A 144,179-nucleotide genomic window follows, 5' to 3' on the forward strand; every position below is an offset into this window, starting at 1 on the left:
CCACTAGTGCTAATGTGCCTTAACTGCTTTTTTTTTCTTTTTTGCCTGGTTTTTCGTTTTCGTCCGTCATCCGCATAGTTTTCCGCAACGAATGTTAAAACCGCCTTTTACTAACCTCAGTCGCCTTGACTAAATTGCAGCACCCGTCGGTGAGCCGAGAATTCAAGCGAGTGCACCGTGTGTAATTGGATTGCGATAAAGGGAGATAAAGTGGGTGTAGGGTTCGTGCGGGGGGGGGGGGGACCCGCCAATGGGCCTGCGAGCGCGTTTTCGCAACATGATGCGAAGATGATGAGTACTCGGTTCTTCGCGCACGGAGCGATGCCGCGTCACTCCGAGTCCGGCAACCATTTCCAGTTTATCCCGGGGCGTCGTTTTTCGTCGATGCCAACGATGGCCTTTGTGCCTGTGTCAAGGAGCGAGAAAGGGAAAGCAAAACGAACTCGATGGGGTGGCTCGGTCGACCTGTTTCTTTCGCACTTTCCCTTTCTTTTTCTGCCTCCATCCCGCGTGGACCACGTTAGATTATCGTCAAGGCTCTGTCGCGTTGTGCAATTAACAAGATACAGCACGCATAAACAGCTCATGCGTATTTGTTAGACTGGCTGGGTTAATGAAGTTGCCTGCTTTATGTTAAAAACATAACTGTCTTGCACCACATAGACCAGGAGGCGGATATGGGGGGGGGGAGGGGTGCGTATTATAGAGCACTGCTGACAGACAGACAGACAGACGGACGGACGGACAGACAGACAGACGGACGGACGGACGGACAGACGGACAGACAGACAGACAGACAGGCAAACGGATGGACGGACGGACGGACGGACGGACAGACGGACGGACAGACGGACGGACGGACGGACAGACAGACAGACGGACGGACAGACAGACAGACAGACGGACGGACGGACGGACAGACGGACGGACAGACAGACAGACAGACAGACAGACGGACGGACGGACGGACGGACGGACAGACAGACAGACAGACAGACAGACAGACAGACAGACAGACAGGACACGGATAGATGGCCTGATGGACGAGCAGGTAGCCAGGCAGGTGGGCCCATAGATAGACAGATCTATCGTCTGTGCACGGACGGAATGATGGAGGCATGAACGGATGGAAGCAAGAACAAACGAATTGACGTAAGCATGAACGGACAGACAGAGGGACGGATGGATGGACGGACAGACAGACGGACAGGCGGACGCATGAAGGCATGCACGGACAGACATATGGACGGACACATGGACAAACGGGCGGAAGTTAGAGGAATACGTCTTCTTGGGACAAGTAGTAACTATGGAGCCAATCATGAGAGTAAAATAACGAGGAGAAAACTGAAAAAATAAGGATAGGATGGAGCACAATCAGCAGGCGTTCTCAAATCTTGAATGATAGTCTGTCACTATATCCAAGAGGCAGGTATATCGCAGCTGCATCTTGCCGGTACTTACCTACGGAGCAGAAAGCTGGAGGCTTAAATGGGTGTTAAATTTAAATTGAGGACGACATAGCGAGCAAGATAAAGGAAAATGATAGGTGTAACCCTAGGAGACAGGAAGAGAGCAAAGTTGGTCAGGCAACAAACGGGGGCTATAAGGATACAGTTGAAATCGAGAAGAAATGGACCTTGGCCGTGCACGTAGCGCGGCTGGTCATTTGGGGCAGCTGACTGGATTCCAACAGAAAGCAAGCGCATGAGGGGGGAAAACGTTGGTTAGGCAGATGAAATTAAGAACTTTGCGGCTACAACGTGGCAGCAAAAAGCACAGGACCGGGTTGGATGGCGGAACATGGGAGGGCGCATTGCCCTGCAGTGGACGTAGTCACGCTGATGGTGATGATGGCGAAGGGGAAATAAATAATTTTGGTCACAGTAAGCTTTTAGCGTGAGAGAAAGAGAGAATAGTGGAAATACGCAAAAATCCAACTTAATTGCTGTTATGATGAAGTCCCTTATAAAATTAGTTAAGCTTTATGCATATTAACGAATACTGCCTAATACTTAAACGTTTTCTTATTCCCTCTGCTCCATCGTGTAATGCTCGCTTCTTAAGCTCCGCGAACTGGAATGAATAAAATAGCTATATTTTTTGAAGTTTTGAAACGAAAATTTTATATTGTTATGTTAGGTATGCAGGTAATAAAGCCTATTTGACTTTTTCTTAAACTGCTATAGCCCTCATCGCAGGAACAAGCTCGTGATGCCCCGGAGACCATTAAACTTTCACGAGTCAGCGCCCGTTGCGCAGTACCTTATCTCCAACCGCATTTCGAAATTTGGCAATTACGAAGTCCGTTTCCCTTATCGCACGTTATACACGCCCATGGCTTCTAACGAGAACGTCTAAACGCCACCGATTAAGTGAAAAAGATCAATGAAAGGTCCAGCAAGATAAGAGCTACGTACTTGCTGGACGCAAGCGGTAACCAGGAAGCCTGTATGACGGTGAGCCTGCGTTGTTTTAACTAATCTTTTTTTTGTAAATTTCAAAGCCATCAAATAGGTAACCTGGGTGCGTTCAAAGGCATCCGTAATCGAGCAGCGCACAAAATTTTTCGTTCTGTCGTATTCACGTAATATCGTGAATCTTGTCGTATCAACGCAGCACACTTGAAAGGCGAATGCCTACAAATACGGCGCAAAGTCTCCAAGCTGTGCCTTTTATCTCATTAATCATATCGTTCATTACAGAATTGCATGCGCGTGTTATCGAAAATTCCCACGAGACCCGTATCAACCATCGCCCCTCAAACGACGCGGGTTCGATGCCCACTCAGTGTATACCACTCGAAGGCAGGAATATACTGCTTTTGTGCAACCATTGTACATGGTCTAGCTGCCATTGCTGCACGATGAATCTTATCATTGAAGTCATCATCATGCTATGACAGCGGTCGGTCTGGACCACAGGTCGGCGAACTCATTCATGAGTCGTGTGCTCAGATTTGGGTGCACGTTAAAGAACCCCAGGTGGTCGAAATTCCCGGAGCCCTCCAGTACGGCGTCTCTCATAATCAATATGGTGGTTTCTGGACATTAAACCCCACGTATCAATCAATCAATCAATCAATCAATCAATTATACATGAGCCGATTCAGTCGTTCTCAGATCGAGCCCTGAGTCTGAGTGAGTCCGGGTGAGTGACATTTTGGTGAGTCTGAGTTCGAGTGAGTCTAGTTTTAGAAAGTCTTCGTGAGTGTGAGTCTGATCGAATGAGTGCGGCTCAGTAAAGTTTTGGTGAGCATGAGTGCGAGTCAGTCCAAAGCACGAAATCCAAAGTCAGTCCAAAGCGCACGCACACGCACACACACACACACACACACACACACACACACACACACACACACACACACACACACACACACACACACACACACACACACACACACACACACACACGCACACACACACACACACACACACACACACACACACACAAACACACACACACACACACACACACAACATGATGAATATATGCGCCAGGCAACAGGTCTCGGTGTTCGTGGGGACATCGTCCCTGGTGAGCTTCTTGTTCGCGCACATATAGTTGAATTATTTTGTTGCTGTCTCAATACTATTTTCAGTTGAGTGATCAGTTTATCATTCCAAATTTCGAAATAACAGCGGCTGTGACGTAAGCCATATCCCGCCCCGTTTTTCATCTGAAAAGCAACACCAATGTTATATCTGAGCTTGGAAATGTCGGTGATTTACAAGGTCATTTCGCCTGCTACGTCGCGTTACCCGGAATAACGAGGATTTTTGAACGTCCTTACGCGCAGAAACTTTTTGGTGATATTTTGTCGCCAAGGACGGTGATATAGCGTTGCGTCATCGCTGTGCGTCATTTGCGTTCCCGTTTCAGTATTTTTTGTTTGTCTATTATGGTTATTGTTTCTCGTGTTTTCCTCTGACCAGTAGGCAGCTGGAATTTACGGCCGCTTTTTGGGAACATATATGGTCTGTTCCACGGCGCAGCTGAGTTTTGTATCCCATTGCCGTTCATCACTGACAGCGTAACTATAATTCTTTTTACTTATCTTTTTTTTTTCGATATGTCGGGATGCAGGGCCACACCGCGGGTGGCCTTTTCGGTTAGACCTCTTCTTACGTTTTCATAGGGCAGCTGCTATGTATTTCGCGAGATTTCGCAACCGGCAGCGGCTGGGAATATCCGTTTTATTGTTGTTTTTTTAAATTTCAGTGTTGGGCTTCGATCGAAGGAGATGCTGGAAGTGACCCAGAGCATTTCACTCGCAGGTGCTGCTGTAGATAGCATTCAGTAACTGTGATGTTTTTCTTCAACTCTATTTTTTTTTTGTGAACGCATGAAAGCTTTGAAGGCGATTTTTACAATTTATTCTTACAATCTACTGATTTAAGATCTTGCAATAATTTTCTCTGTCATTAAACAGCCTATATTTTTATGAGGCAAGGCAGGAATCAGTTGCCAGTAGCAGTTTCATGTTAATTATGGAACTAAGTGATTGAATTCATCTGAATGTTTATTAATATAAGCTTTTTAGCTAGCACGTGCTGCGGAAACATCTTACGCAAGATTAGGGTTGCCGATTTCTTCAATAAAGCTTGATTGAACGTATGTCTCCGGCTGCGGCGGCTGCATTTTCGATGGAGGCGGAAATGTTGTAGGCCCGTGTGCTCAGATATGCGTGCACGTTAAAGAACCGCAGGTGGTCGAAATTTCCGGAGCCCTCTAATACGGCGTCTCTCACATACATATAGTGGTTTCGGGACGTTAAACCCCACATATCAATCAACGTATGTCTGCTGTTTGGTGCACGAATAATAAACCTGAAAAAGGCTTGACTGGACCCGCCCACCAAACTGTAGCATACAGTGATGTGAATTCCACGCATGTACTACAAGAAAGAAAAAAAATAAATGTGCAAGGACAAGTGAGAAAACATTGCGTCAGAACTACAACTCAGCTTAAACAAGGAAACAAATATGTGCATAAATAAACACTCATAAATATTCACCATTGTGAGAAATTCAGTAAATCTCAAACCAAGGAAATATGTAAAATAAGTGCATTCAACTAAAAGAATAAACATTTATGAGTGGCATATATACCAGATGCTCAAAATTAAGCTTTATGATTTTCTTGAAATTCAGCACATGGAGGATCATGAAAACCACTTTTGCAGATAACCTATGAATCCAGGAGTTCACAAAGTGAAACAATATTTATGGCAGCAGTGGTCTGCCCCACCGCGGTGGTCTAGTGGCCAAGGTACTCGGCTGCTGACCCGCAGGTCGCGGGATCAAATCCCGGCTGCGGCGGCTGCATTTCCGGTGGAGGCGGAAATGCTGCCCGTGTGCCCAGATTTGGGTGCACTTTAAAGAACCCCAGGTGGTCCAAATTTCCGGAGACCTCCACTACGGCGTCTCTCATAATCATATGGTGGTTTTGGGACGTTAAACCCCACACATCAATCATCATATCAGTGGCCTAAATAATTAAAATTTAATAATTATATTTTCAGTGAATATATCAAGCGGCCATATTCGTATTGAAAAGTGTGAGGCAGTGGCCTTTGCATCCAGTTACACTTGAAATAATTATTGTAGCATGTCTTTGCTCCGAGATATCCCGCGGCCAAATTTAGTTGTGCGGTTTGCCTAATTATACATGCAAGACAATCAGCGCTGGCGCGAAACTCCTCCCCGATGTTGCGTCCGTCGTTTATACTGACAACGGGTTGAAAGCATAGCCAAAGATGATAACGATTACCCTTTTACTACCAGCTTGCGATAGCAAGCTATGGCTCTCCATCGCATCGGGGAGGAACATTGCGCCGATCTTCACCGCCTTGCGTGCGTAATCATGCAAACCACAATTAAACTTGGCCGTGGGAAAACTCGGAGCATAGACATGCTAGAACAATTCTTTTTAGGGCAACTGCGTAGAAACGCGACTGCCTCCAACTTTTCAGCACTAATATGCCCGCCTGCTATGGTCACTGAAAAGTTAATTATTAAATCATTGTAATTGCAACACTTACAGCCGTAAATACTCTCTGATTTCCTGCCCCTCTGGATACATAAGTTATCGGCAAAGGTGGTTTTGATGTTCTTCCCCGTGATGAATTTGAAGAAAACAAAGTTTCACTTTGAACACCCGGTATCTGGTTCGTAGCTCGTTCAAGAACACTGCATGTATGCGTCCACTTACGTCCGTACAATTTTTAAAGCTCGTCTAATAACGTTGGTAATGTGTACATTAGCATTTGATTTCCATAGGCCTTGTGCTATTTGTGGACTTGCTGTAACTCGCACATAAATAGTTACTGTGGGATGAGATTTATCGTGACGTCTAAGCATATTTATTCTTGTTTTTGTTGCATTTGTTGTCGTTATGTTTGTTGTTGTTTGACGGTTCCCGCTTGTCCCTAATCACTACTGTCGCTACCCCCGCAAGCACTTTTTCTATGCTATCTGCAAGATAGCACCACGACGCGCGAAGAAATGCTTGAAGTCCTTTACAAAAGGCGAAATGTCGTCGTTCTGAGCATCTTTTCTACGCGAGCTCGGACAATAGATGCCCCGCCGTCGGCAAAAGGCCTGGGCAAGCGTCCAAAAATCGGCGCGGGTGGTCCGTTTCGCCTCGCACAATAAGAACAACACGCCGAGAGGTAAAGCAAAAATGGCGGCCGACAAGAGAAATCGTCTGCTAGCACGGGCCACTGAACACTTCTGCTCGTTCTTAAATTCAGCTCCCTTCAGTCGCACCCGAGCGGTATTCGGTGGAACCTTAGGCCACCGCCGCTTTCGGGCTTTCCTCTTATCGTTCGCGCTGATCAATTCCCGTTTGTTTGGTGGTAGATAGCGGCCCGTTTCTCTAGCTATCAGGAGGAAAACGGGAGAGAGTTTTGTTTTTCTTTTTTTTTAGGTTTTGACATTGTGGTTGTACCAGCATGCCGCCACTCACAAAGTAAACGTGAGGGTTCGTAAAATGTATGGAAAGAAAACAAAAGAAAGAGGGATGAAAGGTGACGACATTCGGGTGCAGACGAATTCTAAAACGCCGACATTTTCACTTAAGGGATCGTTGATATGTTTGTAAACTTCTGCCATTTGTGAGATGGTGAGAAAGGTGAGCGACTGGAGAGGACTGGTTTTGACCTAAAACTCAAAGTAGCTGTCGAGCATAAGGCAGCGGCATGTTTTCGGCCTTTTTCCTTTTCCCAAGTACAGGGTAGCCAACCGGAGCAGTGATGTTCCGTGCAGGGAATTTTCTCCTTTTCGGTGAATTTTCGCCTGTAATTTTGAGCCAAAGGGAAAAAGGAAGTCTTTATGATAGTGCAGGGAATTTCCGGAATAGTTAAATTCTCTTACGACGACCAATAATTAGCGGTCACAGCGCACCTTCATCGGCTGTAATCGGTTCTGCCGCATGCACCAAGCAAGCATAGTCCTTCAGGTTTGTTTCTGATGTTCACATGGAGCGATTTATAGTTCACTATTGGTGTTAGACTTCAAGCCCGCAGTGTGAAGTGTACTGACAGTATATGAATTATAAAGTCATGCTTTTGTTGGGCGGCAGTGGAGGGGCTAGTCATGATTTCAAAAGTCGCCAGTACGTGAGACACGTGGAATTATAGTATGTGCGTGCGCAGATGGGGGTGGAAAATATTACTGTTGCGCAGAGAAATATGCTGGCAATTTCGTCAACGTTTGCAGGGAAAAATCCCCCAAATAAGGAACTCTCATGTCTCTTTCGGCGTAATACGGAACACCACTGAACAGGAGCCTTCCTTTGATGAAGCTCCCTGTCTTTCTTTTATCTTTCTCTCCTTCTTCGCCCGCCCCATTTTCCCGATGGCGCAAGGGTTGCTGCTTTTTTTTTTCTTTTTGACGTATTTACACGTCACCTTCCCGCACGATTCAGAGCGAGTGCTTCAGCTTCGCCGTACAACGGAAGAGAAACAAATTGAAATTTACTATTCTATACAGCTTTTGCACTCTAGATAGGCGAGCAAGAACCGGCGATGCTGCCAGCATAGAAAGCACAGGGCACACACACAGCCGTTATTTGGTTCCGGAACTGCATTTTCGGGGGCGCGCACAAATCCCATTTTCCCAAAATACAATGTGTCCACGGGTTTTAGTCTTGACTTAGTCTCCAACATTTTATTTCGTGCAAAAAGGAAAAAAAAAAGGTAAAGAAATCGCCATGGCGTGCATGTCCGTTTTTGTTGCTGGTTGCTCGGAAGACCAAATAACGTCCCACACGGAGAGCATCTCCAAATCCTTTTACCGATTTCCCATTTTCCCGACTTTCTCCTGTTTCATTGCTGTCCCTGTCTGCCCTATGCTTTCCGTAGCGTTACGCTTTCCATTATTTAAGAAAAAAAAAACAGAAATAGAGGGGTTACTTAGTCTTTTCCCAGAACATTCGTGAAGCTTTGCTTTAGGTTTGGCTTTATTTTAATGGTTGTCGTTTGCTTAAGCAGTGGTTGCAAAATGTTGTGTTACGAAAATCATCATGTGTTCACTGAAAACAGCAAGCTGTGTATACTGCGACCTATCGTGTTATGCGCTTTTTTTTTTTTCGTTCGACCTGTTACGCGCCTTCGGGCATTAGTGATCTTATTTGCCGACATTCGGTTAAGAAATGGTGGTAAAATATATCGCGTTATGCTAACAACGTTGCATTCTTCGCTGACAAATCGCATTTCAGTGCGTATGAAAAGTGCCCTACAATGTTGTCGCGCAATATTCCTTCCTTTGTTGGAGCTTTTAATACCGATGGGCGGTGTTTCATCATCCTATGTTGCTAAATTAAGGAGATGAATGTATTTGCAAGCAACGTCAGGCCTGCGCGGCAGAGGCAGCACAGTCACAGCGAAAGCTATATAAAAGAGCGGCCGTTCGGAGCCTTTTCAAAACACGCATTGGGTGACTACTGTAAGCACGTTTGCTTGATACACACTAGGTCATTATTAGTGAATTTATTTGTGTATAGTAGGCCGGCATTGGCATTGCTATTTTTCGTCATTCTTTTGAGAAGCGTGGCATCCGCTAAAAACTTGCAAGGAATTTCGTGCCAATGGTCCATGCAGTGGCTGACGACGATGAGGAATTATCGCTGAAGTGGGTATGCGCCGCAGTTAATGGGGGATATATATGTGGTTATAACAGAAGAAAAGAAAAGTGCCGACCCATAACTGTCTCTCCTTACAAGGACACCTCAACAGGTCAGCACAGGAATGGAGTATGGGGAATAAAAGATATAGGGATGGAAAGATTGGAAAAGAGAAAAAAAGAGAGGCGAGGGTCATTCGATCTGCGTCCCGCAACGGACTCACAAGCCCCCACGCGCCATGCGCAGCTGACTAGGAAAGCTCCCAAGGGCCGGAGAGGTATCGTCATCGAGAGGAGGACAACGGGTTCGATTGGCGCGTCGTAGAAAGCGCGTGAAGCACTCGCCGAAGCGGGTAATATCTGTACGAAAAAAAAAAATCGTGGTCCGTAGCACTCACTAATACGAGTCCAGTGGACCTAGATGGGGAGGCACTAATGTTCCTTTAGGTCACAAGCGCTCGAATAGCGCAGAAGTCTTGTAGAACAAGCTTTTGTAATGGGTTGGAGCATTGGACGGCCCACTTTTTACTCTATTCGCATTGTGCGACGACTGGTTGTTTTTTCGCTGTTTTAAAATGCTTTGTAGGTCGTACAAACGCGGTTGCTTTCCCGGCATCAAGCCTGCCTATGGCAAGTTTGACAACAAGTTACAAGCACCAGCGTAACTCAGTTGTAGAATTCTGGGCTGGCACCCGGGTACGAGCTCCACTGTGTCATCGGTGCTAGGTTTTTTTTAAATAATTTTGCGTGATGTGGTTACGGACACCAGCGGCGGACAAGTGCGCGTGACCTGAGTTGTGATCTCATAACAGCTTTCGCTGTAAAAATAAACGTAATAAAGTCGAAATAATGCGCTTGCTAGACGATTACGCGTTGCTGTTTGACAACTAATTTAGCCGCTTAGCCGTTTTCTGTATTGTTTGTTAGCGCTGCCTGAGATTTGAGGTAATATTTCTTCTGGATACAGTGCCGCAAGTGAAGGTCGTATTATTGTTTCAAAATTGTGCACAATGTTCAATTAGACTCTGCTGATTCACTCGGCGTGAATGTTTCGTAATTTCTTTCGCAACTGCTACAAAAGTTCTGAAACGTTCGGGTAATCTTTTGCCGGAGTTTGAGCACTGTAGTAAAGCTGCCCATATCAGCATTTCAAGACTGTAAGTGACTATGTTAGATTTGTAGTGTTAAATAATTCGATGAAGTTCTATTCGTATTCAGATGAGCGTTAAAAACCAACTTTTCAGCTTACTTCTCGCACCACACTTCACAAGGTGGTGGATCATTCGCGTGCCGCTGCTTTAATCTAATTTTCGCCAGTATTTTTGTATTTGCACGTCTGTAGGATCTCTCATGGCTTATATAGGGGCAATAAATAAGTAAGAATAAGTGAACCGTAGTTGTCTTCGTGGCTCATGTCCCTGTGGCGATCGTCACAATTGTCGTCATCTCTATCATTGTTATCGTAGTGATAATTATTGTGAACATCATAACCATTAACTCGTACTCTCTCTCTCAAATCCACTGCAGAACGAAGACCGTTTTCAGACGGTCTCCTGCTGTCAATGTGCATCGCCAGGTTATCAAGGGCCCGAAGGTTTCAATATCGGCACCCTGGATATCGTGAGTACATTGGGATTTTTCTCGTCGTTTCTGCTACCGCTTTAACGATAGCGTTTTGAGAGCAAAGCTGTATATTGTTTCGTTCTGGCGGATCGCGTCTTTAGACAATAGACGCATCTATACAGCAACTTTCGAGGCTCCTCGCCTGATGTTCCGCTCGCTTCTCTTAAACAAGCACGTGAAAAGAGTAAGCCAGCAGTGGTTATTGGTGTTAAAAATAAGGGGGATGTGGGTAGGGGGGAATCGAATTGATATAACAGCCGTGCTTACAGTGACGGCTGGATGACAGTACAAGGTAAAAATGGACTTCTGGGGAGTAACGAAGAGAGAGAAAGAATTATTTTAATGCGAAGCTGGAGAGGTTTGCCTGGTTTTTCACCTGACAGGCTACTCCAGTTGCCGGTTGATGACAATGATATATGCAATGATAAGCACACAACACATACAGTTACATACACGCATAAAAGTTACATAACAGATAAAGTCACTCACACGCACTGCACTATTTACAACGTTTCGTTCAAGCCTGTGGCCTGTAAGAATGCCAGTAGCGCTTTTGTAGAGTCTAATGCACTGGAGGTGTTCTGCCATGGGCCTAGAATATTTTTCAACTCCAAGTTTGTGTCCTGTTGTATTTTTAAGGCCATCTTCAGAGACTGTCTTTCTGATGCGTATTTCGTACACTCACAGAGGACATGACTGATGTCTTTAACGACGTAACATTAGGCACAAAATGCTGAGTCGGACAGTCCAATTATGTTCGTAAAGTAGTTCGTATATGCAACGTTTAATCGGATGCGGTGTAAACACGTTTCATCTTGCCTGTTGAGATTTTGCGGCATTCTGAAGGATGCCGCGATGTATCAATCTTGTACAGAGGTCCGTACTGTTGGCTATGGTCTGTCCAGAGGAATTGCTGGAGGCGCCAGGCGTGTGCAGACACTAGCGTTGCTGCGTCTTGCCTCGAAAAAGGTATCTCGACGATTTATGCTGAAGTGTCATGTCCAGCTTTGGCAGCGTCATCAGACCGGACGTTGCCTTGTATTCCGCAGTGGGCAGGTATCCACTGCAGAACAATGCAATAATGGAAGTCACAGGCTTTCTTGCATAGGCGTTTGATGTCCCCGACGAGTTAGTCCTGTGTGCATGGAGATCTCAGCGACTGCAGCGCTGCTCTTGAGTCAGTGAAGATGACCCAGGACTCGGCTGTCGGGTACGCGATGTAATTATTGGCAGCCCGCAGTGCAGCCTGTTCAGTGGCTGTACATGAGGTGCAGTGACTGAGAGTGGCAGAGATGGTGACATTGGCAGATGGAATCCAGACGCCAACGGCGGATGATGTAGACGTAACACAGCCGTCAGTGTAAATATGACGGTGAGCTCTGTAGCAGTTTTCCAAATGCTCTAGAGTGCAATGTCTGAGTTCTGGTTCGGGTGTGCGTTTTTTGCTCTTCAACCCAGGCACAAAGATGACTATGGTCCACGAAGGAGATTTCCACGATGGTTCTGCATGCATTGATGCTCTCTGATAGGGTAGCGAAAGGAGGCTCCGCACAGGGCTATACTGTCTGAAGCAAGAGGATGATCCGGCGCTCTGGTGGCACAACGCAAGTGGACTCGAAGAAACTCCTGCTGCAGAAAAACAGGAGCTGAAAGGCGCCCACTTTCTGCAAGGGTTCCGATGCTTGATGTGTTCTTTGGTAGGCCAAGGCACACTCTCAGGGCTTGTGCCTGGACTCCAGTCAGTGCTTGGGTGTTCGTTCGAGAAATTCCATGCATCGCAGGAATGCTGTAACGTAGAAGACCTTCGCATAGAGCAGTATACATTCGTAACATAGCAATAACGGTACAGTGGCCGGCATTGCCTGTTAGTAAGCGAAAGATGCTCGTGTATGACGCAACTTTTTCCTTTAATATCCGAACGTGGGGAGTACACGTAATTCGCCGGTCGATTGTCACTCCCGAAAACAGAGTAACGAATAATTGTGAACAGTTAGTGAGGACTACACTGAAAGAGACGCAGCAACATTTGATAGAAAAAACAATTCAAGCGGCTACTTCTCGCCGCTTTCTGTCGATGGGGTAGCCACTAAATGGTATCATAACTATCTTTCCACACGGCAAGTTGAAGAGTGTAAATAAGCTTGAAGGCTCCTGTTTTGTGAGCATGAAACGATGCTACCGAACCTTCCGAGGCTTTGTTGGTTTTAACACTGAAGCATTAGCGCGGCGAGTCACAAAATGACTGCTAAGCGGATAAATTTCGCAACGTGAACTTTACAAACATTAAAACTTTGTATACATATACAGTGAGTTCAACCGACGTACGGTGCATTGAACTAATCGATACGATTTCACGTCACCGCTTGTGATGGCTGCGCCTTCTCGAAGTCGATAATTTAGAAGCGCGCCGCCTTGAAACGCAATTTTTATTGCTCGCCATTTCGGAGCTGGGCAGCTCGCCTCTTCAGCCGTGCACTGCGCAAGCGTTTTTAATACCCGTACACGCTCTTGAACTTCGCTAACACCGGCACATTGACCTTAATGCCGGGAATGAACGAGAATGTGGGGTATACGGCGTCGCTTCGCAGGACGTCCTCGAGCCTGTGGCTTCGCGCCAGGATCGCGTCACTGCCGGAAAACTTCAGACACAAGGCCCATTTTTAGGGGCGAAGCTCCTTATGCCGTAGGTCGTGCGTCCGCGATGTATGTAGCAGTAGTAGTAGGCATTAGTCTGATGATTGATAAATACTACTGACTACAGTAAGCACGATAGCCTAATCATTAGGCGTGGTAGTAAGTGGCAGTAGTAGCATTTGCAGCAGTGACAGTACAAGTAGTAGTAGCAACGCCAGTACCTGGAAGAATAGTAACATTGCGAGTAGCAGCAGCAGCAGTAGTAATGGTAGTAATAAGAGTAGTAGTAGTAGTAGTAGTAGTAGTAGTAGTAGTAGTAGTAGTAGTAGTAGTAGTAGTAGTAGTAGTAGTAGTAGTAGCAGCAGCAGCAGCAGCAGCAGCAGCAGCATCACCAGCATCACCCTCGCGTTTAGTCCTTGAAGTGTGCGCTGTATGGCGGTACTTGTATATGATGAATGTATGATAAAAAGATGCGGGGTGGGGGTACTTTGAGTGTTCACTAGATTGACAGACGCACGGATGGACAGACACAGAGATGCATGGACGGACGGACGCATAAACGCACTGAAGGACGCAGGGACGCACGCGCGGATGGATGCACGGGCGGACTGATGGACTCACGGACGGATGCACAGACGGACGGACGGACAAATGGATGGGCGCATGGACGGCCACACGGACGGACTGATGGACGCTTCGCCCAACTCATCATCATTCAGTCCTTGGATATGCTGTGATTTTTTTAATAATTGTTACTTGTTATTGAAGAAACCCTAAATCGATTTTTCGTTCTTGTTCACTTACTCATCTGCTTTAGTTAATGTAAAGCATTGCCGTCAGGCAAATAAAAAAAGAACTGTCCAAGTACTTCTGGCTGTATATATAATAAAAATGTTGAAAGTATTTAAAATATTCCCAAATCGTCAAAACAGTTCTTAGTTTAGACCACAAAAAGTGCAAAGGTATAGAATGTTATATCGACCTATGTTATTTATATTGCTTAGCGTATGGGGACATAACTTAATTATACATAAATAAGGAAAGAAGGAGAAATATAGTATACATGTGGGGATTGGCAATCGATATATTTCGAAATTAAACTTATATCATGTCCCCACATTTGAAAAGTGACCGAACTTCAATTTAAAATTCGTTAGTTTCAGAATCGATCGTGAATAAAAACATCATGGCAATATCATTTGATTTACATATTAAATCATGCTGCTAAAAATACACTTACATTTATGGCTGACCAGGAAGAACAAAAAGAGAGAAGGCAGGGAAGATATATGGTTGACTAAGGCTGGATTGGGCCACCCTGCCATGATGAGGAAATTGGAGCTAAGATGCATGTAGGCGTTACATAGAAATGGGCTTGGTATTTCTTCGTCTGGGTCGGTAATTTCGTGCCTTGCAATGTTTTCCTGCGGCGTAAACTTTTAAATTTTAGGCCTGTATCATTCTGACCACAGTTTTTAACCTCGTATACGGCTTGGGTTTGTTCTTTGTGCTTTCCTTTTTTCCCCTTGTAAGCGAAGTTTTTATGGTGCTAAAGAATCCTGCTTTCTTGGCAGCACGATTTTCTTTTCTTTGAACAAGAGAAGACTGTTGTAACTGTATACGATTTGCAATTACATATCGGAAGGGGCGAAAAAGAAAAAAAATGAATGAAAATGAAACTCCGACACAATCCCGGAAACTAGGAAGCCAAGGGAGACGAACGGGACAGGGATGAAAAACAGAACAGCGATGGGATGGCTAGCAGGCGACGCGGTGCATCGTCTGCACCCCTCTCTAGAGAAGAGAGATGGGGATGATGGGAGAGCTGGATGGATATTCCGAGGGGACTGAGAGAGTACAGAGAGTCTATCTTTCTTGCTGCTCCGGGACGGGCGAGGGAGAGCGTCAGAGAGTCGAAGAAGAAGGGGAAGCTACAGTACCGGCTGCTTCCCGCGCGAATAGGGAGGATGGGCAAATGAGGAGAGAACACGAATTCTCTTTCCCGTTTTCACGTTCTCTCTTTTGGCAGCGCATACGGAGTGCGGTGTAGCGCTCTCACTAGAGAAAGGGTGGAGCTGAGTGGATGCGGGGAGGGAAACACAAATGGGGATGAGGGGGAATGGAGCCGCGGTTCCCTTCTTCCCTGGCGCGTCGTCTGCTCCCGCGAGGAAGCAGACGACGATCCCTGCAGAAGCGGCGGGCGCGGCAAGGCTGCTGTATCGATGTAGGAGCCGCCGACGTTGTGACGTTCGCTTTGCTCTGCGTGCTCTTCTTCTACCGTCGTGCACCGACTCCTGCGGATATCGCTGCATCCGACGAGGACGACCACGACTTCGCCGTCGACGCTGTCCTCGTGGCCGCGTAGCCGCTATGGTGAGCGGCTCCTGCGTTTGCTTCGTGCGCGTACTCGCTTGTAACCCTGAAACACCCCCGGACAGCTTTCTTTCTATCACGCGGTCGCCGACTGTGACCGACATCTGCCGCGCCGGAGCCTCTCTCTTTGTCTTCCGTTAGTTCCGTGCACTATTGATGGCGATTCGACCGATGGTTCAATGGCGTGAAAAACTGGACTTAGCGGATAGCGAACACTGAAATTCCCGTCACTGAAATGAGTACAGTCATAAGAACGAGCAACAATAATGCATATTGCAGATGTCATTATCAGGAGCAATGCGAATCGTCAGCTGACACGCGTTGTATAGTACGTTTCCAGATGGGAACGTTCCATTTTGCGTGAAAAATTGTGAAAGAGTAACATATTGAAGCTGGTAGAAACACAGTAACCACATATATGTTTGTCGTGTCGCGTGAAACAACGTATGTTGCTTTTGTTTCCTTTGAGGTAGCCGGCCTCTTGTGGTTGCATGTAACACCGTTGGTTTTGTGTTGCGACAACTGGCGCGCGCGTTTGTAGAGCTACATAAGGCACTTTGTTTCGGTTGAGTAAAGTTCTTGGAGCACGCGAATACGTATGAACACCGAAGACGCTGACGTACTGTCGATTCGTATAGAGCTTGCCGATGCGTTGACAAAAGTTGGTCAACGTGAACGCCATACCGTAAAACAGTCCATGTCACAAAATGGAGATGAATGGATATCGGTGGATATCAAATCCAGCTCTGTGCGGCAGCGCGATGCATTACCACAGCGCTTCGCAATGTGTTCGAAACTCCTTAAAAAAAGCCAAACAAAAAATGTATACATGTGTTACGTCGGGTGAAGAGTTCCGTTAACACACGTAAGTAACACTGCGTGGCAGAATATTGATGGAGTTGCATCTAGCGTCACACCATCTGAATTGCGCAGCGAGGGAGTCGTTTAAAGGTTGGCCTATTGCGAAGCGGTCAAACATAGTTTATGAATATGATCAGCGACATCACCAACAAAGTGTGCTGCTGCACAAATTGCTACACGGACGCGCTGTGTGATGGGTCTTGGCGTAGTGGGCACTTTGAGACTGCACTTTCACTTGAATTGTAGGAAAGTTTCAAATTGCCAATTTTACGTGCACTCGTAACACGCGGCATGTTTGATGTGTTCACTGCGAAGAGAATACGGTGCGAACGGGGCCCGATCACTCTGTCGGGCTCTTCTGCTGAAGGTGAAGCTCAATCGTCTTTAAGTTTCATTGTGTCTATGGTTCTTGCTGTCTTCCCGCTGCGTTGGGAAGAAGCGTGTTGGGGAGCGATAAAAGGCCACGCTATAGTTTCTAAAGATTCTGGACTGATGAGAAAAACAAAAACGGGAAAGTTGCAATACGTGGGACATCCGGGGCATGCATAGAGATGGCCGCGCTTCCGTGGCACTTTGACCACCTATCAATCATTTATGAAAGAGCCTAATAGAGACAGGCCTGGTTTTTTTGTTGTTGTTGTGAAGATGCTTGTTCCTTTTTCGCCTGTTTAAGTCGGTATTATTCGATGGGACGGGTACTCCATCATGCGACGTCTATTCGGGGGCTAGATTCGGAACAATTGCGTTTTCCCGATCAGAAGGGGGCGCTGTATACAAGGGGCAGTTTTGCGGAGCGCCTTGCTGCAAGCCCCAGGCATTAAACCTATGTGTACATTGGCTTGTGCAAAGACACGGGCAAGGCGATCGAGGAAATGATACGCGAGAGAAGCTGCTCAGCTAATGCGGTAAAGCTTGCGAGACTGAAAGCGAGATGCTATACCGGTACATTTATAGAGTACGTTGTTTGACACGGGCGACTAGACTGGAGCCGCGCACGCGATCATGGGCGCTGATATTGATGGAAGGAAACGGATGCGGTTGAAGTACCGCAGATATCCGGTTTGCTACCCTCGTATATAGTGTGTAGGAGAAGGGTCTAGCAAAAAGAAAACGGAAACAGGGCACACGTTCGGCCAATTTCGTGGTGTTGTGATTCAGCGGTGCATGGGTGAGCAACTTTGGCCTCGGTGGGACAGTGGCCAGGGTGTTCGACCCGAACGTCGAGGGTTCGATCCCCGCTTGTGGCGGTCCCATTTCGATGGAGGTGAAATGGTGGAGACCCGGGTAGTGCGTGATGCAAGTTCACGCTAAGAACATCATGATGGTCGAATTTTCCAGAGCCCCGCCACTGCGGCGTTTCTCACTAATCATTCGTGGCTTCGGACGTTCAACCCCATAAGTTATTACTATCATGGGTGAACAACTTATGTAGCCTTTTAGTATAGCGTCATCACGTCTTTTAACAGGGACGCTGTTTAAGCTATAGCCGCGATTTGCGCGGCCTTTCGTGTGTGTGTGTGTCGTGTGGCGTACCAGCAAATTGATTGACATGTGGGGTTTAACGTCCCGAAACCACCATGTGATTATCAGGGACGTCGTAGTGGAGGGCTCCGGAAATTTCGACCACCTGGGGTTCTTTAACGTGCACCCAAATCTGAGCACACGGGCCCACAGCATTTCCGCCTCCATCGGAAATGTAGTCGCTGCAGCCGGGATTCGAACCCGCGACTTGCGGGTCAGCAGCCGAGTACCTTAGCCACTAGACCACCGGGGTGGGGTGGCGTACCAGCAAAGCATCGTCATCATAAACGGGTACTTGCCACAGAAGTGGCATGGGTGAATCCCACAACTCGTCACTGATCCACTAAAAGTGACGAAGGTAACTGTCAGCCCAACAAATGACTGCGATGCGAAGGAGGCGAGCTGAAGTCCCCCTGTACGTACAACGAGAGAATACCACAGACAACGGGAAAGGCAGCGACGCTAAGACCCCGAAGCGATGGAAGACCCATGCCAACGACGAAGTTCTCGTAGATCTCCGAGAGGGAGGCGAAGGCTCGGTTTCAGCGCGAGGTCCGGTCCCCGCCCTTTCGACAACCGTGTCTGTGTCCGACCATGGTGTGACTGGAAACCTCCTTGTACTGAGAATCGACGCAGAGGCAACCTAGCATCGCCTATAGCTAAAGCCTGACAACGACCTTCAAGGAACCTAAGAACGTTCAGCGTCACCTAAGCCAACGCCTTGAAGCAACCACCTTAGTCTTCGTATAAGTGTCCACTTTCGCTGTTTCAAGCATTGCACGACTCAGTGCATGCTTTTGTTTCCTCTGTTTCTTCGCACTTCCCGAAAGAGTGAGCAGGCGTTGTGCCCATCCAGTTGGCAGTTGCCAACTTCTCTCTCCCTGTTTCCTCTGATTGATTGATTTGTGGGGTTTAACGTCCCAAAACCACCATATGATTATGAGAGACGCCGTAGTGGAGAGCTCCGGAAATTTCGACCACCTGGGGTTCTTTAACGTGCACCCAAATCTGAGTACACGGGCCTACAACCCTGTTTCCTCTGTGTCCGTGTGCATTCGTGTATGCAAATCAAATAAATAAATAAATACGTGACCATACGAGCTTAAGAAGCGGTGAAAGATTGTACGCCTTGAAGGACTATCGATATTTCAGACGCGTTCTATAACAAATGAAGCGATGCGGAGACAGTGATGAAGAACGAAGAGAAGCAGAGCTTTATTTAGCGATGGCCACGCCCGTTGTGGTGGCTCTTCAGTTTCCGATACCGTCAAAGACTTGGACCGTGTGCTACGAGGGATGACCATGCGCCACACGTCGACACGCGGTTTGCTGCAGCCTATAAGGGAATCACCGGCAAAGCGTACGAACAACAATAACTAACATTCTCGCTTTCGCGGTTTTCTGTGTTCACGCATATGTTTCCTAACATTGCGGAGCAATATTTCGGCGTGCAGACCAATCATTAACGAAATGTCGCTTTGGACAGGATAGCGTGTGTTGCCGACCGTTCTGCTTCTGGGAATCTCCGAGCGACGCAAGTGCTTTGTACTTTTTGTTTTCATCTGTTTATTGGATGTGGCGAAGATTGTCGGCGCGGTGTATACGTATACGGCTTGATCAGAGTCACGTAGCTGTCAAATTTTTCCGGGAGGTTGTGATGGCGGCGGTGACGCGTCAGGAGCGCAATGGGGCGGATGTTAATTGGGTTTAGGTTGGCAGTTGAAGCATTGAGCACGGAGAAGTACCAAAATTTTACTGAGGAATACAGAAAATAAATTAGTGTTGTGCCCACAGTTTAAAGAGATTCCAGCAGCATACGATCTTAGTGGCGTTCTTCGTTAAGTCCTAAATATTGCCTGGAAAATCCACTGTTTTCGTCTGGCTTCCTTGCTGTAGGTGACACTTTAGGTGGGAGATCATTAGGAGTGTGTAACAATAGCCTAAATAAATTGTGCTGCTATTTGAGATGCTAATGGTTTCAACGCGGCAACCGTCACATGGTTTACAAGGCATTGCTGAGGATATATATTATAATTACAGTAAAAAAACCTCACAATATTGTCACGACGTCAAAACAGAGGTCATGCCGTAGAGATTGAGACACCAGAAGCAGGTCGATCTTTTTAATTAGAACGCGCAAGCGAGTTCTTCTTCTTCGTCCATTTCGTAGTCCTTCGTGTCACATGCACAACTGCCATCGTCTTTCTTGAGCAAGCACTTGACAATATTGTCCACATCTCAGGAACCCTCCACTACATCATTACATTGTGGTTATGGGACTTAAAACCGCGTAAGATATTATTATTATGATTCGCATCGCAGTGCGTTTGTGACGTAAGTTCTTCAAAACAAAACAAGACAAAAACAATCTTGATTCGAGCTACGGTTAGGCACACGTCTTTTTAAATGCGTGTCACTGCTTTGAGTGGATTGTGCAAGCAGGTACCATACACCGCCTGTTTTGTCGTGAAGGCAGTTACGTATACGACAGCGGCAGGTGTCGTGCCTGTCGAGGTAACAACGACGTGTTTTGCGGACAGGTGCTTCATAAATAAAGAAAATATAAAAAAACGCAACATAAAGTTCTATAGGACGTAAGGTATGGCAATTACAACGGATCCACGTGAACCTGGCTTCCCCCGAAAGTTGTGTAACCGATAAAAATCACTTTCCTTGTTACACGCGCGCTTGCCTTTGCTGAAATAATAACGTGATTGTTATTTGTATACGACGTCCTAAAGAAACATGTAGTCGTCCATTAATTCTATACAGTCTGTAACAGGGGTCTCCAACGCGCGGCCCGCAAGGGTTTTGGTTGTGGCCCGCAGCCAGCACACGACTGTCTTCAACCACATTTTTTTTTCTTTTTGAAATTTTATTAGGTATGTTCGTGGGCTGCAAAGGCCTGATTGATTGCCTTAAGGCATCGTCTTCGCGAGGCTTCCGATGTGGTCACCTTGCGTTCCAACATAGCCGTGAAAGCGAAATTTCATTTCTCGATCGGCGTGCAAGTTTGAGTCATTTCGGAAATTGGTATCGACCTGTCGTTGCAATAGTGGCACCAAATATCCTTCAGAAATGACCCGCATACGAGATACGCGAACGTTTCTTCGTTCGAATGGCCTCGTTTGCTGGGAAATTGTACACCCTCCCCCTCCCATCCCTCTTCGCTCCGGCCTCGCTCACTATCACGGGCCGCGAGAGTAAATTTCGTTACCGCGGCCTGCTCCAGCTGAGGTCAGCTTAAGACCCCAGGTCTGCAACCATAGGACAGATTATGATGCTCCATATGGGGGACGGGGGGGGGGGGGTTGTAAATGGACTAACGTGTCCAACTCCTGCGTTGGGGCTCGAGCCCGATCAAAAACATGCTTCACAATTGATATCTGAAATAATAAAGGAGCGATAACGCGCTTCTATCAATGGCTTCCTTGACATTGGTTTTCAGATTTTCGGGGGTGTAAATGATTCTGGATATTAACAGTAAACAATCATTGTCAAGAACATTTTAACAGCGCGAAAAAGAAAACGTGAATTGTTTTGCCACGACATGTTCCTCGTTCGGGAGCACGTCTCACGAGATCGAGCCCTGTTCCGACGAACTGTCTACCCCCCCTCCCAGCGCCGCCTTTCGTGCAGAAGAACCGTGCAGTTCCGGGGATAACGTCGCTTCCCCGCCGAACCACCTTGCAGTTCCGGGTATGGCTGGTCTCCTCAGCCGAGCCACTGTGCCGTTCCGGGGAACTGGTCTCGCAGAAGAGTCCCAAAACGCTATTTAAGGCCGTGCCGGCCCCATGTTAGAGGGATTTTGCCCCAGCCGACGTTGTCGTGCTGGCCGGCTCTGTACAAACGACAACCTGCTACAGTAAACGCTCCTTTTGTTGCTGTTTTCCAAACGGATTGCCTCCCTGCTTCGCCTTCGGGCAAAGGCTTCAGCGAAGTCCACTCGACTGCTCGCCGCTCTTCGCCACCGCTACCATCGCGACAGAGCAAATTCATAACAGAATGGGTGAAAACAGAGCCGACTTTGAAAAGCGCTTCTCCACGTCAGCTCTCTTTTCGTCCGTTCGTGTTTTTTCTTCCCGTGCTGTTGAAGTTTTCCTGACGAACACACCAACTCTCCCAAAACACTCACGTTAATTGGATAGGCTTCCGCGCGATTTAGACGAAGACCAAGGAGATACACGGAACACAGACCAGCGCTGACTTACGAACTCGCCCAAGTGAATGTGCTATTTGCAGTCTAAACAATTTGTGAATGCGTTGTAGTGTCCAACACACACACACACACACACACACACACACACACACACACACACACACACACACACACACACACACACACACACACACACACACACACACACACACACACACACACACACACACACACACACACACACACACACACACACACACACACACACACACACACACACACACACACACACACACACAAACACACACACACACACACACACACACACACACACACACACACATATATATATATATATATATATATATATATATATATATATATATATATATATATATATATATATGAGATATAACAGGCAGTAATGCCAAGGACTGTACAGGGGAAGTTATTAGAACCAATGGAATGTAAATAAGAAGAAAGAAAAGTGGATGAAAAAATTACCAGCTGTGAGCAGGAATCGAACCCATGACCTTCGAATAACGCGTTCGTTTTCTGCTCACAGCTGGTAATTTTTTCATCCACTTTTCTTTCTTCTTTCTTCTTATTTACATTCCATTGGTTCTAATAACTTCCCCTGTACATTCCTTGGCATTACTGTTTTTTATATCTCATTAATATTGTGTTAAAACACGGAAATACGAGCCCTTAGGTATACACTTCTCTCCCTTATATATATATATATATATATATATATATATATATATATATATATATATATATATATATATATATATATATATATATATATATATATATATATATATATATATATATATATAAGGGAGAGAGAGACAATAGATCCTTGGAATGATGAGTACACAATCCTCGGAATAAAAAGTGAATATTTTTTATTTGGAATGCCCCATCCGAGTCCTCGGCCACCCACCATGGTTGTCTTGTCGTTATGGTGCTAGACCGCAGATGACTGGAGCTTTCGCTGCTGCTCTTATTAGGCTACGGAAAAAGGAAATAAACTGGCAGTCGATGCACGAGGTGAATGCTAATGTCGAGCGATGCTAGGTCGTAAAGTGCATAATGTCTACGTTGAAGTCAATCTATCAGTCCATACGTGCGTACGTCCATCGTTGGTGTATCTATCTGCCCGTCCATCCTTTACGGAAGTCGGAAGTCAGCGAATTCCGTAAAAGATGGACGGGCGGACAGATACACCACCGATGTACGTATGCACGGATGAACTCATGGATGGACACGTGGACAAATGGGCCGACGCACGGATGAACGGATGGGTGAAAGGACGGAAGAACGAATGGACGGATGGATGGACCGATGCACGGACAGTTGCACGGACGGTTGTATGGACAAAGTACGGCCAATCCGCGCTATTTACGGTACAGACGGACGGACGACCGGGATCTACGACAGCGGCAACAACGGACATAGTGTGAACCTAAGGAGTGTCGCTTCTAAACAGAAACGAGGTCGCATTACGTCACGCAGGGAGCCTTGGCAAGCCAAACCCGCTTTGAAGCCAGCATTGGCCACCCAACACGTGAACTTTTGCGTCAAGATGGTGAGGTTTGGTGCCCAGTGCTTTTAAACGATGCACGCATCTTATGCGTATAGATAGTTCGGCCGGCTCACTGACGAGGTTCAAACACAGAACGACATCAGTGTATACTAAAACGTACCGCGTGCTCTGACATTTTGATCTCGCGTTGGGCTGAAACAGCGGGCTTCAGTCGCCTTCATCATCATCATTGTCGTCATCACTATCATCATCCTGACTAGGCCGACTGCAGGGCGAAGGTTTTACTATACCAGCTTATTCTGCCATTCCTCCATGCATCTACAGAGTAAGGAAACACCCATAATAGAGGTGTGCATTCCGCAATGCGTGGTTTACTCATTTTTGCGAGATCCCTCGGCGGAGGAACTTGCCCCCATCATGGGCTCGAACATATGTGCGAAGCTCAGGCCACCAACCCGTGTTTGCTTATCAGCGTGCACGCGTGGAAACTCGCGTGTCATCTGTGGCCGGGCTGTCCGGCCTTTCCACATGCAGCGCAGTTTGCTAATGGGCGCTGCCGGTTTACCCAGATGTTACTTTTCGTTTCTTTCGTTACTTGCCGTGTCGTTTTTTTTTTTTTCGCGACCGACGGCATTCGTCATTGTGCTCACGGGCGAGGGAATAGGAATAATTCAGTTGGCAGGCGGGGTGCTAACTACATGCATGCGTTCACGGGCGCGTGGAACTGCATGAAACATCCACGTACAGCGTCTGTGTTGCTTCGCAACACGGCGCGACACTGCATACGCGTTTTCGTATGCACTGCATGGGAAACAGCTCGGTCTGCTATATACTGCTCGTGATATGCGACTCGCGCTAGCCAGTTGTCTGCATGTTTGCGTCTCATTCTCGTAACAATATAGCTATCAAATAGCTACATTGTCCAACCTTCACACATTTCAACACCAACCAATTGCACATTTTTATAGAGGTCGTCCACTAAAAAGGCTGAATTTGTATATGTAGCGTCAGTATTATGTGTGTATTGTGTATTTCTTCGGTTTGTATTATGCATCACGTGTATGTATGTATGTATGTATGTATGTATGTATGTATGTATGTATGTATGTATGTATGTATGTATGTATGTATGTATGTATGTATGTATGTATGTATGTATGTATGTATGTATGTATGTATGTATGTATGTATGTATGTATGTATGTATGTATGTATGTATGCATGTATGTATGTATGTATGTATGTATGTATGCATGCATGCATGTATGTATGTATGTATGTATGTATGTATGTACGTAAGTGTGTATGAAGTGTCTGAATTTTTTCGTGTGATGTATATCGTTTCTCTCTGGTGTTTGATACCTTTTTTTTCGTGCTGACTGATGTTTCTTCAGAGCCTTCTTACACAGTGTGTGAAAGAACTGTAAAGAAATTTCAATAAATAAATAAATAACTAAATAAATAAATAAATAAATAAATAAATAAATAAATAAATAAATAAATAAATAAATAAATAAATAAAAAGACGCTGGCGCCGTCCCTCGCATGACTCGAGGTATTCTGGATATCGGCCTACTTATAAATTTTATCCACCGAGGATTCAGAGTGAGTACTGACCCCTTTGGGAATGCCGTCCTCTGTGGATTGGCATTGAATAGTGACCCATTTGAGAATTCACTCTAGTGCGCATTGGCCCTTCATATTTGCCCGCTTGGAAATGGCAGCAGCTGTGGATCGATAGTATATATCGGCTCTAATTTTTAATGTCATCCTTTGCGATTGGGCCGGGAATGTTGAACAATTTGTGAATGCTTTCTGTAGTGTCCATCAGATGCCGAATATCGGACGATATGCGAACGGAATTTTCGGCGTTAAATATTGCCTCGTTTTTTCAATGTTGTGTACTTTGGATTGATAGGAAGCGTAAAGACGCTCATGCGCTGATTATTGATAGCTGTAGAATAATCCGTATGTAGTCTAAATTTATTTCACAGATTTAGGTCTCGTGGGGCATCTTTTTGTTGTTAAAGATCGTCAGATAGGTTGTAGCACAGATAAACGCGATATTTAAGGATGTCATGTCCCCAGATACTCTCTTAAATACTCTCTCGCTACAACGAGATTACCGCTCGAAAGTGGCTTATATGTTCTGACGCAGTTCGGCGCTCACTTGCAGCTGCCGCTGAGCCTAACGCAAGCATTCATTCTAACGATTTCGCTAACAATTTCGCACGATTCAGACAGTGCGCTTTATGTAGCCCGTGTGAGAAACACAATCGGGGAACGTCTTGCTGTTATGGTGTATTAAAGTGCTGCCGTACCAAATTGAAACAGTCTGCCTGCCTATTCAAGAAAGCTTCTGTTCTCGTCGTTGTTTCGGGAATGTTGACTTTTGAGAAGAAGAAGTAGAAGAAGAAATGTAAACACAAATAGCTTCTGAATCCTTCTGCTGAGTGTACTGTAGCAATATGCAATCGCGCTGTGGCGGTCGCGGAATTGGTTCCTGTGTGCCTTATTTTCGTTTTTTTTTTCTATTGCTCGTTCGCTTCGGTTCAAATCAAAACTTTTGCATCTAATGCACGGGGTGTGTCTTCGCTTCTAGAACAGCTCTCGCGCTATGCAAATTACAGTCGATGGCGGGTCGAATTGTGTAATACTCCCCCCCCCCTCCCCCTAAAAAAAGTGCAATTGCGAATTCGTTGCATACGCGCGCACTATTACATTTTTTTTTTCGGTGGTGCTCGCAAGAGCACAGAACGGAACATTTCTAATTCCACGTTCCACCCGGAGAACGTTCTTTTTCAGGGGTTATTTCATAAGCCAACATGCAGCGAGTGCTTTTTCTTCGTTTCTTTATTTTTAGGCGCGAAACTGTAATGACATGCATTGCTTCTGTACTGCTTCTACACTGCTTGCACTGCTTTGGTACTGACTTGCTACATACATGACATTCTCTAAGGAAAAACACGAACTCCCTCTGAAAGTCATTATGCTGCCAAGACCAAAGAGAGATTTAACGTGTCTCTTTGAGTAGAGTCACATACGTGGCAAAGTCTGAGCAAAAAGTGTAAGGCAAACTCTTCTTTTTATTTTAAAGACGATAGTCTTTCTTGGGGACCTTCGAACCAAAAAGTTTGGTCTGTGTGTCTGTACATTTGTCTGTTAGTCCACTCTTAACGGTATTTTAAATGGCACCAAAGTGACCAAACGACACTCCAAACGGTCGACCCCATCCGCAGCGCCCACCAATATTGGCAGAGATTCAGCGTTCTTTCTTCTGTGATTGTCAATTAAAAAGCAATTATTGCGCATATCTGAGCCCCCATAACAACACGTCAATATTATGTATGGGTATATTTTACTAGAAAAGCATACATAAGTAATTTTAGGATCGTAGCACTTATCACGCTGTGCTGGCCATGCAACGTTTGCACTAAAAGGCAAGTGTTTCCAATGCTTTAGCTAAGACTACACGGTGGTGGCTCCTACCCGTCGCCTTGCGTTCTAAACATTATCACCTCAGAGACGGGCTCGTACGCCACGCGCTTTATTTTCCATAATAACTGCCAGATAGCGCTCATGTCTCACGTGTGACGTGACTTGATGCGCTCGTTCGCCTCCGCTGCATGCTCGAGGCACTCTAACGCAGCGCCGCCAGAATATCATTCACCGATTTACTCGCGGAGAACATCAAATAAACGTTTTGTTCACACTCTCGAGACGCAAGAGTCTTTCGACGACATTTCCAGTGTAACATGCAGATACTCGGTCAATTTTTTTTTGTCTAAAGGCATCTCAGTCACCATTAAGGGCGTCGTGAGAGAAGTTACGCTACACTAAGTTGACAGACATTTGGTAGAAAACTAATGGATGTAAAATAGAAAAGAAAGGTGGAGAGGGGTGAGGGAAAGATCGATTCTGATAATGTCTGGGGTTTTGCGTCCCAGAATCACGATACGATAATGAGAAACGCCGTAGTGTAGAGCTCCGGGAATTTCGACCATCTTGTGTTCTTTAAACTTGCGCTGACATCGCTCAGCACGTCTACCATTTCGCCTCCATCCAAAAACGACCGCCGTGGCCGCTGGGATAGAACTAGCGGCCTTCGGTTCAGCAACCGAGCACCTTAATAATCACTGCTTTACAGCGGCGGACAAAGATGAAGTTTAAACAGCTATCTCCCATTGGCTATTCTGTTCTTGCGAAGAGGAAATGGGCAGTGAGCGGACCAGAGACAAGAGACGGCACTACGTAGAGTAATTTTGATTGTGCAAACGTCCAAGTGTTTCGCAACAACTTTGTCAAAAGACGGGAACGTGGGGAGCTGTTGCCGGCGTGGATTACCAGGCTAACTGCGCCCTGCAAAGAGCGCTTAAACCAGGCAAACTTACATGAAAATTAAGAGGTGCGCATGTTTACGCAGTTATCGTAGACGTACGCATCGCTGCTTCCTGTTTTCGTCATATTCTTCATTATGAGCATCATTAATCACCCTAATTAAGTTCGCTTTCATTTCATCACAGTAACGGGTTGGAGCATGACAGATGAGGCCGATCTCTCTGTTTTACTCAGAGGTACTCTCTCGCTCTCTCTCTCTGTTTTACTTATGTTAACCTGCTTGAAATATAGAAGTGATAAAGAAGGTAAGAATTGGAAGCGGGCGAAAAACTATGTAAAGGAATACAAACCCATGTCCTCACATTATACATGTCTGCGGTGCTATCGTTTTTAGTTACTCTTATTTAGATTGTGACCAACGGGCAGCTGTGGGGGTCGGGTTATTACAGTGATTGGCTACCAACCAGAAAGCCGTGGGTTGAATAGCGACTCTGATGGTCTCATTTGAATGAAGGTAAACTGCTAGACCTTCTTGCACCGGCCTCACTACGAAAACTCGGCCTAATTTCTTTCTTTCCTTTTTTTGCTAACGATTCTTGAATTTAGTGAAGGATGTTCCGACATCTGTATATAATCCGCCACTACCGCGGCTTCCGAACTACCTCAGCGCCACAGTTCTCCCTCTAGCGGTTTTGGCACGTAACTCTGAAGTGACTTAAATCGCCTCTGTCGCTCTCGCACCAATGAGTGCTTTATTCGGAGGATGCGTATGCGGCAAGCTCGATATAGCGTCGAGTGGCTGCCGATAAGGAGGGACTCAGACTAAAGTAAACGTCGACCCAGCCGGGCACTTCATAATCGAAGCTGGACAGACTCTCCGGCAACGGACACAGCTTGCGAACACTTCAACGCTCATTGTCAAAATATTGTCAACGAGTACAATTTACATGGTTACAAAATAATTTGCATGTTAGTCGGCGTAGCTCGTTATAGATCCAAATTGAATAGATCATTACTATGAAAACAGTTTTAGGATGCCGTTAATGGGTCTACAAAAAGCTGTACATGTGAAAATCACTCATGGGCGGTCGCGCAGTGGACGTATGGTAGGGGAGTCACATAGGAGCTGTTGAGAAAAGTCTGCCCCATACATTGACCTATACAAAAAAAAAAAAAAACGCCTTCGCCCCCCCCCCCCCCCCGTAAAGGGGAACCTTTCTCATGCCTGTGAGAACATTTATATTTCCTTATTGATATAACAACTCTTACACAGTGCCACGAAAAAAAATCTAAATATATAATACGAGAGCCATCGATATGGCGGAATACGACAAGAACGATACAAGCACGATATGATTATGTAGCTATAGATATAAAGATACCAAATCAGTATGTAAGAACAGATTAGTGGAAAATACAAAGTGCCTGATTAAATGTAAACCGCAATCTTCAAAGGGAACCTAAATGAGCTCTAGGAATATGAGCAACGGGTACATTATCATCTCCTGACATTTCCGGTGTTCGTGGCCCCATTAGTGACGCCAGAAATCGCCTCGCAGTGACATTTAAGGCGAAAACTTCAGCGCAGACCAGGACAAGCACAAAGATTTGGTGAGACCAACACAAGCGCCGACGATCATCTCATCTGTTCTTCGAGGTCGGCCCTGGTTTGGGCTGAAGTTATCAGTTTGAATGCTACGTACCCTCCGTCTCGACGGATCAGTGGCTAGAGTGCTCGGCTGCCGGCCCGAAGGTCGTGGTTCAATCCCGGAAGCTGTGGCAGCATTTTGATGGAGGCGAAATGGTGATCTGTGCGACGTCGGTGCACGTTATAGAGTATACCACCAGATGGCCGAAATTTCCTGAGCCCTCCGCTGCGACGTCCCGTAATCATATCAGGGTTTTGGAACATAAAACCCCACATATGATCAAATGCTATATGCCAACGAGACCCAGCGCAAGTTTGATCGAAGTTTAAGGTTACTGCATCGGGAAGTGGGCTCTCGATCGGTCTAAAGGTGAAAGAGGTATCAGTTGAGAATAGTCTTTTATCCCATGTGGCCATTCACTGGCACGGCCGTTCTGCCTTGTCTTGCGCGACCATTCTGAACGGTCAACGGCTTTCACTTCGTTCTGCACATTCTTTATTGCGTAAGCAGAGATAACGGCGTCCAGTGGAGAAGCGTGAGATTTCGATTGGCTCAACGCCATACATTTACGACCTATTTTACAGATAATTGAGTGGCCAAAAGGAAAAAGCTCCTGTAGGGCAGTAAAAGCGAGAAATAAATCTCTATCTCATTTTTCATAACGAAGTCGTTCAAGAGTCTTTTGACTAGAACTCGATTTCTGACTGTAAGAAACATGCAAGCCTAAGGCAGGTGTGGTGGTTTGAATCCAGCTGTTAATTACGCCTCTATTTGGTCAAGGCGCAGTCATCGTCCGCTCTACTTGAAAGCTTGCATACGCTGTCGAGCCACTTTTTTGCCAGAATTTTTCTTGATGCGGCCTCGTCAAGTGGGACGTTCACAGGATGGCTTTCAGCTCTCCCATAGTAGATTACGAAGTACTCTAAATCTTAAACCACTTTTTTTAAACATAAGCAAGCTTGATCAGTGGGACTCCGCTGCCACCTAGGCGTCATACATATGAGCTATGGGTGTAGTTGGCTTAACGGGACGGCTTAGTGCTCTCTCATAGTAGAGCACCTTGTACTCTTAATCGTCGGACATTTGTTCTAAACACACGTCTTAGTCGACACGGCCTCATCAAGCGTGAAGCACGCGGGAAGGCTTTATGCTCTCACATAGTCTAGTACCAAGTACTCAGAATCGTTCGCCACGTCTTTTAAGCATATGATTCAATTCAGTTTAACTTCTAAGACGCAAGGAAACACTTCGCAAAGCTGGCTGGTCCCGTAGCGTAGACGAAGCCTACTTGCTGGTCCAGCTAATCGGTAAAGGCTAATTGGCATCGGCCACTTTCGAAGTCGCGAAAACAAGTTCACCACGCCGGTGTTTTCTGATATTTCAGAGCTGCACTTCCCATATGTCGAAGCTCGATTGAACGAAGCGATGGTTGTGCTGGATTTTACGTCCGCTAAATCGCGAACGTAAAAGCAAGAAAGGTGTCCTTCGGTGCTTCCAAACGAACGAACAAAAAAGCCTAAAGTAGCTAAACCCGAAGCCAGGCCGTGGCATTGTGCTTCCCGCTAACCCCCACCTGCGCACATTAGAAGAGCGTGTTGGAGACCCGCACGTGCATACGATCTTCCACGTTGAAGCCCTGTGTCCGGGCGAGCCATGGTGGGCTGCACACACGCCCATATGCAGAGAACAAATGCACAAATTCTATCTATCTATCTATCTATCTATCTATCTATCTATCTATCTATCTATCTATCTATCTATCTATCTATCTATCTATCTATCTATCTATCTATCTATCTATCTATCTATCTATCTATCTATCTATCTATCTATCTATCTATCTATCTATCTATCTATCTATCTATCTATCTATCTATCTATCTATCTATCTATCTATCTATCTATCTATCTATCTATCTATCTATCTATCTATCTATCTATCTATCTATCTATCTATCTATCTATCTATCTATCTATCTATCTATCTATCTATCTATCTATCTATCTATCTATCTATCTATCTATCTGTGGTGATGGACATTTCCACATAGTATGTCTGCCTCGTAAAAACTTTGGAGCACAGCAGCGCAGAAACTTCGAAAACGCCCAGCTGTCGGCGCCCGGGTGCAAGATGTGGGTCATTTGCGCGTAGCGTACCCGCTGGTGCACATTTGCATAGTTCAGGAATTGCGAATTCGCCGGACGCGCTGTGACGGCTGTAGCGGTGGCGGCTCACTCCCTCGTTTTCCCACTCCGTGGCGGGCAGCTGGGCACACCTTGTGTGCTGGTGTAACTCTGGAACTCACGTCGCTGGAAGGCGCTAATGAGCCAGGCACCTCTGCTGCGGTAATAAAATATATGCTTATTTGTTAATGGTATTTTCAGAAAAGTCTCCGACAATTTTCAAAAATATGGGAATTGTGATATTTGTCCGCTCTTTTCATAATTACTTTCTTCATAGTGGCAGTTGTTTTGACATGACATGACTTAATTACGACTGCCGTAGTATATTTAAATTAGTTGTTTAGTTATTGGAAATGAGTAGTCGCAACAAATGAGTAAATAGAAATACTTCCCGCGAGTAACTCACTGCCGTTTCGAGACTTTATCGCGATAAACTGACTTCGGGCAATTAATGTGAAGCGAATAAATTTCCTCTGGTTTCCGGCCAAACCGAAACCGGAGTGAGTGCTGGTGGATGCAACAATCTAACCGATTACTAGAATAACGCTTACTGTTTCACAGAGCTAAACTAGTTGGTATAGATATGGGTGTTAACTTTGATTTTTCTGTTGTGACCGTGTTTGTGCGCCCAGTCTTTGAGAAGAATGCATACGATCTATCTATCTATCTATCTATCTATCTATCTATCTATCTATCTATCTATCTATCTATCTATCTATCTATCTATCTATCTGTATGTATGTATGTATGTATGTATGTATGTATGTATGTATGTATGTATGTATGTATGTATGTATGTATGTATGTATGTATGTATGTATGTATGTATGTATGTCTTAACGCTGAGAGTGCGTCCATTATGAGGCCAGTGGTGATGGGCATTTCGAAATGCTACGTCTGTGCCTTGCCCAGCTCAGCTCCACGTTCTTTTAAGCTTCTCTTTAGAGTACTCCGAGCTTTGTTCCAATGTTCCACTACACCTATCCAAACAATCCTACTTATTTAGCTTCTTTAATTGCTATTTGTTTGTTCCTTGCTACGGCTATGTCGTCGTTGTTTGTACTGCCGTCACTTCACTGCTGTTTCCGTGCCTGCACAGCCAGTGTTTTAACCTAAGGGGACATCACTGTTGGTCTCAGTTTCTCTCATGTCGGAAGGAAAAATTGATTGATATGTAGGGTTTAACGTCCCAAAATCACCATATAATTATGACAGACGCCGTATATTCGAGGGCTCCGGAAATTTCGACCACCTGGGGTTCTTTAACGTGCACCTAAATCTGAGCACACGGGCCTACAACATTTCCGCCGCCATCGGAAATGCAGCCGCCGCAGCCGGGATTCGATCCCGCGACCTGCGCGCCATCAGCCGAGTACCTTAGCCACTATACCACCGTGGCGGGGCTGTCGGAAGGAAAAAAGAAATAAGGGATCGTATTACGTGACACAACTGAAACGCACCGTGGTTGCTCAACACGTGATCAAAACGCCGGAGCGTGGGGTAGGTTTTAGTTTTCCCGGTAGCGTCCCGTTTTTGAGTCTCGTCCGTGAGATGACAGGTCTGGCTGCGCCGAACGAACGCGCTTCGATTAAAAGCTACCAGGTGCCATACCTATAAGTCTCGGCAAATCTCGCTGCTTCCGTCGTCTTGCCGAAAAAGGGCACGTGTTGGGCTGACACAGCTGGCTGCCATATATGGGCTGGCTTGCCAAGGCCGGTGCTCCCTCCCTTTTTTTATTTCTTTTTTGAAAACGGTAGTCTTCCTGGGGGCCTTCGACGCAAAAATTTTGGTCTGTCTGTCTGTACATTTGTCTGTTTATCCGCCCTTAACAGTACCTTAAACGGCACCAGTAGCAGTATCCATACGATACTCCAAACGGCCGACCGTATCCGCAGCGCCCACCTTTATTGGTAAAGATTCAGCGTTCATACTTGTGCGACTGTCAAATAAAAATCAATTACGCATATCTGAGCCATCATAACAACACGTCAATATTCAGTATTTGTGTCTCTTATTAGAAAAAACACACATAAGTATTTCAAGGACCGTAGCGTTTATCACGTTGCGCTGACCACGCAACGCTTGCACGAAAAGGCAAGTATTTCGATGGAGGCGGAAATGTTGTAGGCCCGTGTGCTCAAATTTGGTTGTACGTTAAAGAACCCCAAATGGTCGAAGTTTCCGGTGCCCTCCACTACGGCGTCTCTCATAGTCATATGGTGGTCTTGGGACGTTAAACGCCACATATCAATTAAAGCACGGTGGTGGCACCTACCCGACGCTTTGCGTTCTACACCTTATAACCTCCGAGACGGGCGCGCAAGGGGGCGCGCGCTTCGTTTTTTAAGATAACTTTCAGATGTCTCCAGTGTGACGTGACTTGATTCGCTCATTCGCCTCCGCTGCACGCTCGAAGCACTCTAACGCAGCGCCTCCAGAATACCATTCACCAATTTTCTTTTGCAGAACATCAGACAAACGTTTTTGTTCGCTCTGTCCAGACGCGAGACTATCGTCTTTCGATGACATTTGCAATGTAACATGCAAATACGGGGCCATTTTTCCCCTCCATGGTTCTTCTGCATTCGTTTGTTTACGTGCACCATGCGGGAAGTGATTTCAAGCGTAGACACTCAAAAAGCGAAGAAGTCGATCGGTGATTGATTGTGTAGTGACGCTCGCTCATTCTGGACGTCTTCCCTGCCGTGGTGGCGTAGTGGTGAAAATTTCCGGAGTGCTCCACTTCGGCGTCCCTGATAATGATATAGTTCAACCCCCCCCCCCCCCCCCCAAAAAAAAAGTTTATTCAGAATTTCCGGGCAGAGGGATGTGCGTTTCAGAAGCTCTCTACCGCGTTTTGGTGTCGCCAGCAAATTTGTCAGATTTCATCACTCTGCTTGAGTAGCCAGTGGGGCACAGTTGGATCTCGAGTTTTGAGGTGCCTAGCTCAACCGTTTTATACGACATTGCGTCTCAAGTAATTGAAATTTAGTTGTCATGACTTTCTAAATAAATTCAATATTTAATGGCACGAGTTATCTTAAGACGGCTTCCGCCACAGAAAATGCATGTTAGAAAGGCAGTGTTAAGAAGATGAAATTTTTCTTACTCTTGAAGATATTCGGACTCATCTTTGAGACGCCGTGAAACCGCACACACGTTGACTCGGTCGTAATATTAGCTAGATGATCCGAGTTGTGCATTACACTGTAAAACCACACTTTCTTGTATGGTGGGACCGGGACGTTTGGTATCCGCAGGAATGACCATCGCAAAGGCTGGGTCCCCGTTCCATACGAATGTCGGACGATGGCATTTCGGAAAAAGAGAACGCAAGAGGGGCGTGGGTGGACGTAATCTCGGTTAGTCTCGAAAACAAACGAGCTTTGTTTCATACCCCGGTATGGTACTGGACGATAGCATTCTTCGAATAGCTGCTGTCCGGCAGCAAAGCAACGAAATATAAACGAGTATATAGATAACGCGGCTCGTTTAAAAGGAAGCACAGAGCGTCGAAATGGGAGTCTTGTACCACCTAGCAAGAAGGACGCCGAGGTGGACATGTTTACTGTATATATATCTATAAGGATCTATATAAACGTGGGCGCATTTGAAGCGGAAGCCGTACGCATGGGTTCCGTCTTCTGGGGTATCCAATATAGGGAAGATTTACGGCGGCTATTCTCTTCACGCTCAGCGGTCGCTGCCGTACTGTCTGAGCTGCGAGCAATGAGATTGGGAGCTTCTGTAGAACAGATGAGCGAGTGTGCGAGATGAAGAGGATTAGGAATAAAGGGCTAGACCAAAAGAGAGAGAATAAACGTTTATTATAACAGCTACGTTTACATTGGCGGGCTTCTTCGGGGCTAGGGGCCATAGCCTTTGGCTGCCCGAGCTCTGCTGTTGGTCAGTCGGAGCTTGACTTAGAACGCTCCGAGAAAAATAGATATCGCAATAAAAACGCATGAGGCAACTGCGCAGTATCTGTCCCTTTGTCAGAATAATGACGACTCTATGAAGGTTGATCATGCTGCGTCGACTGTTACGCCCCGTCGTGGAGTACTTTGACATGTAAGTGGTATGCTGTAGTCCCGTGGGCTCAGGTTTGGGTGCACGAACGATTATTTCTGCGATGTCGCGGCATTACATAACCTTGTATGTAACTAGAAAACTTTGTTGTTGTTTTTTGCGCCGCCTATACACACGTAGTGTGCCACTCTGGTATTTCATGTCCGACTTGATCTCTAAACGGTACCAAAACTTCCACGGGACCTTTCAGGCGTGGCTCAAGGCGTGTGGCCTACGCGTTCACTTCAACTCTGTGGCGTATGCACGACTAAAAAAATGCACGTCTTAAAAATGTTATATACGCTTTCTATTAGGAACCCCAGTAAATTATTTTGCACTTATATGTGATGGTAAAACACAAGTTGTATGCCCTAGTATTGGTTCCAAAGTGTAGTTGGCTCTTGTACAGAGCTGGGGTCTCCTTAGATAACGTCGAAAAAAAAAATGGACAGCTGAAGCAGTAAAGCGATGGGCGTGTTCGAATTCCGACTGGCAGCAAGAGCCTTCTACATGCGTTGACAGATAAGATGACAGCTTGGAGCACCAAGTAATGGGACGCCTCTGGCAACACTCTCAAATAGGTGCCTTCGAAATAAAGCCGCGTTTTTCGAAGAGAGATGGAAAAAAAAAATTGGCAGCATATTCACGGAGTGAATGTTGGAGAGTGGGGCGAAGCATTCGTCCGTCCATTCGTTCTTGCTTCCGTCTGTCCATGCGTCCGTCTGTGTGACCGTCCATGCGTCCATTCGCCCGTCCGTCCCTGCGTTCATCCATGCATCCGCCCGTGCATCCGTCCATGCGTCCATCCCATCCGTCCATGCAGCCATCCGTGCGTCTGTCCATGCATCTGTCTGTGTGTCCGTTTGTCCATCTATTCAACACTCCAAGTACCACCATCTCGCATCTTTTCATCATATATTCTCAATATAGAAGCACCGCCATCTAGCGGACATTCCAAGGACTAAATGAGAGGTCGCACACGCACACTTTCTTACGGCTTGCGCTTCTGGTCTACTTCCCACCTTTAACCACGTCGAGTCCATAGTACATACTAGTTCACTGTATTCATGGAACTGCGGCCCAACGCTCGCTAAACCTTTCTAAAACCAAGGAGTTTACGCCCAGCGAGTATAACGTAGCAACCTTTTCCTGTCAGATAGCGCTCAACGTACATGCCAACGGCTGCTAATGGGAAATGATAAACAGGAGAATTCGACTTTTACTTTCTTACGGCTTGCGCTTCGTATCTACTTCCCACCTTTAACCACCTCGAGTTCATTCATGGTATATACTAGTTCATTGCATTCATGGCACTACGGCTCAACGCTCGCTAAACCTATCTAAAACTAAGGAGGTTACATACAGCGAGTATAACGTAGCAACCCTTTCTTGTCAGATAGTGCTCAATGTACATGCCAATGGCTGCTAATGGGGATCGCAGCGTGCGCCTTAACTAAAAGCCGAATGCTCCTGTCTCTCATTCCCCATTAGCAGTCATTGGCAAGTACATTGAGCACTATTTTTCATTGTTTAACAGCGCACAGAAAAAAATCTTTCACCGGCACCACCTTGGAGGTCAAAATGTTATACTTGTTACATACTACAACGGCTACGAGGGACGAACGGGTGCCACTATAAGGAGCTTCGCCCCTAAATGTTGCTCGTGTTGGTTTTATACTTTAACGTTTCGCGCCTACGAACTCGTCAGAAGACGCTATGCCGGCGAATATAGGCCGCATAGATTTGAGACGAGATTCCAGTCAAACCCTGTGCGCTCAGCCGCGTTGTGGTCGTGGGTAGTTTTCGGCTTCGACGCAGTTTTCAGGAAGTTCCTTTCTTTACGGCGAAGCTGGATGTGGCATGGGCTCCATGTATTTCACAGCAGTGACGTTGTGCTCGAAGTTTGACCTGTGTCGTAGAAAGAAAGCTGTCGTCATCACGGACTGCAGGGCATGCGTGCCCTTTGCCTTCTTCTTCGTCGTCCTCTTCTGTCTAGTTGCTAGGTCAGGTAGGCTGGTTTCTACGGCATAGGACGCTACAACTGTGAGGGGAGAGAGAACAGTTCATAGAATGATGGAAAGAAAGAGAGAATAGAGAAAACAAAAAAAGAAATGTAGGAAGGAAATATAGAAAGGAAAATAAAGAAAGGAAGAACGAAAAAAAATCAAAAAGAAAGGAAGGAATCAAGAAATAGAGTAAGGAACAAAGAAAGGACCCCACTTGCTTGCAATTTCCAAGGCGTGCGTCGTAACTGCTCGGCCATCGAGACACGCTAGGAGAGCAGAACCTAGCCTTGTATGGTACAGTAGAGCAAGGGTGTAGGAAAAGAAAGGGAGAGTGGGGAGTAGGAGAGAATGAGGAGAGAGGAGCATAACCTAGCCTTGTATGGTACAGTAAAGCAAGGGTGCGGGAAAAAAACAGGAGGGTGAGGAGGAGAAGAGAATGAGCAGAGTGGAGAGATAGAGAGATGATGATGATGATATGTGGGCTTTAACGTCCCAAAACCACCATGTGATTACGAGAGACGCCGTAGTGGAGGGCTCCGGAAATTTCGACCACCTGGGGTTCTTTAACGTGCAACCATATCTGAGTACACGGGCCTACAACATCTCCGCCTTTATCGGAGGAGAGATAGAGAGAGGGAGAAACAGAGATAAATAGATACATTGAGAGGGAAGGAGGACGTAAAAGGATAGAAGGCACGAGAATGACTATCGCGAGGGCGAGAAAGGTAGGAAGGCTTAGAAAATAAGTGGAAAAGAGAAAAAAAAAAGGCCAAGAAAGAGAGAAAAAACATATGAAGATGGTGCAAGAAATAGACACAGAAAAAGAGGTAATTAAGAAAAGACAAGAAACGAGACATAAGGCGTGGCCACGTATATACAGTACGGTGTAACGGAGGGTGGTAAATAGATAGGTGAGAGCCAAACTCCGGCCAGCTAGATGCCCACCACCTGTGCCGTGATCCAATCTCGTGCAACTTCAGGTGAGCTGCGCTAATTATAAACCCATATGCGCCGCGTAAAAAATAACTAAAGCGAAAGTATTTTAATTATGATGATTGTGATGATGCACGTGATCTCGCTAGCCAATCACAAGAACTCGCGTGCTCACATTTACGCTGTTTGATTGTTCTTTTTTTACCACGTGCAAATATGTGGATATTTTTTTCTCTCTTTGGTGGCCTACTAACGCGAGAAAGAACGGCAACGGTTCTGTGGTCTTACAGCCAATAGCTTATCGAATCAGGAAGCAGTGAGTCGGTTTCCGTAGCCGCACGTTTCTATAGCAATAATGCCGCGAATAGAAATGTAATCACACCCCTCGAACGAATCCGAGGCCTCGAATGCGCACCGTTCTTTTTGGTCCGGGGGCCCCACTTTTCATTCCCGTGCCGAATTGACGCCGACATGTCTCGGCGCCAGGGGGAAGGCGTCGCGGGACGCTTAAGATACGGCGCACCGTAGGAGGTGGCACGTACACTTTGGCCGTGATGGATTGAGACCGATGGAGCCAACTGGTGAGAGAGGAGTTGGTGGACGCGCGAGGATGAGACGGCAAAAGAGCTGTGTTTGTGTGTTGGGTGAATAGGAAAAGAGGGGAGTTTTATTGTGTTTGCGTGTCTGTTTGTGTGCAGGGGAATTTGGGGATTTCGAAGAAGGGGGACGGCGATGGAGGAGTTTGATATATGGGGAAAGGGGCGTTACGTGTTCCCGTACGAGTTAAAGTTCGCTCAGTGGTCTTGGGGAGTCAGATGAAAAGAGTGAGGGTGTTCGGGAAAGAGTGATGGTTGCTGTATTTTGAAGATGGAAAAGGAAGGGGGTACGTTGGATGGGACAGGGCAATATATATGGTTATATATGCATATTACATTAAGAGAGAACGGATAGGGAGAAGAGGTGGGGACATGTACAGATGAGTGCACTTGATAGTGGAAAGGCCATTTCGCCGTAAGTGGGGAAGGGTGTTGTGGCGCAATATGTGCCAGCTTGCTTTGATCGGGTGTGGCAATACCGCCACCGCTAGCGTAAGCCCGCCCGCTGCGTCTTTATATGGCTTCCGGTACGGCACTTAAGACGAGCTGTTTTTTTTTTTCGAATCTTTGTGGAATGCTTTGGGAGAATGGCAGCTGCTTTATTGCTCTTTTTTTGTGTGTGTGACGATGGGAATGTTTGCGGCAGAATTGGTGATCGAAGGCGTATGGCAGCCGTCTTGGGTAATCGTTATACAAGAAGTAAAAAAAAAAGCAGAAAGCAAAACGTATGAGGTAAACGAGAGCTTGAGACTGACAAAAAAAAAAAAAATACGGTTTACTTTCCCCAGTAACTCTGGCTTCTCCTTACAAGTTCATGCTTTGCGGTAGAGGGTACCGAGAACAGGCATTTGGAAGGGACGTACGTAATCGTGTATTATATGCAATATGTTCTGGATATTGCGAAGTACGGAACTTCATTCGCTGAAAAACCTAGCTCTTCTGACTCTATCGGGAGTTTGTGCTTCCATGCTGCGGCTTTATTCTTTGAGGCACGTTTTTTTTCTTTCTTTTTTGTATGCACGACATTGTCAAGTTGCCAAGAATTTATTACCGTGCAGAGAACGCTTTCTTCACTTTTGCTCTCTGTAGGTTCTTTAAAGATCTCTGTTTTGGACCTTCGACGGCAAAATTTTGGTCTGTCTGTACATTTGTGTGTTTGTCCGCGGTGACGATTCCCCCAAAAGCTTCAAACGGTACCTCAAACGGCCAACCCCACCTGCAGCGCCCACCAAGATTGCTCAAATTTCAGCGTTCATACTTGTGCGATTGTCAATTAAAAAGCAATTATTGAGAATATCTGAGGCACAAGAAGAACACGTGGATGCTTTGTATCTGTGCCTTTATATTAGAGGAGACACACACAATTAATTCTAAGGACCGTAGTGTTTATCACGCTGCGCTGACAGTGCAACGCGATGCTCAAAAATGCAAGTGTTTCCAACGCTTTGCTAAGACGACACGGTGGTGGCACCTGCCCGTCACTTTGCGTTCTGCTCCTTATAGCCTTCGAGACAAGCGCGCATCTTTCTCCGCGGGCGCTCAAGCCTTCCTTCGTTTGCGAGGATAACTCCCAGATGGCGCTCGTGTGTAACGTGTCTGGTGCGTGCCATATGTAATTCCGTGGCACGAACCGGCTCGTGCCATAACGTGCCATATGTAATTTCAGCTACTTGTACATCAAGAATGTTGAAACCTAATGGAGGAAGTGAACTCGAAAATTGTCAAGCAAGTACTTAGACAACAGCAGAATACCAAGCCAAAAGGAAACATCCGTTAAGAAGAAGGTGAAGGAAACAGAGAGGGACATGTGGAAGATGGGAATGCTTATGAAATCATCATTCGAGACCTACCCAACTTTTAAGCAGGAAATTGCAAGGAAAAAGATCTGCGATAATTCTCGGTGTAGTTCTCTGCTCTTCGAGGCTAGAACGGGAGTATTGCGGACCAAGACGTGCCGAGCAAAATACGAAGGTACAGACACGGTATGTAGTGCGTGTGGAGAGGAGGAGGAAACGGCTGAACATTTGATAGTGTTCTGTAAAGGGCTCCGCCCTATAGTCGAAGATAATGGCGCCGCCTTTTTGAAAGCATTGGGTTTTAGGGACAGTGAAGGCAAAATAGACTTTAAATGGGTAGAACTAACCAGGAGTAGGCTAACTGATTGGTGGCTACAATCGAGGCGCGAGTGAAACTCAATCCCTAAAGACACAGTGATAGTACTTAACTTTATGGCTACGTGGCGTGAGCCACCACTCGATCTAAATGGCACAGCCGGATACATCTATCCATCCTCAATGCGCTCGTTCGCCTTCACTGCACGGATCGACTCTCTAACTGAGCGCTTCCAGAATGCAATTCAGCAATTTTCTCGCGCAGAACATAAAATAAACGTTTTGTTCTTTTTCTCCACATGCAAGATTATTGTTTTTTGACGACATTTGCAGTGAAACATGCAGATACGGAGCGGATTTTTTTAATTGCTTTACGGTGAAAGCCTTAGAAGTCATGATTTAGTGCGCAGCAGTTGTGGGGTCTTGATTTGGCGAGCGAGCGCCAAGCCACGCTCTTGGAGTGAACAGACACAGCACACGCGGTCGGAACGAACCAAACAATGCACATTTATTTAACTACTTTGTTATGGATGATATCGTCAGCCGAATCATTATAACATCAATGGTGATCAACACGCTAGGACATCCTTACACGATAATAAACAACACTCGACAACATGACAGATAAGGCGGTGTCGCCAACGCCTGACTCACCACGTGGGCCCACCTCAAACAGCCAGTGGTGCCGTCCACGGCAGACCCACCGCTGGAAGCAACCGTTCGCGCTACCGCCCCACGCCAAAAGAGAGTCGCTCAACTCTCTCGCCCGCCACCAAGGCTTGCCTTCCGCCAGGGGTCACCGCCGGCGCTACCGCTTCAACAACCACGATGATGATGATAGTAGAGGTGGATGGATGGATGGATGGATGGATGGACGGACGGATGGATGGATGTGGCTGTACCCTTTAGATCGGGCGGCGGCTAACGCCACCTAGCCGTAATACTTAGTGAACTTACCATTACATTTATCTTTTTTTTCCTTTAAATAATGAAGTTGAGGATTCGTACTTCGCAGTGAAGGATTTAATTTTCACTCGTGCCTTGACTTTAGCCACCAATAAGATAACCTCTTTCTAGTTAGGTCTACCCGCTTAAAGTCTATTTTGCCCTCGCTGTCCCTGAATCCCAGTGCTTTGAAAAACTCTGCGCCATCATCCTGAACTATAGGGTGAAGCCCTTTACAGAACATTATCAAGTGTTCGGCAGTTTCTTCTTCCTCTCCACACGCACTGCATACTGTGTCTACCCCTTCGTATTTGGCCCGATATGTCTTGGTTCGCAGTACTCCCGTCCTGGCCTCAAACAGTAGAGAACTACCCCGAGTATTATCATAGATCCTTTCCTTGGCAATTCCCTGCTTAAAAGTTCAATAGATCTCTAGTGCGGACTTTTCAATCATGCCCATTCTCCACATGTCAGTCTCCGTTTCCTTCACTTTCTTCTTAACCGATAGTTCTTTTTGGTTTGGCCACCTGCTGTTTTCTAAGTATTTACCAGTCAACTTCCTGGTTCGCTTCCTCCATTTTGTATCGACATTTTTCATGTACAAGTAGCTGAAAACCTTCCTAGCCCAACGCTCTTCCCCCATTTCTCTCAATCGCTTCTCAAATTTTACCTTGCTGCTAGCTTCCCTGCCCTCAAATGATGTCCATCCCATATCACCTTGTACTCCCTGATTTTGTGTATTCCCGTGAGCTCATAAAGCAAGCCTACCTATTCCACGTTGCTTAATTTCTAATCTTGCTTGAACTTGTGATCTCATGCACAAGACCGCATTGCCGAACGTCAGCCCAGGAACCATGACCCCTTTCCATATTCCTCTCACAACATCATACCTATTGTAATTCCACAGTGCCCTATTTTTCATGACTGCTGCATTCCTGTTACCTTTAGTCGTCACGTATATTTCGTGTTCCCTCAGATACTCGGTCCCATTGCTTATCAGTACGCCCAGATATTTGTATTTATCTGTTATCTCTAGAGCGACCTCCTGTATTCTAAGCTCACTACTTTCGTTGTCATTGAAAATCATGACTGCTGATTTTTCCTTACTGAATCTAAAATCTAACCTATCTCCCTCATTACCGCAGATGTCCATCAATCTCTGCAAATCTTCCTTGTTGTTGGCCATTAGCACTATATCATCTGCGTACATTAATGCTGGTAGTGCCTGATCAATAAGTTTTCCTTGTTTGACTAAAGAGAGGTTGAAGCCCAGTCCACTTCCCTCTAATTTTGCCTCTAGTCCTTGTAGGTACATCATGAATAATAAGGGTGACAGGGGGCACCCCTGCCTAAGCCCCCGTTTCACCTCTGCAGGCTTGGATACTTGTTTTTTCCCACTTTATAACTACCTTGTTACCTTTATACCCTTTAAAAGATTAGTGACTACATGTTCCACGCCTAGTGTGTACAGTATTTCCCACAATTCCTCTTGAACCACGCTATCGTACGCTCCCTTGATATCCAAAAATGCTAGACACAGGGGCCTGTGTTCCTTTTCTGCTATTTCGATGCACTGCGTCAGTGAGAACAGATTGTCTTCCAACCTCCTGTGTTTCCGAAACCCATTCTGCAGTTCCCCCAGCACCCCCTCATCCTCTATCCACGCCTGCAGTCTTTCCTTTATAATCTGCATCGCCAGCCTGTAGACGACTGATGTCACTGTTATAGGACGGTAGTTGTTTATGTCAGCTTTGTCCCCATTTCCTTTATAGATCATGCTCATCCTGCTAAGTTTCCATTCATCGGGAACTTCACCATCGATTATTATTGTGCACACTGCCTCTCTCAAAGCCTGCTTAGACTTCGGACCTAATGTCTTTATCAGCCTAATTGGAATGCCATCTGGGCCTGTTGATGTACTACTAGGAACCCTTTTCTCAGCCCTTTCCCACTCTTGTTGTGAAAATGGAGCCATTGCACCACTTGATTCGTCCTTGTCTATTGTGGTGCATAAAGTACTTCTTTGTTGAAATTTTTCTGTCACCCTTGTTCTTATATATTCAATAGCTTCGTCCCCCTCTAGCCTAGCACCTTGGGCTGTAGTTATAAAGTTCTGCTCTAGGCTCGTCTCATTTCTTAGGGAGTTTAGATGGTTCCAAAATTTCGCAGCTGCCTTTCTATCTTTTTTATGTACTTCTGCCAGCCACTGAGCTCCCTTCCTTCTAATCTTTTCATTGATCAGAAGGGATGCATCCCTTCTACAGCTTAGAAAAGTTGCCCATTTTCTTTCCACATCATCTGTCGGTTCACCCCGCCGCTTAGCATGTCTGTGTTCCCTAGAGGCTTCCTGGCGTTTTGCTATGGCTCTCTTAACTTCCTCATCCCACCAACTTTTGGGTTTGTGTCTTCTTTTCCGGGGTGACTTGTCACGCGTCTTAGCAAGCTCTATCTCAAAGAGTCTAATTAGATTCGTGTATGTCTACACTGTCTTATTATCCTCCGTGATTACTTTCTCAATTTGTTTAGTGGCTATTTCAATTTGCCTTTCTGGATAAACATTTTCCTGTAGTTGCTCATCTTGTCTCCTTCCCACTTTCACTGCTCTTCCAAAACTTAGCTTGATACGTTTGTGATCGCTACCCAGACTTCTGGAGCCACCTTCATCTATGTGCATTCCCCTGAGCTTATCATACATCCTATGTGACATCAGTGCATAATCTATCGTCGACTGAAGTCTTCCTACCTCCCATGTTATTTGCCCTTCACACTTCTCGGTACTGTTGCAATTGATCAAATTAAGCCTTTCACATATATCCATGATCATTTTGCCTGTCGGATCGGTATACCCATCTATATCTTCTATGTGCGCATTCATGTCTCCTAGTATAATGATCTCGCACTCTCTTCCTAACTCCTGAATGTCCTTTGATATACACTCTACCATTGCCTGGTTTTCCTCTCTGGCCTTTGCTCCCGTCCACAAGTACACGAAACCAAGGAGTGTCATTTGACCTGCCACTTTCCCTTTTAGCCATAAATGTTCCTTGCACTCCTGCTTGACCCTTTGCCTGTCTGTACTTTTATGAATGAATGCCCCAATACCACCTCCCTTTCTGCTGCCTTCTGTTCTGTTACAATATTCCCACGCGTAGTCCGGATTGTTCGGAGGTTGTTCCATGTCCCTGATATGTGTTTCTACAAACCGTATACCATCGGCCTCTCTTCCCTTAGCTGTTCTTCTATCTCTTCCCACTTCAGCCTGTTCCTACCACCCTGCATGTTAATATACCCTATGTCTGAATTGGCTCGGCGCTCGTGGCTACGTCTATTTATGCCCGGACTCTACCTATCTTAGATATTGGTGCCACTTTGGAATCGTATCTGTCCATACTACCTGTCGAAGAGTCTCCCTGGTTGTTTTCCCCGTTACTAGCTATCCTGCACCCCGAAGGGCTCGCTTGCCCCCCAAAAAAGCTACTGCGCGTCCTGCAAGTCGCCAACCCACCTCATGACCTAGCCGCCCATCGAAGTGAATTCTGTCTCGTTGAAACCCCCCCCCCCCCCACCTATGCACCTCTCTGTTTATTTCCACCACCTCAAAGCCTTTCTCTCGACTCATCCGCCATATCTCTTGGTGTGCGTTGTCCACCGCTCTTTGCAGGTTGTTATCACGCACCGGTACCTCCGGTATCGTGCATATCACTACCTGCACCTTAGGAGAAGTGGCGCGCATGTCATCGACGTCTTTCGCCAGTGTGGCTGCTAGTCCTGCTGCATCTTCATTTAGGACATCGTTTAAACCGCCTGAAATTATCACGAGGTTTCGTCTATCAGCTGTCGTTTTGAGCTTTGCGCTCGCTTGCTTCATGACTGCTTCCAGCTTGCGTCCTGGGAACGCCCCTACTGCAACCCTCTTGTCACCTCTTACCCTCTCTTTGATGGCTTCTGTGCATCGATTTAAATTTGAGTCTCCGGCGATTATCACATGCTGTGACTTTTCCGGTGGAGCGTTCTGCACCTGGGGGCTACTTGCACCTGTGACGCCGGCTGCTTTGTTCCCTCCCTGCCCCACCACTACCTCGCTGAAGCTGGGCCTTGCGACAGTTGAACCGGCTAAACCTGTTTTTTCCAAGCTTGCTTGCTTCTCCTTCTCCACCGTTCTGGTTGCCGGTTCCCTACTCGGTAGGTCGCTTCTTTGTTCAGCTTCGCTAGCGCTTCCTCGGCGGACTTCAGTCTTTCTCCCATTGCCCTCGTTTTCTCTTGCTCTGTCGCCAACGCAGACTCGAGCTCGGCGATTCTCATCAGCAGTTCACTCTGGGCAACCATCATTTTCTCCATTTTTTCCTCGACCTCACATTGCCTACACTTCGCGTCAGCCTCTTCTCCATCCGCTTCTACGCTTGGGTCCACTTTCAAACCCACTCCACAACCTGAACACTTTACGGTCTCTTTAACCATGCTTTTCTGACACCAATTGACCCTATACTCGATAATTACTAAACTCGAGCCCTGCACTACGAGGAAAAAAAAAAGAAAGTCTAAGCTCTACTACAAAAATTTGCGTGTTCAATGTACGCGCACCTCCCCCACGGGGTGGCAAAAGAAAAAAAAAAACAGCAACAAAAAAATTCAAACACACACACCCACACTAACTAATAAATACCTGGTGACCGGCCCCCGAAAAAGCCGTACCATAAAATAAGTACTACGAAGATTTCAACCGCTGCCTTATAATTATAAAGACAAGCTCAAAACATGCAAAAACACTTATCTGCGCAGTCGATCCGGAGCGCTCAAAAGCACGTCCATCTCTTGCGAACACAACGCCACCTACCGCGCGATAGTTGCGAACTCTGAATGCGGCTTCTGCGCGAGACGTGTTCGCCACGAGGCGCGAACAACTTTACAGGGGGTGTCAGAACCCCCACAAAGTATCTTCAAGTTATATACTGTCTAAATATGTTGTAATTTTTGGAGATCACTCTATTTTCCTCATTGATGGAAGTGAGAGGAGGCACCGTCTTTCCCCTTTCCCTTTTAATTCTTTGGAGTGCCATGATGTTCTGCCATGTTTAATGTGCGCTAGCGCGTCACTTTAGTACGGCAACTCGATTACTCCCCAAATTGAAAATTTAAGAGACAATTGCTGCTTTTTCTCCTAGCTAATGCAATGGCGTTTTCTTATTAACATCAACGACAAGTTGCATTGACTCTGGCACAATTTTTTGTGTGTGTCTGTACATCTAAACCGCCCTGAATATGGAACAAAACCAATCAAACATCGTTCTAATTAAAAGCTGCAGCTTCTTTAAAAAAAAAGAAAGAAATTAATATACAGTGCAGTGTAGAAAGAACGTGCAACTACACTGCGTTAAAATTATCACATAGTGTCGAGCAAAGTCTCCGTGTGACTAATGTGGTTTACTCGCATAGTACGTAAATTTGTCCTAATGTATTGCAACTGAAGCAAAACTCAAAGATAAAAAAAAGCTTTTGGAAAATTCTACCAGGTAAAGCAGCCAGTTAAAGTGCGTCCTAAATACATTGGGCTCAACCAAGTGCTTCGGTGCGGCAGGTATATACGCCCACGCTAAGTGATTTTATTTTTTTCCATTATTTCTTCTGATTGGTTGTAACTTACACGTAAGTTTCAAAAAGAAGCGAAGCGTAAGAGCCGCTCACGCTTTAGTTCGGAAAGTACCGGTTGTACGAAAAAGTAAATAAAAATTCAACGCCGGACTTAATTCTAATACCTATTTAGATTTAGGCGACGTGTACGGGTATCCGACGCATGAGCTCGGCAGTTTTAAAATTATATGCAAAACGCGGCCTCCGAAGGGACCAGCTCGAACCGCTTTTTTTTTAATTTTGTAATACTATAAAGAATGAACTCAACTTGGTGCCTTTGCGTAATAATTGCGAAAGCGCTATCGATTAACTGGTCCGTGGAGTAATTAAGTTTTACTGATATCCGCTAAGAGCTGTTCGTGACAGGTGTGGAGGGTTAAAATAAAAAAGAAAACTACGTGGAAAACCATTAATATGAAGTGCATTCCCCCTCTCTCTTTTGTTAATTGGAGGGCTAAGGAATTGTTGAGCGCTCATTGCAACGGAATTTAACTACAGCTTTATCGAGCCTTTCCAAAAGAATATGAGGCATATGCATCCATACGCCAGCACCAGATGTCTGTCTAGAAGTGGGCGATAAAATTAAAAAAAAGAACAACCTAATTGTTGTGCCTAACGTGCGGAAACTCGGACAGCGGATTAGAAAGGTTGACTGAGCTAGAAGGTTATGGTATTAGAATTGATTATAACCGCTGGGCGTTCTTCTTCTTTTTTTTTATTTGCATGTGAAGCACAGCCCATGAGAGTTACTTGCAATTAGACGAGCTTTGCTATCGGAACGCGCGCGGTAATTAAACCAGCGAAGCCTGTCTCTTCAGCATAGTCATATAACAAGGGGGCCACGCCGGTGCTTTTTTGGGGGGATGTAAGGCGGACGCTGTCCTGTACTCCTCAGTACTCTTTTAGGGGTGAAGCTCCTTAAGCCGTGTGTCGTGCGTCCCCGATGTATGTAGTAGTAGTGATAGTAGTAGGTATCCATTTCTCGTTTAGTCCTTCGAATGTCCGCTGGATGGTGGTACTTGCATAGGTTGAATATATGATAAAAAGGTGTGAGGTGGCTGTACTTGGAGTGTTCGCTAGACGGACGTACGGATGGATGGACAAACAGGTGGACAGACGGACGCACTGATGGACGCACACACGGATGGTCGCATGGACGACGCATGGACGGACGAAAGCAAGAACGAAGGAACGAACGGAAGCGCGGACGGATTGATGGACGCTTCGCCCCACTCATCAACATTCACTCCGTGTATATGATGTGACGTTTTTTCTCAAAAGTCTGCCCTCAGGCATAATCGTTCTTGACTTATAAATACAGATGCTCGCTTGCTTCGTGTATGAAGTTCAGTAAAGAATGGTGGTGAGGTCCAAGAATCCAGCGGTCAAGGTCGGTTGGTTGGCCTGGCGTGACACCTGTTGCACGGAGGCGACGACAACGGCCTAGTTGTAGACCAGTGCAGGTCCGCAGTAAGTCTCAGGCAGTCGCATTTTCGATTGGGGTGTCACGAAATTGGAACGATTTGTTTGTGCGTTGGTTCTCCCGTGCCAACACTGTAGGAGGCCCTTACGGCACTCTATAGCTATCCTCGTGGCAGAATAAACACACGCACGTACAAGTAGAACGGAGCATGTGAGCTGCGGCCAAGCTATTTACGCAAAAGTAAACGCCAGTGCACTGCGTTAGAAAGATGGTTCTGTATTTTTGATTCAGAAAATGTGCCGAAAAAGTTGGGCCATCATTTCCACACTAAACTTAAGAACCACTTCAGAACCACACATGCACTCGCCAATACCCAGCAAGTGACAGATGTTTCAACGTCTCCTGTGCTTTGTAGGTTCATTTTGTGCCGAGAAAGTCGAGACGATGGCCGTGCAGGTGCTACTATTGGCCTTCTGCGGGTCTGTGTGAACGACTCTGTCTCTCTTTCTTTCTCTCTCTGTGTCAACGTGTGTGTGTGTGTTACTGTTTTTATATCTCTCTCCCTTTTCTTAATGTCATATTTACCCACACCAGTGCAGGACAGTTTACCTGACCTTAGCATCTGGCTTACCTACCTGTCTTCCTCTCTTTCTTTGTTGCACCAAGAGCGTGTATTTTTGGCAAAACAGTGCGAGTGAACAAGCCCGATGCGATGCCCTTTATAGTTAATTTACGTGTCATCTCTTACTGCGCGCCAACACCCAACATTTTGGACTCAACCGCAGAACACACATTTCAGCGTTTATGCCCCGACTAGGAGATGTGGAGGCATCGCTCCGCACTCTACACGTTCGGTACATGCATGGTCACACCCATCCGAGAGAGAGAGAGAGAGAGAGAGAATAAACTTTATTGAAGAATTAAAATTACGTGACTAATCCCGGGTGGAGCCTTCTTGTAGAGCCCCACTGGCCACAGCGGCTCGCCGGGCCTGGTCTAGGGTCACCAGTTGGCTCCCCAGTGCCAGCTCGGAAAGCCGTGCCTCCCAAGACCACGTTGTGAGTGTTTGTAGTGAGCGCACCAACCTAGATACTGCATTGGCTGGCCGCTCGGTACATTGGTAGGTTATGTGTGTAAGTGTGGCTGTGTGGTTACTACACCATGGGCATACCCCTGTTGTGTATATCTGTGGAAAAATTGCGTGTAGTTTTGATATGTGGGGGTATGTGTTCGTTTGGAGGCGGCGCCAATCCCGGGCTTGTTGGCTGCTTAAGTTCGGATGTGGAGGGGCGTACGTGCGTCTTGTAAGGCGTTGGTTTTCCAATATCTGCCTGCTTGTTACACTTTGCTCTTCATGATGCCCTGTGAGGTGTCCTGAGGAGAGTCCTGCGTCTCGGCCAGTAAGTCCGCGAGCTACGCAGTATGCCTCCTCGTTCCCCCCCAGGCCGTCATGCCCTGGGCACCAAGTGACGCCATGTGCCTCCATCAACATGGACCCCAAAATATCAGTGACGCACCTTGGAAGTGTGCCTCTAAGGTATAAGCGACATGCAGCTTGTGAGTCTGTCAAAATATACGCTGAGCGCCCCCTTCTTTCGGCTTCTCTGATTGCCAAGGCTATGGCTGCTGCCTCTGCGGTGGCACTTGATCTGGTGCGTAGGGACGCGCAGGCCACGACTTTGCTTTGGTTAGTCACTGCCAATGCATATGCTTGTTTTCTGGAGCCTTGTGGTGGCGCGGGATAAAGACTGACGTCGGTAAAGTAAGCGTCTGGATCGCTACTTTTCTGCAGGAGTTTTCGTGCTCGCGCTTGACGGCGCTTTTTGTTGTAGAGCGGGTGCATGTTTTTTGGAACTGGTTCCACGATTATTTGATCACGTATTTGCTTGGGTGCAATGACTGTCTCATCGCCACAATATTGAGGGGTGAGAGGGTATCCCAGCCTCTGTAGCAGTGTTCTTCCCTGGAGCGTAGTGGTGAGTCGTTCTCGCTGTGCGATTAGCGTGGCGGCGGCCAATTCTTCATACGTATTATGCATGCCGAGTCCCATGAGTTTTTCTGTGCTTGTGCTGTTCGGAAGTCGCAATGCTGCTTTGTACGCAATTCTGATGAGTCTGTCAATCTGCTCTATTTCGGGCTTGTGTGTTGATTGAAAGGGAAGAGCGAACGTGACTCGGCTGAGAACGAAGGCCTGTACAAGGCGTACCGTGTCGGCCTCTGTCATCCCATCATTACTTCGCGCAATTCTAGCTATAAGGGATGCAATACTCTTTACGGTGTGTTTGAGTTTGCCTATTGCAGTCTTTACGCTGTTGTTTTCTTGCACGTGCATGCCTAGTATTCGAGCTACTGGGGTCCTGTTGATGATCTGTCCGGCAATTTCTAGCTGCAGCGCTGGTGCACGGTTGGACCGAGTGCGTGGGGGTCTTATTTGCAAATATTCCGATTTGCTAGGTGCGCACGACATGCCTGCAGCAGTGAGGTAGCCTTGAATCATGTCTATAGCGGTTTGCAGTACATCTTGTCGTTCTCCATAGGAGCCCTTTGTTGCCCATAGCGTAATATCGTCCGCGTAAAAGGCACAGCCCAGGTTTGGTACAGTCTCCAGCTGGAGGACTAGTTTCCGGAGGCCGATATTGAATAAAAATGGAGACAAGATGGAGCCCTGAGGTGTGCCTTTCAGTGGGAGGTCGTATGGTGATGATTTGGTACCAGCTATGCCAATCTGCGCCTTGCGATTTCCAAGAAAATCAGAGGCATAGTTGAATATGCGTTGTCCGCATCCAATGGCTGCAAGACCGTCTAGTATGGTAGAGTGCGCAATATTATCAAATGCTTTTTCGATGTCGAGTGCAACGAGTAGATTGTTGAGACTACCTGGCGCTGGGTTAAGCACTTCCTCTTTGAGCAGTAAGAAGATATCCTGGGTAGACACTCCTCGCCTAAATCCGTACATAGATGTTGGTAGAAGCCCCCGTTCTTCTGTGTATTGCTCAAGGCGAGTGAGTATAACTTTTTCGAAGAGCTTGCCAATGCATGACGTTAAAGAAACTGGTCGTAGCTGATCAAGGCTTCGCCGTTTGCCTGGTTTAGGTATGAGTACAACCTGTGCCAGTGTCCATTCTGCAGGTATCTTTCCACTCGGTGTCCAGACTTCCTGATTAAAGTGGTCTGTGATGGCTTGTAATGCTTCATCGCTGAGGTTCCGTACCATGGCATTTGTAATGCCATCCAATCCGGGCGCTGTATTTCTTTTGAAGCTTTGAGCCGCTGCATAAACCTCAGCAAAGGTTATGGGGGCGTCGAGCTCAGTGTTGGGTTCTCCATTGTATTCTTGACTGGGTGTTGGGCTAACGTTTCGCTTGCGTTCTCCTGTGTAGCGTTGTTTCAGCTCTTCTATTAACTGATCCGGATCACCTTGAAATTCCCCAGCTAGCCGTTGAAGGGTAGCGTTTGTTTCGGTTCTTGTTGCAGAGGGATCCAAAAGACTCCGTAGGATGTTCCACGTCTTTTTCGTGCTTAATGTGCCTTTTAAGGAATCGCAGAAGGTGCGCCAGTTGTTGTTGTAAAGTTCCTTTGAGTATGCGTTTACTTCCTCCGTGATTTTCGCTATACGGAGTCTGAGTTTCTTATTTAGCTTTTGTCGGCGCCACCGTTTCGTGAGGCCTCGACGAGCTTCCCAAAGATGTGTCAAGTGGGTGTCAATGGCAGGTGCGTCGGTAGTTGTCTGATATATCTTGGTGTTCTTGTCATAGAGACCCTTAATGTACGGTATCCATTGGGCTATAGTTGTTGGCTTGGGCCCGTCTATTTCCTGTTGCTCTCTATATTTAGTCCAGTTAGTCAGTCTGGCTTTTCCGAGCGGGCGTCGCAGTCGAGCTGTTTCATATGTTATTTGCACAATATTGTGATCGCTGCCCAGATTGTCGTCCAGCACACTCCAGCGCATGGTCGCGGCATTGTTGGTTACGGTAAGGTCGGGAGTGGTGTCCCTGTTGACACTGTTTCCTATACGAGTCGGTATGCCCGGTGTCGTGAGGAGTGTGTAGTCGTAGCGCTGTATCGCTTCTAAAAGTCGCGTACCTTTGGGTCTGTCTGCGCTATAACCCCATGTGGTGTGCCAAGCGTTGAAGTCCCCAGTGATGATCAAGCGGTCGCGTGGTTGAAGCTTGTTGTTCAAATAGTGGAAGATATTGCTGAATTCTGCTTTTCTGTCTTGTGGGGGACTGTATATTGTCACGTGCGTCCCGCGAAAAAGACGAAGGCGACAGCGCATACGCGCATCTGCACGCTTTTATGCAGAATGCAACAACGACAAAGATGAGGAACTCTCTCTCACGCGGTTAACAAAAAGACCGACCCGCTGCTGTTTTCTCAGCGTCTTCTACTACGACCTCTCTCTTGACGTCGGGACACTGGTGGAGGTGCTGGGGCCTGCAACCTGATGCAAGAAAGCGTTGTTCGGGACCGTACACCCAGTCCGGAGCCTCAACGTCTTGTTGCGACTCCAGTACACCGATTCAGCCGGCGCCTATTAGGCCTAAGCCCAGAACTCTTGACGGCATCTCCTGTTACTAACATGGCGGCCCCTTCAGCGTCTGCGAATCTTCCCCCGGCCCCGGCCCAAACGACTCACCCTTACCAGGTCACTTTTGAGACTCCTCGTGTTCCCGAAGTCTTCCGTGGAGAACCGTATGAAGATGTCGAGGACTGGCTCGACCAGTTCGAGCGGACCGCTGTGGTGAATCGTTGGAGCGTGCAAGAAAAACTTGGCCGTGCCTACTTCGCAATGGAAAATAGCGCTCGCACATGGTACGAGAACAGGGAGCCTACTTTCCAAACCTGGGACGATTTCCGCCAAAAGCTTCTCGAGACGTTCCTGAGTGCGGACCGACGGGATCTCGCACAACAGATGATCGAAGCCCGCATGCAAAAGCCGAACGAAAGCGTGGCCATGTTCGCTGAGGATATGGTCCGCCTATTTCGCCGCGCTGACCCTGACATGCCCGAGGCAAGGAAAGTTCGTCATCTGATGCGGGGAGTTAAGGAACCGCTTTTCGCCGGCCTTGTACGAAATCCGCCAACAACAGTGGATGAATTCATCAAAGAGGCGACTGTCATTGAGCGGGCGCTCCGGCAACGATGCCGCCACTTTGACCGCCTGCCCGACCAAACGCCTGTTGGTGCCGCCGCTCAAAACGCTGCCGTTTCCGAAAACTCTTTACGGCAAATGATTCGACAAATCCTGCGGGAAGAGCTGCGGGCCCTCGGCCTTCCGTCTACCGATCCCCCAGTTGCTTCTGTTGCAGAAATCGTGCGCCAGGAACTACGGCAAGCCTTTCCATCACCGGCGCCACCACCCGAACCACGTCCACTGTCCTATGCTGATGCCGTGCGCCGTCATCCGCCTGCCCCAGAAGAACCACCCTTTCAGCCGCGGCCCGTTACCTTGCCGTAGTGGCAGCGTGAACCTGTGCGGCGACCACCAGTACGTCGGACCGACTTGTGGCGCACTTCCGACCGTCGACCCCTTTGTTTCAACTGCGGCGAACCAGGCCACATCTCGCGCTACTGCCGTCATCGAGAAACCCGGTTTGGAAACTTTTCTCGGCCCGCTTCTTTTTACTCTGAAGACCCTCGTGACCATGGTGCTGATCACCTACCGACCAACCAAGCGTCTTCACCAAGTCGTCGCTGGCGGTCTCCCTCACCTGCACGAGGTCAGAATTCCCCGAATCGCCAAAGATACGCGGACGCCATCAGAAACCGCTCCCCAAGCCCGTGCCAGGGAAACTAACTGCCGCGACCTCCGGGGGCAAGGTTGCCAATTGCCGAGACGCCAAAAAGACCCCCTTGCCTCTACACAAAGACGACGTGACGACGGTGATGACGAAGACGACAACAACCACGAGTACTACTGCCAATGAATTTGTACGTGCCGACCTCAGCGTTATTATAGACGGACACCACGTAACAGCACTGGTTGACACTGGTGCTGACTTCTCTATTATGCGACAAGAGCTCGCCGACCGCCTTAAAAAGGTTAAGACGCCGTGGAGTGGGCCGAGCATAAGGAGTGCTGGTGGGCAGCTAATGACGCCAACCGGTAAATGCACCGCTCGGCTCGTAATCGATGATTCGAACTTCGTCGCCACATTTGTCATTTTACCGGACTGTTGTAAAGAGTTAATTTTGGGTATGGATTTTCTGCGAGAGTACGGTGCTATCATCAACATCCCAGAACGTATCGTCACCTTTTCCTCCCATCCTTACGTCGACGCCACCACTGAAGAACAACTGCAACGTTTACGTGTAGCCGATGATGTGATGCTCCTGCCGAGATCTTGCTGCCTTGTGTCGGTGTTGTGTGAATGGCCGTGCCGTAAGGAGGTGATAGCGGAGCGAATAGACACGCTATTGCTTACGCAAGGTGTTTCCATAGCGAGAGGCATTCTGGCACTAATTGATGGGCGGGCAGAAGTCCTCATCACCAACTTCAGCAACGAGCGTCGTCACATCCAGAAGGGCACCGCGATTGCCTACTACGACGACGTGGACCAAGCCAGAGATTGCTTCGCTTTGCAACCGGACGAGGCGACCATCCCAGCCTCGACACCTTTGTCTGTCAACATTTGCTCAACCCTGTCAGCCTCGGAAAAACAACGCCTACTAGAGCTGATACACCAGTTCAAAAATTGTTTTTCGTGCACGTCGAAAGTCAAGCAAACACCACTGACACGGCACCGAATCATCATTGAAGAAAATACGAGACCGATCCGTCAAAACCCATACCGTGTGGCTCCGAAAGAACGTGAGGAGATCCAAAAGCAAGTTCAGAAGATGCTCCAAGATGACGTAATACAGCCTTCCAAGAGTCCTTGGGCATCCCCCGTGGTATTGGTTAAAAAGAAAGACGGCAGCTTGCGTTTCTGTATAGATTACCGCAAGTTAAACCAAGTAACGAAGAAAGACGTCTACCCACTGCCACGTATAGATGACTCTCTTGATCGGCTGCGGCATGCACGCTATTTCTCATCGATGGACCTGCGAAGTGGCTATTGGCAAATAGAGGTCGACGAGAGAGACCGTGAGAAAACTGCTTTCGTGACGCCCGACGGTCTTTATGAATTTAAAGTGCTTCCATTCGGGTTATGCTCAGCGCCAGCCACTTTTCAGCGTTTAATGGACACTGTGCTATCAGGACTTAAGTGGCAGACATGCTTGGTTTATCTAGACGACGTTGTCGTCTTCTCAGCTACATTCGAGGAACACCTAAGTCGATTATTCGCAGTTCTACAAGCTATACGTTCGGCTGGCCTGACTTTAAAGCCAGAGAAGTGCCATTTCGGTTTCAACGAACTTTGCTTCTTAGGCCACGTGGTCAGCCACGAAGGTGTTCGACCTGACCCGGACAAAATCGACGCTGTCGCAAAGTTTCCCGCACCGCATGACAAAAGAGCAGTGAGACGCTTCTTAGGCCTCTGCGCTTATTACCGACGATTCATCGCCAACTTTTCGTCTATTGCGGCGCCTCTGACGCGGCTCACACGAGAGGATGTCCCCTTTCTTTGGAGCGAAAAGGAACAAACAGCGTTCAACGAATTACGCCAACGCCTCCAAACACCTCCGGTTCTGGCATACTTTGACCAGGAAGCGCCAACAGCACTTCACACCGACGCAAGCAATGTAGGCCTGGGCGCCGTACTGATACAATGGCAAGATAACTCCGAGAAAGTGATAGCCTATGCCAGCAGAGCTCTCTCTCGCACGGAAGAGAACTACTCGACTACCGAGAAAGAGTGCCTCGCCGTGGTTTGGGCGGTTCTCAAATTTCGACCGTATCTGTACGGCCGCTCATTCAAGGTCGTCAGTGATCACCACTCGCTTTGCTGGCTCACTAACTTGAAAGACCCATCCGGCCGTTTAGCACGCTGGAGCCTTCGGCTTCAGGAGTTTGATATGACCATTATTTATGAATCAGGGAAGAAGCACACCGACGCAGACTGTCTCTCGCGGTCACCCGTTGAGCCTGCCGCTATTAATGACGAGTCTATGGACGCCGCATTCTTGGGAGTCATCAACGCGGCCACTATCTCACAAGAGCAGCGCCGTGACCCTGACCTGCTTTCGCTTATTGATTTCTTAGAAGGACGACGGGAAGACGTGCCGCGAATTTTTGCGAGAGGAGTGCCATCTTTTTGTTTAAGGAACGACGTCCTATACAAGAAAAACTTTTCTCCCACCGGCAGCCCATACTTGCTCGTCGTCCCTGCATCACTGCGAAAAGAAATTCTGGAAGCCTGCCATGATGAAGTCACCTCTGGTCATCTCGGTTACACTCGAACATTGTCCCGTCTGCAAAAGAGTTACTACTGGCCTAACCTACCTGCTGCTGTAAAACATCACGTCCAAACATGTGCCGACTGTCAAAGACGCAAAGCACCACCCGGCAGGCCGGCAGGCTTATTACATTCCGTTCAAGTACCAGCAAAGCCATTCGCCCAAATCGGAATGGATTTCCTGGGCCCATTCCCAACTTCTACCACAGGAAACAGATGGATCATTGTCGCCACTGATTACTTGTCTCGCTACGCAGAAACTAAAGCCATGCCGAGGGCCACAGCAGCAGAAGCGGCTCATTTCTTCATAGAAAACGTCGTCCTTCGGCATGGTGCTCCAACAGTTCTCATCACGGATAGAGGAACTGCGTTCGTGGCAGAACTTTTGGAGTCGGTTCTCAGGCTCAGTGGTACAGCTCACCGGAGAACAACGGCGTACCACCCACAAACAAACGGACTAACAGAGCGGCTTAATAAGACCCTCGCAGACATGATCTGCATGTATGTCGACACAGAACACAAGAACTGGGACGAAATCTTGCCTTATGTGACCTTCGCCTATAATACTGCCCGGCAGGAAACTACCGGAATGACGCCGTTTAGTTTAATACACGGGCGCGAAGTCACTACAACGTTGGACGCTATGCTGCCGCACGAGTGTGACGACACTCACGCTGACGCCGAAGAATTTGGTCAGCGTGCCGAAGAAGCCCGACAGCTAGCCCGCGTGCGTATTTGTCACCAGCAACACAAAGATGCGAAACGGTACGACCTACGACATAAATTGGTAACCTACAAACCAGGCGACAAGGTATGGGTCTGGATCCCAATACGTCGACGCGGACTTTCAGAAAAGCTATTACGACGATACTTTGGCCCATATCGAGTCACCCGACGATTGAACGACATCAACTACGAAGTTATTCCTGACGGCAATTGCAGTTCCAGTCGCCGAAACTGCGCACCCGAAATCGTGCATGTCATCCGGATGAAACCCTACTTGTCCAGCTAACTCTCGTTTGTCCTGTGCGTGCCGGTGCATATGTGCGTTTTTATAAGTAGAGTGCCTTGGCTACGCATCGGGACGATGCCATTTTTGGAGGGAGGCAAATGTCACGTGCGTCCCGCGAAAAAGACGAAGGCGACAGCGCATACGCGCATCTGCACGCTTTTATGCAGAATGCAACAACGACAAAGATGAGGAACTCTCTCTCACGCGGTTAACAAAAAGACCGACCCGCTGCTGTTTTCTCAGCGTCTTCTAGTACGACCTCTCTCTTGACGTCGGGACAATATGTTACATATAACCTGCCTCGGGCGTCCTTTCTTCGCTGGCCAGAGCGTTACGATAAGGTGTTGCGTCTCTTCGTTCGGTGCCGTTATGCATGTAGCTGCCAATTCTTTCCGGACGAGTGTCGCAATCTTAGGTGTATTTGGATCCATGTATAGTTTGTAGCCAGAAACTGTTTTAGGCCTAGTTCCCACCTCTTGCAAGCAGATTACGTCAGGAGGAACCAGCGCCGCCTTTATGTATAGAGTGAATGTAGCGTGCTTGTTGTGCAGGGAACGACAGTTCCAGGACCATATAGTGAGATTCTCGTTTGCTATGCGTCGGTTAATTGCCATGATGCGAGGAGGTGGGTGTGCTTTCAGCGTCCGAGGTAAGCATGCTTTTGGCGTCGGACTCCTGGGACCGCGTTTGGCTCTGCTTACGTCGACGCTTCGTTTCTTTGTCGAGGCTTTCATGAACGTATCGCTTCAGGTCTTGAAATTCGACAAAGAACTGTTTCATTTGGGCTTCTGTTTGCTGCAGTATGTGCTGTTGCATTAGTTGCAGTTGTTGTTGTGAAGTGGGGTTTGTCGCTGTTTGTTCTGTTCCTATATTGGCTACAGGATCTCGTGGTGGTGTCGATTGCGGTTGGATGTGCCCATTGTCCCGTAGCTTTTCGCTTGGGTGGCTAGTTAGATTTTGAGAGGCCTGGACTGTAGTTTTCGGGGTGGCTCCCATTAATTGGGCCAGCTGTTTTTCGAGCCACATTATTTTGTTCTCGTATTTGTCAAGGCGTTGCTTAAGCTGTTTGTTTTCAGCGATTACTGCTTGATAGTGTACGTTTTGTGTGATGGGGGGAGTACATGCAGACTTGGGAGCCACGGCTTCCGCCCAGCTTACCGGAAGTGATGATGCCTGTTGGGTGCATCCTTGATCCCCGCCGTTGCCTTTGGCTCCCCCTCCTGGAGGACCGCGGTGGAGGTTCTGCTGAGTCGGTGCTGGCGCGCTCTTCTTGGATGGCGGGTGCGGCTTTCTGCCCGGGGACCGTGAACGCGACCGGGAACTGTGCTTGTCATCTGCTGACTTGTAGGCGTTTTCTTCCTCTTCAGAGGAGAACCAGCGGAGATTCTTGGTCCTCGGTGGGTCGTTGCTAGTGCCTTGTTGAAGCTTATCACTGTGGCCTGCTTGTACTTGCGGCTGTTTAGGCTTCGGCGGCTTAAGTCTTTTTTTGCAAGTTGGATCTCCTGTGGGGTGAGCCTCCCCGCACGAGGCGCAACTAATCACCCATCCGAGAAATCAACTTGGGGCTACCCGCCTTTCTCATTTTCCAATGATGTACTGTGCCGTTTTGGTGAGGGATTTGGCAGTGACCGAAACCACAAGTCTAGACGAGTCCACGTCAGACATGCTTATGGGTTTCGCGATTACGGGTTGTTAAACGAGTGTTTTCTGATTTTGAAGTCTAGTGAGGCGAGTTGACGAGGTCAGGAAAAGTCGAATACACCAACCCAGCCACTTTTACGTGCGTATATGTTCGCCGTAGCACCGCTGCTTTTTATGTTCGAGATAAAAAAAAAAGGCAAGGACAACAACCGAATACGGTGGCACCGACACTCGTCAGTGAAATAGTGTATAGACATAGTAAAAAAGAAAAAAAAGGAAACTGCGCGAAAACAAAAGAGGAAGAGACAGAATAAACAGAACAGAGCGCTGACTACTAACCCGCTGTTTTTTTTTATTATTATGAACGTGTACCAACTATTTAAAGTAGTATATAGGCCTTTTCACAGGAGAGCGAACGAAAAAAATGATAAAACGCCGCCCAGTTGGGTTGTATGCGGGAGAACAAAGGCTGACGTCACAGTCTCAGAAGTGCATTTTTGGGTGGTCCCGCCTATTTAGCGCAGCCCAGAGAGGTCTATGGCGGCCGGCGCCCAGGGAGCCGTTTGTGGAAACGTTTATTGCTATAATGGCTGATTGGTCGAGTTTAAGGCGAGCCCTAAAGGGATCGTGAAACAGTTCTGACGGTTTCCTACGATCACTTTGGGCTCGCAGACGAAGCCCCAAGGGTCATTTGCAGACTGATTTCAGCTATTTGCGTAAACTGTGTAATTTATTGTGGCTGTCGGAGCATACATGAGCCACTCCACGATCTTCGTCTCTGTTGCCAGACGGCTTTGCTGGCAGGCGCACTGTGCCATGGCCTCCGAGATCGCGCGCAACCTGTCGACGTCCAATCTCGGAGGTCTAGACTGGGCGAAGATCTCAAATAGTCAAGCGCACTCATAAAAGCTCTGCGATCGCCAGCGTGCCTCTTGAGCTCAGGAGGCAAAGCAGAGGTGAGAGGGAGGGTACGATATAATTTGTCCGTAGCTGCCTTGGTACAAGTGTGTCGATAAACTTGTGGGGCCAATGGTTTGATGATGCTCTATCGCAAACACTGACGCAACTCCCAAAAACCGTTTCAGTATCCCTTTATGTACGCCTGTCTGAAGCTACGTTGTAAATAGAAAGGTGCTTGTAGTCTCTCCTTAACGTCGTCTCGGTATTTCGTGAAGTGCTTTTCTGAAGAAATATGCAAGTTTCGCCGCATACTTCCCGCATGATGCGACACCTACACTTACTTGCACGGAGCGAAAAGAACCGAGAGAGCATTCTTGGAAAGCTGTGCACCTTCCTTTCGGACTGTATGCGCACAGCTGGAGTGCACGTCGACAAGGACGGGGATTTGTTTGCGTCTACTGCGAGGAAATTGCCATCGTCTCCACGGGACATCGCGTAAGAACGATTAGAAGCTCCGTGCATTGCCATACGATAAGGCGGAAAATACTGATTGTGAGAAAGGAGAAACAAGAAGCAAAAGACGTGCCCATACCATTGGCCGGTGCACCTCCCTTATGGAGAAGACGTCGTCATTCCTTCGCGACGCGGCAGACAGGGGGCTTTTCTACTTTCATCTCGCCCCGATGCTTTTGTGATGTACGGTCGCGAGGCCTTCCTCGCTGGGCGCCCGCAGTCTTGACGCTTCCTTGCTGATGATCTTTCTTTTGGTTTTATCGCTCTTGTTATGACTGTTTCTTTTTGTCTTTCGTTGTTCTTTCTTTTTCCTTTCTTTCTTTCTTTCTTTCTTTCTTTCTTTCTTTCTTTCTTCCTTTCTTTCGTTCTTTCTTTCTTTCTTTCCTTTCTTTCTTTCTTTTGTTTCTTTGCTTCTTACTTTCTTTCTTTCTTTTTTGTTTCTTTGCTTCTTACTTTCCTTCTTTCTTTTATTTCTTTGCTTCTTACTTTCTTTCTTTCTTTTTTTTGTTTCTTTGCTTCTTACTTTCCTTCTTTCTTTTATTTCTTTGCTTCTTACTTTCTTTCTTTCTTCTTTTGTTTCTTTGCTTCTTACTTTCCTTCTGTCTTTCTTTTCTTTCTTTCCTTCTTACTTTCCTTGTTTCTTTCTTTCTTTCTTTCTTTCTTTATTCTATCTTCATGTCACTACGCGCCACGTTCGTCAATGGAGCCTAAGATCGCGGGATCGAATCTCAGCCATGGCGGCCGCTTTCGGGCGGAGACGAAATACCAGTGTGCTTCAATTCAGGTGTACGTAAATAAGCTGCAGTGGTTGAAATTTCCAGTGCCATCCTCCGCGGCGTCGTTCACAATCTCAACGAGTTTTTAGGACGTAAAAACCCGAGAATTTTTACTGTTGTCCTATTACTATACGACTCTTTCCGTCTTTCACTCTTTCTTTCTTGCGTATCAAAAATAGTCGGGAATTCTCGCCCCCACACCTTTTGCGTCGGTTCGCGGGGTGAAGTGGTTTCGGCACGTAAAAATATTAGTGTTTATTTGGTGTGGTTATACAATTTTACGCTTTAAAAAAAGCAGAGGCGCATGTAAACGAACGCTTGATAAAAAAGAATTTAGAAGAATAAAAAAGAAAACTCACCTGCTCGCAAATTCATTCCTCTAAGACGACAGAAAGGTGAAAGTCAAGTTATATTTCTTCTTAGTCAATGTATTGATTCACCGCCCCCTTGACAGAAATCTTTCTGCGTCTAACGTGCTTTTGCGCAGCATCACTCCTGGAATGGCCCGCTTCATTGTCAGTTGATGACGTCACGATGGCGTCATTGTGGTGTCACGAGCTCTGGCTATCTGTGTCGTCATAATGATGTCTCCTGACAACGTCATCACGTGATGTTTTTTTTAATCGCTCGTTTAAACGCTGGCGGTCGATTTTGATGTTTTATGAGAAATGTGAGGTGTTTGTCGTAAAAAAATAGCAGCATATTCACGGGGTGAATGATGGAGAGTGGGGTGAAGCATCCGCCCGTCCATTTGTTCTTGCTTCCGTCCGTCCATGCGTCCGTCTGTGTGACTGTCCGTGCATCCATCCATCCACCCACCCGTCCGTGCGTGCGTCTGTTCGTGCGTCCGTCTATGTATCCGCCCCTGCGTCCTTCCATGCGTCCATCCATCCGTGCAGCCATCTGTGCGTCTGTCCATGCATCTGCCTGTGTGTCCGTTCGTCCATCTACTCAATACTTCAAGTACCACCATCTCGCATCTTTTCATCATATATTCCCCATATAGAAGCACCGCCATCCAGTGGACATTCCAAGGACTAAACGAGAGGTGGCACACGCACACTTTCTTACGGCTTGCGCTTCGTGTCTACTTCCCACCCTTAACTACCTCGAGTTCATGTTATATACTAGTTCACTGTATTCATGGCACTGCGGGCCAACGCTCGCTAAAACTTTCTAAAACCAAGGAGGTTACGCCCAGCGAGTATAACGTAGCAATCCTTTCTTGTCAGACAGTGCTCTATGTACATGCCGATGGATGCTAATGGGGAATGAGAGACGGGAGAATTCGGCTTTTAGTTAACTTGCACGCTGCCAATTTTTTTTATTGTTCAGCAGGAGAAATCTCCCACCGGCACCACCTCGCAGGTCAAAGCGTAAGACACGACGAGGGACGAACGGGTGCTGCCTTAAGGTGCTTCGCCCCTGAAAGAGTGTGATCTTCTCCTTCTAGTGTGTTCTTTTTGCAGTACTGTGCATTGCTTATGTGTTCAGTTAACAGCAACTGACCGCTTTGCTGACGATGAAGCTCGTCTCCGTAAATACCTGGTCTTCGCGCAACGTAATCGCATGTAGAAGCTGAAAGTCATACGCAATGTCGAAGCCTATATAGTGCTTGCACAGTGCAACAGTTTTATTGTGCGTTATGCTTGGCACTAATTGGAGTTGCTGAAATGAGACTCGTTCGCACCAGCGACTATAACGCCGGTCGCGCGACCATTTGCGACTGGCGTACGAAAAGCGACTCAATCCGACTGCTATTCACACCAGCGTGCAACTTATGCCCGTCGCCCCACAACATTGACGTCTGCTCGCATATGGCTCGCATTGTCAATGCGCGCGCAGTAAAGCTGGCGTCCTGTTCCTGTGATTGGTTCAGAGGTTTGGTTCAGAGTCGTTCGACTGAAAAATCAAGCGGCAAGGGAATGAGCCAAAGCAGCCGCTTTGTGACCAGATCAGCCACTTGCAACCAGCCGCATTGCGTGCGGTTAACTTGGTTTCACGACTGATGGAGCTAGTCGCTGGTACAAATGAGCCTTTTGTGTTAAAACGCAGAACGCAGCAGCGTTCTGCGTTTCGCTATTAAGCGTTATATGAGCCAAAACAACGCACGGTGGCGCTGCTACTTTGGGAGGTTCTGTTCGGGCTGTCACGGTGGATGGACGTGTTTTTCGAGCGCTCCGGATCAACTGCGCAGATAAGTGTTTTTGCATGTTTTAAGCTTGTCTTTATAATTATAAGGCAGCGGTTGAAATCTTCGTAGCACTTATTTTAAAGTACGGCTTTTTCGGGGGCCAGTCACCAGGTATTTATTAGTTAGTGCGGGTGTGTGTGTTTGAAATTTTTTTGTTGTTGTTTTTTTATTTTGCCACCTCGTGAGGGAGGTGCGCGTACATTGAACACGCAAATTTTTGTAGTAGATCTTAGACTTTCTTTTTTTTTCGTAGTGCACGGCTCGAGTTTAGTAATTATCGAGTATAGGGACAATTGGTGTCAGAAAGACATGGTTAAAAAGACTGTAAAGTGTTCAGGATGTGGAGTGGGTTTGAAAGTGGACCCAAGCGTAGAAGCGGATGGAGAAGAGGATGACGCGAAGTGTAGGCAATGTGAGGTCGAGGAAAAAATGGAGAAAATGATGGTTGCCCAGAGTGAACTGCTGATGAGAATCGATGAGCTCGAGACTGCGTTGGCGACAGAGCAAGAGAAAACGAGGGCAATGGGAGAAAGGCTGAAGTCCACCGAGGAAGCGCTAGCGAAGCTGAACAAAGAAGCGGCCTACAGAGAGAACAGTAGAGAACCGGCAACCACAACGGTGGAGAAGGAAGAGCAAGCAAGTCTGGAAAAAACAGGTTTAGCCGGTTCAACTGTCGCAAGGCCCAGCTTCAGCGAGGTAGTGGTGAGGCTGGGAGGGGGCAAAGCAGCCGGCGTCACAGGTGCAAGTAGCCCCAGGTGCAGGACGCTCCAGCTGAAAAGTCACAGCATGTGATAATCGCCGGGCACTCGAATATAAATCGATGCACAGAAGCCATCAAAGAGAGGGTAAGAGGTGACAAGAGGGTTGCAGTAGGGGCGTTCCCAGGACGCAAGCTTGAAGCAGTCATGAGGCAAGCGAGCGCAAAACTCAAAACTACAGCTGATAGACGAAACCTCGTGATAATTTCAGGCGGTTTAAACGATGTCTTAAATGAAGATACAGCAGGACTAGCAACCACACTGGCGAAAGGCGTCGATGACATGCGCGCCACTTCTCCTCAGGTACAGGTAGTGATATGCACGATACCTGAGGTACCGGTGCGCGATAGCAACCTGCAAAAAGCGGTTGTCAACGCAAACCAAGAAATATGGCGGATAAGTCGAGAGAAAGGCTTCGAGGTAGTGGAAATAAACAGAGAGGTGCATAGGTGGGGTGGTTTTCAACGAGACAGAATTCACTTCGATGGGCGGCTAGGTCATGAGGTGGGTTGGCGACTTGCAGGACGCGCAGTAGCTTTTTTGGGGGGCAAGCGAGCCCTTCGGGGTGCAGGATAGCTAGTAACGAGGAAAACAACCAGGGAGACTCTTTGACAGATGGTATGGACAGATACGATTCCAAAGTGGCACCAATGTCTAAGATAGGTAGAGTCCGGGGCATAAATAGACGTAGCCACGAGCGCCGAGCCCATTCAGACATAGGGTATATTAACATGCAGGGTGGTAGGAACAGGCTGAAGTGGGAAGAGATAGAAGACCAGCTAAGGGAAGAGAGGCCGATGGTATACGGTTTTGTAGAAACACATCTCAGGGACATGGAACAACCTCCGAACAATCCGGACTACGCGTGGGAATATTGTAATAGAACAGAAGGCAGCAGAAAGGAGGGTGGTATTGGGGCATTCATTCATAAAAGTACAGACTGGCAAAGGGTCAAGCAGGAGTGCAAGGAACATTTATGGCTAAAAGGGAAAGTGGCAGGTCAAATGACACTCCTTGGTTTCGTGTACTTGTGGACGGGAGCAAAGGCCAGAGAGGAAAACCAGGCAATGGTAGAGTGTATATCAAAGGACATTCAGGAGTTAGGAAGAGAGTGCGAGATAATTATACTAGGAGACATGAATGCGCACATAGAAGATATAGATGGGTATACCGACCCGACAGGCAAAATGATCATGGATAAGTGTGAGCGGCTTGATTTGATCATTTGCAACAGTACCGAGAAGTGTGAAGGGCAAATAACATAAGAGGTAGGAAGGCTGCAGTCGACGATAGATTATGCACTGATGTCACATAGGATGTATGATAAGCTCAGGGGAATGCACATAGATGAAGGTGGCTCCAAAAATTCTGGGTAGTGATCACAAACGTATCAAGCTAAGATTTGGAAGAGCAGTGAAATTGGGAAGGAGACACGATGAGCAACTACAGGAAAATTTTTATTCAGAAAGGCAAATTGAAATAGCCACTAAACAAATTGAGAAAGTGATCACGGAGGATAATAAGACAGTGTGGACATACACGAATCTAGTTAGACTCTTTGAGCTAGAGCTTGCTAAGACGCGTAAGAAGTCACCCCGGAAAAGAAGACACAAACCCAAAAGTTGGTGGTTTGAGGAAGTTAAGAGAGCTATAGGAAAACGTCAGGAAGCCTCTAGGGAACACAGACATGCTAAGCAGCGGGGTGAACCGACAGATGATGTTGAAAGAAAATGGGGAACCTTTCTAAGCTGTAGAAGGGCTGCATCCCTTCTGATCAATGAAAAGATTAGAAGAAAGGGAGCTCAGTGGCTGGCAGAAGTACATAAAAAAGATAGAAAGGCAGCTGCCAAATTTCGGAACCATCTAAACTCCTTAAGAAATGAGACGAGCCTAGAGCAGAGTTTTATAACTACAGCCCAAGGTGCCAGGCTAGAAGGGGACGAAGCTATTGACTATATGAGAACAAGGGTGACAGAAAAGTTTCAACAAAGAAGTACTTTATGCACCACAATAGACAAGGACGAATCAAGTGGTGCAATGGCTCCATTTTCACAACGAGAGTGGGAAAAGGCCGTGAAAAGGGTTCCTAGTAGTACATCAACAGGCCCAGATGGCATTCCAATTAGGCTGATTAAGATATTAGGTCCTAAGGCTAAGCAGGATTTGAGAGAGGCAGTGAGCAAAATAATAATCGATGGTGAAGTTCCCGATGGATGGAATCTTAGCAGGATGAGCATGATCTATAAAGGAAAGGGGGACAAAGCTGACATAAACAACTACCGTCCTATAACAGTGACATCAGTGGTCTACAGGCTGGCGATGCAGATTATAAAGGAAAGACTGCAGGCATGAATAGAAGATGAGGGGGTGCTGGGGGAACTGCAGAATGGGTTTCGGAAACACAGGAGGTTGGAAGACAATCTGTTCTCACTGACGCAGTGCATCGAAATAGCAGAAAAGGAACACAGGCCTCTGTGGCTAGCATTCTTGGATATCAAGGGAGCATACGATAGCGTGGTTCAAGAGGAATTGTGGAGAATACTGGACACACTAGGCGTGGAACATGTAGTCACTAATCTTTTAAAGGGTATCTATAAAGGTAACAAGGTAGTTATGAAGTGGGAAAAACACGTATCCAAGCCTGCAGAGGTAAAACGGGGGCTTAGGCAGGGGTGCCCCCTGTCACCCTTATTATTCATGATGTACCTACAAGGATTAGAGGCAAAATTAGAGGGAAGTGGGCTGGGCTTCAACCTCTCTTTAGTCAAACAAGGAAAACTTATTGATCAGACACTACCAGCATTAATGTACGCAGATGATATAGTGCTAATGGCCAACAACAAGGAAGGTTTGCAGAGATTGATGGACATCTGTGGTAATGAGGGAGATAGGTTAAATTTTAGATTCAGGAAGGAAAAATCAGCAGTCATGATTTTCAATGACAACGAAGGTAGTGAGCTTAGGATACAGGAGGTCACGCTAGAGATAACAGATAAATACAAATATCTGGGCGTATGGATAAGCAATGGGACTGAATATCTGAGGGAACACGAAATATACGTGACGACTAAAGGTAACAGGAATGCAGCAGTGATGAAAAATGGGGCACTGTGGAATTACAATAGGTATGATGTTGTGAGAGGAATATGGAAAGGGGTCATGGTTCCTTGGCTGACGTTCGGCAATGCGGTCTTGTGCATGAGATCAGAAGTTCAAGCAAGATTAGAAATTAAGCAACGTGGAATAGGTAGGCTTGCTTTAGGAGCTCACGGGAATACACCAAATCAGGGAGTACAAGGTGATATGGGATGGACATCATTTGAGGGCAGGGAAGCTAGCAGCAAGATAAAATTTGAGAAGCGATTGAGAGAAATGAAGGAGGAGCGTTGGGCTAGGAAGGCTTTCAGCTACTTGTAGATGAAGAATGTCGATACAAAATGGAGGAAGCGAACCAGGGAGTTGACTGGTAAATACTTTGAAAACAGCAGGTGGCCGAACCAAAAAGAACTATCGGTTAAGAAGAAAGTTAAGGAAACGGAGACTGACATGTGGAAAATGGGCATGATTAAGAAGTCCGCACTTGAGATCTATCGAACTTTTAAGCAGGAAATTGCCAAGGAAAGGATCTATGATAATACTCGGGGTAGTTGTCTACTGTTTGAGGCAAGGACGGGAGTACTGCGAACCAAGGCATATCGGGCCAAATACGAAGGGGTAGACACAGTATGCAGTGCGTGTGGAGAGGAAGAAGAAACTGCCGAACACTTGATAATGTTCTGTAAAGGGCTTTTTTATTATTTTTTTATTTGAATACCCTAAAGGCCTCGAGAGGCATTACATAGGGGGGGGGGATACTGTTAAAAACAAGGTATACGTCTATTCATATAAAAGGACCGCACACAGCGATCAGACATAACTAGGTAAAAGGTACATTTTACGACAAGGATGTAACACATGGCTCATTTCACATCTCCAGTACATTTCAATTCCAGGAATGCGCATGGCACTAGTTCTTCATCGTTTTGCTGGTACACAAGATATAACAACAGGGTAAGATATAGTAGCAGTAGACATATTACACATCAAGAAATGTACGCAGCACTGATTGGAATGCAGACGGATCATTTATCATCGCAATCTCGCTGGGAAGCTCGTTTCACTCGGTTACAGATAACACAAAAGGAGAATTTTGGTACTTTTTGGTCCTTGCAAATATGAACGACACTTTAGAAGCATGGTCAGTGCGATTGGACACATAATGGGCCGGAAAAATATGAGCGCATGAAAAAGGTGTAATACCATGATACAGAGAGGGAAAAAAGGTGAAGCGGAAGAATTTACGACGAGTGCTAAGTTCTGGAAGATTAAGAGTCTGTTTTAATGCTGAGACACTTTGGTATGGCGAGTACGAGTGCAAAATGAGGCGGGCAGCCTTGTTTTGAATAGATTCAATACAGTCGGACAGTATAGCTGTGTGAGGGTTCCAAATAATTGAAGCATAATCGAGGGTTGCACGGATGAGGGAAGTGTAAGCGCGAAGTCTAGTTTCATGGTTTGCGAGATATAAACGGCGCTTAAGAAAGCCAAGTTTTTTTAGTGCCTTGTTTGTTACGTGTTCAATATGCATGGCCCAGTTTCAATCAGGAGTAAATATCACGCCAAGATACTTGAAAGAAAAGGTTCGTTTAATATCCAAACTGCATAACATGTATCGATTTAATGGAGTATTTGGATTCGAAGAAAATGACATGACTTTTGTTTTATCTGTATTAATTTCCATATTCCACGTGTGGCACCATTTAGCCAGGGTATTTAGATCGCTTTGCAAAATAGCTACGTCATCAGTGCATGTGATCTGTCTATAAATTATACAGTCATCGGCAAACAGTCGAATTGTTGAAGTTATATTGTTCGCAATGTCAATAATATATAGTCAGGAATAACAAAGGCCCTAAAACTGATCCCTGAGGTACTCCTGACCTAACGACACAGGAACTGCAGAGATTATTATTTATATTTACTTTTTGAGAGCAACCAGATTGAAATTCCTGAATCCAGCGGGTAGTTTTTATGTCTAACTTTAGGCAGTTTATTTTTTGGATGAGCCGTATGTGGGGAACACGGTCGAAGGCTTTAGAAAAGTCGATAAATACAGCATCTGTGTAAACCTATTTGTGCAAAGAGTCATGTAAATCCGTAGATAATTCAAATAACTGTGTCTGGCAAGACCGCTTGTACCTGAACCCATGTTGATTTTCGAATAACACTTTATTAGTATTAAGATGTCTCATTATGTGGGAGTAAATTATATGTTCGAGGAGTTTACAACAAACTGATGTGAGTGAAATCGGGCGGTAGTTTTTTGGACTTGAGGGATCACCAAATTTATAAATGGGTTTAACGTGACCAGATTTCCAATCGTCAGGGACGCACCCAGAATAAAGCGATTGCTGAAAAATTAAGGACAATAAAAACGTAGATACGTGACTAGTTAATTTCAGTAGTTTTGAGCTGATGCCGTCAGGTCCAGGGCTGGACCGAAGCGGAAGTCTAGCAATTGCACGTGATACACCTACTTCCGTTACGATAATGGGCTCGCTTGGGCAAGTAATTGAAGTAGGGGTGACGGAACAGGACTCGTCAAGAGGTGGTTCGTCTGCAAAAACTTCGCTAAAGACATTGTTCAAAACCTCAGCATATTCAAAGGTGGGTACAATCGACCCATTTGCGTCTTTTAATGTTATTATAGTGTCCGTATCCTTAGGGTTAAGAACCCGCCAAAACTTTTTCGGATCAGATTTTAACAGATTCGGCAGGGTATCATTGAAATAATAATCCTTAGCTTCCTCAATAGCTTTTTTCTGACTCCCGAGCTAGTTCTTTATACCTATTCCAAGTGCGGTGACTGTTAGTTTGCGAAGCCTTTTTGTATGCTCTTTTGTTTTTGTTTAGGCAACTTTTAACCTTCTTTGAAAACCAGGGAGCACTTGTTTGTGATGTGAAGGAAACCACAAAAATGCACGTATTTTCAATTTTTTAAAGGAAGTCCTGATATATTATCCAGTTTTCATTTGTTGTATGATTGCTAAATTCGTTCAGAAAAGAACACAAAAACTCGGTTAACATGCAATTAATTTTTTCAATATCTGCTTTTTTTTAATTTAGTATGCGTTTAGGCTTTATTTTCTTGTTAAGGAGAGGCAGAGGGTGGGAACAGTGCACTACTCTGTGGTCACTAATTTCATCAAGGACTTGGACTACAACGTTTGTCGGATTGTTTGTAAAAATTAAGTCGAGGATGTGATGGCGGCGCGTCGGTGCAGTTACCATTTGAGTTAGGTGAAATAGTTTTAAGGTACGAAGGAAGCGAGATATTTCAAGTCCGACAGATATTGATAGCGATGATGGTGTGACCCAGTTAATGGAGGGGTAACTGAAATCACCGCCAAGCAGCAAGACACACTGAGGAAATTTGTTAAAAATTAATTCTAGTACATGGGTTAGGCGATCAACAAAATCTGGTTTGCTGTAAGGCGGCCGATAGCAGACCCCGATAACACAAGTGCAGCCTTCAAATTGGGTTTTTACGCAGAGTAGCTCGAGAGTGGTATCAATAGTAACAAGGGAGGGTTGATAAGAGTTTCTTACAGCTATTAAGACTCCACCGCCCTGAGACAAAGTTCTATCGTTACGGAAGACCGTGAAATAATCTGGAAGTGATAGTTCACAATTGCGTATGTCTTCACGGAGCCATGTTTCAGTGCCTAGAATTATATCAGCGGAGCATGCGTGACCTACTGAAAGCAACAAATCAACTTTATTTATAATGCTACGGAAGTTAGTGAGAAGAATAGATAGGTTTTGAACTTTTGTTTTTCTAGGCTTGAATCGGACAGCTTGTCAATCCGTGATGGGAATTTTCGGAGGGTCGGCCTGAACTACTCTTGCGGAAACCGCGTCATAGTGGTATATGTGTCCTTTGAGCTTCAGTTTATTATACCGTATGCTGTAGCGTTCATCCTTCTCTTTGTTTTGTTTAGCGAAATCGCGGAGCATTTTCCTTGCGAACTGTATTTTAGGGGAGAAATCTTCCTCGAGCCAGACTTTAGGTTTAGCTTCACCCTATAGTTCAGGATGATGGCGCAGAGTTTTTCAAAGCACTGGGGTTTAGGGACCGGGAGGGCAAAATAGACTTTAAGCAAGTAGACTTAACTAGAAGGAGGTTATCAAATTGGTGGCTAAATTCAAGGCACGAGTGAAAATTAAACTCTTCACTGCAAAGTACGAATCCTCAAACTCACTTTTTAAGGAAAAAAATAAATATAGTTTTGGGTTCATTAAGTATTACGGCTTGGTGGCGCTAGCCACCGCCCGATCTAAAGGGTACAGCCATATCCATCCATCCATCCGTCCGTCCGTCCGTCCGTCCGTCCGTCCATCCATCCATCCATCCATCCATCCATCCATCCATCCATCCATCCATCCATCCATCCATCCATCCATCCATCCATCCATCCATCCATCCATGCATGCAGCGCCATCTTTGGTAGAAAAGTGGAAATCGGGGATGTATACCGCGCGTTTTCTCTTCCCGCCAATGCGCTGCCGCTCGCTCACGTGCTCGTGCAGGGAGTGCGCGGTTAGTTTGAATCACCTCCCCATGTATCGCCTGCAGTGCGACTTCATAAGGATCTCTGAGCTGGACAAGCACTTCTGAGAAGCGAATCTAACAAAAGGAGTAAAGCTTGTTAGTCAAGTTTATGGTTTAGAGCAAACGACAGAAGAGAAGGACGCCCGAGTCACTGCGGTATGCATTTCTCGGGTCCTCCGTGATAGTGCCGTGTACGACGTGAAGCCGCGTATACCCTATCGATTGGCTGTATTGACGTTTATGGAAACCATACAATTGTTGTTTTGATGTGGTATCTAGCAGTAGCAGCCGTGTACTGTCATGTGGAAGCGTTTGCGGTGTGCTAAAAAATAAATAAAAAGTAAGTTATACAATCATGGCAATAAAATCTTCGAGAAGATTTAGAGTCATGTCTTCCGTGCCGTGGGTGCATGACCCGCTGACGTCGCCACGAAGCAGCAAGCTGAAGTTTAACCACAGCGATTCAAGTGGAAGTGCTCGCCTCGTGTTTTTTTTTTCCGGCTCTCTTGTCATGCTTGCTCTATATTTCGCGAAGTCGGCGCTGTGTTCGCCGGCTCTGACTTGCTGGAAACTGATACAGCTTTACACGCGGAGAGCGTCCCTCCGTGTTGTCTGCATTGTTGTGGCAGCCCACGACACAACAATACTTCGGACCTCGCCGACGCTTCCGTGGACCAGCTTCTTCCCTCTCGGAAAGACGACTTCGTACAGCGAGCGTCTCGTTTTAGGGCCGTTCCAAGCGCTTCCCGCACAGCCGCAACGCACGCGCCGGCACCTCTCCCGCACGCAAGCGGGGTACAAATAAGCCAATTGGCGACGCTCTTTCACCCTCTGCTTGGGTGCGGCAGGTGTTCTTGCCCATGCGTTGCGGCTGTGCGGAAAGCGCGTGGAACGGCTCTTAGCGCGCTAAGCTGACGGCAGGGCGCCCGCGTGCGCTCCCGTTCCCGCGAAACACACCGACTCGCCGGTGACCTCTCCCGCGTCTCTGCTCAAGTTTTCGGAGCTCGCCGCCAGGGCCAGGCGCGGCGTGGTCGTCGCACCGTAAACTTGAGCTTCGGTTGCCTATACTTCGTAGTGCGCCTCCGCGTTAGTTTGCAGCATGAGAATTTGCTGGTTCGATTCGTGGCACTGCACTCCGTCACCCGTCATCACTTTTTTTTTTACCCTGTCCCTCTTTTAATGTGCAGAGTGGCAGGCTAGAGCGAACTACCTCCGGTCGACCTCTCTGCCTTCTAATAAATCATATCTCTATCTACCTCTTTCTCTCTCTCTCTCTCTCTCTAGATAGAATGGTATCATTTGGTATCATTTGGTATCATCTGGTATCGTTTATTGCACACTAACATCGCACAGTACACCGGCCTCTGCCATCTAGCTGATTGATATGATTGACGTGTAGGGTCTAACGTCCAAAATCACGATATGATTATGATAGATGTCGCAGTGGAGGGCTCCGAAAATTAAGACCACCTGGGGTTATTTAACGTGCACCTAAGTCTGAGCATACGGACTTCAGGCATTTCGTCAAAAATGCTGCCGCCGCGGCCGGTGTTCGACCAACATTGTGTTGTTATTCGGGAAACTAAACAGGACGGATAGATGACCGCTACCGTTAGTAAAAGTTCTGAGTCCGTGGCGAATAGAAACTCTTCAAAACATTTCAGCACGCGCACTAGAACAGTTTTGAGAACGTTCGGAAATATCAAAAATATACTGATTCGTATTCACAATTATTGTACGCTTTTAGTTACTTCTGCTCACATGTTTCACGTCGCCTTTCGTGTTTCCCTGCTTAAAGTGTGGCCAGTGACTGTCCAGTGAATGCGGCCAGTGTCCAGTGAAGGTCGTGTTATCGCGTTATGTGAAGGATTGTGAGGTAATCTTTTCTGCTAAGTTCAAACGTTTCTTGTGTGTCTTGTGTCTGAGCATTGTTGTTAACGCGTGGACATTGTTTGTAACGCTAGAACATTACGATAGTTATAGCGCGAGAACAGAACGACGACAGAGACAAGAAGGACATGAGCGCTAACTTCCAACTGAGTTTATTGCACAGAGCACGAAAACATATAGAGGAATCAGTAAACCATATGACAAAAATCATGTGGCACAAAGATCAATACATGAGCACGGGAAAAAACATGCTGTATAAGCACAGGTATTAGCGCACCCGAGTTATCGTCGAGGCCACGCAGATGGCACGCAAACAGGTGTCATGCATTAGCAAGGCCTCCGTGTCTCTGTCCGAGAAGGAACTAAGGTTCCTCGAAGGTTTCGGTGCGCGCAAGTAGTTATATTATCTTTACTTTTCTGTTTCGTGTCCTTATAGACTTATAGACGTCGCCTTGTTCGTTGCCTTTTTCTGTGCTTTTGTTTTTTTCCCTTACTCATGCATTGCTCTTTGTGCCACATGGTTTCTGCCACATGGTTTACTGTCTCCTCTATATGTTTTCGCGCTCTGCGCAATAAACTCAGCTGGAAGTTAGCGCTCGTGCCCCTCTTGTCTCTTTGTCGTCGTTCTGTTCTCGCGCTATAACTATCGTAATGTCATACCAACTAGCCCAAACAGCCACACTTCTAAGTGAAAACATTCCTTTTAAAAAGGGCTTGTTTGTGCGTGAATTCTACAATACTCTACTCTTATTCGTACGTTCGTGACGTAAATTAATACGTGAAGGAAGAGGAGTAGCCGGAGCTGTGTATAGACCCTAGTCTCTCCTTAAACTCATTTAATTAAAAAAAGCGGGAAAAGGGGGCGGGCAAGAGAACCGATGTCCGCGCTTTCCATGCTGTAGACCCTGTTATTAAAAAAAGAAAAAAAAACGCGCGTCATAAACAGTGTTCGTGCCACCTTTGTTTTGCGTTTTGATTTAGGCGCTGCACTTTATCCACAGCCGTTAGTGTCAAATACACTGAAAAAAGCTCGGAGCTAAATGAATCTAAACGAGGGCCTTTTCTCTCTCCCCTCCCCTCCCGTTTTTATTGCTTTGCTGAAATAAGTATAACTGAACGCAGGAAGAATACTGTCAACCTCAGGACAGGAAGGGTGAACTAATTGAATCGTCAAAGTTTTAAACGAGCCTCTACCGAGTGTGCCTCGCCTTCTTTCCGCATAAGTGGTGCTCCTCGCTTTTCCCTGATTTTCTCGAGTGGAAGCGGAAGCAACCGGCTGACAGGAAGGAAAGGATGATGTGCGCGGAGGAGCAAAAAAAAAAGAACGAAAAAAATCATTTTCGTGCTCGAACGCTCACTCGTTCACTTGACAGGGTTCAAAACTTCTGAAGTAAAATACCAGAAACACGGAGTGCCGAGGTTAAGCAACAGATGGCTCTGTCTGTCACGCTTTTTGCCTGCCCGCATTGAATTAACTCGGTTCGTTTGGTTCCGACTACTTGGTGCTTCCGACTGCGCAAGAGTCGCTTCCCGAATGGTCGGTAGGAAATGGAAGTTTGGGGGAACGGCTGGTGTCGTAACGAAGAAAAAAAAATGGTGGCGTATCGACGTGCTTCGTTGGCAAAGGTCGTCGAAATAGTCTCCTGTATGGAGAGAGAGAGAAAGAGAGAGAGAATAAAATGTTTACTTGACGTTCTCCGCGAGAAAATCGGCGAATAAGCGCTGCGCTGCGCCATCTAGCCGTAATTTGGAGAAACGAAGTTTTTCTAGAACACAAGGTCACTACTGGAAGGTGGCAGCACCATGTAGATTTAGTGTTTTAGTGAAGCGTAGGAAACACAAGTCTTTTTCGGCCATTGCGTCGCATTGCCAGCGCCGCGTAATAAGCACTGTGATGTTTATAATTTATTTATGCATTTTAGAAATAAGGTAACACAATAGCTACTGATCGTGTACTGATGTTGCGCCAAAATATGCGTAATATTGGTTTTTTGATTGACAATGTCAGCACGCATGAACGCAGAAACCAGATCAAGATGGCTCGTCGCTTCGCCCTTCGCTGTTCTACGTAATCGTAAAACGGACAGAAAAGTAGGACAGACAGACAGACCAAAATTTCTACGCTGAAGTATCCTAAGAAAGGACTGTCGTCCTTAAAGAACCACTCACCAGGCCCCATACAAAATTTTAGAACGTGGAAGTTGTTGGGTGTCCCATGAGAAACGTTTTGCCGCAAATTTTTTTTCGTATCTATTCATTACGATCTGAGAAAACTGCTGTTTTAAAGCGGCTTGAAACGAGGATGAGAGGAGGCGAGCTCGAAGCCCTTGCCGCTCCTCCGCATAGCGTTCGCAAGCCAAACCTCTCCCCCACCCTCTCCGGCATCTGACCAAGAGGTCACATGCGCATGACGTGCCCGAACAAGCCCAACCCCTGTGCACGCGAGTGCCCCCCCCCCCCCCCTTTTTTTTTTACCAGCGTTGTTTAGAGGTTTACTGCCTGTTTGGAAACGTTGGCTTAGACGCAATAGAATCCAGAAGGTTTAAAAAATGCTGGAGTGGAAGCTCAGACAAACCGACAGAAGGACAGAAAGTTTGGCGTTCAAGTATTCCAAGAAACACTATCGCATTTTAAAAACCAGTCAGTCACGTCAAGCGTTGCCTGTAGCCCTTAGTCGTCGGCCGGAACCCTTCGAGACACGACAGCTGCAAGGGCTTGACTGATGATGTCTTCCTGGACGTTAGGGTATGGGCTGCAGGGACTCTCAAGATTCTAGAGTGGATTAGCCATAGTTTTGACTCGCTCATGTCCACACAATGTGAACAGAGTTTGCTGCCTCATCACAAATTTTTCACTGAGACTGGAAAACTTCTGAATGGCACTAGCTGTAAAGTACGAGGTTCGGGGAAAAAGAAAAAAAAAAGACCCAGTCTGTAACTTTCGCCACAGAACGTCGTTTTTCTTACTGAACGATCTGTCCACTCCAGGGTAAACTTGCCTTTTTTTTTTGCTTGTAATGGGCTACCATATGGTGTGCGCACATACCATCTCTTCTTTTTGTAAGTTCGGTAACTTGGGAGGTTCGGCGGATCGATCGGTGAGACCTCGGGTGACCGAATCAGTGTCCTCGTTCCCTTAAAGTCTTTAACGAGTATTGTGCTCAGACGAGCGGAATCATTTCTCTGAGTCATCTTACCGTGTTTATATATGGACAGCATTCTCCGTCACGTTTCGTGATTCATAATTTTGCACAGCGTCTTTGTAGTCGCTGATTACCTCCCTGACCTCCTTGCTGCTGATGGCCAAGGCTATGGCCACTTCCTCGGCCTCTACAGTCTCGACACCATTGACTGTGCAGCATGCCATCAAGGCTCTGCCTTCCTGGACCGCTGCTGCAGCGTGTGCCGCTTTGCTCTCGTATGCCGCAGCTTTTGTATGCAGGACGTTCTGCCAACTGATGTGCCTGGCTCATAGTGTCTCTGCTTTGGCTTTATGTCTGCTTTTGTGAAAGGCAAGGTTCATGTTTTTGGGTGGCGTAGGTATTTTTTTTTTGTCTATGATCTGTCCCACTGGGTCTTTTTAGCGCACGTGCTCACGCTTAGGCTCATAGCCGAAGCTCCAGAATATGGCTCATCCCATTTCAGATACGACTTCCCTAAAAGAGGGCCCTGCAACACTTTTTGTGCATGGCCAGGAAACGCGGCCGATTGGTATTGGGAGCTCTTGAGAACACGCGAGCCAAATAATATAGCACGACACGCGGCCTCAAAGTCAGCAAAAAAAAAAAAAAGATTTCTCTCTCTTTAAATTACGGAGGGCGCTAAAAAATCACTCGCACAATGCCTTCTATCTGTCACTGGCTGATTTGCACAAGACGCGTTCCGTCGTTACAGGGATCGCCGTGGGAGGCCGTGACTTGTCCACGCATGTGTGCGCTATCGCACTGAAAAAGTCGCGTATTCGAAGAAGAAAAGAAGGGACAAGTGCTCAGTGTCACGAGGCGCGCGTGACGTATTTTCTTTGCCCGTGCCTGCTTAGCTTCTGGTGCTTTCGTCGGGAGGAGAAAAGAACGAATGCGATTGCAGCGTGCGACAAATCATTGTGACTTCGCTCCTTCTGGACGGATTCTTAAAATTTTTTCGATATTGAACTCGTGAGACAATAAGCTCTTTCAGTGTCTTAGGGCCACTTTAATGCTTTTCGGAAGCGCGAGTACTTAAGTGGGATAAATGTTCTTAAGGATAAAGAATTTGTCTATCAGGTGCCTGCAGAGTCTCGAAGTCGAACGTGTCCAACCAAACGAAGTCTCAGTGCACCTTAATAAGGACGCATCGGGACTACAACGCTACTTCGCTTAATGATGAATTATGGAGTAGTGCGGCACGTCGCCGTTTAGTTGAGGTAGGTGTTCTGTAGGAGAGCCTCAAACGGCCAGTGTTACGTGTATATAGGCGTTATCTTCCTTGCAGCGCGGTTGAAGTGTGCATAGAGTTTCTTATAAATACACTGGAGGGAGCCTTGGCGCTATTTTCTATGGGAGTCAGCGTGGGAATTATGGGTAGTACAGAAATTTACCTAATCTTCGTACTTCCAGCTCCAACTAGCTACGCGTGGCTTGAAGTTGTTTTGTCACGAAACAGCATATGGCAAATGTTCTGTAGTTGCACTTCACCACCCTAACCTTTTAGGCTCGCCAACTCAAATCGGGTCACAAAGGTCACAACGGTTCGTTCTTTCGTTAGAAATGAAACCAAGGCGCAACAATAAACGAAGACACAAGTTTGTTACAAGCCCGCAAGCAAGAAGACTACTGGCACATTAGTGTGCTACCATTCTCATGGTGGCTGTACGATCGCAGCAACAGCATCTAGTTATTTTAGAAAACTCTAGTGTATTCTGTTTCCTTCGCAGGACAGAATGCATTCATTTCTTAAAGGTATTCGCAGTGAGAAGTGCCAAACGCAATTGTTTAAACGCTTGCTTACACCTTTGGAACGTGATGATCGATTGTATCACTTAGTCGCAGTAGGCATGTCGGAAAAGTGCCTTTTTTTACATGCGCTTGACGATTATAACACAGTACGTGTGCGCTCTTTAAACGAGCGCGAGCTCTTTTTACCGTAAGGAATTCTCGGGGAAGTACCAACGAAGGTTCACGAAGTTTTCGTCGGATCTAGCAAAGTCACGGCAGATTTCCATGGTCCGGAGGTCGCTAGATATAATCCAGGCTACGGTAGTCAAATTTATAGAGACCCGTGTACTCATATTTAGGTGCAGAATTTGTAACATCAGGTAGTAAATATTTCCGGAGCCCTACTTTACGCCGTCCCACATTATCGTGTCATTGCTTTGGGACGTGAAAACTGAAGTATTATTAGTTATTTCAGGTTCGTTTTGTAGAGGTTAGCACGCAAAAGCATTGCACATCTTCATCGTTTTTGATACCCCCGCTTGCTTAGAATTTTGGGGGGTTCGAGTACTTAAATGTGCTTTGGATGTCGGGGGTACGATACCCTACGCACTTCAAAAGCTCTGGATTAGTCGGTACTGCGAGGGGGATATACACGAGTCGCGCACGCACGCACGCATGCATGCACGCACGCACGCACGCACGCACGCACACACACACACACACACGCACACACACACACACACACACACACACAAACACACACACACACACACACACACACACGCGCGCGCGCGCGCGCGCGCACGCAGAGAGAGAGAGAGAGAGATAGAGAGATAGATAGATAGATAGATAGATAGATAGATAGATAGATAGATAGATAGATAGATAGATAGATAGATAGATAGATAGATAGATAGATAGCATGCTGAAAATGTCGCTTTTTTCAATCGTGAGCACTGCTGCCAGACTTGACATGAAAACAGACTCTGGCGTTCGCGATATATTGCCCCCATCTAAAACGATGTTCACCTGAATGGTTCAAGTTCTCCCGTCCGCCTTTGACGCCGCCTACTTCGATCTTCTGAATCTAATGCAGTGATCGCGAAAAGAGAAACCGTAGTTAAAAAAAAAATGGCTGTGCTCTATCTCGCAGAAGCCAGATTGGCCCTCCTTTGGCGTCAACATTTAATGCGTTGTGGTTTTTGAGGCATCTATTTTCTTCCCTCCGACTTCACAACGTTGATGCGGATGTTTTCTTGTTTTTTTTTCTGCGATCACTGGTATAGTCACTTCACATGTTTCTTTTTCCCCCTCAGCGCTTGTTGACTCGCACAGTATAAGTAAATGAGCACTGCAGTCGCGTTTTCGACATCTTTTGTTTTGATTTTTTTGGATTACGTTAAACTCAGGGGTAAAAGGAACAGTAAGAAAGAGATGCCGAGTAAAGTAATTCTCTTTTGCGCACATTGAGGCAGGGCCAAGTCTGCCAGATACACCATTGGTATACACCATTGAAAAACAATGGAATGCAATCAGCCACATTCCTTCCACCGCAATTACACCAGTTATCCCAACCATAATCTATACCAACAAGCCCGTCTATCGGCCCTTCTGCAAATTTGTACTCCGCTGGACATTTCTTAGAACAGCAACAACGAGAACAGCCAAGCTTGCAACAATGTAAACTAACACATAATGGTCAATCTTGACTCTTACGTATATGTAAGTGCTGTAGCGAATCATCTTTCTACGGCTTCCTTTTACAGCGTTCGGAAATACGTGAAAAAGACTGGGACTACCTTTCGCAGCGCACCTCGGTTCATGTGCCACTTCACCTCCGCTGATACAGCTTTTGTTTTGTTTGTTTTTTTACTGATTGAAGTAGTTTGGAAGCATACACGACGTGACCATTTTCTCGCCGTGGAGCGCAACGTCTGCAGCGAAGAAGAATGGAAAAAAATCAATCAAAACAAATGAGCATCAGACACTTTATCAGGTCATCGCAAAAACAAAAGAAGCCGACTAATAAACAACGCTAGTTTCGACAAACGATAGAGGGCAGCTTTGACGCCCTTTGTTCTCCACTATCGGTGCAGCGGAAAACAATCGCGCTTCTGTGGGCCCTCATTATAAAATAGCGGCGCCAAACTTGTTTGTTTCAACTTGGAAACCGCGTTTGATAGCCTGGCCCCCGTGAAACTACTCTACAAAGTCTATTTTCTTTAATCGGCTTCGCCGCACGCGGAGAAGCTACGAAGTGAAACATAACGCGAAAGAATTTCCCGCGCGTAGTATTCGCTATTGCCGTTACGGTTCATTGCTTTTGTTTTTAACGCAGGTGTGTTACGTTCGGGGCTTGAAAAGTCTCGTCGTCGAAGTGAAGATGAGACAAAAGAAACAGATCAGGCTGTGTTCTGCCTGCAAAAAAAAAAAAAGGCTATAGTAGCTTCATTTTCCGCTTCCGAATTCGGTCACGTTGTTCGTTTCTTCAAGAATTCGTGGGAAGCCTCGCTATTGCCGAGGCAGACGATAGTTAGAATAACCGAAGAAATGTGTTTTGCAAGCTACACTGTCGATAATGCGTTTAAGTCCCTGCTCTTTCTTTTATTCTGAACAGAAATAAATTGTTAGCAAGTATGGCGTTCCGTTTGGGGAAATCTGTTCAGGTGGCGAAGAAAAGGCCACGTAGTGTGAAAAATAGTGGCAGCGGTAATTTTCACTGTCCGGAATAAGATTACCATTATGTTCGCAGTGCATAGAGCTGGATGTTTTTTCGGGGATAACTTTATTTTCAGATGTGGAGCAGGTAGTGAGGGAGTTGAATGCAGAGTGCGGCGGGACCACCTTTCTCTCCTTTTCCTCTTCTCCTACGTTGCCTCTCTCTCGAGTTGCCGGCGAGGGCAACGAAACGCTTTCGCTGCAGTGCTACAGTTTTAGTGCATTCTATAAGTGCGTTGTTCACACCTCTGCTGCACATGCGCACTCTCTCCCCCTAATTTTCTCCTCTCCAACGCTCCCCCACTTCTACGCTCTTCGTAGCAATGCGTTCCACGTATCCGCGAGACAGGGCGCGTACGCTTTATTCGTAACCGTTGATCGTCGGTCTTGAGGCGTTCCACGTTTCCGTGAGACGGAGGGCGTCTGCTTCGGTTAGCGTGTCATCACGTTCGATGTCTCTCTGGCGAGTGCGTTGAGGGACCGGCTGTTTAGCAGTGCTATTGCTATGTTCCCGGCAGTGCTGGTCACTGGCAGCGTTCACCGGCATCAAGCAATGGAAACCGGTACCAATCTTCTGGTAGAAATCTGAATGATGGTTTTTTGGGATGCAGTTCACAATCTCCCAGCTGCTTCGCATCCACACATGGTTCCCTTTAGCGGCAGATAATTTAACTTTTTTAATTTTTTCTTTAAGGAACGAAGCTCCATAGTACCCAATGATGTCCACCCGGTTTCAATCCGTCCCAGCTGTGCGCAGTCGAAGCGCAGGTGCAAACCACCTCTGCGCAAAACCGTCGGCATAGCGTACATAGCGCGCATATGGTTTCAGAAAAATGGTATGCCGCAGCGGCGTAAGAACACCGACATTTAACCACCCACCAATCAAATGCTTAATAAATACCACCATTTATCATTTAACGCACACTGCTTCGTTCCATAGGCAGCATTCACTCGTGAATATTCCGTACTTTTTTTTTTACGGCGAAAGCTGTTATGAGATCACAACTCGGGTCACGTGCAGCTGTCCGCCGCCGCCACCTATGGGTGAATTTAAACTTACCACCGATGACTTAGTGGGGCTCGAACGCGGGTGCCAGCCCAGTCTTCTACCACTAAGTTAAGCCGGTGCTTGTAACTTGTCAAACTTGCCTTGGGCAGGCTTGTTCTATCACCAATGACACACTGGGGCTTGAACCCGGGTCCGCTGGGTGCCATCCCAGCATTCTACCACTGAGCTACACCGGTGCTTTACCTGCTGGCTCGAGATCTTACACGCACGTTCTGGTCATTTGCCAGCTTCCAAAGGTGTCAATTTTATGAACTGGATCCTTCGCTCAAGATAAAGCTACCATCACAACTTTCCCGCTCCGATGCGACACTGTTATGCCGCCTTTGGTTGGGTGTTGCATTCACAAAGGTGTACTCCTTTCACATTGGTATGGCAGACACTTCTACATGCGACTACTGCGGAGCTGAAGAGACCATCGAACACGTCCTGTGCAGCTGCGCTTGCTACGACACACAGCGATGCCAGCTCCGGATGGTTTTGAATCAACTTGACCCCGAACCATTTTGTGTGCAGAAGATTCTAGGACCTTGGGCATCTGCCTCAGTTGCGCAGAAAGCGACTAAAGCTCTGCTACTTTACTCAAAGTCAACAAACCTGAGCGACCGCCTGTAGACTGTGTGTGCTCCCAGAGTGTGCTTGCGATTGTGTGTATCTTCTCATCTCTCTGCAACCTCTTTTCTCCCTTTCATCCCTTCCCCAGTGCAGGGTAGCAAACCGGATGTGCGTCTGGTTAACCTCCCTGCCTTTCCTTGCATTGCTTTTCCTTGTCACCCTTTCGCCATGGACCTAATGAACAGTTAGTAGCTGAAATAAGGCTTCTTCATCACCAAGCAATCGAAAAGCAGCACAGCATAGTGTATCAGTGGATACGAGGTCATTGCGGTATATATGGCAATGGCCGCGCAGATGAGGCCGCTAGATCTGCACACGATGGTACCCAAATCGCAGCCATCCCGTTCTCAAGAACCGACGCAGCTACAAGACTTCGTTCGCTTGCACGTGACCTCACACTGGTACAGTGGAACTCAACAGACTTCCCAAACGCACGCCTGCATAACTTGGATCCGGATCTGCAGCTTCGTCTTCCCCCAAGGATATCTCGAGCTGAGGAGACTCTTCTATGCCGCCTGTGGCTTGGAGTCGCCTTCACGAACGCATACTCTTATCTCATTGGGATGGCCAGCTCTTCCACATGCACTTACTGCAGTTGCGAAGAAACCATCGCGCACCTTCTGTGTGAGTGCACCCATTTCAACGCGCAAAGACAAGAACTCACTGCAGCTCTGGATAGACTAGACGATCGGCCTTTGTCGGAACAAATGATTCTGGGTCATTGGCCGAGCCCATCCTCAGCCCAGAAGGCTTTGAAAGCTTTGCTGCGCTTTTTGCGGACAACTGGCCTCAGAGACAGACTTTAGTGTCTTATACTCTTTGATGTTGCCTTTCCTCTGTCGCATTTTTTTTGTAATTTCTCCTTCTCTTTGCAACATTTATTTTTAACATCTTTCATTCCCCTCACCCCTTTTCCCAGCACAGGGTAGCCAGCTGGTCTAAGAACTGGCTAACCTCCCTGTCTTTCCGCCTAAACTTTCTTCCTTCCTTCTTCTTCCTTCCTTGCATCTTTATCTCTTTCTCTCTCTCTACACCGGTGCTTGTGACTTGTTTTCAAACTTTCCTTTGGTAGGCTTGATGTTGGGAAAGCAATCGCGTTAATACGACCTATACAGCGTTTTAAAACAGCGAAAGATCAACCAGTCGCCGCACAATGCGAATAGCGTAACGTGTGCGCCGTCCAATGCTCCAGCCCATTACAAAAGCTTGTTCTTGTTCCCCTATCAACTGTGGCGCATAACCACTTCAGCCATAATTCCTCATCATCTTCAGCCACTGCATGAACACTTGGCAGAAAATTCCTTGCAAGTGATTAGTAGATACCACGCTTCTCAGAAGAATGGCGAAAAATAGCAAAGCGAATGCCGGCCTACTACCCAAATAAATTTATTAATAATCGCCTAGTAGGTATCAAGTGAGTGTGCTCAGTAGTTACCCAATGAGTGTTTCGAAAAGGCTTTGAAAGGCCGCTCTTATAGCTTTCGCTGTGACTGTGCTGCGCCTTCCGCACCGGCCTGGCGCATTTCTTTTTTTGTGTGCGTCGCTTCGCGCATAGGAATCTAACGAAAAACCCACTTGACTTGACAGTCATTACAGCATCGTAATCGTTCACCATCATTCTCCGCCTTAGTTAGTCCACTGCAAGACGAATGTCTTTCCCAATCGATCTCCAGTTTACCCCTTCCCACGCGAGATGATTGCATTTTATCCGTGCGAACTTCTTGATTTCATCCCTCCATCTAGCTTTCCGCCATCCTCAACACAACTGCGTCTCCCACCCCTTGGTAACCGTTCTGTCGCTCTTAGTTCTCACCTGCTGTCTAGACGTCTATACGCGTTGGGACAGTGTCATGTTTAGAAACCAAGCTCTTTATAGACTTGCACGTAGGCCGTTGTCGCCGTCGTTGTCGTAGCTTCTCGTCGGACTGAAACAAGCGTGTTACGCACACTTACGCACACCGTACTATAGAACGTTCATAACGCGCATGTGGCTTAAATATGCACCTTCTGTTCGTCCGTGCACTTTGTGGTCCGTCTGTCCGCCCGTCCGTGCATCTGTGCGTCCGTCCATTCGTCCGTGCATCCCTTTCGTCCGTCCGCCCTTCTTTGTATCTGTGCGTGTATGCGCCTTCTATGCAATAGTCACTCACTTCAACATAGACATTATGGACCCTTGGAGCTGGTTTTACTACATCAGCATTCACTCCGTGAATGTGCAGTAATTTCTTTCCCTGTTAATAAGACAAAAAACAAAAAAGAACCCCTCGTTGTGTTGCTTGAAAGTGTGAATTATTGCAGTCTTGGTGCACGATTTAGTGAGCGCACTAGAGTCGGATACGCTGCCGCAGAGAGCTTGCGTCTCAGGGAGATACGCGAACACTACTCTCGCAAGCATTAACGAGTGGCAATCGGCTGAATATCAATGGAAAGCCTATATTCAATCAAGAGATACCCAACGGAATTCCTCTCGCGATCGTAGCAATGATAGTGATACATACATACATACATACATACATACATACATACATACATACATACATACATACATACATACATACATACATACATACATACATACATACATACATACATACATACATACATACATACATACATACATACACGCACACGCACGCACACAAGCCAGACATCCGTAGCATTTCTTTCGCTACGGCTGTACCGCAATCCTAATGACTGTGCGAAGCGCATAACTGGAAAGCAGTTTGACCGTTGCAGCAAGGAGTAAGTCATATACCCCGCGTGGGGTTGAGCAAAGGTTCGCGAAATTTCGCAAACTAGTCGCAGCCGCCCGCATTTATAGTCCGCGTGTCTAACGTATAAACTACGGTGTATACACACATGCGCACTACTCAACTCCCTGAATGTTAACTTTATCTATCCTCTCTCGCCATTGCGAAATACTTCTCTGGTCGTCGAGTAACACAAATGAGCACCAGGAGGCGAAAATATTCCCCCTCCTCCATTCGTTTGTACACCTGCGAAGATAGAGAAAACCCCACTACGACGCCTCCTGAGAGACATTATATGCAAACGGCGCGCCATATGCCCCGTAAAATGGCGGTCGTGTAAACGCAGTATTACACTGCGTCGCGTGCTACGTTCACGAGCCATTTCTACAGCCGCATTCTGTATATATATTTTTTCGTTATCATTACCTCTCTGTTGTTCAAAGTACGTGCGAGCGAAATAACGAGCTCGCGTGGGCGGGCCGCGCCTCTTCCTGCACGACTCTCTCTAAGGTTCGCGCGGGAGCGATTCACGAAATTGCAAGCGCTTTCGGTGAAAACGCCGTGCGTCTATTCGCGTGTGTACTACGTAAACGCGGGAAAGATGACGGGAGCGTAATGCCAGATTTGGTGCTGTAGCGAGAACGGCTGATTTGGGAGATTCTCGCTTACGGTGTATGTGCGTGTGTGTGTATGTGCGTGTGTGTGTGTGTGTGTGTGTGTGTGTGTGTGTGTGTGTGTGTGTGTGCGTGTGTGTGTGTGTGTTCTTGGCGCTTAGTAAAATGTCCAAGTGGTCTTCTTCGCATACCGTTGTTCGTTTTGAGGCTGAGGGATTCCCACCGCCTGGTCGCCTGCTCGATATGCACCACTCTTCCGTGTCCAGTAATTGCCGCAATTGGAAAAAGGACAGACGAGTGCCAAGCTAGCAAGTGTTTATTGCAAGCACAAGCTGAAAAAAACAGGTAAATTTCCACGCATGCGCTCTGGCGTAGTGTAGTTACCACATACATGTCCACGCCGATTCGCATGTGTGGAAGTATACCTATTTTACAGCTTGCGCCGGCAATACGCAGTTGCTATAGTTTGGCTCTCGTCTGCGTCTTTCAAGAACTCTTTTTTTTTTCATGCTGCTAGCTTCGCGCCAGTTACAAAATGTTCAGCAAACTAAGGCACCCACTCGCCCCCCCAAAAAAAGCTGTACGGTCCGTTATGTTTGTGGTTTCAATGTTCTTATATGACGAACATATTTCCCCAACCTTTGATACCCCGCATCATACAGGAAGAACTGCTGAAACAAGTCTTCAATGCCGTTAGCTGATCAGACTCTCACAAAATTTCGTGCCAGACGAGAAATCATCTTTATATTATTTTTATTATTATTATCATTATTATTATTATTATTATTATTATTATTATTATTATTATTATTATTATTATTATTATTATTATTATTATTATTATTATTATTATTATATGTTGAAATAGGAAAGGTTGTTACCATTATGGTGGCACCGGCTACTTCTTCCCGCGTAAGCCCCGCCGTGGTGGTTTAGTTGCCAAGGTACTCGGCTGCTGAGTCGCGGGATCGAATTTCGCCTGCCGCGGCTGCATTTTCGATGGAGGAGATAATGCTACAGGCCCGTGTGCTCAGATTTGGGGGCTCGTTAAAGAACACCAGTTGGCCGAAATTTCCTGAGCCTTCTAATACGGCGTCTCTCATGATCATATGGGGGTATTGGGACGTTAAACCTTACATAGCAATCAAAGGCCAAATTACAGCACAGCGGAACATTGCATGAGAGTTGAGATACGCGTAATTGTTTCATACGCACAGATGTGCTGTATCTGAAGTTACACTGAGAAATGCACACTGTAACAAATGATTACACAGAAAATCAAACGCACCATCTCAACACTACAAATTTCCTTCAGTATGAAGGGAAAGACGACATAGTGTACAGTGTACAAGCATGATGCTGCACAATTATCCAGTGTGTTACTTTGCTTAAGAAGCATTTGCTCTAGTTCTTTCTTTTTCCTTTACACCTTTTCACTTTCGATTGCTGTAACTATTGTATAATGCTTGTAACCATTGCTTATATGCCCTGTTGTTTGTAATCTTATATGCACGTTGTTTTTTGTCCTATCATCCCTCTTAGGCCATGAACTACAATCTTGTAACGCGTCCGGTTTGTTTTGCTGTCTGCCAGGCTCTGCCACTCAAGCTACCGATTGGCTTTGGCAGGCCTAGTCACATGTACTGTTTTATTTGAAGAAATAAAAGGTATTATTATTATTATTATTATTATTATTATTATTATTATTATTATTATTATTATTAATTAACTTGACGTTTCAATAATGTATTCGATTTTTCGACAAACTTCTTAAAGACAACAAGCTCTGTTTTCTGAACGCCCCGCTTCTTTCATTGTGTATTCGTACCAACTAGCTCATCTTTTAAAGCTCTACGTAGCTTTAGGAGAACCACAGCGGATGACTCTCGCCCGCGAGTTGTTCGAGGCGAAATCACGACGGACCGATGCTGGGGAAGCTCTTGGCTTCTCGCGTGATGTGTGGCGCCAGTGTTCCGGCGTCTACACCCCTTTTGTTCCCGGCAGACCAACCCTGATCGATGACTCGTGTTGTGGAAACGGGACGGAAGCACCACCCTCGACGAGGCGATAATTCCCTCCTCGGTTCTGCCATTTTGCGTTTTCTTTGGCGTCGCGACGTTTAATTCCCGCTGCGACGACCGGCGCGAACGCGGGAGGAGGTTGCGCCTTTTTTTTTTTTGGCCAGTCAGGGATGCGCGCACACGCATTAGACGCATTAGGGTTGACAACGTGCAAGCTCTGATGATGGCCAAAGGATAGATGGATGGATGGATGGATGGATGGATGGATGGATGGATGGATGGATGGATGGACGGACGGACGGACGGACGGACGGGTGGACGGACGGACGGACGGACGGGTGGATGGATGGATGGATGGATGGATGGACGCACGGACGGACGGAAGGACGGACGGACGGACGGACGGACGGATGGATGGATGGATGGATGGATGAATGGACGCACGGACGGACGGAAGGACGGACGGACGGACGGACGGACGGACGGACGGATGGATGGATGGATGGATGGATGGATGGATGGATGGATGGACGCACGGACGGACGGAAGGACGGACGGACGGACGGACGGATGAATGGATGGATGGATGGATGGATGGATGGATGGATGGATGGATGGACGGACGGACGTGTGGACGGACGGACGGTTGGATGGATGGATGGATGGATGGATGGATGGATGAATGGATGGATGGATGGATGGATGGATGGATGGATGGATGGATGGATGGACGGACGGACGGATAGATGGATGGATGGATGGACGAAAAACTTTTATTGGGGCCCTGAAGGATTCCACACCTGCGGTTCTTTAAATTAACGTGCACCCAAATCTGAGCACACGAGCCTACAGCATTTTCACCTGCACCAAAAATGCAGCCGCCGAAGCCGGAATTCGATCCCGCGACCTGCGGGTCAGTAGTAATGTACCTTAGCCACCAGACCACCCCGGCCGGGCTTTAGGACCACCCCGGCCGGGCTAAGGAACGGCGTGTGGTTGAAATTATTCCGGATTAGCCTCTGAATAATGGTGACATCACTGTGACGCACAGGTCGGCGAAATATGCGGAGCTCAGTCAGACACTCTTAGGAAATATATTTTACGCATAGTAATCACTCAGACTCAAAATCACCAATACTTTCCTCAAATGTACTCACTCGGACTCAAACTCACCAAAACAGTGCTCACCCGGACTTTCGCAGACTCCGACTCATGGCTATATCTGAACCTGAGTGAGTCCGATTGAGTCGACTATGAGTCCGTCAGCTTAGAATAAGCGTTTTCGACCATGGTGTCGCTGTTCTTTAGCACCAATATATGACGTAATCGGTTATCTTCTTGGCACCTTTTAATAGAGGACCGCCGAGAACGAGTTAAGAGTAGTTTCAAACCGGTAACGACATTTTTCTTGATAGATATCACAATAAAAAATATATTTATCAAGAATTTCTCCGGTAGAGCTGGCGGCGCGTAGGTCAAAGCGCCCATCTTTGTAGTTCACGCCTGTTTCCTATAAATATTGAAATTATGAACGATGCCCCTTCGAAATGTGTGTAAATAAACGTGAGTATAAAGGTGAATCCAGGTAAGGTGATAGTTAGGTAAGCGTGCAGCTGAATGGATAGCGCCATAGGTCGGCAAAAACAGTGGAAGCAACTCACAGTCACTAAAGAAATGCACCTTGCGCTTTGGACTTATTCAGACTAAGACTCACCAAAGTTTACCTGAGCCGGACTCACTCACACTCACAAAAATTTTCATTGTTTGTTTTATTTGCATCGTTCACGATACTTCGGCCACGTATAAGATGATTTTTCGCTCACAGCCAACGACGGCAACACCGAAATTTCTGCGAAACGAGCTCTTTAACGCTGTTGCGTTAAAAGAATGTGGCTGTCGCATTACAGTCGTGTTCAGCGAATGCATCAGCGACCCTAAATATGACGTTTAAGTGCGAATGCATATCTTAGTCGGGCTATGTCGGGCATCCGGCTTTGTCTGCGGCGATGTCCGTGCTCTGGCAGGCGTTATCTTTCCGCAGTCGCTCCCTCTCCCATAGCAACAGCTGCGGGTGGGCGCGCGCTTATCTTTGCCCTAGCAACATGAGCATGTGGTGCGAGAGAGTGTGGGAGAGGGTAGTTGCAGGGCCCTAACGCTTCTCTTGCCGTTCGCTTTTTTTCCCCCTGCGTCCCACTTCCCGTCCGCTCGCGCCTCACTCTAAACCGCTCGCTGGCTCATCCGGAAATGTGTGATCAAGACGCCGCTGTGAAACGCCAACGCCGAGCCGAGAACGCTGGCACCCCACTCTCCCTTCCGCTCGCTCCTCACTCTCGACCGTTCGCTGGCTGGGCGCCTCTCAAGGCGATGGCAGAAGTCGGTGAAGGCGAATGCCTGACAGCGATGGTACCCTCTCAAGGCATAGGAAATGCATTCGCTTTTCCTGACGATTCCCTTCGGGGTGGTGGGGGCATTTTTTTTCGAGCCATGATTACCTATATAGATAGCCCAACATTCAGCGTTGGCGCTCAACGTGAAGCGACCTCCTGAATTGGATATATATATATATATATATATATATATATATATATATATATATATATATATATATATATATATATTGTAATGGTGTTTATTTGCAGAGCAGAACGCAGAAAGCGGAGCAGTCAGCAGCGTCCGGCCAAGCGCAGCAAGCACGAGCTTATGCTGATGGCGATGCCCCTGAGGTGCCAGAAATGCCGCTGAAGCTCCTCTTCTTCACTACAATCGCCCTCCGCACAAAAAGACGCCATCCTGGTGGATTAGGGAGAAAATACGACTAATGGGTCGTAATATGGCTTGAGACGAGAGACGTGGACAGTGTCGCGGCCGCGGTAGCGTAGGTCTGTGGATGGGATGATGGGCTCCGCGATATAGTTGACGAGTGACGTTTGCTCTTCAACGCGGTATGGCCCGATGTATTTGGGAAGAAGTTTTGCGGAGCGGTCAGGTGCGGTAGCAGGTGCCCGAAGCCATACCAATGAACCAAATGGAAAGTTTGGAACTGAACGGTCTCCAGTCTGGCGGGATTGCTGCTGCCACTGATCCTCGGTAGAAAAAGAGCGGGCAAGCTGGCGGCATTCTTCAGCATGTCGGGCAGCTTTGGAGAGAGTTGTACTTTCGGACTCATAAGAATTATATGGAGGAATAGTGTCTACTGTATTTGAAGGTTCTCGTCCGTACAAAAGAAAGTATGGCGAAAACCCAGTAGTAGCTTGTACGGCAGTATTATACGCGTAGGTGACGAACGAGAGAACATGGTCCCAATTTGAATTATCAGAGGCGACGTACATCGACAGCTTACTGCCAAGAGTACGGTTGAAGCGCTCCGTCATGCCATTCGTTTGAGGGTGGTACGCTGTACTTGTGCGGTGCACGATTCGGCATTCGTTGAGTAATGCCTTCAAGGCGTCAGAAAGGAAGGCACGGCCTCTGTCACTTAAGAGCTCGCGAGGGGCACCATGACGAAGAATGAAACGTTGCAACAGAAACGTTCCAACGTCACGGGCTATGGCAGTCGGCAGCGCGGCTGTTTCGGCATAGCGTGTCAGATGGTTTATCGCAACAATAATCCAGCGATTACCAGCTAGAGTTGATGGTAGGGGTCCGTAAATGTCTATGCCGACGCGATCAAAAGGTCGACTAGGACAAGGAAGAGGTTGTGACGGGTAGACTTGCCCGGGAGGTAACTTTTGTCGTTGGCACTGAGCACACGCGCGAATAAGTCGCACGTAGTTATACATGCCACGCCAATAAAATCTGAGTCGAAGCCTAGCGTATGCCTTGAAGAGGCCTGCGTGGGCGCACTGTGGGTCCGCGTGAAAAGCTTCGCAGATAGCAGCTCGAAGATGGCGGGGTATCACAAGGAGACACTTGCGACCGTCAGAAAGGTAGTTGCGTCGATAAAAAAGATCATCCCTTAGGCAAAAGTTGCTAGCCTGGCGGCGGAGAGCGCGAGACGGTGAAGGAGTGAGAGGATCAGAAAGAATGCTTATGAGGCCACTGATCCAGGGATCCTTTCGTTGTTCCACCGTCATGTTGCGCAAGGCGGACGACGCAAGTGCAGGCTCGAGGGAAGAGAGGCAAACACCTTCATCCGATATGGGTGAGCGAGAAAGGGCGTCGGCGTCCGTGTGCTTGCGACCGGATCTGTAAATAACGCGGATGTCGTACTTCTAAAGTTTGAGCGCCCAGCGAGCAAGTCGTCCGGAAGGGTCTTTAAGTGTGGATAGCCAACAAAGGGCGTGGTGGTCAGTGACGACGTCGAATGCGTGACCATAAAGGTAGGGGCGAAATTTTCCAAAGGCCCAAATAATAGCTAAACACTCTTTCTCGGTTACGGAGTAGTTAGCCTCGACTTTCGTCAAAGTTCGGCTTGCGTAGGCGACGACATATTCATCAAACCCTGCCTTTCATTGCGCGAGCACAGCGCCAAGTCCAACACCGCTGGCATCAGTATGAACCTACGTGGGAGCGGCAGGACCGTAGTGGCGGAGGATGGGTGGTGAAGTCAGCAGGTGGCGTAATTTGGTGAATGCATCGTCGCATGCTGGTGACCAGGTGGAAAGGTCCTTGTCGCCGCTAAGAAGGTCCGTAAGGGGCGCACATACAGAAGCAAAATTTCTAATAAAGCATCGGAAGTATGACGACAAGCTGACAAAACTTCTAAGCTCCTTCAAGTTCTTTGGCTTCGGAAAATCGGTGACTGCTCGAAGCTTGGCGGGGTCGGGAAGTATGCCGTCCCGCGATACGACGTGGCCAAAATTGTTGAGCTAGCTGCCGGGCACCAAAACGACACTTCTTGAGGTTGAGTTGAAGGCCGGCGTCGGTGAGACGCGTGAGGACGTGCTCGAGACGATTTAAATGGGTGTCGAAATCGGTGGAAAAGACAACTACGTCATCGAGGTAGCATAAACATGTGTTCCACTTGAGGCCTCGTAAAATAGTGTCCATCATTCTTTCAAAAGTGGCTGGAGCATTACAAAGGCCGAAAGGCATAACGTTAAATTCGTGTAATTCATCAGGTGTGACAAATGCTGTTTTCGGTCAGTCAGATGCTTCCATAGGAACTTGCCAGTATCCAGACCGTAAATCCAGCGAAGAGAAGTATTCCGCTCCCTGCAAACAGTCAAGGGCGTCGTCTATTCGCGGTAATGGGTAAACGTCCTTACGGGTGATCTTGTTTAAACGTCGATAGTCCACACAGAACCGAATGGAGCCGTCCTTCTTCTTAACAGGAACGACCGGTGACGCCCAGGGACTGTTAGAAGGCTGTACAATACCCCGCTGGAGCATGCCAGCAACCTGGTCGTCAATAACACGACGCTCCGACGCTGAGACTCTGTAGGGGCACTGCCGTAGAGGCGTATGACTTCCTTGTGAGATATGTTCGATGTGCGACTGAGGCCAGAAGCGTGGCTGTCAAAAGAAATACGAAACTTTTGCAGCAGGTTCACTAACTGGCTTCGTTCTGAAGAAGACATTGTGACATCGATGGAGCGGTGGAAAGCGTCAAGGAGTGACTGGTCAACAACAGAGTCAGAAATGAGCGCGCTGAGGTCCGTAGAAAGTAAACTAATGGAGCGTCAAAAATGTGACGGGTGTCGATCGCATGCACGTGACCGAGACATTCACCATAGAATAAAGGTAAAGGCCCTTCTAGCGTATTGTACACGAGCGTCTTCGTGACGCCATGGTGGAGAGTAAGGAGAGCAATGGGCAGTGGAGAACATTTGCGTTGAATGAACAGGGCAGATGGCGTAAATAAAACATCACCGTCGGAAATAGCGTCACATGACACAGTCACCGGCAGAGAAGAGCGCGGTGGTACGGTGGTGTCGTCGGAAACAAACAGTTTATAACAGGGCAGGGAGGCTTCGACAGCGTCAACATCAGGAAGTGCAGATAGCTCAAGTTCAGCGCGACAGCAGTCAATGACGCCATTAGTATTCGCAAGGAAGTCCCAGTTGAGTATCATGTCATGGGAACACGAGGGCAGCACTATGAATTCGACGATATACACAATCCCTTCGATGACGACTCGTGTGGTACAGGCTGCGAGAGGTGTTACACTTTGTGCGTTAGCCGTTCTAAGAGAGAGGCCGGATAATGGCGTCAGAACTTTGCGGAGTTTGCGACACAGGTTGATGGAAAGGACGGATAGAGCGGCTCCGGTGTCGACAAGCGCCATGACGACGATACCATCGACTGACACTTCTATGACGTTAGCTGGACAGGGGCGAGGACTTGTGCATGGCGACGGGGACGCAGTTCGTGCCTCGGGAACTGCGGCCGTTAGTTTTCCTGGTTGGTGGGTCCGGAACGGCCACGCATAGGGGAAAGCGAACGTCGACGTGGAGATGGGGAGTGGCGGGTCGGGCCGTGTGGACGTTCAGAAGGAAAGGAAGAGGAAGGAGGGCGTGAAGGCGTAGAAGAAGACGGAGGGTCGAAAGAGGGCATTCGTTGAATGTTCTGAGCAGCCTGGCGACGACGACAATAACGTGCCACGTGGCCAACACCACCACAAGCAAAACATATGGGACGGTTGTCGTAGATCCGCCATTGGTCGGAGTAGACTCCGACTTGCGGCTGGGGGGAAGAAAACTGCGGCCGAGGTGGTATTGGCATAGGCGGCGGTGAATAGGTCGGTGGCGAAAAGGGCGGCGGCGAATACATAGGCACTGGCTGGAACGCAGGCTGTCGAGGTAGAGCAACGGCCTCGGCGTACGTGAGAGGTACGGCGACTGGGGGTGGTGCACGGGCGGGAGGAAGAACTTGTGCGACCTGGTCTTGAATGAAGTCGCGGAGTGTAGACGTCAACCTGCGTGGTTGATCGGGTACGCAGGACATCAGAGAGCTGACGAGCGACCTCAGCGCGGATGAACTCTTGGATCTTGGAGAGAAGATGGGCATGGTCTTCTCCTATGCCAAGGGTGGAAAGGCTGGACAAAGAGTCGTCGAGCACCGAGGGACGTCGGGTGGAAAGACGTAGCCAGCGCAACTCGTCAAAACCCTGGTATAACTTGGTTAGTTCTAGGACAGTGCGAGGACTCTTAGAAAGCAACATTTGGAAAGCGTCGTCCTCAATGCCCTTCATGATGTGCTTGACCTTAAGCTCTTCGGACATCGACTCGTTGACTCGCTTGCCAAGGTCCAGAACGTCCTCAATATAGCTTGTGAAATTCTCACCAAGCTGCTGGGACCGAGTATGTAAGCGCTGCTCGGCGCGGCGTTTGCGTACCTCAGGCCGTCCGAAAACTTGTGTGAGGCTCGTTTTGAAGACCGACCATGTAGGGAGTTCCGCTTCGTGGTTTACAAACCACAGCTTGGCCACGTCTGACAGGTAGAAGGAGACGTAGGCCAACTTGGCGGCGTCATCTCATTTGTTGTGAGTACTCACTCGCTCGTACATTGAAATCCAGTCGTCAACGTCCTTGTCTTCTGTGCCTGAGAAAACAGGGGGATCTCGCAGACGCAGAGAACCGGCGCAGAGAACAGTAGGCGGTGCCAGTGGAGGAGTTGGAGCGGCGCTTGCGTCGGTAGGCATAATGGATGGTAAAATGCGGTTCCGAAGCTCCAGGGTGATCGAAACCCAGCCGACTCCACCACTTGTAACGGGGTTTATGTGCAGAACAGAACGCAGAAAGCGAAGCAGTCAGCAGCGTCCGGCCAAGCGCAGCAAGCACGAGCTTATGCTGATGGCGATGCCCCTGAGGCGCCGAGAAATGCCGCTGAAGCTCCTCTTCCTCACTACAATATATATATATATATATATATATATATATATATATATATATATATATATATATATATATATATATATATATATATATATATATATATATATATATATATATATATATATATATATATATATATATATATATATATTGTAGTGAAGAAGATGAGGCTACTCAGAAAGGCAGGGGGTATGACTCAGTCGGTGAAGAAGACGACGTTTGGTTAACTGGGGACTCAGGCTAGTTCCGCCATTACCGCTTGACGTGTCGTGACCGCTCTCCTGTTTTATAAAAGAGTGCCACTCTAAAACGCCTCATTATAATTGGTGGAGAGTGCTGGGTAACGCCTAATCCTGGAACTGCGAAACCGTACGTTGCCTCCAGTTGCTACGATGTCCACGGATGAAGATCAGCAGGCGGCCGCCTCGGCTCCAACTACTGCAGCTCCTGTCTGTCTCGGCTCCTTTTGGCAACGCGATCCGCCTACCTTCAGTGGAACCGATGACAAAGACGTGGAAGACTGGCTCGATCAATACGACCGGGTGAGCAAGCACAACAAGTGGGACGATGCGCACAAGCTTACTGTCGTCCAATTTTATTTGACCGACGTCGCCAGTCTGTGGTACCGTAATCACGAGAGAGACCTCCCCACCTGGTCGGCCTTCCGAACGGCGTTTTCGGACTTGTTTGGCCGTCCAGCGCTTCGCAAACTACGGGCCGAACAGCGCTTGCGTACTAGGGCTCAGCAGAATGGTGAGAATTACACCAGCTATATCGAAGATGTGGTCGACCTTTGCCGGCGTGTCAACTCTGCCATGACAGAAGCTGAGAAAATCAAACACATCTTGAAAGGCGTGACCGACGACGCATTTCAGATGCTTGTCGCCAAAAGCCCGCAAACGGTAGCGGAAGTGGTCCAACTTTGTCAGAGCTATGATGAGCTCTGGAAACAGCGTGACACCACTCGTCGAGCCACCACGCCATGTGCAACAATCTCCGCTTTAACGTCGGCTGGCACTGCTATAGACCACACCACTTTGCTTCTCGAGATCAAGCAATTTGTACGAGAGGAGGTCGCACGCCAGTTGTCCCTCGTGCCTTATACCTCCGAAGGTGCCCCATCTACTTTAGCGCCATCAATACAGCGAGTAGTCCCGGAGCAAGTGTCCGAGGCGCTACCAACAGCTCACGCACCACCGGTGGCTGCTCCATTGACCTATGCCGAAGCACTGAACGGAACCCGACGTCCACCTGTCACGAACGGCCACGTTTCTTTGTCGCGAACGCCTACGTCCACGCACCCCTTTGTCGTACCGACGGAGCCTATGTACCAGACTGCCCGTCCTTTCTCCCGACAACCACCTCCACGCTCTCAGAACCCTTGGCGCACTCAAGACAACCGCCCCATATGCTTCGCCTGTGGAATTGCGGGTCACGTGGCACGATTTTGTCGACGGCGCGAGTTTTTCCTGCGTGGTGACGTCAGGCCCAACAATTACGATTTCCCAGCACGATCGGGGCCTGCTGTATATGACGACACTGTTACCATGGACACATTTTCACCTCGCCGGAACTTCAATAGACACCGGTCGCCTTCACCCCGACGCCGTTCCCTTTCCCCTATGCTACGTCGACCTCGCCCTGTCCCTGAGGAAAACTAGGAGCCGCGGTTCCGGGGGCAAGAACTGCGGATCTTTCGAACTCCACAAGACCTTGTTTTTCGCCGTCCAACGTCGGTGCTGTCTCCGTTGAAGGTATACCTGTTTTTTCATTGGTCGATACTGGCGCCGCAGTGTCTGTAATGACTGAAAAACTTTGCCGTTGACTAAAAAAAGTCACAATGCCTCTTTGCAACTTTGTTTTGAGCACTGCGAGCGAGCAATGAATTCGCCCTTTTGCTGCATGCACAGCACGTGTCGTTATTGCTGACAATATTTATGTCGTCGAGTTTGTAGTGCTCCCGCAGTGTTCCCATGACATTATATTGGGCTGGGACTTTCTCTGCACTCATCATGCCGTCATCGACTGTGCTCGCGCCGAAGTGGAATTCGCGCCGTTATGCGACGCTGCTTCACTCGACTCGTCCCTTTCACCTGCAAAAGTTTTCGTTGCCGCCGACACTTCAATACCCCCGTTCTCGTCCGCCCTAGTTCCGCTTTCTTGTGACGTCTCTAGTAGCTCAACTGTTCTTTTTACGCCTTCTGAAACCGCTGTTCGCCGCAAGTGCTTCCTGATTCCTTTCGCCGTTCTGAATGTTCTCGATGGATCAAGTGCAATTTATGTTTCAAATCCGTTTCCCTCGCCTTCCAAGTTGCTGTGCGGAGAATGCCTGGGCTTTGCAGATGACATTGATCCCTCGACTGCACGTGTAGTTCCTGACCCCCCGACTACGCTACCTATTGACGCTGTTGATTGTTGCACGTCATCCTCTTCCCCATCATTCACCGACGCAATTTCGCGCTGCATCGACACCAACCTTACGGCTCAGCAGCGCACCGACATCATCGCCCTCCTCGAGCGCTTCCGCGCCAGCTTCGACCACCAGCAACTGACTTTGGGCCGTGCTTCCACAGTATCTCACGAAATCGACACTGGCCTTCACGCTCCTTTACGTCAGCGTCCGTATCGGGTATCCGCATCTGAGCGTCGCATAATCGCGAAACAAGTTGACGACATGTTGAAGCGAGGTGTTATTGAGCCCTCTACAGCCCGTGGGCCTCCCCAGTTGTTCTAGTCAAGAAAAAAGATGGCTCAATAAGATTCTGCGTCGACTACCGCCGGTTGAATAAGATCACGCGCAAAGATGTTTACCCGCTACCTCGCATAGACGATGCCCTTGACTGCTTACAAGGCGCGGAGTTCTTCTCGTCACTAGATCTGCGTTCAGGTTATTGGCAGGTTCCCATGGCTGAGGCTGATCGCCCCAAGACGGCTTTTGTTACACCTGATGGCTTATACGAATTTAACGTCATGCCATTCGGGCTCTGCAATGCGCCTGCCACTTTCGAGCGCATGATCGACAACATCCTCCGTGGCCTGAAATGGCAGACATGTCTGTGTTATTTAGACGATGTCGTGATATTTTCAGTACCGCTGCTCGGTACTTAGCTACGGAGCAGAAACCTGGAGACTTACAAAGAGGGTTCAGCTTAAATTGAGGACGACGCAGCGAGCAATGGAAAGAAAAATGGTAGGTGTAACCTTAAGAGACAAGAAGAGAGCAGAGTGGATTAGGGAACAAACGGGGGTTAAGGATATCATAGCTGAAATCAAGAAGAAGAAATGGACATGGGCAGGGCATGTAGCGCGTAGACAGGATAACCGCTGGTCATTAAGGGTAACTGACTGGATTCCCAGAGAAGGGAAGCGGGTTAGGGGGAGACAGAAGGTTAGGTGGGCAGATGAGATTAAGAAGTTTGGGGGTATAAATTGGCAGCAGCAAGCACAGGACCGGGTTAACTGGCGGAACATGGGAGAGGCCTTTGTCCTGCAGTGGACGTAGTCAGGCTGATGATGATGTGATATTTTCAAGCGACTTTTCAACGCATCTTCAGCGACTCGAGACAGTGCTTACTTGCCTCGCCGCCGCCGGTCTACAGCTCAACTTGAAGAAGTGCTGCTTCGGCGCTCGAAAACTCCTAATTTTGGGCCATGTTGTATCTAGAGATGGCATTTTTCCGGATCCGACGAAACTCCGTGCCGTTGCCGAATTTCCTAAGCCGAAGACCTTAAAAGAACTTCGCAGCTTCCTCGGTTTATGTTCTTATTTTCGACGTTTTATTCGCAACTTCGCCTCCATCATATCGCCCTTGACTGACCTTCTTGCCGGCAACAACGACCTTCCCAGTTGGTCGTCAGCTTGTGATGATGCGTTTGCCACACTCCGCCACCTTCTTACGTCACCTCCTATACTGCGACATTTTGATCCTCTTGCCCCGACGGAAATACACACGGATGCTAGCGGAGTTGGCCTCGGTGCTGTGCTCGCCCAGCGTAAACCTGTATTTGATGAGTACGTCGTCTCTTACGCCAGCCGTGCACTCACAAAAGCAGAAGCCAACTATTCAGTCACCGAAAAAGAGTGTCTAGCCATCATATGGGCCATAGGCAAGTTTCGACCCTATCTTTACGGGCGCCCATTCAGCGTCGTTACTGATCATCATGCATTATGTTGGCTCTCCTCGTTAAAAGATCCCACCAGCCGGCTCGCCCGTTGGGCGCTTCGGCTACAAGAGTACGACATCCACGTCGTTTACCGATCTGGCCGAAAACATTCCGACGCAGACGCTTTGTCCCGATTACCTCTACGATGTAGTGACAAGTCACCGTCTTCGCCTGCCCCCGGCGTGTCTGCACTTAGTGTCAGCGACATGCTACAGGAGCAACGAAAAGATCCTTGGATCGCTTCACTTATTAACTTGTTGAGTCGAACTCCCTCGCAAAATATACCTAGAGGTATGCGCCGTCAAATACAACACTTCGTTATCAGAGATGGTTTGCTATACAGACGGAATTATCTCTCCGAAGGACGCCAATGGCTCCTAGTCATTCCCAGACGTCTCCGCTCAGACATATGCGCCTCCTTTCACGCCGACCCACAATGCGCCCATGCGGGAGTGTTAAAAACCTACACCCGCCTGTCCCACCGCTACTACTGGCGTGGAATGTATCGCTTCGTTCGTCGCTACGTGCGTTCCTGTCTCGCTTGTCAACGCCGGAAGAATCCCACTCCAAGTTCTCCAGCTCCACTACAACCCTTACCTTGTCCTGCTCGACCGTTTGACCGTGTTGGTATTGATCTGTATGGACCTCTTCCGATTACACCGGCTGGAAATCGCTGGGTAATCGTCGCTATCGATCACCTTACGCGCTACGCAGAAACTTCACCGCTCTCTTCTGCGTCAGCCAGTGACGTCGGTCGTTTCATACTGCATCAGATCATTTTACGTCACGGTGCACCACGTGAACTCCTGAGTGACCGAGGGCGTGTGTTTTTGTCGGACGCTGTTGAATCGCTTCTCAAAGAATGCCAAGTCATTCATCGCACCACCACCGCGTATCATCCTCAAACTAATGGCATTACAGAACGATTCAACCGTACATTAGGAGATATGCTGTCAATGTACGTCGCAACCGATCACACCAATTGGGACAGTATTCTCCCTTTTGTAACCTACGCACATAATACTGCTGTCCAGACAACCACTGGTTTCTCTCCATATTTCCTCCTTTATGGTCGCGAGCCCTCTTGCACGCTAGACACCATCCTTCCTTACCACCCAGATGTTGCTGAGTCGACGACGATGTCACAGGCTGCTAAATACGCGGAAGAGTGTCGTCAGCTTGCCCGTTCCTTCACAAGTACTGAACAGCAACGCCAGAAACACCACCGCGATAGCCCGACGCCTCCGGCTTCTTATGCATCAGATGACCTTGTCTGGCTTCGCATCCCTTCAACCAGCCCTGGTCTCTCAACGAAACTGATGTACTAGTATGACGGACCTTACCGTGTGGTTAAACAAACTTCACCCGTCAATTACATCGTGGAGCCGCTGGAGCAGCCCCATGATCAACGACGCCGTGGACGTGAGACCGTCCACATAGACCGCCTAAAACCGTATTACGATCCCTCTATTGTCTCCTGCCCATGAGTCGCCAGGATGGCTCTTTTCCGGAGGGGAGGAAAATGTAGTGAAGAAGATGAGGCTACTCAGAAAGGCAGGGGGTATGACTCAGTCGGTGAAGAAGACGACGTTTGGTTAACTGGGGACTCAGGCTAGTTCCGCCATTACCGCTTGACGTGTCGTGACCGCTCTCCTGTTTTATAAAAGAGTGCCACTCTAAAACGCCTCATTATAATATATATATATATATATACATACACTGGTGGCGCGTTTAATTCGCATATAAACCCTATAAGGTGGCTGGGGGGATAGTAGCTGTCGTGGTAGCTCAGTGGTAGAGCATTGAACGCGTCATTCGAAGGTCGCAGATTCGGATCATGCCCACGGCAAGTTATCTTTTCACCCGCTTTTCTTCATATTTACATTACAATCTGGTCTAATCTCTTCCCCTATACTTTCCTTGGCATTATTGTCTGTTAGATCTCATTATTGTGTAAAAACATGGAAAAACGAGCCCTAAGGTAAACACTTCTTTTCTTATATATATATATATATATATATATATATATATATATATATATATATATATATATATATATATATATATATATATATATATATATATATATATATATATATATATATATATATAACAGCACGCAGAGCAGAGGTTAGACATCCTCCGGAACAAGCCTTCTTGGCGCCGACGGTACAGCGCATCCATCGCGCGCCGCTCTAAATGGCAGCATTGTGGACGAAAACAACTGCGGTTCACAGAAGCGATCCCACGAAAACGATAAACGAGGGCACGCGAGCCCCGCAATTGAGCTGGGATAGCGTTGAAACGGACTTTGAGATAGCACGCGAACGAGCGCACATCTACATGCAAACGCGTGCGCGTCTCTGAACGAAACAAATTCCTTAAAAAGAAACAGTAGAAACAAAAGCGTGCGGAATGCACTAGGTCGTTAGGCTTGCGTTGATGAGTTTGTTGGTGCAACAGTGTAACGTTTCGTGCTTTCCTTCGTTTTCATATTGCTTTCGTTTTCATTGTCTGGCGTATATCTCGTCATTACGAGAATTCGCAAATTGAAGAACCGAACAAGAGACGCTGAGATTTTTCGGGCTGTCAGCATTTTTTTCGATGACTTTCGTTATATGCGATATCTTCATGCCAACTCCAAGGAACTGATTCCCAGAGAACCCAAACTTAGGTCCCACTGAAACAACGATCGTAATATTTGGGAAGGAGAAGCAAAAGACAAAAGGCTATAAGTACAGCCTAACGAGTCTCGCGTGCAGGCAAAACAAACGACGTGATACACTCTACATTCATGCCATACACTGTACATTGATAGCATTACAGTGAACTGGAACATCCGTCCGTCCATCCATCCATCCGTCCATCCATCCATTCATCCGTCCTGATGTCCATTCCATCCGTCCGTCCGTATCCGTTGATCCATCCGTCCGTATCCGTCCGTCCATCCGTCCGTCCGTCCATCCATCCATCCATCCATCCATCCATCCATCCATCCATCCATCCATCCATCCATCCATCCATCCATCCATCCATCCATCCATCCATCCGTCCATCCATCCATCCATCCATCCATCCATCCATCCATCCATCCATCCATCCATCCATCCATCCATCCATCCATCCACCCATCCACCCACCTTACTTACTTGATAGTACAGGGCCTTCGGTATGGGCACACCTGTACTAACATGCAACCATTTCGTGGGATGAAGTCACCACGTAAGTTATCTTACGTGACGTCAGAGAATGTCACGTTAACGTCATCGTGACGTCGTATGAAAATATTTTATTTTATTTATTTCATACACACGATAGCTATCCATGACAACTATACATCTTGGGTGAGCTTGTGTGTTTTGCACGACACACAACACTACTCTAACCCGTAGTTTTGGTGGCTCGTTTGGGGTCCCATAAGAGAGCAGACGTTAGAACAGCGTACATATTGCGCGAGGCAACTTCAACGCTTCAAAAATTTTTTTTGGAGGGAAAATATTGGATAAACAAACAGACTATAATTGTCTATCTGTGGCGTTAAACGTTGCAATTGATGGAGATGGTGAAAAGGGATAACTTAATGGTGTGGGCTTCTTTAACATGGCCTTACAAGGTTCGGTTGAAAGATGGGGAAATGGCGCTTGGCTGGTGACCAGGAGGTTGCGAGTTCGATCCCGTTTGTGGCTTTCCAATTTAGACGAATGCGAAAATGCCAGAGGCACGCGTTTGAGTATCTGAACGCACTTCAGAGAACTCTGAAAGGATGAAAATTTTTGAACCGGTCTACCGTGACGTGCCTCGTAATCTTTGCCTGGTTTCCATGAGCCAAACACAAGAATTTATTATACAAAAGCAGTGAAACAAATCAAGGACTCATTTTCTCTGTTATCCACAGCCTAACGAAAACCAACAGGGAACGAGGCCAAGGAAGGCTTAGGCGACGTTATTTGTTGTCTGTAGTAAATTGATGGCCACTCTGTTTTTGTTGAATACTGTTAAGCAACAAGTATCGGGAAAAGTTCTTTTGAACACTACACGTCGTCATCAGCGTAATATTTTTAAAGCTCCGGACAAGTCTTTCCGTTGGACGGAACTAAAAAAACCACGACATAATTCTTGGACATTCAAGGATTCGATGCCTCATCACCTTCATCATTATCGTCAACGCCTTCGCTCTACTGTCGTTACTACCCCTTTACCTTACCTAACGCTGAGTAGCAGGTCAGAAAATTCATTTAAGCCTCATCTCAGCTTTTCTCTCGCAATGAACCTGTCTTGCAGTAAATCAAGTTGACGGATAAAGTACCTCCCTCCCGAAGGTACTGAAGCCGCAACCTAGACGAGGAGAGAAATTCGCAGTGTTATGTATACACGCAGTTAAGGGTTCATAAAGAGATACGCAATGCATTAAGAAGCTGAAAGGTACGCTTACTGACGGCTACAACAACGTAAACAGACAAAAAAAAAAGAACTCTAGGTCTTCTAAAAGTTTTACCACGTGGTTCACTGGCACTTGTCTGAGTGTGCAGTTACTAAAATCGAAGAATATAAATGATTGATTGTGGTGTAAAAACAACGCAAAAATAGAGGCAAGGACGCTGAACTCACAACTAAAATTTGTTGGAAGGGACCAACACATACATCAAGTGACCGCCATATAGTCACGTGGCGCACCATGGTGAAAAGCGACACGTGTGTAAAGACCCGAGAAAAGTGAAAAAGAAAGAACAAAGAAGAAACTTTCTTCTGACAAAAACATGCGTAGCAGTAAATAAAAAATTACTTTAGCATCGCAGCGCTGAACCTCGCTATCGAACCTCCTTTTCACCAAAGGCCACAGATGGTTCAATTACGCAACTTTCCCCCTCTCTGTCAAGTGAAAAGCCTTCTCAACCTCCCCAGTGTATTTGTCCCTATGGCTAAATAAAGAAGTTGTTTCCACTGCCATCGGCTTGCAGGCACACTCCCTACAATGAGCTGGAAAGTGCAAATCGCCAAAAGTCGTCAACGAGTTTAAGTGTTCCTTTAGTCTCACATTAACGCGCCGCCCGGTTTTTACATACATGCATACATACATACATACATACATACATACATACATACATACATACATACATACATACATACATACATACATACATACATACATACATACATACATACATACATACATACATACGGACGGACGGACGATTCATGTTCAACCGATGAAACCCTCCTAAAATACGCCCCACTCATCATCATTCACTCTGTGGATATGCTGTGATTTTGTTTTTCTTTTCCGACATTTTAATGGCCTTCTTCGAGCTTAAGTATGTACCACCTTGCCTAACAAACAACACATTGCTCATCTTCCTCCTTACGAACCTGGTTCTCGAGCCAGCGTTCCATATATGTATATTGGCTGGAGGGGTACTTGAAGCACAACAAGAATGACGTTATTGGCTGTGGCTTCGTAACATTGGAGCGCAGTATGCGTTTACATTGACTTACCACGACTGATTATTTATTCGCTGTTTACAGAGAGGTTCCTCGAATAATTACTGTAGCAACGACTACGATCAGACAGAAATAGTGCTGCCTTCGGGAATCTATAAATGAACAAAATTCGATATATTTGAAAATTTGAAAATCTGATAGCACCACATTAAATAAATTTTGATCATTAAAAAATAGAAGTTCTTCTCCCTCTTGTGAACATTCCAAAGAGCACTAAATTCGGGACCCGCAGGTCACAGGATCGAATCCCGGCTTCGGCGGCTGCATTTTCGATGGAGGCGAAAATACTGTGGGCCCGTGTGCTCAGAATTAAGGTGCACGTTAAAGAACCCCAGGTGGTCTAAATTGCCGGAGCCGTCCACTACGGCGTTACTCATAATCATACGGTGGTTTTGGGACGTTGAACCCCGCATATCATCAACTGAATTCGGGTGCCTCGTCACTGAATCGGTAGATTATTGAAAGATCTCTTGATAAATCACCAACCGGGCCGGTATCGGTGTAACGCCAGCGCCGGACAGATTCACACGCGAAACTGCGTACACGCCAAAGCACGAATTGTATAGACGCGATCGTAATGTTCCATATGCGTTTTTCGCGAGACACGTCAGCAACGCTGCCTTCGGCTGTTGAACGAGTGTTTTTTTCTTGTTTTAATTTTTCTGATATGGCGGCGGTTGTGACACGCCCAATGCACCAAACCAACCATTTATATGTATACGCGTCTATAACGTATCGCTCATTGATTGAGTGATCGATTCATTCATTGATTGATTGATGAATTGATTGACATATAATGTGTGGGGTTTAACGTGCCAAAGCAACTATATGATTATGAGAGAGGTAGCAGTGTAGGGCTCCGGAAATTTAGACCACCTAGAATTCTTTAACGGGCACCCAAATCTGAGCATACGTGCCTACAGCATTTTCGCCTCCATCGAAAACGCAGCCGCCGCGGCCAGAATTCGATCCCGCAACCTGTGGGTCAGCAGCCGAGTACCTTAGTCATGCACTAGAGCACCGTGGCGGGGCTATAACTGTAGGGCTGTTCGTTTTGTTGTTACAGATGCAAAATTACAAAGCCTCCACCAAACACCGTGGAACTGAAACACGTCCGTAATATATATATATATATATATATATATATATATATATATATATATATATATATATATATATATATATATATATATATATATATATATATATATATATATATATATATATATATATATATATATATCCAACTGAGGGAAGGAAATACAATTGTCTACTCAGAATATGCATTTAATATGAACACCCAAAGAGCCATATGTGTCTGCGCGTTCGCGAATCTCTCGGTACTACGTCTTTTGTCGGCGACAACACTCACTCGTAAAGGCGCCCATAAAGCGAACGATGACGTTGTGCGCGAGAATTTATCTGGCCGCGCAAGACACGTGCTTGCGGAATGTTTGCTGAGCCGCAAAGAATCTTCGCGAACTATGTACCGCGTGCGTTAGTATAAGCTTATAAAACATTCTTAGCGCGTCGGCTGTAAAACCGCGGAATCCTACCCTATACGTCCCGTGAACGGAGACACACGGCCACTATATTTACTCTTCACGCACCCATGCACGCGCCGAGGTAAACCGCGCTCGTCGGCTACGAGTGCCTGAGAATGACGATGAATGGGAGTTTATAGCGCGAGATGCGCGATAAAGACGTCGTCGCACTCCCGAAGTGTAGAACAGCCGTCGTTCCTTGTCTATTTTATTTCCCCATTTTTCCCTAGCCGTGAAATCCGCAAACGTGGAATGTCAGTGCGTTGCGCTACGTTTTCACATTCATTGATATTCTTATTTACGGCCTTTTATCTTTCCCTATAACGTTTGCTGCGCCCCGCGCCGCTGTATGCAGTGTCACGGCCGCTGGATAAGGAAAAAAAAAGGAAGGTGGTGCAAACCATTCGCGTATATATCCTCTTCTATGCTAAGTGTTTTCTTTCCCTAAACTTTCCACCGTCCCGCGTAGTTGCATACAGTAGGACCAGGTCTTAGTGCGTATGGTTTTCATTTTCTTCTGTTGTGGGTTACTTTATGCACCCATCAGGCGGGCTTATCAGTGACGTGTGCAGCGCGTTAAAAGATGCAGCGCGGTATTTCTTTCCCGTTTTTTTTTCGCGTGTGCCGTATTCTCTAGCACTCCGTCCTTCTGGCATGTGTATGCATTCTCGGTCACATATTTCATCGAAGTACCGAGCCGTGCTAGCATACTGGCTACAGAGAAAGATGGCTGTGAGCTGTTTGCGTAATACCACTCGCTCTTCTCTCTCTAGGCTCTCTTTATCTCTCCTATACATACACACGCAAAAAAGGGAGCAGTTATGTGCGCCGAAGTAGTTATACAAACGCACCTTTTGTGCCATTTGCCGCGAATCAAAACGAGGGTTTGTGGAGGGGGCTGGGGAGGATGCCGAGCTGAGTTATACAATATTCAGAGTGCGTGCAAGTGAAGTGTATACGCTTTGAGATTATGCAGATGAACATAGCGTGCGACCGCGGAATGACTGATCTTTTTAGTACTGGCTACAGGGTGTCATTACTGACCAACATATATGCTACGAAAATTGGATATGAACTGTCTTTAAACAGCCCGTAAAGTTCACCTATAGATGTCGGGTAGGCTCCGAATGTCGCTACCGTCTCTAGCGTGCACGGTGCTGACGGGTTTTTTTGCAAAGCATTGAAAAGCGAAATGCTTTTTTTTTCATTAGGGAACATGCTCTTTCTTCTCTCTCTCTCTCTCTCTCTCTCTCTCTCTCTCTCTCTCTCTCTCTCTCTCTCTCTCTCTTTCTCTATCTATCTCTCTTTGTTTCTCTTAAATTTGGAAGCGTAGATCTCGTTGCACGTAAAAAAATTCAAGCCGCTAACACGACAAGGATCATTAAGGATCAGCATGCCTACTCGTGCCCTTTATTGTTGCTGTCGGGTTAGCGCTTTGAATTTGGTTAAAGTGTTAACCAGTACCAACTAGTTCGCCATTACGTTTCCGTGGACCTCGTCGGAGTTGTAAGAACGCGCTTGAAGTGAGACTGCGCTTCCGAGTTGTCTGGGAATGACGTAAAACGATCGGTTCGCCGCGGCATGATTGCTTCCTTCCTATTCCCCTTGCCCTTTCTTGTTCTTATCAGCAGAGAAGTGGTTGCTTAACGTCGCAAAACGACGATATGATTTTGATGAACGCCGTATATTGGAGGTCGCCGAAAATTTTGACCGCCTCGGGTTTTTTTTTTTTTTTTTTCACCGAGCACGCGGGCCTCGTGCATTTTTGCCGCCATCGAAACGGTGGCTGCCGCGCTCGGCATTCGATCGATTTCTTCTGATCAGTGTCATGTTCGCACTGCTACACCTCAAGTGAAAGCCAATGCCTTCAATGTCGGAGTGTCTGCTGAACGAGACAGCTATTGCGCGGTCCATATAATGTGTGCAGTTTGAACGGATGCTTAGACCGATTCCAACTGAAGGTTCTGAAAAGCGGAGAGTGACTGCAGCTGCTATATAGGTCAATGGTTCATGATAGAAATACCTGAGTACTGATACAGAATACCGCGATCATGCGTCGGATAATATTAGCCTATATTAGTGCAACTACTGATGCGCTGCACGCAACTAAGGTGATACGGGTAACCGTATACCCGTGGCTCATTTCGACAGGTGAATGTAATGGCGATGTCTTTCACGCTTTAAGCTCTGTCGGAACAATTTATGAAAAAGCTAAGAGGGCGCCCTTAATATGACCATTAAAGAGACGGTGCCGTGTCACCGGCAGACCTTTTCGTGGCAAAGATTTCCTCTTTTTTTTTCATGAAGAGGGCCGACGACGGTCTGCCTTTCTATTTTGGGTTAGTGCGAACAGTTTGTGTATTAGAGCCTCAGGCTGACTAAGCTACTTCACCCCTTAAACCTAGTTAAATTGGTGTTTGTAGCTATGAAATTAAAAAAAAAAGCCTAGTAACGAACTCTCCGTCATTGCAATGTATAAAAGAAAGACGTGGAAATTTTCATGGGCTCGCAGGTCGGAGGTTATACCCCCTGCCCATGGCAAGTTACCTTTTCGTACCCTTTTCTTTCTTCACATGTACAGTGTAAATTTTTATAAAAGGAAACGCGGCGACGCGTGGCCTGCGTTATCCGGTGGCTGCTGGCAGCGCGTTCAAGCGGCAGCGAGAGCAACCACGCTCTCTTGTCGCGTCATCTCGCGGCGAGCAAAACAACCGTTCGTTGCTGATCTGGAACCAGCGGCAAGAGTGCGACCCCCTCCCCCTTTAAGGTGATTGCGCGAGAGCGTGTAATCGCCTTGAAGGGGGAGAGGTTGCAATCTTGCCGTTCTATATCAGCAACGAATGGTTGTTTTGCTCGCCACGAGGTGACGCGGCAAGAGAGCGTGGTTGCTCTCGCTCACGCTTGAACGCGCTGCCAGCAGCCGCCGGAGCGCGCAGGCCACTCGCTCCCGTGTTCCCTTTCATAAAAATTGACACTGTACATTACATTTAGTGATATCCGCTATACTTCGCTTGGAATGGTTGTTTGTTACTTTTCAATAATGTGATACCTTGAATACTTACTCGACGTATATTTTATTCGCTGCCTCGTTCTTTGCTTCTATATGTTTTTTTTTTACTTCAGACTTATAAGTTCTATTCCCGCGGCGGCTTGATTGAAGATCTGGCTATTGTGTTTCGGTACTCTAAACACGTGGTCGAGGTTCTACTCGACCGCAATTATAGGGTGACGACGGGGAAGAAGTATGCGGCTATCGACAAAGGTTGGTTGGTCAAATAAGGTTGTGTGAGAGATCTTAAATTAAGTAAGGAAAGATAGCAAAAGGGGGAGGGGCACCTGGTGTGTCTACGCGTTTTTTTGGCGTCGACATGGTGGGAGCCACATGTCTCAGTTCACTTTGAAAAAAAAAATGTATAGTTGATGTGTGGCGATTAGTGTAAGTCTATAGCATGCGCTAAATGCAGCCAAACCACTTCGAAACCTGAACCCAAGGAGGCGCATAGCGCGGACACCCAGCGATCCCCTTTCTTGGTGTTCCCACTGCATGCTCTGTTCAATTTGTCGATGACGTCAATGATGATTTGAGGACTAACAGACAATGAGGTCAGCGGGAAAAGGAGGGCGTTCCACACTCGCCGAAGTGGCCACTGATGGCGCTGACTGACACTCCCAAGTTCAACGGCACAGATTTATCCTATATTGGCATATTCATGTGGGAGTGTTCCACACTTCCTCATGGTGAAAGCACGAGTTACCTCCAGTACTTTAAACATTCCAAAGTCTCGCACGAATTATGGATCATTTATATTCACACATGCCGCATCACATCTTTGGAACAAACTACCAATAGACATGAAAGAATGCCAGTCGTTTACCTGTTATAAAATTAACCTACGTTGGTTCATACTCTCTTCACTTCTTTTAATTCTATACCGCCGTTTTATCCCCGCTATACTAATATCTTACGCGCTCTAGTGTTCGTGTATCTGGATACGACATTGGGGCCCCCTTCACAACTCCTCTGCGAGCTATGGGGCCCTTCGTATATATAACAAAACCGATGTATCTACCTTCTTCTGAATAATAAATGAATTGAATAAAAATGAATTGAAAATTGGGTAAGTTTGGATTAGGAAGTTTAGCGAACCGAATTGACATGTGGCACATGGGAGAGGCCTTTGTCTTGCAGTGGGCGTACCCAGGTTTGTGATGATGATACATCCTATAATGTGGACGGAGGGATTACGTCCACCGTATAGCTCAGTCGGTAGATCGTCGGACGCGTTGTTCGAAGATCTGCAGGTTCGGTCGTCTGCCAGCGGCAAGTCGTCTCTTGGTCCACTTTTCTTTCTTTATATCTACATTACTATACTAATAACATCCCCCTACATTGTCCTTGACATCGTTATCTGCCGATTTTATGAAGCTCGTCGTGTATGTGTGTTTTCAGTGCCCGGAGAAAGTTATATTAAGATGGGACGTTGAAATCCGGAGCGCACCGAGTGTGCCTTCCGGCCGATCATATTCACAACGCTTTCCTCGCACTGCGCTGTTGTCGCGAAGCGGCCGAACGCTCTATTAATGAGATGCATGCCGGCACCGTGTCGTCCTTCTTCCTCCCAGCGCTGGCCTCACGTTTCATCGCCGCGAAGTGCATATTTCATCGGACCACGCCACGCGCTGTCGCTGCTCAAAAGGGGGCGCTGCTGGCAAAACAACGCCGTAATTGATGCGCAAACATCGCCGCCATAACTTTTTCCCTGGCTTTAGTCGGGGCTCGTTTTGGACGCGGTTCTGCTGCGGACGTGGAACAAGCGTAGCGTCGTCAATAATAACAATACCCGTCGCAGGTCACGTGTTGACTCGTTGTTATGCGCTATTTGCGCGTGTTTGCGACTTTGAAGTCTGTGCGCCCCACTAGGTAGTGCGAGTTCCTTCGTGACTTACCATGCAGGGTTGTTTTTGTTTGGACGTCGCGTTTACAAGCGTGTCTGTGCCGGGGGACAAGACCGACAGTGTGGCGTTTGTGACGAGACTATTTCATTTTACCACGAAAGATAGGCGTTTCTTACCGCTTTCAACTGACTATATGATAGAGGATTCACTTGAAAAATGAAATAAGTAATATAAAAGAAAAAAGATATCTGACGTGTCAGCAGTCTCGCTCACGCTTTTCCCAATCTTTTGAAGAATACTGAGGGCATCACTACCAGGTGGTACGCTTTTTATCTCCAGGGTATTTTAACGCTGATACCACTCTGTCTCGTCACACTTCTTCGACAGACGCTCAGTCTCTGCATTTAGTTTTCTATTTTCAGTAAACAGTTTCCTTCATTTACTTTCTTGATGTCCTGATATCCTCCGCGACATCTGTAACATCATCGCAGACGTACATCAGAACGAAATGACACTCCCTCCTCCAGTTGCTTCATTTGTATACCTAGAAATCGCGTTTGTAGTTCTTCAACGTCATGAACAAGTCATGCAACTATTTATATCTGCAGCATCCTTTCCAGAGCTCTTACTTCCCAATGGCAAATGCCATGCGCAACAACAGCAAATGCGATATGTTCGGCAGCAGTGCACTCCTATGCCAGAGAAACGAATGAGACTAGCCTCACCTACAAAAGAAGTAGGTTGAGCTTCAAAAGTACGCCTTTTTTATGCACTGCTGCTGAACTAAGTGAGCCGTAAGATTCCGCCGTCTGTTATACTGTTCGCCGTCCCTCCATCCGTGTCAGTTTACTTGATCGGCCGACGCGCTGAAATGGCTGCGCTGAAAACTGAAGCAATGACCGGGGGCCAGTGGGTGTTGCTTGCGCGCTTGAAGGAACGGCAGTACTTCCACGAGGCTCGGCAGGCCGACTTGGCGGGGGAATCTGCGAAAGTGGTAGGTGCAGTGTCAGAAGTACGCCTTTCTCTTGCACATGCTCTCGAACTATCTTTCTCAGCGGCAAATTCGGCGCGCACCGTCTCGGGATCCGCCCGCCGCCGCGCTCGCGATCCGATACGTATATACGGCGATGATCCAGGTGAACGAGGGATAACGTGCTCACCAACGGAGCCCCACGCAGCAGCCAATTGGAGAGCAGTGGCCCCTCCAACGCCAACTAGTGTTCATTCACTCAACGGCCATATTGCACGCATCTCTATAAGCCAGTGCCATCTAGGAAACTATACGAGAAACGGCAACGACCACAAAGAATCGCGTACAGCGTCATTTAGTATATCGTCACCCATCTGCAGTTTGAATGCATCTCTATGGGATAGTGCCATCTATTGTACAATAAAGGAGACGCTACTGGGTACGCCAGAGGGAGGGTTTGAATGAGACCATAAAAAGCTTCGCCCCCAAACAATCCTGTGTCAGAGCGGGGATCGAACCCGGGTACGTGCCTGCTTTTGAATACAGTGAAAACAACTTCCTCTGCTTGGAGGAGGAGGAGGAGGAGGAGGAAGGGAAGAAATGAAAGGCAGGGAGGTCAACCAGACGCACGTCCGGTTTGCTACCCTGCACTGGGGGAAGGGGTGAGGGGATTAAAGGAGAAGAGAGAGAGAAGTGAAGGGCAACGTGTATGTTGGTGGGACCTTGTCCATTGCACGCTTATAAGCGGTCGCGTAGTCCGGTCGTCTTCAGAAAACTTAGCAGTGCCCGCGTCGCTTTGCTGGCCAGCGACGCGTAGAGCCATGAGCCAAGTATCTTCTCTTCGGAAAAAGGTCTACTGTCTAGTGTCTCCAACGTTTCGCGTAGCAAATTGCGTTCACTCGCAAAACGTTCACATGAACACAGTAGATGTTCTATTGTCTCGTCAGTTCACACGATTCACATCGGGAGCTATCCGCCATTCCTATGCGAAAGGAGTACGCCTTTGTAAAAGCTACTCCTAACCACAGGCGGCACAGTAAAGTTGCATCTTGGCGGGAGAGGTCCGATGGAACTTGAAGCTTTCTCGATGGGTCCAATTTGTGTAGGCGGCGGTTCCTGACACTGGGGTCACTAAGCCAAGTTTCCGACATGGTGTTAGCGAACGAGTGAAGGCCCCTTGCAGCGTCGGTTCTCGACAATGGAATTGGGGTTGTCTGGGCGTCCGCGTGGGCGGATCGGGCAGCACTATCAGCAAGGTCATTACCGACAATACCACAATGTCCCGGTAACCACTGGAACACCAAGTCATGTCCTTTCGATAAAACTTCGTGAATCACTTCTCTTATTTCATTCACGAGTTGTTGATGCTCCCGCTGTCGTAAAGCTGATTGCAAGCTCTGAAGGGATGCCTTGGAGTCACAGAACACAGCCCATTTTTGAGGTCGGGCTTCCGCGATATAAAGTATAGCAGCACGTAAGGCGGCAAGCTCCGCTGCTGTGGATGTTGTCCTATGGGACAGTTTGAGCTTTATAGTGACCTGGTGCGCCGGGATGACAACAGCACCTGTGGAGCTGTCAGCCGAGACTGATCCATCGGTGTAAATGTGGGTCCTCTGGCCGTATTTTTCGTTGAGTAGTGACAATGTCACCTGTCGTAGGACCACTGTTGAATGATGGCTCTTGTTCGTTATTCCCGGAATAGTGAGGCACACCTGTGGTTGTTGTAGGCACCACGGGGGTGACGCTGGTCTTGTTGCGGGAGTGAAGCCAAAAGGGAGGCATTCTCTATGGGCAGAAATAATCTTTGAAAAGATCGCGTGTGGTCTTTGAAGTGGCAACACTGCAACATGGTGACCAGGAACTCGGCAGAGGTGTCTTCTGTGGGCTCTCAAATTGTCAGTGGTTATGTATGTTCGAATTGGATGCTCTTTTGCGATCATAATTGCCCCGTAGGTTGAGGTGCATCGCGGCAATCCTAAGCACACACGTAGTGCTTGTCCTTGCAGACTTTCTAGAGTGCGGATGTTCGTCTTGCACGTACTTGCCAGTTACGGCAAGCTGTAGCGCAAAAATCCCAGAAACAGTGCTCTGTATAGCTGCATCATTGACCTTATCGATGCGCCCCAAGGTTTTCCGCAGAGGAACCGCATTATATGGACAATGGAAGTTAGCCTTCTCTTCAGGTAATTGCAGTGGGCACTCCACGAAAGGTCCCTGTCAATAATCACACCCAGGAAGCGATGGTTCTTCTGGTATGGAATATTTTGTCCATTGATGGTAACGGGGTATTGTGTCATGGCTCTGCGGGTAAACGCAACCAATGCACATTTCTCCGTTGAGACGGAAAGACCTTGCTTGCGGAGATATGAGCATGTCAAGGTGGCAGCCTGCTGGACTCTTGCACGTACTTGTAGACGAGTTACCGCCGAAGTCCATAGACAAATATCGTCAGCATATATGGATATGAGGATGGTACTTGGCAAAATTTCACGAAGTCCTACCATCACGAGGTTAAATAAAGTGGGACTTAATACGGCGCCCTGAGGGACGCCACGGGAGATATAGTAATTGGTGGTAGGTCCATCTGAGGTTTGTACAAAAAAGGACCTTCTTGTCAAATAATCCTGGATCCATTGGAACATCCGACCACCGATTCCAACAGCTTCCAACGAGTCTAGGATGGCTTTATGTGTTACATTATCATAAGCCCCTTTGACGTCGAGGAAGAGTGCCAGTGGTATGCGCTTGAGGCTCTTCTGTTGCTGCATTAATGTTGTGAGATCAATCACGTTGTCAAGAGATGACCTACCTCGCCGAAAAGCCGTCATGCAGTTTGGGTATACGTTGTAGCGCTCAAGGTACCATTCTAGGCGTGTAAGTATCATCCTTTCCATGACTTTTCCTACGCAACTTGCGAGGGCAACAGGGCGAAATGATGTCAAATCAAATGGTGACTTTCCTGCTTTGAGTAGTGGCACAAGTCGACTTATCTTCCAATCCTGGGGAACATTGCCCGCCAGCCATGAGTGGTTGTATTAGCTTAACAACTGTCCCCTTGCCTCCTGTTGAAGGTTGGCTAGAGCGGCGTAGGTGATGCCATCGGCTCCTGGTGAAGATGATCGTCGGGAAGCCGCCAAAGATGCGTCAAGTTCTTCTATAGTGAAAAGATTGTCCATTTCGTCGATCCGGGGTTCAGGGATAACACTCCTAATGGTGCCAGCAGACAAGGCGGACACACCGGCGATTCGCGTACAAAACTCATTTGCCACTTCAAGTTGGGTGTGGCCTGAATGTAGGGCTAAAGCCATGAAAGGATGTCTTTGTTGGGGAGCCGAGCGCAGGCCACGAATAGTGCTCCAGATGCGTGATAACGGCTTTCGGGGATCCGATGATTCGCAGAATGATTTCCAGCGTTCCTGTGCAAGTTTGTCTAAACGTCGTTGGACTTTTTTCTGTATGCGTCGTGCCAGCCTCAAGTCGCATATTGCTTTCGTCCGCCTGTATCTTCTTTCCGCCCTTCGGCGAAGCGCGCACAGTTTTTCCAGTTCAACGTCGAAATCTGAACGCTTGCCGGTGAACGGGAGGAGACAGGAAGCTTCCCTCATTGCCTCTTTGATGACATCCTCCAAGTTCTGGTCAGGGTCTTCACGGCATGTATTTTTCATGAGTCGCTGAAACTTGGACCAATCAATTCTTCGTATTGTGGTCTTAGGAAAGGAGTTAGTAAGACCCCTTATTCGCATATAAGTTGGAATGTGGTCACTCCCATGCGTTTCGATGTCTGAAAACCAGTGCACTTGCGACCGGAAGTTTCTGGATACCAGAGTCAAATCGAGGCAACTGCTGTACGTAAGGCCCCGCAGGTATGTAGGACTGCCATCATTTAAGAAACATAGGTCATGCTTGGAAGCGAATGACACGAGGTTTCTTCCTTTAGCGTTGATGGTCGAACTACCCCAGATTAAGTGATGTGCATTGAAGTCTCCAGTTATAACCCACGGGCCCGTAGTTGTTGTCAGTATGTCTCGTAGTCGGTCTTGTTCAAATCGTCCGGATGGTGATATGTAGACACCAATGAGTGTGAATGACACTTTTTCCTTTTTAACACGTAAGCAGACATATTGATTGTCATCATGCGGTTGAACTGCATGATGCACACATGTGAAATCTGTGCGAATGCAAACAACCACCTTGCTGCGTTCCTCGCACGTTGAAGAAACGAAAGATTCATACCCTGATAGTTTAGGAGGTTGTTGCACGTTTGGTTCACATATAACTATCATAGGAATACGATTCATGAATATATACTGACGGAACGAAGAGATGCGGGATCTCAGGCCTCTCGCGTTCCACTGCATTATCGACGCTTGTCGGACCTCGTTGCGGAAGGGAAAATTGGTCGCGCCATGGTTGCTACTGGAGACTTGCAAATACTGGACTTAGAGCATCCAGTACTTGTAGTGCACTCTGAGCGAGTGGAGCCTTCAGGCTGCTGCACAGCTTTCGCGTGGCATCCAGCAGTGTTCGGAACATTCTGATGACTTCTGTGTCCTCCTCAGGCAGCTTGTCAGCGGCTGGCTGGAGTGATGTGACTGTCGATGTGCGCTTGGGATTTGCAGGTGGCTGTGATTTCGGCAATGAAGGCCAAACTGATTCATCTGCAACTGCGCTACTCGTTGGTTTGTTGACCGCGCTGGCCGCCTTAGGTCTGGGAGGCAAGGGCGGTGGAAGAGAAGGGTAGTGGAGTGGTGCTTTCGATGCAGCGTCTGCGGCGTTCTTTGATGAACCGCGGCGACGGTGACGCCTCTTTCGGACGGTCCTGGCAGCCTCTCGATGCGACGAATTGTCTCTGACCATTTGTTTCAATATCGCTATTTCTCTTCGGATTTTGGGGCATTCTTTTGACGAAGCTTCATGTGACCCATGACAATGCGAGCATTTGAGGGTAGTTGCTTCGCAGTCATACACAGAATGGGCTTCCGCGCAACGAGGACACACCGTCCTATTTTCTCATACGCTTCTCACGTGGCCCATCTTCATGCACTTATAACACTGTAAGGGCTTCGGTATGAAAGGTCGCACTGAATGCCGAAAATGGCCCACCTTTACGTGTGAAGGAAGAGTGTCGCCCTTGAACATGATCTTCAAGCAGCGTGAGTTTCCCAAACGGACAACTTTTGCGATGACGCTGGCTTCATTTACCGGTTTTACCAGAACATCGAAGTCGGAGCTGGGAATGGCAGTATCCACATCGTAGATGACCCCAGTGACGACGTTAGAGCTCACAGGAATGTAGGAGCGAACTTTCATTCCCCCCAACTCGTTGACGTTGCGCAGTACATTAAGTGCCGCAGCATGCAAAACGTCGATGGCCAATACGTTCTTACGCGTGTTCACTCTGATGTCTGTGATCTCGTTTGGCACGAGTCCTTCCAGCATCACCGAAACAGATTGCCTGTTGAGGCGCTTCATGTTACCGTCCGGTACCTCAGGGACAAAAAGGATAGTGTTTGTCACTGGTCTCCTTGGCACTCTGTCATTCAACGTACTCGATGACGAAGATGTTCCGACGTTCCGCCTCTTCGCTTTACGGCTCAGCACCAGCTTAAAATCGTCGTCGTCAGAAGGCTCTTCGCTGCTCATTGAGTAACCAAGAGTGCCCTCGCTGTCGTAGTCGCTGTAGAGTCCCGTACGCTTCCTGGATGCGGCCACCGCCGACGCCGCCGTAACTGGCGGACGTCCGTGGGGGTCCACGTCCATCACCGACGGACACGGATGTGATAATCGCGAAGTTCACTTAAAATTAGGTGAAAAAAGAGAGCACCTACTGAAACTGCGATCTGCTTTGTTTTGTTTTGTTTTGTTTCCCAGGGAGGTTGGCTCATACCCACTTAGGGGGATTGGCCAAGAAAGTGTAGTGCAGTTTATCTATAATCATTTTAACTATGTGTAATGAATTGGTATTATAATAAGACTAATGTAAAAATAAAAACAACATAAAAAGAGCAAACGAAAAAAAAAATCAAGTTGAGCAATTTTGAGATTTGAGGTGTTATGTTTACCACTTAGCTGCGTTTACTTCACTCTGCCCTTGGGAGTAATAAATGATTTTTTTTTTTGTTTTCGATTGAAGATCACAAAGGTATACGCTTGGTTGCCTGAATATAATCGCAAACGGCATTGAAAGCATCCCTGTGGCAATGTCCCAAAGCTGAGGCGCCAAAGCTTAGCGCCGTTTCCGCCGTCAATGTAAGACCTATTTTCCGAAATGGCATAACTAGTAACCTTTTTCTAAGTATTTCGTAGCGGCGACAATACAAAAAATAATGATCTAGTGATTCCATTTCTCCGCAGAATGCGCAGAGGGGTGATGTTGTCTGACCAGCTCTGTGTAGATATAGGTTTAGGGGGGGGACACGACATCGAAATTTAGTGATTAAGACTTCGATCTTTCTGGACTGACTCCAGTGGGGTTGCCATGAAAACATGAGGTGGTTATAGTCTGTCCATGTAATTACTTTTTCTATCGTATCAGTGGCGATTGCCGATTTTCGATATCTTATAGCCGTGATATATTCTACATCTGGCAGTATGGACAAAACTGGCCCATCAAGTGCGGCTCGAGCTAAGGAATCGGCCAATTCATTTAATCTTAATCCACAGTGACCCGGAACCCATAGTAATCTCAGGAGTCTCAACTGCGGCGGTACTAATGTTTTGAATGTGCTTAGAATTCGAGAGTTCTCTGAAGCTGTCAGAGCTGCACAAACTGAAAGAGAATCCGTCATTATTACTGCATTGTTTTGATTTGATGGAAGTTTTCGAAGAGCTAAAATAATCGCCAAGAGCTCCGCTTCAAAAACTGGAGTAAAATCAGGCAGTCTCACTGAAAAGGACCAGTCAAGCAAATCAGAGGCAATGCCTACACCTGCCTTTTGATTATTTACGGAAGCATCTGTGGCTATTATATTTTTAGTTTTTGCATGCTCTAAGTAATCTAATAATATGCTATTTAAAAATTTGAGGGATTGTAATTTGGCGTTTTGCGGGAATATATCATCATACTCAATAATAACATGACAATTCGAGTCATTAGTCTCAATTACATTTCTAATGTTCACATTTATACTTTGTAGATTTTTTTGTACAAACATTATCTGAGGTGTGTGAAACCGTGGCCAATGAGCAAGGAAGAAGGCGTCTGGGTTTGCGATAAAAGCATATTGAGATCTTCTTGCCGGTAGGCTATAAAATTTTAAAAATGCTTGTACGGTCAAAATTCGAAATCGACAAAGCAGTGTAGGCAGGCGCGCTTCCTGGTACAGTACGTTGATAGCCACAAATCTAGGGAGTCCCAGACACATTCGCAGTGCTTCTCGCTCCAAGACAACTAGAGGTTTCGTTTTATAAGCAGGGCCACCCGAGAATAATATGCAGCCGAATTCCATGATGGGGCGCATGTACATCTTGTACAACGTTATCAAGGTGTGCCTCCGTAACCCATATTTCCGGTTACTTAGCTTGTGTAGTAAGCCTGAAGCCCGCTGTGCTTTGGTAGTTATATACTCTATGTGTGGACTCCAGTTAAGTTTGTCATTATAAATGATTCCCAAATATTTTATAGAGTCTACTTGCTGGATGGGTTCCTGTTTATATAGAATTGAAATTGAAATTGGTTCTGCAAGCGGTTCTGCAAGCGGTTTATAGAGTCTACTTGCTGGATGGGTTCCTGTTTATATAGAATTGAAATTGAAATTGGTTCTGCAAGCGGTTCTGCGATCTGCTAAGCAATCACTTCGTCGTCGTCCCTCCTCTGCTTGGAAATGCAGTGAAGGTAGCTTTCATGCTTTACAAGCATGCGTCCAGTATACGGGCTTCGCAGTGTAACGTGAAATATTGCAGTAATAATGTGCGGTACAATCGCCCATGGCCAGCGGGCGTCTTAACATATGATTATCGTCATGGCTTCGTGGTTTCAAGCCGGTCACCTATTACGAAACTCACGCACGCTACTGCGCCTATTCCCACAGAGCGGGTGCATAGCACGTTCGATAAGGTTTCATGCACAAAGCGTTCGAAGATCGCAGTAGGAACAGGAAATCGTTATCGCGTTCAACTCCTAAGGACGAAGCTTTATAGGGTCTGCTAATTTTTAATATATCACCTTCGTCACTTTAAATTCCGTGTTTGTACAGGCGGATGTCTTGAAAAGACTCTGAAAATATTTGTGCTGCCTCCGAATAATGGCTGCTTATTGCGATATAATAATAACTTATTGCGATATACCGCTAACAAGTTTATTTCGTGCGTTAATTAGTTCTTTCATTGATATATTTAAAATTAACTTTGCACTGCCAAATGAGACCAGGGTACAGTAAAGTAGAATTTGTTGAGGTCAACTACGAAAAATTACACGTACACACCGCATTTATTAAATATGAGTTCGAACAGTGTTTGCTAAAACATGTGCAGTGCATGGTATATAATTAAAAAAAACGTTGGGATTACAAATAAATGTCGTATCGTGCTTGTTTTGAACAGTAGGACTAATCTGAACATGTTATATTATTTGCATGACGCCTTAACTATCGTTGACAACCACGTAATAATTAGCGACAGGACATAGTGTTATCCATAACGACACGTTTTCTGTTTTGTTTGTTTGCGTGTGTGTGTTTGTGTGGAAAGATCCACGAGAGCGAGTTCTGAACCACCGACGTCTGGGAGGGTCTGTTCCGGGCTCTCCATTATAAGCTAATGTACGTGTCATTTGTCCTCTATTCGAGTACGCCAATAGAGCCCGAATGGGGTTTCTGGCGTATCGCAGTAGACGACTCATCCTCCTTAAGAGCTGTACGTCTGCTGTTGCGATGGAAGGAATGCAGCGACAGTTTGTTCTGTATATGCACTGTGTAGGAGATCCAGTCGGACGTGACGGTGGGCTGTAGCTGGGCTTCTATAGTACAAGGTTCTCGATTGAAACGGACGGCGAGCGCACTAGAGGCGGCGGTTGCTCAAGAAAGGTTGGCAAAGCCTGCTACTACATACTACCGTAGGCGACGAAGGGTTAGAGGAAAGGGGTGCACGCAAATAACCACGGCCTTGCCCGGAAATAGACTGGTCGTGGACGCACTTCCGGTTCGCCGCTGTCGCTGAGAGGGTAGCAAGCAGACAGAAGTCGCGGAGAGCAGACGACGAGACATGAAAAAGAAAAGCAGAGGAAGCTGGAACGCAAAGCCTCTGCATCGTCTGCAGTCAAATGTCATTGAAACTCCCCAGCCCGCTAAGCCTGCATAGATGACAGCTGGCAGCTTGAGGGTCATTGGAATACAACTGTCCTTTTTTTAGAAGGAGCCCGCTGAGCAGTCTCTTGCGAGGGTTACTAGTCGTTTGTCATAGACGACAATCCACGGTGGTGCCGCAGATATTCGTATCAGTCACGCGGAAACATACAAGAGAGGATTTGATACAGGATGTGTGACGTCAGCAGTCAGAGGGTATTGTCGTTGTCTCATGCTGCAGACGTCACGGATACGGTTCAGGGCTCGGCGGAAAGCGTGGGCCGGGGTTTCACGCTCGGATCACGACCGCGCGATATTCGGCAGCCCACACGTGTCCCTCCTTAATTCTTCTTTATACTTGCTGGGTGTTTTTTTTCTAATGAGTGAACTGCTTTTAGGTGCAAGGAGCGAGTGGTCTATTTATGAATTTAGAGAGAATTCATATGACGAATTTGTATTGAAATAGTGTGGTGACCTATTCCTTGACTTGGATGGATGGTGGTGGCACTCCCACCTCGGCATTCATGTATACCCTAGTGTCTTGTTTAGTTTAACTCATTAGTTCTTATCAATATTTTCGTAATCCTAAATAACTACCGTATAATTGTGGGAATGTGCACCACGAATATTGGATACTCTTTAAAACAACTCCTGTAAGATTCACTGATGGAACTGACAGTATTACTGAATAAAAATAAATGAAAAGAAAACTTAGTGTTTTGTCACATTACCGATGCCGATCTCGGAGGCCATGAAGAAAGAAGGGAGTGGTTGATACCGGCTGCTGCAAGTGCCGCGCCAGTCGTAGCTGCTCGCAACAAAATGGTCTGTTTTTTTGTTTTTTTCATGAAGTCGCTGAATGATTTTCTTTATTAATTGTGACAGCTGATTGGTCATTACGTCGTACAAAATTGTGCCATCACAAAGTACTTCTACAGCGACCAGTACTGCAACTGCTTACAGAGTTAATATTTTTAGCAGGTGCGGCAGTTTGCTACGACGATGACTACTACTACCGCTGCCACTAGTGTTACTAACTAACCACTACAACTGCTACTGCTACAACATTTCCTACTTCAACTACGATTACTCGCCCGCCCACTCCTTCTACTACTGCTGACACTAAAAGTTCTTACAGCCACCATCATTGCTAGTAATACCAGGTTTGCTACTACACTTCTGATTACTGATCTTCGTGCTCTTCATCCTCCTATAGTAATATTGCTAGTGCTACCGATACCACTCATTGAGTGTACTTGTCCACACGCGCTCCTTTTTTGTATTTTTATGTAATCGATTTGTTACACGTATTGTAGAAGCACTGCCTTTCCGAACGGCTTACGTATGTTCGAGAAGCTTCCAGATTATTTCGATGTCTTCTGATAGGCTTAGTACCGTAAACGCTAACTACTGAGTTTATTCTAAAACTAGCGAGGCTGCGACGGGGCTCGAACGATCGATGCGGTATGTCTAAATGCTCACGTCACGACCGCGTGAAGCTACTATTAGCCCCGAGAAATTGGAGTGGTTGGGTGACGTCACGGAACGGACTCCTCGATGCTCGCCACCACGCGCTTACATATACCCCCGTATTCTAGAACGTCCCTTCACTCAACGCTTCACCTTCACTTGAGAAAGCCGATGGGAGCGCCATCTCTAGGCACGGCAAGTCACTGCATATCAGCAATAATCTGCTGCGATTCTTGAGTAGCTCAGCGTCATTTTCAGCCGAGTGGTGGCGCAGCACTCAACTCTGTCAAGTGAAGGGTGAAAGTCGAGTCGAGGAGCGTTTCTGAATACGGGGGATAGTGGTGCGCTCGCTTCGTGCGCTGTCCCGCTGTTTGCGATCGCTCTCTGCTCGTCTCAAGCTCCCGATGAATGACGCAAACAGAATCGGTAATGTTCCTGATAAAACAGCAAAAGTTCACTTTGGCTCTGCACAATCTTGCGCTCGGTCGTAGGCAATGTGAAGGGTGTTAAAATGTCTGCTGTGTCGCGCTGCTAACTCCGATGATGGATTCCATTCTTGGCCACGGCAGGCGCATTCCCACGGGTGTGGAAAGCGAGAACTTACTTTTGCTTGGATACAACATACTCATTGGCGCATAATCATGTGATTTTATGACGCAAGATACAATGTTCGCATTATTAGGTCGAGCTTTTCATGGGTGACTCCTAAAGAAGATGTGAGGGTTTCCCCTCTTCTAGGGTTATTTATTTCTATCGGAGGAACCAACGTATCGGCGGACATTGCTTAATGTGCCCAGCCCCGCGCTCACGTGCACTATCGAGCCTCGCAAATGATCTCGAAAGCGCTCGCCCTCGAATGCCACCGCCGCCGTTTTGTCTGTTCTTCTCGTGTACTTGCTAACTCAACACGTTGTTCACTTCCATGTTTCTCTCGGAATAATTTTGGAGATTCATTTCACGAAATTTATTGAGGTTATGTGCGGAAATTATTATTGTTGTCAGATTCTGTCTCCGTGCAGAATCGTAGCTACGCCGTTGTCCCACTATTAACTATAGCTACCAGTTTAAATAGGCAGCTCATAAATTATTTTCCTTCCAGTTGGTCACCTGTACGTGATCACAACGTGACCAGTCGTCGCCTCATCAAGGCGAAGCTTTTTTAATTACTACTTGGGCCACTTCGCAGACGGCGCTATTGAAAGAGTTCTGTTGGACTTTCTGGCACTTGTGTTGGAATCGTTGCCATCAGCGGGGTTCGCAAGAGAAGTGAACATTACTGTTTGTGACGTGGCGGGAGATCACCCCAGCATTTCATGCAAATCAGGGTATACGACGACCCAATCCCCAGCGACTGTTGAGAAGAAACATGCGCATATGTTCCGAGTAAACTGCCATATCCCAACATTTCCGAAATCATTGTGTGTTCGGCAGTACTATTTCGTTCATTTTCAGAATACGTGAAGCATGTGCTTAAAACAGTCAGATTCATGTGAAGTCTGCTGTTCAAGAAAGCGCAATTCTGTCGGGTCATTTAGATTATTCGCAGATGCAGGCGTAGCTTGCGCAGTAACGCGCAATCAATTTGGTGAATTGGTAGCATCCCAATTTCATTTGTGATACTTCGGCACATATATGTTTTCTATCCCGGAGTCTATGCCTATATTTGTAACCACGTTAGCACCACGTAGCATGTTTTTCCTATTTCTCGGTGTACGCTACGGAAACAATTCTGACAGCAATTCCGTTCTGACGGGAGTCTGCCTATACTAAGCTGAATTATGAAATCTTTTTGCAGCCTCGATAACTCTCACTAGTTACGAAGCCTCTCACTTTGTATCTTGAGAAGTTTGCGTCATGCAATGGAGGAGCAACGCCCAACGTACGCGAAAGTGCGGGTGCAGAAAAAGGAGACAAGTGGTGCTGGAGAGGGAGTGTCCTTGCCGTGACGTCACATAGGCGCGACCGCAGCGACGCCAGTGTTCGTTCTCGGGGCTAATTCTCGCAGGTGCTGTTCTTGCCACCACCGTGGTTGTTTTCATCACTGCAGCTACTACTACTACTACTACTACTGCTACTACTACTACTACTCGCAATGTTACTATTCTTGCAGGTATTGGCGTTGCTACTACTACTTTGCACTGTCACTGCTGCAAATGCTACTACTGCCGCTTACTACCACTACTAATGATTATGCTATCGCGCTTACTGTAGCCAGTAGTATTTATCCTCCTCAGACGAATGCCACTACGCTCCAAGTTACTGTTCTTGCAGGTTCAACCGCTGATATTACTGCTAAAGCTACTATAGGAAAATGACCGATACTACGACTACTGTTTAGGCTGCAGTTCCCACTTTCTTGGTAGGAAGCGCAGCCGCTATCACACAGAACACACAACGCATGCGCTTAACTTCAACTAAACGTTTATTGCAAACGTCAGAGTTTATAAAGTGGGTGAAAGAGAAAAAATAATAATAAAAGGCAGACCAACAAAAAGCACACGTGCCAGTCCCGTACATTACTTATCCGTTATTATCTATCACCCCATCAAAAAAAAAAAGTTCTTTCCGCGTGAGTGAGATAGAGGGTGCACTAACACACTCAAAATCATAAAGTTTATTGAGTCCTTCTTTACGCCCTCTACTACTACTACTACTACTACTACTACTACTACTACTACTACTACTACTACTACTACTACTACTGTTGCTGCCATGGGTGCAGTCACTAGTGCGCTTCGGTGGAATAGTGGCTAGAGTGCTCGGTTGCTGAGCTGAACGAAGGTCCGGGGTTCGAATTCGGTCGTGGCGGTCGCATTTTTGATGGAGGCGAAGTGGTAGACGCCCGTCTACCACGCAATGTCAGCGCACGTTAAAGTACAGCGGGCGATCGAAATTACCTGATCGCTTAACGACGGCGTCTCTCATATTCACGTCGTGGCTTTAGGACGTAAGACCCCAGACATTATTACTGTACTTCCACTACTAGCTCGCTTAGTGATACTGCAACTACTCCTACCGCTCGCAGAGTTACTATTATTCAAGGTTCGGCCGTTGCAACTATACTACCTCTACTGCCACCTCTGTAAATGCCTTTCTTACCACTTACAACCACTACTACTGCTACTCTACTGTCACGCTAACTATAACCAACAGGATTTCTGCTCCCTCTCTCACAACTGCTATGCCCAGAGTTTCTATTCTGGCAGATTCTGCCGTTGCTACTGCTTCTACTGCTACGACTACTGCTGGCAATACTGCTGCCACGGCTGCGAGTGCCACTTATACTGCTCATAACGACCTTAACTACAGTCGAACCCACTTAGAACAATACACGTGCCACGAAAATTTCATTGTCTTAACCGATAATTACTATACACTGATTGCACGAAAAAAATGCATTAAGGAGACCACAAGCTGTCGTCCGAAAACTAATTTATCGAATGAAATATGCCAACAGACGTTAGTAATAAGGTTCACAAAGCAGTCAATTTTTCGACGTTGCTTGGAAATTCGGACGCTTTCATTAGACTGGCACAAACCCCATAGAGTCAGTGTATGAGACGTTATGAAATTTCGCCCATAGAAACTCTTTGAAGTCCCAGCTTCTCACTTGAACTAAATTTACGGAAACTGCAATAACAGAAGCCCCGCCGTTTCCTCGTCATAACGGATATCGAAAGTCGGCCTTGCCAAAAAGTGGTAACGTATTGCGGTGAAGCAAACTGAATTCAAAGGAGTGCGCAGGCTTCACAATACCGAGAAGGCTACAATAAACAGGTCGTATTGTACAAGCGCGTTGTAGGCGATCGGATTGGGGGCGGGTGTTCATCAGCGGGAATCGCTTGTTGTCTTCCTCCGTTTCAAGTAGTCCGCGTTATACTTTAACTTTCAGCGTGGACACTCAGCAGCCTTAATTCATTTTCACACGCACTGGTTCGGCCTCGGAGCATTGCTGTAAGCTGATTATTTCACCACAGAAATCATACCTAAGTTGGTGGTGCAGCAGTTTCTCATTGTTAGAAGCTATGTATTGTTAAAACCGGTGTCGTTATAAGTTGATTCAACTGGGCTACTACAACCGCCATGATTCCTCCCCTCCTCCTCCTCCTTCTTCTACTACTACTACTAGTACTACTACTACTACAACTACTATTAGTAATACTACTAGTACTACTATTAGTACTACTACTACAACTATTACTACGAATACTACTACTACGACAACAACTACTACTACTACAACAACTACTACTACCAATACTGCTACTATTGCCACCACCACCACCACCACCACCACCACCACCACCACCACCACCACCACTACTACTACTACTACTACTACTACTACTACTACTACTACTACTACGACCACCACAACCACAGCCTCAACATCTATACCCTACAATTCAGAGGTATTTCCGGCGATCATCATGTTTACGAACGGCTACACAACGGAGCAGCGACGAATGCAGACATAGACAAAACAAAGCGATCCCGCCGTGCAATCGTCTCAAGGCCGCCACGCGCTCCGACTGCCTGCTAGACAAATTAAAAGCCTGATATACCGTCGAGGCTTCGAAGGTCCCGGTGGCGGACACGGGACGGTGGCCGTGGCCCCCTCTCGCGAAAAAAGCGGCACACGCGAGTTCGGGGAGCGGGGCGCGCCCGGGTCCCGACCGCGGGCCAGATTTAGAGCCGCCGACGGGGTGCGCTCCGGTCACGTGTACGCATTCCACGCCATGACGTCACCAGATCGCGGGCGCGAAAAATTTTTAGCTCCGTCCTGTTTTTAGAAGAGCGCCGCGAAAGCACTCGCACGGGGCAGAGCATCGTCATCCTCTACCAGCCTCGCCCTCTATTTACGTTGAGAAAGCATCTGGTCTCCTTCTCTCCTTCTTTCACTGAAGGCCGTCTACCCTCTCTTTCATTCTTGTGAGGAAGGGAAGGAAAAAGAGTGAAACATCCTGAAGTAGGAGAGAAGGAAAGAAGGTGAGACGTTTGAGAGAGTGAAAGAGAGGGATAGATACGTCTTAAGGATTTCTTTACGGAGGGAAGAGCTGTTTGTGTTATGTTTATTTCTTCTTTTTCTGCCCTCTCTACAAGGATAACGGAGCTACAACATCAGACTAGTTTTCACTTACCTCGTGTTGTTTGGGGGAGAGACCCGAACCTCTTCGAATCCGAAAACCTCTCTAGTTCGCTCTTGTCCTTCGCTATTGGCCCCCTCCGAGCCGACGTCTTGAACTTAAGTTGCATCGACCAAGAACAAAACAATAAAGAACGAAGCAAACAACAGCGAAAAAGGGGGGCTTCCCGCCAGTCGTCGAAGCCAACCGCGCCGCAGTTTTCGTTTAAGCCGCCGCGGTGCGGTTCCCTTCAGGTGTAAACGGGACGGTCCCAGCGAGTGAGTTGTCGTAACTCATCCGTCGTCTCGCACTATTGTACGCCTAATCTTTGTTCGTGAGCTGACGTGCGTGTGTCAGGTCGATATTTAAAGTAAGCATAGGGTTTTTTGTTTGTTTTTTTATCCCGCAGCAAGAGCCGCCACCTCGCCGCGCGAGAGTTCAAATCTGCTCGGCCGTATCTTTCACGAAGTGTTCCCGAAAACTATACGGGGTTCCATTTGCGACGGATGTTGTGTGCAGCAGAGCCGCCAACGTGAATCAGCCCGGTCTGTGAGCCGTCCTTACCCGTGAAGATTTGTCGCCGTGGAGTGTTGCTTTCACATAGATACATGTGCATTTCGGGGAGCCTTGGTAACCGCAACCGATTATTTGTCTACGCGAGTCCTTTTCTACTAACACAATCCTCGACTGCAGTGCGGCGGATTGATCAGCCCGAAGAGACGCCGAGGTGCTTTGTACTTATCGAGTGTCAGTAGTCCTGCGTATCGAAAGGCGAGTGATCTTCAAAAGCTTCAAGAAGCGTCAAAAGCGTGAGTTGATCCTGCGTGCGCAGGACTCGTGGATCGTGCGTGCAGTTGTTGTCCTCAACAGTGGTGTAACTTTGCCTATACGCCTTTCGATCTTCTCCCTGGCTTGTTTTGCGGGTGTGAAGCCATCTGCCACGAGTTCAACGCTCAACGCAAGCTCTGAAGTTGCAAGAATTCGCCTCGTGATTGAAAAGTCTCCTCAGATATCGCAAGTTGAAGAAAACATTCGTCTTCGCTTGAAGTCGTCGTCGGATGGGACTGCCAAGTACACCCAACGGAAACTGCGATCGCCGAGTGTTGCCAAAGTTCTTACGACTGCTTGCTTTGAACGCCGACTCGTCGACTTCGTAGGTACCTGTTGTTACGACAGTGGTACATAGAGTGTGACAAACAGGAGGTAGCGGAAGTTATTGGTGCAGCCTCCGGCAACTTCACTTCGTGCTTCTTTCCCTAATCTGGCAACGTGAGTGGTTCGCCGTTATCGAGATAACAAATCGAGTCCTACGCTTCCAGTATCTGTGTGCTTCCTGTTCAGCTGATACTTCGGCTCTTTAAGAAATGACGTATGCGCTTTCCCGAACACGACTCTTACATCTGGTCGTCTTCTGACTTTCTCGAGCAAACTTTCGCGCGTGCATGACGTCACACTCGTTTTTTTTTTCGTTATTACTTTTCAGTTTGGTTCCTTCTAGTGCAGCCTTCTGCGCCTGACGACTTTGAAGTTTATCGATTCGCAAAACGTGTGAATCAAGCAGAAGCGAGGTTACTTGATTCTGAAAACACCTGATTCAAACAGCAAGACTGATTTATACCCAGTGGTTCTGATTCCCGTCCCAGCGCGAGGTTTGTCGTCTGCTCGTTGGACAACACAAAAGCGTCGTCTGCACTCGCGACGCCTCTTCCTCCTCTCCACTGCACCCAACAGTTAGTGAGTCGGCGTGCCGTGTGCAAGGGAAGCCACTACGGTGTCTTGCGTCGACTTGAAATCCGTCCAAGAAGCCTCCTGCCGCTCTTGTGCGCGTTTTCGTCGTCATCCGGGTCACGGTCACTGGATTTTTCGCCCGTCCAGGTTACGGAGTGCGCAGCGGTGTTGCTGCAGTACGGCGGTTGGTCAGCTCAGTGTTGTGTGACCTGAAGGCTCGCCTTTTGGATAACGTCTTCCGACGTTGGTGTGCGACCGAGCGTCCGCTAACGAGATTCGGTGGAAGAAGGATTTGCGCTTTCGTTCCGATTCAAGGTGGGTGCCATGGCAGCTTCCGGGCTTTTTGCGTGCATTGTTTGCTTTATGCCGACGTACTGTCACCTATCATTCCAGCAGCTCTCTTCGTTTCAAATATTTTATTTACGTTGTCATCATTCAATTTTTAAAAGCAGTTCTACTGTAGATACATGAAAGGCGTACTGTTTTGCCAGTGATGCCAGTGAAGCGTTAATCTGCATTTTCGCCATTGTAGCTTGTCTCGCGTTGCTACGCACGTAGACGCGGGTTCGATTCCCGTGTCTTAGGCCGCATAACGATGGCAGTGGGATGCGAGACGACTCCCGAGCAGCTGTGGTGAGGTGCACGTTAAGCTATCCGGAAGGAGGTGTCGCGGTCAATTCGCAATCACCGCTAGCTATGTCGTACTGTATAAGCGTAACGTGGTTTTTCAGACGTAAAACCTCAGATTTCGTTGCTTCATTTGCGCGAGAGAGAAATGTTTAGAATAAAGTGGTTAACTATTTTGAGTACTTAGTACTCAACTACGGGAGAACAGTAAGCCGTCCCGTGGGCCATACCGGAATGTTTATTTAGGAACAGTGTTCCGAGCGAGGCCCGGTATCACCCTAAGGTTGGAGTGTTCCCCAGTCCAGGAAGCCTCTGGCCTCGACTGCCCTCTTGGCCCTGGCCACTAATTGATTTGTGAGCTATATTTTTTTATTCCGTCACTAGAGATGATAAAGCAAGCGCCCCATAGATTCGAACCATAGATTTTCTTTTCTCTCTGAAGACAGTTGAAGCGTATAACTGACGCGGTACAGTAGTCGCTGATTGAAACGCAAAAATGCAGGGCTAAGTATTGCGCCTGCTTTCGTTGCCAGCGTTTACAGTTCGTGTCACGTCGGCAAAATTTTCTCAAACACTTGCAACACAGCCAACATTATCTTTGCGGGCCGAATTCGCTGCGACATGACGCATTTATAAAAATAAAGGTTACTCAGAGTGGTTGTGATAATTAAAGAGAAAAAAGAAAACGGCGTCATGCTCCTATTTTCGTGCATTGTACTTAACGTTTTGTTTTTACGCTTTCAGTGACGGCACGTGACCACTGTGCCGTTGCGTCACAGGGTGAACGTCCGTAAACACCGCATTCTTTTTTTATAGGCTTAATCTTGTTAATTCCGTGGTGTAGCGACACTTTTTCTTCTTCTTTTTATCTCTGTATCCGTTCCTATCTCGGGCACTTTGATGAAATCTTTTTTTTTCTCGGTTCAATTTCAGTGGTAGTTCTTTGGGTGAGCTGTGTCTACGATTAATGTAAAATGTTTGTGAGCACCAAATAGCTTACTTACCATATCTCCAATGCTATTTTGTACGCCTCCGTTCCTTATCCTTGCGTAAGCTTTTTTTTCCTTGGCGGTAAAGCGATTCGGCGTTCGGTAGGTGTATCGAATGAAAGTGATTTGCCGACTGCACGGGATAACCGTGCGTCAACGTACCCTGAAAAAAAAAACCCGTAATTTTCTAGCTATTATTGTAGCATTGCGGAAATAACGCGGGTGTCAAGGTTGATGATATTTGCAAGTTGTTAACGAGGTCGTGCGCTGGCACATCAGCCAATGGCTGTCGGAAACGGGCCTGCAGGTCTCCCTATTTCTTTCTGTGACAACATCGTCGTCTCTGGCGCCATTCTTAGCAACGCTGTAACCATATGTTACCCTTCATGTAACATCATCGTGCAAATTAGAGATGGCTGTACTGATACGAACCTATCGACTTCTTTTCTCATTGCAAGCGATTAATTACACGCTTTGTTGTTGTTTCTTTGTTGGTCATCATCGGCCTTGTGATGAGCGCCGATATTCAAGTTACTTACAACGAGTCACGATATTCATATTCCTGTTTCGCGTGTTTGCGTAGTCTCTTTTGCCTCTTTGAATAGCTAGCACTAACCTGATTAGCGTAGACGCAACACGAGTCTTTCCTACAGCACTATTAAATTATCGGATAAAACGAGAAACGCTTGTCTCTGACGTGATCATGACGTAAGCTTATGCAGAGCCTTATAAAGATGCTTGATGGAGAAGCCCTTCCACTAATCCTGCACTGAAGGAACGGACACAAGTGCCCGCCTAATTTGTTTTGTTGGGGCTCGTTCACGAAGCTACGGCGCCGCAGTAGTCAGTTCCCGTTCGGGTATCAGAAGTTGTATATGAAACTTTCATTTCGACCGCGTCGAAACATTGCCGAGCCTGAGCTTGAGGTGCATGCGCGTAAGTCTGCATTTATTTATTTATTTAAATTGCCTATTTTGACATAATGTATTGCAGCAGGGAGAGTGCAGTACATGTAATCAAGCACGCTAAAATACATTCACAAGTAAAGCAAGAAAAAAAGGCATCATTCGAACTAATACAGACAGTGGGCGGTGACCGAGTATTTCAATATCTGCTAATGCGTATACAAAGAAATTCCCCCATGAAAAGGAATTTCACTATTTTTAATCGTCGATCTCGTCTTGGAGAAGCATAGCTGGATGGTTGAGAGTACAGTGGGCTGGTTATTCATGTTTTAGAGAGATGAACGCTACGAAGACTTTTGCATTCGAGGGTAAAGACGATTTTTTTTATTCAGCTACCATAGAGATTAATGCCTTTATGGGGGCAGCCAATTTTCGGACTGCCAGAGTGTTCGACCTTCCAGCCAGATAGAGACGAAGGTTTGTGCTAAGGTTTCTGCGGGAAACCGGATTGGCAAAATAGGGGCTTTTAGCTTGTGCGTACGCTCCCGTGCTTGAGTGTGTGCGTGTTTTTTTTTTTCTTTTTCACCTTTCCTATTTTTTTTATTTCTCCTTGCATTTATATACCCTTTACCTCTTTCGCAGTGCAGAGGTATCAAACCGGAAATTTTCTTCCGGTTAACCTATCTGCCTTTCACTTAACCTTTCTCTCTCTCAAAAAGGGGGAGATACGAAACATGTCGAAATATGTCGTATAAGGCGTACGAACGTGGTATGTGTCAACTTGTGTGTTCATTCGTCCCTTTACCTAGTCACCTGTCTGTAAATTTATATAAATTCCATTGTGTGTGAAGTCTGGCGACAAAGACGATGTCTTGTCGGCTTATCCATAAAACTAAAACTCTAAGTTGACGTATTGTGGACTATTAGCATTTATTAGTTTTGCAGGGACATTTTGCTATCAAACACACTGCAAACATGAGTTGTAGGCACATTTTTTTCTTTCCCCTTTTCACAGCTTGGTTCACAAACTGTACGAAAGTTTTATGCAGATGACAGGAGTACGTCGTCCGGTATGCGCCATGTATAGGGTGGCCTGTTTCTTCCTTATAGGGGGTACAGGGGGTCTCGGCTGCTGGCCCGAAGGTCGTGGGTTCGATGGAGGTTAAATTTTCGTATAGAGTGCCGTGTGCTGTGCTATGTCATTGATTCCCGGAGCCCTCCACAGAGGCGTGCTTCGTAATTATGTTGAGGGTTACACAAGTCAAACCCCACATATTATTATTATTATTATTATTATTATTATTATTATTATTATTATTATTATTATTATTATTATTATTATTATTATTATTATTATTATTATTATTATTATTATTATTATTATTATTATTATTATTCCTAGTAGTAGTAGTTATAGTTGTAGTAGTATAGTATTGCACATGTTAATCAATTATCCCAAAAGCTACTTCCCTCTACTTCAAGAAGCCGTTGAAGGACTCGTTCTTCGATTTTTCAAATGGCAGTAATGGGCTACTTTGAAGTGACGTATGCTCTCTGATCCCTACTGATTATGAAACGATTTTAAATATATCCTCTGCACAATCACATTTTTTTTTCTGATAATCTACAAGTGAGCTTTCCTCTGCTGCATATTAGCCCAACTAATGCCCCGACGCGGTGGTCTAGTGGCTAAGGTACTCGGCTGATGGCCCGCAGGTCGCGGGATCAAGTCCCGGCTGCGGCGGCTGCATTTCCGATGGGGGCGGAAATGCTGTAGGCCCGTGTGCTCAGACTTGGGTGCACGTTAAAGAACCCCAGGTGGTCGAAATTTCCGAAGCCCTCCACTATACGGCGTCTCTCGTAATCGTATGGTGGTTTTTGGGACGTTAAACTCCACGTCTCGTATTAGCCCAACTAATGGTGGAACTTCTCGTGGAGAGGAAATCGTATAGTTTCACGTGGCTGAGCTTATCTATTCCGCTTGTTTACGTCAACAAAGCTGATGCCACACTTTCCGCGTCATAGCGCAAGTAAAGTGCCTATTTGCTCAAGTAAAGGTACCTGCTTTTGCTTGAGCTGACGGCATCGCATGAAAGCTAGATTCACTGCAATAAAAAAGTATTCATCATCATCATCATCATCATCATCATCATCATCAGCCTGACTACGTCCACTGCAGGACCAATGCCTCTCCCATGTTCCACCAGTATCAGGTCGCACTTAATTCGCGATAGCGCAATTCAGGAGCGTAGCCGGAACTGTTTATTGGGGGTGTGGTGGGGTGGAGGGAGTGATTTAAACATACTTCATGAGCGTTCGTTTCGCACTTTTAGATGTGTACGTGTGTATGTATGCAAGCGAAATTGGAAAAAGAATTTGAGGGTTTAAACCCCTTCACGTATACCTTAACCGCCCCATGTCTACGCCACAAGCTCTGTGGCCTGGAAGGAGGGGGGGGGGGAAGTGAACTTGAGCGTCAATGCGTGAATCCTGGCTGGATTCTGCACCCTTGGCCTCTGCTGCGCCGCTTTGATGACCTGGATTCTGTTCAAAAACCACCCTCACCCGTCGGGGTGGAGAACATTGGGAGCGCAGCACTGGGTCAATGGCATGCAGCTGGCGTAAGCAAACTTCTTGTTCACTGGCCACGTGACTGCTTTGCCACCTCAAAAGCTTATCACGGTTAAACAGCATCTTGCGTAAAGAATTGGCGTACATATTCTTTTTTTTTCATTGAGGAAGCGTCGTCATGCGTCAAGCATTAGCCGCTGCATGGTAGCCAACATTCACAACCCATAGTCCACGTATAAGCCAGTGGTTTTGTTTGTACCGGGGCCTGTCACTGCCGCCCTAGAGTGGCTTGGGCCATATTTAGCATTAGCAATTACCGCTATTATGCATCGACGGGCCTGTCTCTACTAACCACGAGTCCGCAACACTTTTTCTAACGGAGTTTCATTTGAATGTCACTGCAATGTCTAGCAGTGATTTCGCTTTGGTTGCCACGGCGAGACGGAAACTGATCGAGGTGGGTGTTCAAAATAACTGGTACATGATACTCAACTGAACTATTTAATAAACTTGACTTGACTTGACAAACCACGACCGCGCAAAGGTGCGTTCAGATTCCAGACCTAATTGGATTTGGTGAGATGGACGTCCTGCCGTGTGACCTCGCATGAACGATTTCCCTCACCCGCGCGTCGTCCGCGCGGCTCAAGGTCAGTAATGCGTCTCACCTGGCTGGGCACGTTAATTTTAAAACTATTCCCCCCACCCCCCGAAAAAAAGAGAGAAAAAATGCGCATTGTCATCGCTGCGCAGCGTTGCAGACGTGTACATATGTGATTCACTTACACCAAGTCTTTCTTTCACAAAGATTTTGCACTAGTTGGCACCCCTATTGTTTTGTCACTTTCGCGAATAAGTATTTGAGGATTGTCAAGCGATAACTGTAGATACTCTGTTTGCCTGCTCTAACTCAGACAAGCGATTGAGGTCGCTGCAGTCGCAATCCACCTCACTTCATTGAGCTTGTGGAGTCCCGCCTGGATTTGACAAAAAATGGCGCCACGCTCCACCACGCATGAGCTGCGTACACACGCCATGCCGACGTATTGTAAGAACTTAGCGCAACCTCGACTATCGCAATCACTCACACAACCACCCGAGTAACACACACAACATACAGCGCTCACTACCAACTGTTTATTGCACCGAAAAGACCTTATATACGTACAACAGAGTGCGCAAAGCTAACAAAGAACAAAGCTGCGCATGTGAAAAGCCTTTAACAATAGCGCAACCGCAACCGCGTCAGGCAATCGCAATGAATATAGCACCACCGCATAAAAAAGGAACAAGAAACAATACGAAAAGCAGAAAACACCACCTAGAAGCACTAAATCTTTGCACCGAGAAAATATATTTGCTGTTTATGTATCACCAAAGACGGCTCGCTAACACAGATGTCCTTATTTTTGTCTATAACATATGCTTCCTACAGCAAACGTGCAGATAAATTGAAACTTCTTCCGAGAACCTGCGTGTCTGTGAATCGGGGTTCACACCCACATGCGGCTGTATGTGCCACAAGATGTGCGTACTTAACCTCGTTTCTCTAAATCTTTAGCGCGTGCTCCCTAAGCCGGTCATTTAGGCATCTCTCGGTTATGCCGATGAGCACGTTTCCACAGGATAAAAGAATCGAGTATACAACTCCCGTGGAACATTTGACGAAGGCTTTCTCGTGTTTTTTTTCCGGCAACCGCGTCTCTTGCCATTGCAAATGCGTGGACACAACCTGGCTAGCTTATCCGGCGCCGTAAAGGCCACAGCGACACCATGCCTAGAAGAGACCTTTTTAAGGTTATGGGAGAGCTTGTGCAAGTACGGCAGCACTTGTGGCTTGGAACCCGATGGATCCCGAGCAGCTTCATCTCTTTGTGTTCCGCGTTTCATTTTCTGCAGTAGTGACTCGGCGACCGTGTTTATGGCCGACGAAGTGAAAACCCGCCGCCCTCAATCGGCTGATCTGATCATAAAAACTAGTATGCATGTGGTGTGGACATGACTTAGTCAACGAAGTTTCTAGGCAAAGAGAAGCAATTCCTCTTTTAACTATCTCAGAGTGCGCAGAATCATACGGCAACCTCTCCCTTTTTCACACGAGGATGGTAAAACCAACAAAAGGGCTCACTGTCCCTCAGTATATCTTGAGGTCTGAAAACTGTAGACAAGTCTCTGTGGGTACCTCGGTAGTGAAGCTAAGTCCACGCTAAGTGCCGACCAGGTGCGTATTTATACGTCATGGTCTACGTCGTTCAGAATAATGTGACGCGTGACGTGGGAAACCGTTAATCAGTGTCGAACCCGCCCGCGTGCGCAAGGTTACGAGAAATTGGTCTTGCAAGTCCCAGCGGTGTTGAGATGTACGAGTTCGGCGAGATGCGAGAAATAAAAAAAAATATGTCGTAGTTTGCGCTGTCATACGAGGCTGTGTCTCGTATGCCTAGCTGGCCCTGGGTCGTATGCCTAGACAGCCCGTATGCCTAGACAGCCCGTATGCCTAGACCCGTATGCCTAGGCCCGTATGCCTAGGCCCGTATGCCCAGGCCCGTATGCCTAGACAGCCTAGCTGGCCCTGGGTCGGCTGGGGTTTTACCCTTTCACCTGTATCTTTTGCAAGTTTACATAAATTATACACGGCTACACTTTCTCTCTTTATCTTTTTTTTCCAAAGGTCACACGCTTTCTTGGGATGCTTCAACGCAAAAATTTTGGTCTGTCTGTCTGTCTGTCTGTCTGTTTGTCAACCGAAACGGCTTGTCTCTTTGCCTCTTTTTTTGTTTGCCTATAAATCCAAATTCCAACCAGATGCGCAGCGCCGACCAATAATGCTCTGGTTGCTGCACTCAAAACGTAAATGTTGCGCATATCTGGGGTAGAACATCAACAAGTGAATATACTGCGGTGTGTTTCTTTATACTATAAAAGCCGTACGAAAGTAATTGATGCCCAGGCATTCCCAGTCATGCCCAGAGATTCCCGCACCGAACACTGTGACGTCATAAATTTAGATGGCGTCTACTGGATCCTACGTAGCTTCTAATTGATCAAATGAAGTGAAGTGTCATCAGTAGGTGTCATAGACCTCGCGTACGAAGTTTCCGAAAATGTCATCCAGCCAATGTCTCGAAAATACGGAAAACACAGTTTGAAAATTTCGACGTAACGCGAGGAAATTTCGGCGCGAAGCCTTAAAAACGAGACGTCAACTTCGAATATTCAACGCTAATAGTGAACCTATGATAGTGATGTTGCATCAGAGTTCTGAGGATGCAGTTTGTTAATCTTAACCAAGTCGTCGTTGTTTCTCCTAAGTATCTCTTTCAAGATGGTCCGTAACGATTTTACGAGCATATTCTTAAGCTGTCAATGTCGGGGACTCGGCTCTTACGCGAGTCTATACGGTACTATAGCCGCTCGTGTCGAATGACCCGTGTGGTCCGTCCGCATACCTAAGTAGTTTGAGATCACTCAAATATGAGCAGAAGCCCGGGGTGGGCGCTTACTAATGGCTCATTCAACGGGAGTGCTTCGGGAAGCTTATTTGCTCTCCCCGCTCCTTATAACTTCCCAGTCGGAGCACTGCGAAAGGACAAGGGAAGGCTCCGTGCTATAGTGTGCGTGCAGCCGTATTGTAATGCGAGACGAGTGCTTCTCGCGTAAGGCAGCTGGGAGCGCAAACATCGCCGTGCTTTGCTGAGCGGAATATATTCTGCACTTAAATGACCGGTGGCGCTCTTTGTTCTGTTTGCGCGATACTTCAAGCATAATTCGCTTTCTCTCGAAGCGTTTTATCCCGGTTGTGTCCACTGTATCATATTTGGTTCATTGAGTGTATTACCTCAATAAAGCTACTGTAGGTGTGATGATAAGTAGGTATTGCAGAATAAAGCTACTGTATTACACTCAATGTATTACACATTGAGTGTAATACATTAATAAAGCTACTGTAGGTGTCACGATAAGCAGGTATTGTAGATTTGGCATGTTAGGACGAAGGCACAATGACTTGCATATTGTACGATAGTAATTAGTCATTAGCGATGATTACTTATTAGGTTATGCCTCAAACAAAATTTCATTCGTGTTTTTTTTAAATGACCTGTGCAAGAAGAGTAAGAACAGTCAGTGTTTTCTCGCAATTTTTCTTAAAACATAACTGTTCGTGGACACTAGAGGGTTAATTTAACCTTCTTATACGGAACTATACCGCAATGGCTCGGTGTGTGCTGCGATCGTGACGCTGTGCGGAAGGTTGAGGGTTCGACTACGATCGTATTTATTGGCTTCTAGTTACTTCCCTAAGATTGACGCTGAGTAACAGTGGTTTGTATGCACCAATACTGATTTTGCACCAATGATTTTGTATGAACAAATACGACCAATGCTGATTTTCATCCTACAACATAAGACCGCGCCGCCCGTATATACGCTACGGACACTGGAATTTTTTTTTTTTTTTGAAGCGAGCTCTTTAATCATGCCGCATTAAGACTTTTAGGTGCAGCAACAGGTACGCGCATTTGCTTGAGACAGCCACATCTTGTCGCTACAAATGTGGCCACTATGTGAATAACGTTGACTGTGTTGGGATCGTAGGTCGCCAAAGAAATGAGGGCCCTCTCAGACTCACCCGAGAAACATATTTCGATCTGAGGATTCCCTTGGACTTACAGAAATTTGTTTTTCACTTGGACTCACTCGGAATCAAACTCACCTACATATCACTCAGCCGGACTCACTCGGAATCAAACTCGCCTACATATCACTCAGCCGGACTCACTCGGAATCAAACTCGCCTACATATCACTCAGCCGGACTCGCTCGGAATCAAACTCGCCTACATATCACTCAGCCGGACTCGCTCGGAATCAAACTCGCCTACATATCACTCAGCCGGACTCACTCGGAATCAAACTCGCCTATATGTCACTCAGCCGGACTCACTCGGAATCAAACTCGCCTACATATCACTCAGCCGGACTCGCTCGGAATCAAACTCGCCTACATATCACTCAGCCGGACTCACTCGGAATCAAACTCGCCTATATGTCACTCAGCCGGACTCACTCGGAATCAAACTCGCCTACATATCACTCAGCCGGACTCACTCGGAATCAAACTCACCTACATATCACTCACCCGGACTCACTCGGAATCAAACTCGCCTACATATCACTCAGCCGGACTCACTCGGAATCAAACTCGCCTACATATCACTCAGCCGGACTCACTCGGAATCAAACTCGCCTACATATCACTCACCCGGACTCACTCGGAATCAAACTCGCCTACATATCACTCAGCCGGACTCACTCGGAATCAAACTCACCTACATATCACTCACCCGGACTCACTCGGAATCAAACTCGCCTACATATCACTCAGCCGGACTCACTCGGAATCAAACTCGCCTACATATCACTCAGCCGGACTCACTCGGAATCAAACTCACCTACATATCACTCACCCGGACTCACTCGGAATCAAACTCGCCTACATATCACTCAGCCGGACTCGCTCGGAATCAAACTCGCCTACATATCACTCACCCGGACTCACTCGGAATCAAACTCGCCTACATATCACTCAGCCGGACTCGCTCGGAATCAAACTCGCCTACATATCACTCAGCCGGACTCGCTCGGAATCAAACTCGCCTACATATCACTCAGCCGGACTCACTCGGAATCAAACTCGCCTACATGTCACTCAGCCGGACTCACTCGGAATCAAACTCGCCTACATATCACTCAGCCGGACTCGCTCGGAATCAAACTCGCCTACATATCACTCAGCCGGACTCACTCGGAATCAAACTCGCCTACATGTCACTCAGCCGGACTCACTCGGAATCAAACTCGCCTACATATCACTCAGCCGGACTCGCTCGGAATCAAACTCGCCTACATATCACTCACCCGGACTCACTCGGAATCAAACTCGCCTACATATCACTCAGCCGGACTCACTCGGAATCAAACTCGCCTACATATCACTCAGCCGGACTCACTCGGAATCAAACTCGCCTACATATCACTCAGCCGGACTCACTCGGAATCAAACTCGCCTACATATCACTCAGCCGGACTCACTCGGAATCAAACTCGCCTACATATCACTCAGCCGGACTCGCTCGGAATCAAACTCGCCTACATGTCACTCAGCCGGACTCGCTCGGAATCAAACTCGCCTACATATCACTCAGCCGGACTCGCTCGGAATCAAACTCGCCTATATGTCACTCAGCCGGACTCACTCGGAATCAAACTCGCCTACATATCACTCAGCCGGACTCACTCGGAATCAAACTCGCCTATATGTCACTCAGCCGGACTCACTCGGAATCAAACTCGCCTACATATCACTCAGCCGGACTCGCTCGGAATCAAACTCGCCTACATATCACTCAGCCGGACTCGCTCGGAATCAAACTCGCCTACATATCACTCAGCCGGACTCACTCGGAATCAAACTCGCCTACATATCACTCAGCCGGACTCACTCGGAATCAAACTCGCCTACATATCACTCAGCC

The sequence above is a fragment of the Rhipicephalus microplus genome, chromosome 10, assembly GCF_043290135.1.
Source record: "Rhipicephalus microplus isolate Deutch F79 chromosome 10, USDA_Rmic, whole genome shotgun sequence".
NCBI lineage: Eukaryota > Metazoa > Arthropoda > Arachnida > Ixodida > Ixodidae > Rhipicephalus > Rhipicephalus microplus.